At 34.4% G+C, this 144,179-nt stretch overlaps 3 protein-coding genes and 1 pseudogene across 3 annotated transcripts; 2 read left to right on the top strand and 2 right to left on the bottom strand.

Moving 5' to 3' along the window:
* The first annotated feature begins 17,960 nt into the window (after positions 1 to 17,960).
* Positions 17,961 to 20,347, top strand: LOC139892888 (uncharacterized). The gene is made up of 2 exons (XM_071876012.1): positions 17,961 to 18,520; positions 19,928 to 20,347. The coding sequence occupies exons 1-2, from the start codon at positions 18,048 to 18,050 to the stop codon at positions 20,193 to 20,195; spliced, it is 741 nt and encodes a 246-aa protein (XP_071732113.1). The 5' UTR covers positions 17,961 to 18,047; the 3' UTR covers positions 20,196 to 20,347.
* On the top strand, positions 20,206 to 110,476 carry LOC139889572 (acyltransferase GLAUCE-like; annotated as a pseudogene).
* A 396-nt stretch (positions 110,477 to 110,872) lies between these two features.
* On the bottom strand, positions 110,873 to 112,846 carry LOC139889573 (chromatin assembly factor 1 subunit FAS1-like). Its single transcript, XM_071872517.1, has 4 exons — positions 112,832 to 112,846; positions 112,574 to 112,711; positions 112,188 to 112,233; positions 110,873 to 111,166 (listed from the first exon to the last, which is right to left on the bottom strand). Exons 1-4 carry the CDS (start codon positions 112,844 to 112,846, stop codon positions 111,006 to 111,008), a joined length of 360 nt encoding a protein of 119 aa, XP_071728618.1. The 3' UTR covers positions 110,873 to 111,005.
* Positions 112,847 to 130,235: 17,389 nt separating this feature from the next.
* Positions 130,236 to 138,062, bottom strand: LOC139892889 (chromatin assembly factor 1 subunit FAS1-like). Its single transcript, XM_071876013.1, has 12 exons — positions 137,314 to 138,062; positions 136,623 to 136,722; positions 135,792 to 135,939; positions 135,577 to 135,700; positions 134,807 to 135,165; positions 134,158 to 134,460; positions 133,459 to 133,540; positions 133,003 to 133,143; positions 132,481 to 132,885; positions 131,937 to 132,074; positions 131,551 to 131,596; positions 130,236 to 130,529 (listed from the first exon to the last, which is right to left on the bottom strand). The coding sequence occupies exons 1-12, from the start codon at positions 137,731 to 137,733 to the stop codon at positions 130,369 to 130,371; spliced, it is 2,427 nt and encodes an 808-aa protein (XP_071732114.1). The 5' UTR covers positions 137,734 to 138,062; the 3' UTR covers positions 130,236 to 130,368.
* Between the last annotated feature and the right edge of the window lie 6,117 nt (positions 138,063 to 144,179).

The following is a 144,179-nucleotide window of genomic DNA, read 5'->3' on the forward strand; positions in this document are numbered from 1 at the left end:
AGGATGAGGTTAGCCTCAACTTCAAGAAAAACGCCTAAATCAAAACGGGGACGAGTTTGGTGAACAACTCGTAAAAAAAATGGTTCACATTTGTAATTAGGTTTGTATTGTGTGCGCGATAAATTTTAGTTTGGTACAAAATGATTAACGTATGACCCCTAAACGCGAACGACTCAGAAAATCAGGTCAGTGGGTTTTAGCACATTGGGACGCCGTCCCACTATGCAAGACGCCGTCCCAGTTTAAACTTCTAGACGCCGTCCCACTATGCAAGACGCCGTCTCGTTTCATTAGCCTAGACGCCGTCTAGGTTCCCAAGACGACGTCCCAACCCCTGAGTCAGAAAAAAAAATACGTTTTAACACTTATCCCACTCATTTTTCATCCACAAAACACACTCTTCTCTATTTCTCTCTGCCCTAACACGAACCACTCTCCAAATACCCTAATTTCTACCTCAATTTCGCGATTTCTTCTTCAAATTCAAGCTTCAAATCATGAACTTTTTGGTATGGATACTCCATTTTTACACTTTTCTTTATCAATTACTTGAATTGTATGTCTATATCTATAAATTGGTGAAGGATAAGTGTGGGGTGTTTGATTTGCATGATTATTGTTAAGATTAACATACCTTAGTAGTTTAATTGCCCTTAATGTGTTTATTTTGCAAAGATTACATGTTTTTAAGGGTTTGTTCATGATTCTAGGGTTTGTAGAAATTAAATCCGAATTTGGGATGCTTAATTTATGATGTTGAGTTTATGTATGATGTTTATGATTCTTGTGAAGTATATGATTGTGTTGGTGATGTTGATGTCCACTTGGCCAGGTCATTTTTGAATGTTAGTGAATTTCTAAGCATATTGTTGAATTGTAATGAATTTATGAAATGTGTATGCTTGTTTTTCATTTGTAAGGGCCTGTTGAATCAAATTAATGGAATGGAATGCCATAATGTATGCTGTTAAGATGGTCATTTGAGCTAAAAATTGTGAAAATTGTATTATGATTTGTGATGAATATGATTAGAATGCAAAGTTAAATGTTATGACCTATGACACAACATACTTGAATCTTTGAGTCCTAAGTTTGTGCTACATTGTGAAGTTATGATTTTCAATTTTTTTGAAGGTGTATTAACGAATTCATGTTGACTTTGGTTGACTTTGGTTTAAAATTGTGAACATGCACTTTCGTTTAAATGAATCATAATGCTTTTGAACTAGGAATTGAATGATGAAGTTCTCCTGCTACTCGGTTATGTTTTTAGCTAACATTAACACAACGGTTTCTATGTTCTTTTGGTTTGGTGTATAATGTTTTGCAGGGACAATCAAGCAGAGGAGGACCGGCAAAAAGAGGAAGGACAGCAGGTTTGGCTCCTCCACGACAACCACCACCACCACAACAACAACATCATTCATCATCGTCTTCCGGAGAAGAAGCGGAGGAGGATCTAAACGATCCTCGAGTTTGGTTAACACAGGTTCAGAACGACGAAGACTACACCGAAACGTTTGAGAGAATAAACCGTAGGCCGATTAATGCCATTTGGTATTTTTTCTGGGGGCCATTGGAGGAGGCGGGCATGCGCCGACATGTTACTAATTTACTCGCCATTCCTTACGGTAGAGTAGTCACCCACGTTTGGGAACAGGTTTTTAGCATCAATGAACCAATCTATCCGGTGCTGCTTAAAGAATTTTACTCTACCATGCGGTTTAGCAATGTCAGCGATTATTTATCGAATGAGTTTCTACAGTTTCGTCTCGGGGGCCAAGATAGGAGTATAAGCAGTTTACAGCTTTGTAGAGTTCTGGGAATTTTTGAGGAATTCACCGATAATCAGTTAGGTGAATATTTGCGGGCTTCTGATTACGTTGGCCGGCATGTTTTTGATGACACCTCTTATTGGCGCAGAATTTGTAAGCCAAATATTGCGCCTGCACATTTTAGATCAAGCAAGCACAGGTACAACGAAATCGCAGCCCGGGATGATAGGCTGCTTCATCGACTCATCGCATGCACGTTTAATGCGAGGATTGAGGGTAATGAGAAGGTGAAAACATTAGATTTGTGGATTATGGATCAAATCAAGCGGGGTTCCTATACCGACATTCCTGGGCTAATCGGTAATTATTTCCTTGCCATTGCGACTGAGACACGGCTACGGAAGCCACTTCTGGGAGGCCACTACATCACCCGAATTGCCCGACATTTTAACATTGATTTCAGTAGATTACAGGAGTACACGAGCGTAATGAAACCATTAAAAAAGGTTTTTTATATTAATGCTGAAATCATTATGAAAGATAGAAATGGGCATTTGGTGCCTTTTGTGGCAGTTGGTGCAGGTGACGCAAGTGGCAGTGGTGTTCAGCAAGAGCAGCGGCAGGAAGAGGAGGCGGAAATGGAGGCACAGACTAATGTTGGTGAACAGGTTCCGTGGCATCCGTCCCAATCAAGTTGGGACAGTTTGGTTGGTAGTGTTAATAACATGAGGTTGAGCCCGAACGAACAAAGGATGCACAACGATAGAAAGTGGGATAGTCAGCAGCGAATGGAGCAACGACAGATTGCTCAAGTGCACGATCAGGGATGGATGAGTTATGGTATTGATTGAAATAACCATAACTCAGAGTTGTTTTATTCCAACCCCGAGCAGTACTATGGGACGACACGTCTGACACCCCAATATTACACGGATCCTCAAAACCCACCTCCGCCTCACCTGATTTATGATAATACCGCTGCGTTGCAGGATGCTCAGAACAGATTTGAGCAGCAATATCCACAGGGACGCCCGTACAGAGATGGTTCGGGTAATTATTTTTGGCCGTTTGATAACTAGGCCTGCGTGCCTATTGGATCATTTTGTACTTTGTTTTGAGACAATTTAATTTGTATGATGTGTTTTGAGATATTTTCGGTTTGTAATAATGTACTAATGGTATGGTTTGATAAACGGATGTGGTTGTAAAAACACCGTTATTTTTATATGCTTTGTGTGGTTTGTTTATTTGTGCAGCATGATTGAACTTCAAAGACTGGCATTAAGTTCAGCGACATTTGATATTATGATATGTGTATGATGATAATCGCGGAATGGACGATGCTCTTATGCTGGCAGTAAGTTCAGCGGCATCCGTCTACATATTCCACGATTTACAGGTTAAAAACTGAAAATTTCTACAATCACCCTATCACTTTGCCCTCTAAATTTAATCCTTTTTGTGATTTCATGCAATGAGGGCCTTGCATGATCTCAAGTGTGGGGTGGGGAATAGAAATTTATCGGGAACTCGTAATTTATCGGGAACTCGTTTCACAAAAATTAAGGCGTTTATTATAAAATTTTAAAATTTTCATGTAAGCCTTAAAAACGATTAAAAGCCCAAAAACCACGTTATACACATTATGGTCTTAAAATCTAGAAAATAAATGTTGGTTTACATTTTAAATTATTAATAGTCTTTGAAGTTGCTCCATCATTCAATTATTTGAGTGAAAATCCTACTAGTTTAGTAAGCTAACTTGTAGGTCACTTGTACCAAAAACGAGTGTAAACCGTGAGAGAGCGGTGATTGTATAGCGTGGTCGGAAACCGGATCTCGTGCCAGATCAAAAAACCCTAAGGGCGATCCTCATTGTTTCTCCTAACAAGGACAATGTTGCGTCCGACCACTTATATGACCATACAGGATGTATCCATTCCATCCTAAAGGGATTCAAGTCTCCCGAACGACACACTTGCTGATTTATTTCAGAAGTTGTAGTCCAGACCAGTTGTAGGGTGACGAAAAATCCTGAAAAGTCATTGCTAAAATCGACTGGAAATCTACCAGGCCTCAACATCAAACAGGGAAACTGGTAGTCAAAGTTTATCTCAATGAGGGAGATTTGCTAGCCAAATGGGAAGCGCACCATGATACACAAATTGTCAGTGATTGATCAGATTCCCAGTGGATAACCTCCGGAAAGGTAATATATCAGCTTTTAAGCCTGATGAACTTCAATCTTTATGATTGACTTAACGGATTAGATAATTACCTCATGATTGTCAATGATATCCGGACGTAATGTGTATCCTCCTAAGCACATTATTTTCTACTGACATCTCACGATGTTAGGTACCGTGGGAGGGATTGGCTTGACCAATAGCGGGAAACCCGCACTCATTTTTCAAAATTTAAAAATCCGACAAAATCGGAAAACGTGTCTAGTACTAAAAACTAGCATGATATTTTCAAAACCATAAAACGTTTTCATCAAGGTCCTGATTTCCCTAGGATCAAATTTTTCGGATACTTGGCTCAAATCTCCCAAAAATGTGTGTGTGTGTTTCCATTGTGTATATAGCGTGAGTGTGTTACTTAAAGCGTGTGTTTCATATAGTGTGTGTTGTGTTTTATATCAACATGTGTGTTTCGTGTGCTTCGAGTGATTCATGTAATGTATGTAATCTATATTGTGTGATTATGATTGATATTGTTCTACTTTGTAACGAAAGAATTGCTTGAGGACAAGCAAGGTTTAAGTGTGGGGTGTTTTGATATTGCTCAATTACATCATATATATCTATCGCAATATCGCTTAAAACGCTCTATAATCGAAGATAATGAAGGTGATCTACAAGTGATAAGCCAAGATGCCCGAATTTGTATCGGAAGAATGATTTGCAAAGAATTTCGATGATTTATGACATTGGTTGATCCCGATACGAGTTAGGGTCAAAATACCACTCTAAAATAATAAAACAAGGCTTCCGATATGATAGGTTTCGTCCAAATGAAATAATATTGAAAAGAAAACGAAAGAGTCAAAAATAGTACAGCAGGACGCCGTCCCACATAGCTAGACGCCATCCTGCCCTTTGAAGTGGGACGCCGTCATGGTCATTCGAGACGCCGTCTTGATCTTTATACCGGGACGCCGTCCTGCCTTTTAGGACGACGTCCCGAAGTAGGTGTACCCGACTTTTTCTGCTTTTTACCTAATTTCTCCACTTTAAAACATCAGTTTTGGGACTGTTTCATGGGAGTTACGCACCAGAGAGTTTTAGAGGCGATTTTGAAGAGCATTTTGGAGAATTCCAACCTCTTTGAAGAGGCTCAACATCAAGGCATCATCCATCAACATCTTCTTCATCCAAGAACTCTTGTTCTTGTAGGTTATTTACTTGTTCTCAGCAATGATTTCAGTTAATAATTTGATTGTATTGTTGTCTGTTACCATGATTGTTGGCTAGTTTCTATAATGTTTGTCTAGATTAATAACCAAGGTATTGGATGTAATCTTATTGATTGAATGTATTATGCGTGATAGATTGAAGCTTGAATTAAGAACCATGCTTATTGTTGTTAAAATCATTTGTATCTAGTTAATTGATATGTTGTTGATAAAGAGAACTCTTGTTGATGTATCATATTGATTTACAATCAACTTGTCTTAGATTGATTGTTTGCTAAACCGGACCAAGGGGGTAAACTAGATTAAAACGGTTAAACAAAATAGGAATGAATTGTGTAGAGCGAACGCAAAGGCAATTGTTATTCAAGTCTTTAATCTTTTTGATCAACTAGTCACAAACGAAAAGGTCTAAGTAATAGGGAACCCTCGCTTAGTAATTCTAGTTTGAGTACTTGCTAAAGAGAACTCTTGGCGAGTCGATTTAGGTGATTAGCATACTTATAATTATTTGATTACAAATACAAGAACTATAGTGAAAAGGGAACCCTTGATCTTGTTATTGTATTTGCGTGTTTATCCGAGAGAACTCTTAGTGAACCTATTAGATAACTACACACATAATTATTCAATCAGGGCTTAATATCTAATTTACATCCAATACCGAGGGTAAAATATCTAGATAAACATTTCATCTCTTTGATTTAATTCAAAACTATCTTACTTGCTTTATTTGCACTTATTATCATTTCATAAACTTAAAAGACAAAAATATTGTTTTTTTACATTTAACCTTCTTTGATTTGGCTAATTCGTTAAATAGCCACCAAAACATAAAACTTGTACTTTTAACTTTCATTCACTTAGTTAATCATAATATAGTTTCTAATTCTAATTTGACTGATATAACTGTCCTTGGAACGATACACGGAACTAAACCAGTTACTATACTACTACACGATCGGGTACACTGCCCGTTAGTGTGTAGCAATCTCTAAAACCGGTATTTTCCATACGATAATTCATATACCACTTTTCGCACATCAACGCACACCTTCTTTGCAAATCCTGTGATGCATGTCAAAGGGCCGGAAAAATAAGTCAACGTGATGAAATGCCACAAAATGTCATCCAAGTATGTGAAGTATTTGACATTTGGGGTATTGACTTTATGGGTCCATTTCCAAAATCTCATAATAATCTATATATACTCGTAGCCATTGATTATGTATCTAAATGGGCGGAAGTACAAGCTCTCTCAACTAACGATGCACGAGTTGTAGTCAACTTTTTAAAACGTCTTTTTGCAAGGTTTGGAACACCGAAAGCTTTAATAAGTGATCGGGGTACTCATTTCTGTAATAATCAACTTGAGAAAGTTCTTAAAAGATATGGAGTAACTCATAAAATCTCCACCGCATATCATCCACAAACAAGTGGACAAGTTGAAAATACCAACCGAGCTTTAAAACGTATTCTAGAGAAAACCGTAGGATCAAATCCAAAGGAATGGTCCATTAAATTGGAGGATGCACTCTGGGCTTTTAGAACAGCCTATAAAACTCCAATTGGAACCACACCTTTTAGACTTGTTTATGGAAAAGCATGTCATCTTCCAGTAGAAATTGAACATAAAGCATTTTGGGCTTTGAAGACATGTAATCTTGATTTACATGAAGCCGGACGTCTACGATTAAGTCAACTAAACGAATTAGAAGAATTAAGACATGAAGCATACGATAATTCGTTAATCTATAAAGAAAGAACGAAGAAATGGCATGATAAAAGAATCAGAAGTTCAAAAGAATTTAAAGAAGGAGACAGAGTTCTTCTTTTCAATTCACGATTCAAGCTATTTCCTGGAAAATTGAAATCAAGATGGTCTGGACCATTCATAGTCAAAAGAGTTTTCCCATACGGAACAATAGAATTAATAAATTCAAATGGGATTGAATTTAAAGTTAATGGTCACAGAGTTAAACATTACATACATGGTCCGATGGAAGTCGACAACGAAGTTAATCACAATTTCGACACCACAGCTAACTAAGTGTGGGGAGAATCAAGTCTTTAAAGGATAATATGTATTTCTGATAGAGTTAGATTGTCTGTTTTCGTGTAGTTCTCGAAAATGGAACCCGAATGGTCTTTCCCTAGCAGACCCTAAAGAACTAGTCTTCTCCCCCCATTCTGAATTTTTATTTTTTTTAGGTTTTTACAAAATGAAGACTGTCTGTGAACTAAACCATGGTCTAATGCTACACGCTTTGATCACTAAACGTAATAATGACATACTCCCGAGTGAATTAGTATCAGTAATCAGAGAAAGAATGGACGGAGTTAGAAAAGAATCCAGATGCGAAGATAATAAGTTACAATTTGGTAAAGGAAAATCAAAATCCGCAGCGAAAACAAGAGCACGACACCTAGAACGATGTCACAAATGCGAAAAATGGTCACATGGAGGTAAATGTTCAAATAATCAAACCTATTCAAATACCGAATTTGTTACTTTATGCAGAGACGGACCGTTCATATGTTTAGAAGAAAAGACACTGAATGCTCGAGGTTACGCCTATGTAGCCATGGAAAACCAATTAAACCGACTATCTTATGAATGGGATAGATCATATAACTAAGAAATGTATTTCACAGGTATGTCTGTACAGTTTTTATTTTATTTTTATTTTTAACCTTTTGATAATAAACACTAATTTGTTCGCTAAAAAGTATTAAATTGGTATTGAATAAAATTAGGTTTGGCGACCGAAATTATTGATATCATTCAAAAATTTATTACATCACTGCGAAATTTAACGTTTATTCTTAAGGTATAAATATCTTTAATCAATCAACACAAAATATTTCAAAAATTCGTCATGAGTTAAATTAGGTCTTGGAACCGAAATTACTTTACCGAAAAGAGGGGCGCATATTTTTGATAATATTTGATTGATTAAAGTGGGATAAAAAGACAAAAAGCTTTTAATTTTTATTTTTTTTTACCATGTTTTTAAAATTAATATTTAAATCTTAAATTAATATTGTAAACTGTGTAAAACAATATTTTTAAAATTGTAAATATTTGAAAAATTAAAATTAAGTTTGGTGTGAATTTTTAATTTTTAAAAAATATGAATTTTTAATTTTATGCATTTCAAATTTTAAGTTTGGTGTGAAATTTTAATATTAATTTTGACTTTTATATTTAAGTTGTGTGAATTTAAAAACAAAAATTTACTTTATCTCATTAAGTTAAAAATATGATTTTTAAAATTCGTCGTAAGTTGAAGACTAGGTCTTTGAACCGAAATTGCTTTACCCAAGGGAGGGACGAGAACTTTTATTATCATTATTTTTAATCTTATTGATTTAAAGTATGCCAAAAACATTAAAAAACCCAAAAATCTTAGCTTTTAAAACAATCGCTACAAAAAGACAAATTTTAAAATTTTGTCGAAGGACGGACTAGGACATCGATCCGAAACGACCTCGTCCTAAATAACAAAGGAAACAAAATTTTAAAATTAAGTACTTAATTGTTTTATAAGTTATTGATTATAAAAAAAAAAAAATATATCAAACTCCGCGACTCGCGGAGTTTGAAGGGTTATTCACCGCGAGTCGCGAAGGAGTCGGATTACAGAAAAAAAATAAAGAGCTGCAACAGCTCAGTTTCACTCCCCACAACAGAAAATAAACTGCGAAAACCCACAAAAATACCCGAGAAAAAACCCCCAAAATCACAATTTTTAACCGTTAATCACCAAATCTTTTGCTAAAATCATGTTTAGAAGGATGCTATCTAGGAATTACTCAAGAAAAACGGTAAATTTCTACACCTAAACACCATTTAATCCGAAATTTGGTGTTCTTGAGCAATTTTTCCCCAATTTGATTTTGATGCTTTTTAGTGTAATTATGATTAAATTGTTTATGTATTATGCTTGTATAACCTAGATTGATGCTGTTTAACATGATTAGAAGCCTTAAACTTCAAATTTTGAGTAATCTAGGGTTTGTGTTCTTGAGCAAATTTGGGGCTTTTTGATATAAACAGGTTATGGCCGATTTTTGTCATGAATTGTTGCTAAATTAAGTAGTGTAACATGTCTAGGTAGTTAAATGATCCAAACTTTGAGCCTAAACATGATTTTGAGAATTAAAGTGGACTTTTTCAAGTCTAAAATTCATGAACTTGATTTTTGAGAGATAATGCCATTTGAGACTTGTTTAATTGTTAGTAATGATTATTTTGACATGTTATTTGAGTTAAATGCTTATGAACTTGGCGAACATTTTCGTATATGCTTATTTGAAAAAGTGTAGATTTGATGAAAATATGAAAATAAGCTTAAGTTTGATATAAATTGATAATGTCATTGTAATTATTTTGATTGATGATTTTGCTGACACTAATGCATATTTGTATGCACAAAATTTGTGTTTGATGTGTTTTGCAGACTGAAAGGGGTGAATCTTCATCCCAAGCCCGCAATGCTCCTGCTGAGAATGCGGAACAACAAGAGGTGGATAACTACTACAAGCAGGATATACCTCATCCAGTCATGACCTTTTCTGATATACACTTGGAAGAATTGCACCCGAACCTGAGATTTGACAGACTTTGGATAGATTATCCAAAATATCAAAGGGGTTTGCATACTCTTCATTCTAAGGTTGTTGAGGTACCGAGGGTCATAGAATGGGGACCCTTAGAAGATGTAGAATTGGCCGGGCCAATTAGGGAATTACTTGTACAGAGGTATGGTAATTCTACTTTTAATGACTGGGTACGTTTATTCACCATGCGTAGACCTGTATATAAAGTATGGTGTGAAGAATTGTTGTGTAGTATAGAGTTGAATGATCGGGTAGCTAGTTTAACCGATCGTTCTTTTATTAGATTTTTGTTAGGCGGTTCGATGCGCCACATGTCTTTACTGGACATGGCTCAGGCTTTACGTATATATACGCCTGAGGAGTTAGCATCTGCCGATTGTAGAGGGTTGATACTAAACGGTAGAAAGATAGATGAAAATTTTGATACACACGGTGTGTGGAGTCAAATGACAAGCCATCACCGTTTCAAAGGGGGAAATTACTCTTATTTGGATATAGATAGAGCCGAATTAAGAGTGATTCATAGGTTTTTAGCTAATTCGATTACACAAAGGGGTAAAAACAAGGAAAAGGTAAATGAACAAGATTTGTTTTACCATATGTGTATTCGAGACCCACAAAGCGCTGTAAGTATACCATATTGTGTGGGTTATTATTTATCAGCTATGGTTCGGGGGATGCGACCGCATAGCATAATAGGAGGTGGTATTTTTATTACTTTGATTGGTGAATATCTCGGTGTGGATATAAGTCAGGGGGGATTATTAGTAGAAGAACCAGAACCCCGCGATACTATAGGTTTAAATGTATACCATGGTGCGAAAGTTTTGAAGAGGCGAAATAACGCCGCAGTACGATACCATGGTAGACATCCACAGGTGGAGAGAAACCAACAGCAAGGTAATATAGGAGGGGGGAATGAGATGCAAGAAATGCAAAGGTTTATAGCTTCTCAGGAATACGAAAATGCTAGACAGAGAGCATTTGAAGATTAGCAAGTTCATCAGAACCAAATCATAGCTCATTGCCAACATATAGGTAGAAACTATATTCCTACACCTAAACCCATCTTCCCTCCTTGGTCTATAGAGATGCAGCCACCATATCCTACGTATAACCCTGCCGAAGCATTCTATAGCACCTATGGTTATGCCTGGAACCCCTATTGGTACCAGTATCATCCCTAGTATACTTAGTTTTTTTTTTTTTTTTTTGTAATTTGTAATTATTGATACGTTTAATACTTTTGTTAATATTGTAATCATTTTTATAATTATCTAACTTTTATTCTTAGATTTTAATAATTTTTGAATGTGGGGTAATATACCAAACTTCAAAAATATGTATATATGTTTGCAGTTTATCTTATGTACACAACAGGGTAAAACAACGCATTTTCAAAGACTGACATTAAGTTCAGCAAAAGCAACTAATTTTGACGACAAGATGCAAAATATATGTGAAATAACAACAAGACGGAATGAATAAATGATGTGCACCATTTATCATTCAGCAAACAAACGCCAATATATTTGGAAACTTTGGTAAAAATTTAATCATTTTCACACAAATCACCCTCAATAATTTAAATTGTTACTGATTTCTTGCAAATGAGGGCATTGCAAGATCTTAAGTGTGGGAAGGGGTTAAATTCTTTCGGATTTTAAAATTTTTTACTTTATACACTTGGTTACCATTAAAAATACTAGTAAAGCAGTAGTTGTATTAGAATCTAGTGCTCTCTGATAATAAAGAACAGCCCTAGTCTTATATACTGACTACCCAATTCTAGTAAAAATTTTCAAAATTTTCAATTAAATGAACTCAAAATCATGTTTATACATATTTATGAACGATAAAACTAGGTTTTAACACCGAAATTATTGTTACCTCAAAAAGAACATAAATTGAGAAACAAACTAAAATGTTAAAATTCATTTAAAATGGAATAGAGGACGATAAAAAGGAAAATAAAAGCCAAGTGTGGGAAAATTTACCAAGTTATCTTAAACATATGTCACATATATCTGTAACAAATAACTGAAAATACTTTTGCTTTGGACTAAACTAAACTGTTTTACCCAATGAAAGAAAAGAAAAGATGGATCTACACGATGAATCAATTCCATCATTAAAAGGAAGTAAAGTCTTCCGAAAAAGAAACGCGCTTCTTGATTTAGGTCATGAAGTTGTCGTTCAGACCAGCTGTAGGTTGACGAAAAATCTAGAAAAGTCATCTCTAAAATCAGCAGTAAATCCACGGACCTCAGCATTAAACAGGGTCGCCAAGTGGTCAGATTTATCCTAACCATGAGAAGGATTTATCTCGTACAATGGGGGGGCGCCATGCAAATTAGCTGGATAAGACTAATGAATCAGATCCCCAGAAAGGATAATCTCCTTAAAGATTAAAAATCAGCTTTTAAGACTGATATTATTCAATCCTAGAGATTGACCTTAAAGATTGAGAATTACAAACTCATGGAATTCAATGATATCTAAACTCGAGCTTGAACGAGAAAATATTTTGATCAAAATTATAAACCGATTTGTTTTCTGAAAACCCTATTTTCAATGCGTTCATTACCATTGAACGTAAAATCCTAGGAATTCACCTGGAATTCATTAGGTCACCTGAACTAAATCGGGTGTCAACCGTAAAAACGGTGGTTGCATAGCATGGTCAAAGACAGGACCTTGTGCCAGATCGAAAAATTATAAGGGTGTGCTTTACTATTGCTCCTACAAAGGATAGTAATTGCGTCCGACACGTTATAGACCATAATTAAAAGCATGTCAGGGGACATTGCCTTAACAGTTGCTTGTTCAACGCTTTCCTTTACAACCGGACGGTATTTTACCGAAAGGTAATATACGGGACAAGTGAACTGGACGTGTTGCTTTCAAAATACAAGGTTAGCAAGTGGGTGACACAAAACCATAAGTTTTGAGCTAAAATTTTCAAATCTGAAACCCACCAAACCCACAAAAATATTTTGCAAACACCGGTAAAGGGTTATTCCGGAAAACTTATCTAGGGTAAAAACTAGATTTAATTTTCAAAAGATCAAATGTTTTCATAAAGATCCAATTTCCTTAATGGATCTAAATTTTTATAGTCATGTGGGACTGTAAACCATATCGTTACTACCATTGTTTATACCGCCGTATAGAAATCACTGATGTACAAAGTGTGAAGAATAAAGAAGTGATTCTAGTATTTCAAGACGATATTGCTTGAGGACAAGCAACGCTCAAGTGTGGGAATATTTGATAATGCTAAAAACGAACATATATTTCATAGCATTATTCCTCAAGAAAGACAAGCTTTTAGTTGCAATTGTTCTATTTACAAGTGATATTCGTTTAAATAATAAAAGGTGAAGACAAAAGACAGATTCGACGAATTGAAGACGCAAACGACCAAAAAGCTCAAAAGTACAAAAGACAATCAAAAAGGTTCCAATTATTGATAAGAAACGTCTCGAAATTACAAGAGTACAAGATTCAAAACGCAAAGTACAAGATATTAAATTGTACGCAAGGACGTTCGAAAATCCGGAACCGGGACCAGAGTCAACTCTCAACGCTCGACGCAACGGACTAAAAATTACAAGTTAACTATGTATATAAATATAATATAATATATAATTAATTATATTAATTATATATATATTATATTTATAAATAAAAACCGTCGGCAGAGAAAGACTCCAAAGTGTGAGCTGGAATTTCAAACTCCGCGACTCGCGGAGTTTGAAGGCCAAAATGGCCGCGAGTCGCGGAGCCCCCAGTTTTGAAACTCCCTATAAAGCAAACCGAAATCTGATCATTTTCATCATCTTTTTCTTCTTCTTATCATACGTAAATTATATATATATATATATATTTATAATTTATATTTTAATTTTAATTATAATTCTAATAATAAGGGTATGTTAGCGAATATTGTAAGGGTGTAAGTCGAATTTCTGTCCGTGTAACGCTACGCTATTTTTAATCATTGTAAGTTATGTTCAACCTTTTTATATTAATGTCTCGTAGCTAAGTTATTATTATGCTTATTTAAAACAAAGTAGATGTTGGGCTAATTACTAAAATTGAGTAATTGGGCTTTGTACCATAATTGGGGTTTGGACAAAAGAACGACACTTGTGGAAATTAGACTATGGGCTATTAATGGATTTTATATTTGTTTAACTAAATGATAGTTTGTTAATGTTAATATAAAGATTTACAATTGGGCGTCCTTATAAATTAATATACACTCGATCGGACACGATGGGCGGGGTATTTATATGTACGAATAATCGTTCATTTAACCGGACACGGGAATGGATTAATAGCCACTAGAATAATTAAAACAGGGGTGAAATTACATTCAAGGGTAATTGGTGTAATTGCTAACAAAGTAGTAAAACCTTGGTTTACACGCAGTTGATAACCTGGTGTATTCATTAAACAAAGTATTAAAACCTTGTTACAATTCGAATCCCCAATTAGTTGGAATATTTAACTTCGGGTATAAGAATAATTTGATGAGGACACTCGCACTTTATATTTATGACTGATGGACTGTTATGGACAAAAACCAGACGGACATATTAAATAATCCAGGACAAAGGACAATTAACCCATGGGCATAAAACTAAAATCAACACGTCAAACATCATGATTACGGAAGTTTAAATAAGCATAATTCTTTTATTTCATATTTAATTTCCTTTATTTTATATTTAATTGCACTTCTAATTATCGCATTTTTATTGTTATTTTATTTAATTGCACTTTTAATTATCGTACTTTTTAATTATCGCAAGTTTATTTTATCGCACTTTTATTATTCGTAATTTCATTTATCGTTATTTACTTCATGCTTTAATTTAAGTCATGTATTTATTTTTAATATTTTACATTTGGTTTTAACTGCGACTAAAGTTTTAAAATCGACAAACCGGTCATTAAACGGTAAAAACCCCCCTTTATAATAATAATATTACTTATATATATATTTGTATTTTTATAAAAGTAAACTAATATAGCGTTGAGCTTTGTTTAAAAAAAAGATTCCCTGTGGAACGAACCGGACTTACTAAAAACTACACTACTGTACGATTAGGTACACTGCCTATAAGTGTTGTAGCAAGGTTTAAGTATATCCATTCTATAAATAAATAAATATCTTGTGTAAAATTGTATCGTATTTAATAGTTTTTCCTAGTAAAATATAAACTATTTCGTATACCTTAGCTTTGACATCAGTTACCTAAAGGCAAGAGAGCTTTGAGAAACAAATGGGTATTCAAAGTGAAGACAGATGAGCTTACTTCACAACCAAGGTATAAAGCTAGGTTAGTCGTTAAAGGATTCAGCCAGAAAAAGGGTATTGATTTTGGTAAAATTTTCTCACCGGTTGTGAAGATGGGATCTATTCGAGTGGCTCTTGGGTTAGTTGCTAGTCTTGATCTTGAGATTGAATAGATGGATGTCAAGACTGCTTTTCTTCACGGTGATTTGGATAAGGAAATCTACATGGTGCAACCTGAAGGGTTTCGGGTTAAGGGTAAAGAAAATTATGTTTGTAGACTTCAGAAAAGTCTATATGGGTTGAAGCAAGCACCGAGACAGTGGTATAAGAAGTTTGAGTCGGTTATAGGAAAGCAAGGCTACCGAAAGACAACTTCAGATCATTGTGTTTTCTTTCAGAGGTTTGGTGATGATGATTTCATCATATTGTTGTTATACGTTGATGATATATTGATTGTTGGTAAAAATATTAAAAGAATTGCGCAGTTGAAGCGAGAATTGAGCAAGTCTTTTGCTATGAAAGACTTGGGGCCAGCAAAACAGATTCTTGGCATTCGGATTTCTAGAGATAGAGGTGCTAAGACGTTACATATATCACAAGAGCAATACATTGAAAAGGTGCTTAGTAGGTTCAACATGAAGAATGCTAAAGTGGTTAGTTCCCCTCTTACTACAAACTTTAAGCTAACAGATAGAGATTGCCCTACTTCAAAGGAGGATGTTGAGGAGATGGACAAAGTTCCATATGCTTCAGCGGTTGGTAGCTTGATGTATGCTATGGTGTGTACTAGGCCCGATATAGCTCATGCGGTAGGTGTTGTTAGTCGGTTTATGTCAAATCCGGGTAAGAAGCATTGGGAAGCAGTTAAATGGATTATGAGATACTTACGAGGTACTTCAAAGTTGGGTATCACATTTGGAAATGGAGAGCCGATGCTTGTTGGTTATACAGACTCAGATATGGCAGGAAACGAAGATAACATTAAATCCACTTCTGGATATTTGATGACTTTCGCAGGGGGAGCAGTTTCATGGCAATCAAGGTTACAAAAGTGTGTTGCATTGTCTACGACCGAGGCTGAGTATATGACAGCAACAGAAGCGTGCAAAGAAATATTGTGGATGAAAAGGTTTCTACAAGACCTTGGGTTTAAGCAATCACGATATGTAGTTCTTTGTGATAATGAGAGTGCAATTCATTTGGCTAGAAATTCTATGTATCATAAGCGGACAAAACATATAGATGTGCGGTATCATTGGATTAGAGAACGTCTTGAAGATGGTTCATTTGAACTTGATAAAGTTCATACCGATGATAATGGTTCCGACATGTTCACAAAGGCTTTAGAAAGTGAGAAGCTCAAGGTTTGTTGCTCAATCGCCGGGATGGCGATCCCTTTCTCGTAATTGGAAAGGGGGAGATTTGTTGGGTTTTTTATTTGGTTTCCAATTATGTGGTTAGCCCAAGCCCAATAAATTAGGCCCAATTGGTTGTTTGACTTGGTCAACCATCAGAGGGCATCTTTAATTTGAAACAAGTGCAGCTACTTTCTCAATTAAGAGAGAAGTGAGATCAAGAAAAGAGTGAAAACCCCATTTCCGTCTACAGTGACAGCAGGCCAGAAAACCTTCGATCCCCGGAGATCCGACCGTTGAATCTTCACAATTTTTGGGCTGTGTCTTCCTGACATCAGTGCCAATATTTTCAACCGTTGAATTCGTCTAATAAGGTCTGTAGGTCGTGTTATTGCTGCTGGAACAGAGAGCAGATTTTTGGGTGAGATAATTCCTCTTTTGTCTTTTAGGTTGTTCGTATACTTGTTGATTGTTGTAGTTCAAGAGTATGATGATGTTGTATACCTCTAGATGATCTAGAGAAGACCTATTGTATTGTTCTCTTTGTTGATGATAGTGGAATTTAAGTGGCTTACGAGTCCCGTGGTTTTTACTCTCGATTTTGAGAGGTTTTCCACGTAAAAAGTCTCGTGTGTATTGTGTGTGCTTGATTATATTTATTTGCTGATTTGCTACTGATTTGGGTTGGATTTGGTATAGCTTATTTGTTAGCATCCTCACGGTTTCATACGGGTTGGGAAATAGTTGTCAAACGGATGTTTGTTTCCGCTTTGTAGATTGCCCGTGGTGACTATTTTCCCATCATTGACATGTGATCTTCTTTCTTCAACTTCGTCTTTAAGTTCATTGATCATATTATTTGAATGGACAATACGAGAAACAAACAATGCCTTTGGAGTAAAAAAAAAAAAAAAAACCATGCCTTTGATTTATACGTGGTATAGTTATAAAAGAGTAAAAGTTTTTTTCATCTTAACCTCATCGTTAGAAAAATTATACTCGTAGTACGAGTATCTTTTATTTATGAAAAATGATAAACGTATACGTTTAAGCATACTATAAATAATATAATTCTCTTTTTATAACTCAGACCTGCCATGAATAATATTATTATCAAAATTATATAAGGAAACTTCATATTAAAAAAAGAATAATTATACTTTGTAATTAATTAAAGAGAGTTTACAAACCTATTTATAGTAAATTTAAACGTAGCCCTAAATGATACGTTTAATATTGTCCAATGAAAGAAACACAAACTTATCAAAATCAGAATTAAACTTTGTAATTAAACTTTGTAATTACTAATTAAAAAGAGTTTACAAATCTAATTATGTTTAATGAAGCAGACACATATTTATTTATTTATTTTTTTAAAAAAACACTTTTTATTTAAGTGAGTTAGCGCCGTCTTCAAAATCACTTTTCACCCTAAATAATTTGACCCTTCATCAAAATCAAATTGAAAACTTCCTACGAAAATTATCAAATCTGTCCAAAAATATAACACTGTCACACACTCATATAAATACATATACTTTAACCGTATATCTATATCTATACACACATATATGTCGGAACCGACGACGGTGACCGCAGCAACCACCGCTATGAACGGAATAATCTCCGATGAAGCAGACACATACTTATCAAAATCAGAATTACTATCACGTGAAGAAGTAATCAAACAACGAGCTCGTAGATTGAAACAATTAGCTAGGGTTTATAAAGACCATTATTGGTGTATGATGGAAGACTTAAAATTGAAATATAGAAAATATTATTGGGAGTATGGAAAGTGTCCGTATCAAGATGGTGCTACTGGTGATCAATCGGTTAATAATAATGAAAATAATAATATAAATGAAAATGAGTCTGAATTAGGGTTAGAAATTGGGAATGATTATATTAATAGTAGTAGTGGTAGGTGTGCTGTTCATGGATGTAAGTTAAAAGCTATGGCGTTGACTAAGTTTTGTCATGGTCATATATTGAGTGATAGTAAACAGAAGCTTTACATGGGCTGTAATTATGTCATCAAGAGGTATGATCTTTTTTCATGAATTTATATTTATGGTTTTTTAATTGATATATGACATGATGATTTGATGTTTAGTTTAATGCTTGTGTGCTTCAGTTATGGCTTATAATAGCCAATTAGTTCAAATTGGTAAGCTTTTAAACCGTTAGGAATTAGCTTGTCGTTTTTTTTGAATTTCCATAAGGTAGCAAAATTCCTTGTCATCAGGAAAATAAGCTTAGTGAAACGCCCCATATGATTGGATTGTATAACATTTAAGCACATAATCAGGTAAAATAAGCTTTACCCGAGGGGCTGTTTTAGTAAGTTTAGAAAGACAGCTTATCGGCTTGACTTATTTTGTGACATTAGAGCACTTTTTTTTAATCTGTTGTGTGATGATAGCACAATTAGCCGACAAGTTGTATGAATGAGTTAAGCCAAACACTCCACTTGCGCTTCTGTACTCTTAAGACCATAGTTCAGCCTTTATTTAGATCTTGCAGCCCAGTGGTTGGGGCCCTGAATTCCTTGCAAGAGGTCTCGAGTTCGAATCCTGTCTAGGATGAATATTTAGTGATGAATATTTAGTGGTGGTCAGGGATACGTTGGAAATAGTTCCCGTGCACACATTAGAGTATGAGGTCGGATTACTCGCCCTCCCAGGTAGCCCGAACAGGGAAAACCTTCTACCTTTTACCTTTTAAACCGCGAAAAAGGATTGAAGTTACAAAGCTTAAGTAGTCACCTCGCAGGTATTTTACTGATAGGGATAGGTGGTTCATTACTTCACTTGTAACTTACTCACGAGAGATATGTTGTCATGGGTTTGTTGTTTATCATTTGACTTATTTATCATCTTAAAACCTGCTGTTCACTTGTGAGCGGTATAAATGCAAAATGGTAAGCAATTTGTGAACAGGTTCGTTGGAAAACTTTGCTTTTTTACTTAGAACATCTTGGATACTTGCAAATTTAGGTATTCATCATGCAATTTTAGTCCCTAATGTTAGGCTGATAGCTATTATACAAAGTTCAATTCATTTTTTTTTTTAATTCCTTTTTAAAAAAAAAATCTATCCGTTGCAAACTCAAATGGGCACTAAAATGGACACTAAACGACGCCTTCACTTTTTCACAGAAATTCAATTTTATGGTCCTTCCTAGACTTTGAGGGTGACACCCAAATAGATAATCACGACACCTCGTCCTCTAAATAGAATATAAAAGGTATAATGCCAAATATTCTGGTTGTTGTAAACGCTGAAGATACAAGTTTGACATTATGACAAGATGCGCTTACTATATATTTCGTTTTGTAGTAATTATTGTTTGAGAGTTCTACAAGTATATCTATTTTTAATAATATGCCTTCTTGTGTATACTTCCACTTCTAATTATATTTTGTATCTTATTATATTTTTTCATCAGCTCACAAGCGGGACCTATACTTTGTGGGAAACCGATTCTTAAATGCACGGTTCCAAAACTCTGTGCACCACATTTCCAAAAAGCAGAAAAACATGTCGCAAGGGCTTTAAAGAAAGCAGGTCTAAATGGATCTTCTACAAATAAGCTTGCTCCAAAGTTTCATTTGATAATTGCAGAATACGTACGCCAAATACAAATAAACAGGCGAGCAATTGACAAGGAAATCAAAGAGAGTCTCGAAATAAAAGAAGAAGATATTAGTATCTAAGATTATGTTTATGACTAATTCGTTTCACTTTTCACATTCTCTTGTACTTTTTGTTCTTCTCGTTTTTATCGTTCTTCCTGATTTTGATCTTTGGCTTACTGGTTTAAACCTTGTGCATTAGAGGTATTCAATTCTTCTTTTCAGTTATGTCATCGGTTAGCTTTTAGGAAGCGAACAACTTTATCATTCTGTTAGTTGTCATTGATAGAGGTAGGTGGGGTGGGTTAGTAACAAGTCAAAATGGGTTGAATGAGCAGAAATGGGTTTGGTTGACCCCAACCATCTTTTGTCACAAATCTATATCATTACAGTAATAGTCTAAGATTCTAAGTACAGTAATTTAGGAATTGGTATCCATTATAAATGTACTATAAGCGACTTTACACTCGTTTACCGTTCGACCTATATGACTATATGACGTGTTTGGTGGTAAGGTAACTGTTTATTTGACCGTTTTTAAATCAAACTTAACCTCGATAAACACGATCGTAAAAAGCCACTATTGTTCATTGGGCATGCCTTTGCAATTTCTTATTGTATGCATCTGCTAGGTCGTGAGTAAATTAAACTTCAGGTGTGACTGATCTAGTCATAAACCACTTATTGTTGTTCCCTGCAATGATCGCCACCCAAAATCCAGTTTGATCACCCCGAACTCCTCAAAATCGCACACGAATAGACATCCCGAACCCAACTGTCTTTGACTGCCCAGAAAGTCAACTTGACTTCAAGATTTTCAACTTGACCTCATATGACATAGCCCACTTAAAAAAGAAATCCAAAGATGGTCCCAGTTCAACTAATGTCAAATCACTGGGTTCAACGTGGTTGCAGCTCATCTATGACGGTATGACCCTCTCTAGATTGTCAACCGTTCTGTACATGGTTGACATTCGGTCAAGGATGAACTTACCATCATCTTAGTGCATACGCCTCGGCCCAATGCAAAGAGATTAAAGAAAGCCCGTTGTCGAAACTAGTGGAAATGGTGACCGAAGGTACTAATAGACTGACCGGTGAGTATGCAAGATCAGTGATCGATTGGGGAGAGGTGAATAAAGGGTTTCCATATGGGGAGTTTTTGATATCGTCGTGATGGCGATTGGGGTTTGTTGACGTGGGATATTCATGAGGTAAATCGGGGTACAGTTTGTTGGTTTAGTGTGCACGTCAAAACACAACTCTATACTACCGCTTATATACGAGCCTATGAGGTCACACACAATAAGCACTTAGATATCCGGCTATATGTATATAATGTATATACATATTTATAATCACCTATCATTATATAATTATTAATCATAGCCTATAGTTCGAAAATATAATTTAATTAAATATGATTTAATTACATATAAAATGTTTAATGGGTCGTTGGATCACAATATTATTGAATGAGCTTATATTATCTAGGGTTAAATGAATACTCCGTAATATATAAGTTAATCAAATTACTTTTTTGGAGATTGATTGCAAATGGCCAAGAACATAAATATAATATTGTTGTTGTTTACAGCTGGAAAGAAAAAAAGGGATCAACCAACTTTAATACCTACTCCATATTGTTTTCTTTACTCTGGTTTTTAAATATAATAAAAATAAAAAGACTTAGATTCATATCAATTTATGGGATTCGGTGGATACATGATATATATGTTTTTGTCTCATTTCCAATTTAATAACCATAAAAGGACATACATGTGAGGATACAAAAACATACCTTGTGTTACTGATTTTAGAGATATCAACTAAAGGCTGTGTAATTGACTCTTTTGAGTCAAGAACAAGAACAAGAAAAGGAAATAAACAAAAGAGTTTTGTTTATTTTATCTTGATTAATATTTGGTGATTCAAGATCTAGCAGTCTCCGGTGTTTGCTTGACGTGCTGTGTGGATCAACCATAGAGATATTCATACACTTTGAATATATGCTTCAACCTAGACGTGGATAGTTGATTCTATCGCTCTTGCATCGCTCGTTAAAGGTATATCTAAACTCCTATTTGTGAATTTATTAGTTGACAATTATTAGTGGTGTAATTGAATCTTATTGGGAACCGTTAATCGTGTGAAAGTTTATAATTAAATAAATGATGTTTATTTTAATGATAATAAAAATAAAAGATGTTTATTTATATGTTCCGCTGTGTTTATAAAATTTAAAAGTACACACGATTTTCCATCAGTGGTATCAGAGCCGCTTTTACACCATTTTAATTGTCGTGTGACTATTCTTTAGATTTAGCTTTGTGGTGTATTCGTGAAAGTCGAAACCTTTTTGGTTTTTAAAGTCAACACGGTTGATTTAGACTTAACCTAATGACGCACAAATATGATTGAAAGAATATCACTAATTTAAATTGTAGATTTAATTATTATGGCTTGAATATTTATTATAATTGTTGATTTCTGTATTCCATGGTTGTACACATGCATTGTAACCATGGACAAGCCATATGTAGGTTTTAATAATGTAGTTATTAAAATTGTGATTACGCACATAGCCCATAATGCCCCGACCTATGTACGATTGTTGTGATTGTTGATTACGGCAATATTATGTCTTGTTGATTATTTATTTTATTAGAAAGGCCATTTTGAAGCCATAGTTGTATTTTATTTATTTTCAATTTCATAGTATTGTATTTATGTTTATTCTAAATTGTAAAAGTATTAGATTAGTTGTATTTTTTAATTTTAAATAAATGTAATAAGATGAAGATTGAAGATATAGATGCAACGTGAAGTTTGACTTAGAAGATGGCGAACAGATCAAGTTAACAACGATGACGTTTGTCAAGTTTTTCACTTGGTTATTGAATCAAGTGGGCGCTACGATATTACCCTTAGTTTGACCTCTTGATCCCATGTCGGCTCATGGGATCAAGCATAGGATTTTTGGGCTAGGCTATGTGTGTGTGATGCATGATTGTGTTATATTTTTCGCATTTATATATATAATTGTTGATTATAGTATATATGCTAAATGTTTTTGATGAAAACGTTAAATAAAACAAGTAATGAGTTTAAAGATTAAAATTGCTGATTTTAAAAGTTAAACGCTTACGAGTTTAAAATTGATGATTTTAAAACTCACATAATATATATGGGTGGCATCTTTTAAAATTGTTTTAAAACGATACACGTTTGTGTATTTGTTATTTTTATCCTATAAATTAAATAACAAATTATACTCACAAACATATCGACATATACAATTTGTTAAAATGTTTTTTAACTAATAGAGTAGCGAATCTTGTGTGCATGCATTATTCGTTGACACAAACTTTTTATAAAATACCCTTCAAATTTAAGTCATGCCATCCAATGAGCTTGCAAACACTCCTCGTTATTTTTCTGATCTAGTGAGACTAGGCTGAATTATAGCCACGAGGTGGATTTTTCGATCTAGTGAGACTAGCGTGAATTTTCACTGTTTCCAAATTGGATGACTTAATCGTATTCACGGTGAGACCTGAGTTCGAGGCAAGGATGGGACAAACATGCCAATAGATAATAGTGGTTTGTTATACTACACATATTCCAAGGTCCCATAAAGATCTAAGAGTTGCACTTGTAATGCAATTGGTACCCTCTACCTACCAATAGACTCCATAACTGCTAGCTGATCAACAGATGTGGCTATGGAACCTCTATATGGATCTTAGGCTTTCGTAAATTAATTATTTTTAAATACAATAAAAACTTGGGTAGTTAATTTATTAAAGCTTAATATCGAAAATACTAAATTGAATCTTATATCTGTTGTAGATGTCAAATAATCAAAACGTAAACCAAAACACACTTCCTTCTTTGTTGAAGAAGGATAAACTCAATGTTCAAACTTCCTAGACTGGCACTGCAACCTGAGAATTGTTCTCAAGCATGAATGGAAGTTGAACAAAATTAGAACCCTTATCTGATCCTCCTGTTTGCGCAACTCCTGCTGCTAAGCAAAATGCTTATCGGAAGTTGTTCGATGAGTAGGAGAAGTAAGATGAAAGGGTGTGATGTGCGTAGAGGTGTATACAAAATAGTAGTAATTTTTACAAGGAAATACTATTAAATACGATACAATTTTACACAAGTTATTTATTTATTTATAGAATGGATATACCTAAACCTTGCTACAACACTTATAGGCAGTGTACCTAATCGTACAGTAGTGTAGTTTTTAGTAAGTCCGGTTCGTCCACAGGGAACTCGCCAAGTTTAACGCTATATTTTTAAAACTATATTTGTATAAATATAAATATATATATATAAGTAGTATTATTATTATAAAAGGGGAATTTTACCGTTTAATGACCGGTTTGTCGATTTTAAAACTTTAGTCGCAGTTAAAACCTAATGTAAAATATTAAAAAAATAAATATAACTTAAATTAAAGCGTAAAGTAAATAACGAAAATAAAATTGCGATAATTAAAAAGTACGATAAATTAAAAGTGCAATTAAATAAAATGACAGTAAATAAAAGTGCGATAATTAAAAGTGCAATTAAATATGAAATAAAGGAAATTAAATATGAAATAAAGGAATTATGCTTATTTAAACTTCCGTAATCATGATGTTTGACGTGTTGATTTTAGTTTAGTACCATGGGTTAATTGTCCTTTGTCCTGGATTATTCAATATGTCCATACAGATTTGTCCATAATAGTCCATCAGTCATAATCATAAAGTGCGGAGGTCTTCGTCAAATTATTCTTATTCCCGAAGTCAAATATTCCAACTAATTGGGGATTCGAATTGTAACAAGGTCTTATTACTTTGTTTAATGAATACACCAGGTTATCGACTGCGTGTAAACCAAGGTTTTAATACTTTGTTAATAATTACACCAATTACCCTTGAATGTAATCCACCCCTGTTTTAACTAGTCCATTAACTATTAATCCAATCCCGTGTCCGGTAAAATGAACAATTATTGGTATTTACAGATATCCCACCCACCGTACCCGATTAAGCGTATGTGGTTATATATAAATATGTCAAATTATAACCTTTATATTAAATTAATGAGGTATCGTTAAGTTAATATAAAACCTATTAATATCCCATAGTCTAATTTCCACAAGTGTCGTTCTTTTGTTCAAACCCCAATTATGGTACAAAGCCCAATTACCCCGTCGTTAATATTTAGCCCAACATCACGATTACTTCGGCATTAAATAAGCATAATAATAACTTAGCTACGAGACATTAATTTAAAAAGGTTGAACATAACTTACAATGATTAATAATAGCGTAGCGTTACACGGACAGAATTTCGACTTACACCCTTACAACATTCGCTAACATACACTTATTATTAAAATTAAAATTAAAATTATAATTAATATATATATATATATATATATATATATATATATATATATATATATATATATATATATATATATATATATATATATATATATATATATATATATATATATATATATACGTTGATAGATAGGAAGAGAAAAAGATGTGTTAAGTTGATCACCAAACTGCGAAATTTATAGGAGTGTGGCCTGATACTGTATACCATGCGATCGCATGGTTTTATAACTGCCAGGCCATGCGATCGCATGGCCTGCTTTTCCAGCTCACATGACTTTGTTTGCATCTTGCCGACAGTTTATAAATATATATATAATATATAAATAATTTTAAGAATTATTTAAATATTATATTATATTTATGTGCATAGTTGACTTGTAATTTTTAGTCCGTTGCGTCGAGCGTTGAGAGTTGACTCTGGTCCCGGTTCCGGATTTTTGAACGTCCTTGCGTACAATTTAATATCTTGTATTTTGCATTTTGCGTCTTGTACTCTTGTAATTTTGAGACGTTTCTCATCAATAATTTGAACCACTTTGATTGTACTTTGTACTTTTGAGCTTTTTGGTCGTTTGCGTCTTCAATTCGTCGAATCTGTCTTTTGTCTTCACCTTTTATTATTTAAACGAATATCACTTGTAAATAGAACAATTGCAACTAAAAGCTTGTCTTTCTTGAGGGATAATGCTATGAAATATATGTTCGTTTTTAGCATTATCAGGGTGAAATAGAATAAGTCGAATACTTTGTGGAAGAGATATGGTAAATCATTTACCAGGAAAATATTCCACCTTCCAAGAAGTAAATCCCAACAAAAGACACCGAATATTTCCATTGTGGAAAGGTTGGCAATTGGAGAAGGAAGTTGTCCTATCTACCAATCTGAGCTGAGAAAAGGCAATGATGGTAAGACTAGAAATCTCAAGTATATTTCATATACAGTTATATACTTCTTCTAGTGATTCCTAAATCATTGTTAACTGGTTGTGGCCTTCACACCTGTAACAATATAAAGGGAATGAGAAGAAAGAATAGACTGAAGAAAGGCACACTGGATTTGCGAGTGGGCATTGGGAATCAAGCTTCAATTGAAACCATTGGTCACTATGAGCAATATGATTTGAAAGATGCTGCTTTGATATTTCAATTTCTAAGGATAATATTTTTTTTATCTTAATGCCTATCCAAGTGATGGTATTTTTGAAATTGATATGCATGGTGTAATTTCAAATGAGAATTCTATGTATACCTGTACCGTCAAGTAATTCAAGCAACGTGTAACGACCCGGATTTTTCCGATCATTTTATACTTATGAGATTAATATTTACATAAAATAAACCTTACCAACATGATAAGCAATCCAAACTGTTGAGACTTATGTTTTTGAAAAGAGTTTCACACAACGTTTGACCGTCCAATTTGACCGATGATATCACGAACTATATAACACACGATAATTATACGATTATGTATATGTACATATCTATACATATTTAACATGATTTAAGGATGGTTTAACATTTCATTGTGAACTAACAACAATGAGTTATAAGTATACTTTGAGACCACTAACTTAAGTTTTCAAAACGATAAGTATATGTAACGTTCTTTGACATATATACTTACGATTATGTGGAGTGCACACTTGTTTGAACTTATCTTGATTATGACGGGGGTTCGGGGGCAGCGCCCTCGATAAGCGGGGTCCAAGGGGTGGCAACCCCTGGCGGGGTCCAAGGGGCAGAGCCCCTGGCTGGGGTCGAGCTGCTAGGTCAGCTTGGAATTTTTTTTTTTGGGCTAACATTGCTTTATTAAAAATGTCTTAAAATTTTATTTTGGCCCGGTTTGACCCAAAAATAAAAGCCCAGTTTTGAGCCTCTTTTACAGTTATAAACCCGTCCATATTTGAATTCTCGTTCCGATTCCTCAAAATTTCTACAAGTATATCTAGGGTATATGTAACCGTATCATACCCAGCTTCTATACTTATTTACTATTGGTATATACCAACAATAAACTTCAATGATCAGCCACTATGTAGTGACCCGAACTTTTCCATGTTTATATATATTAATTGAGATTGATATTTACATGATTAAATATTTCCAACATGTTAAGCAATCAAACTTGTTAAGACTTGATTAATTGAAATATGTTTCATATAGACAATTGACCACCCAAGTTGACCGGTGATTCACGAATGTTAAAACTTGTAAAAACTATATCATGACATATATATGGATATATATATAGTTAACATGATACTATGATAAGTAAACATATCTTTAAGTATATTAACAATGAACTACATATGTAAAAACAAGACTACTAACTTAATGATTTTTAAACGAGACATATATGTAACGATTATCGTTGTAAAGACATTTAATGTATATATATCATATTAAGAGATATTCATACATGATAATATCATGATAATATAATAATTTAAAATCTCATTTGATATTATAAACATTGGGTTAACAACATTTAACAAGATCGTTAACCTAAAGGTTTCAAAACAACACTTACATGTAACGACTAACGATGACTTAACGACTCAGTTAAAATGTATATACATGTAGTGTTTTAATATGTATTTATACACTTTTGAAAGACTTAAATACACTTATCAAAATACTTCTACTTAACAAAAATGCTTACAATTACATTCTCGTTCAGTTTCATCAACAATTCTACTCGTATGCACCCGTATTCGTACTCGTACAATACACAGCTTTTAGATGTATGTACTATTGGTATATACACTCCAATGATCAGCTCTTAGCAGCCCATGTGAGTCACCTAACACATGTGGGAACCATCATTTGGCAACTAGCATGAAATATCTCATAAAATTACAAAAATATGAGTAATCATTCATGACTTATTTACATGAAAACAAAATTACATATCCTTTATATCTAATCCATACACCAACGACCAAAAACACCTACAAACACTTTCATTCTTCAATTTTATTCATCTAATTGATCTCTCTCAAGTTATATCTTCAAGTTCTAAGTGTTCTTCATAAATTCCAAAAGTTCTAGTTTCATAAAATCAAGAATACTTTCAAGTTTGCTAGCTCACTTCCAATCTTGTAAGGTGATCATCCAACCTCAAGAAATCTTTGTTTCTTACAGTAGGTTATCATTCTAATACAAGGTAATAATCATATTCAAACTTTGGTTCAATTTCTATAACTATAACAATCTTATTTCAAGTGATGATCTTACTTGAACTTGTTTTCGTGTCATGATTCTGCTTCAAGAACTTCGAGCCATCCAAGGATCCGTTGAAGCTAGATCCATTTTTCCCTTTTCCAGTAGGTTTATCCAAGGAACTTAAGGTAGTAATGATGTTCATAACATCATTCGATTCATACATATAAAGCTATCTTATTCGAAGGTTTAAACTTGTAATCACTAGAACATAGTTTAGTTAATTCTAAACTTGTTCGCAAACAAAAGTTAATCCTTCTAACTTGACTTTTAAAATCAACTAAACACATGTTCTATATCTATATGATATGCTAACTTAATGATTTAATACCTGGAAACACGAAAAACACCGTAAAACCGGATTTACGCCGTCGTAGTAACACCGCGGGCTGTTTTAGGTTAGTTAATTAAAAACTATGATAAAATTTGATTTAAAAGTTGTTATTCTGAGAAAATGATTTTTATTATGAACATGAAACTATATCCAAATATTATGGTTAAACTCAAAGTGGAAGTATGTTTTCTAAAATGGTCATCTAGACGTCGTTCTTTCGACTGAAATGACTACCTTTATAAAAACGACTTGTAACTTATTTTTCCGACTATAAACCTATACTTTTTCTGTTTAGATTCATAAAATAGAGTTCAATATGAAACCATAGCAATTTGATTCACTCAAAACGGATTTAAAATGAAGAAGTTATGGGTAAAACAAGATTGGATAATTTTTCTCATTTTAGCTACGTGAAAATTGGTAACAAATCTATTCCAACCATAACTTAATCAACTTGTATTGTATATTATGTAATCTTGAGATACCATAGACACGTATATAATGTTTCGACCTATCATGTCGACACATCTATATATGTTTCGGAACAACCATAGACACTCTATATGTGAATGTTGGAGTTAGCTATACAGGGTTGAGGTTGATTCCAAAATATATATAGTTTGAGTTGTGATCAATACTGAGATACGTATACACTGGGTCGTGGATTGATTCAAGATAATATTTATCGATTTATTTCTGTACATCTAACTGTGGACAACTAGTTGTAGGTTACTAACGAGGACAGCTGACTTAATAAACTTAAAACATCAAAATATATTAAAAGTGTTGTAAATATATTTTGAACATACTTTGATATATATGTATATATTGTTATAGGTTCGTGAATCAACCAGTGGCCAAGTCTTACTTCCTGACGAAGTAAAAATCTGTGAAAGTGAGTTATAGTCCCACTTTTAAAATCTAATATTTTTGGGATGAGAATACATGCAGGTTTTATAAATGATTTACAAAATAGACACAAGTACGTGAAACTACATTCTATGGTTGAATTATTGAAATCGAATATGCCCCTTTTTATTAAGTCTGGTAATCTAAGAATTAGGGAACAGACACCCTAATTGACGCGAATCCTAAAGATAGATCTATTGGGCCTAACAGACCCCATCCAAAGTACCGGATGCTTTAGTACTTCGAAATTTATATCATATCCGAAGGGTGTCCCGGAATGATGGGGATATTCTTATATATGCATCTTGTTAATGTCGGTTACCAGGTGTTCACAATATGAATGATTTTTATCTCTATGTATGGGATGTGTATTGAAATATGAAATCTTGTGGTCTATTATTATGATTTGATATATATAGGTTAAACCTATAACTCACCAACATTTTTGTTGACGTTTTAAGCATGTTTATTCTCAGGTGATTATTAAGAGCTTCCGCTGTCGCATACTTAAATAAGGACGAGATTTGGAGTCCATGCTTGTATGATATTGTGTAAAAACTGCATTCAAGAAACTTATTTTGTTGTAACATATTTGTATTGTAAACCATTATGTAATGGTCGTGTGTAAACAGGATATTTTGGATTATCATTATTTGATAATCTACGTAAGCTTTTTAAACCTTTATTGATGAAATAAAGGTTATGGTTTGTTTTAAAATGAATGCAGTCTTTGAAAAATGTCTCATATAGAGGTCAAAACCTCGCAACGAAATCAATTAATATGGAACGTTTTTAATCAATAAGAACGGGACATTTCAGTTGGTATCCGAGCGTTGGTCTTAGAGAACCAGAATTTTGCATTAGTGTGTCTTATCGAGTTTGTTAGGATGCATTAGTGAGTCTGGACTTCGACCGTGTTTAGTTGAAAAATGATTGCTTAACAAATTTTGTTGGAAACTATATATTTTTAACATGTGAATATTATGTGATATATTAATCTCTTAACGCGTTTGATATTATGTGATAGATGTCTACCTCTAGAACAAGTCCCATTGACTCACCTAATAATAATGAAGAGTCAAATGTAAATTGGAATGATTCGTGGACTGATTCACAAGTTCCCGAAGAGGAATCGGAAGAAGAGTCGGAACCGGAAGAAGAGTCGGAACCGGAAGAAGAATCGGAACCGGATGAAGAAATAGAACCGGTGGGGGAAATAATAAAACGGTTAAGTAAAAGAAAATCCTCAACCAACCGACCAAGGTTAATTATGGTCAATGGTGTTTTCGCCAAGGAAGCAAAATATTGGGAGGATTACCAATTCTCCGATGAATCGGATTCCGACGAGAATTCCGACGATGTTATAGAAATTACCCCAACTGAATTTAAAAAGGCAAAAGAAAATAATAAGGGAAAGGGCATAAAAATAGAGAAATCTAATTCCAACCCCGATGAACTTTATATGTATCGTCAACCCTGGAAGTCCTTAAGTTGTAACAATGACCCGAGAACCTCTAAACCACCAGGTTTTTCTAAACCAATGTGGAAAACGACGGCTCGTATTAGGGGAACATCATATATCCCTAGAAACTTGGCAAAACGTACCAAAACCGAAGAAGAAGAAACAAGCGAGTCGGAATAAGATAGTTGTATTCGTGTGGTGTAATATATGTAATATATTGTGCTTATGCTTTATGATATATGTAAAATTGCTTGTATTAATAAGTATTTTTTTTTATGAATCTAACTCTTGTCTATTTTACAGTATAAAAACACAAAATGGATAGGCAACCCAATATTTTAAGAGACCTACCCGGAGACATGATTGATGAAATCTTGTCTAGAGTCGGTCAGAATTCTTCGGCACAACTATTTAAGGCGAGATCAGTTTGTAAGACATTCGAAGAACGTTCCAAGAATGCCTTGGTTTATAAAAGGCTTTCGTTCGAAAGATGGGGGATATCACATTGGGAAATCCATAAGTTACGATGTGTTTACTTTGACGCATATATTGCGGGGAACCCAAATGCTATTTTACGCAATGGGTTAAGAAATTATTTTGACTCAATACATCCGAATATTGGACTTCGTGATTTAGAAAAAGCGGCTAACATGCAACATAAAGAAGCATGTTATGCTTACGGATTAGTAATGTTCGCTTCTCACCAAAGTGAGAACAAGAACATCGGGCTACAACTATTAAACAAAACGTTCCCACAAGTGACGGAGTCGGTAATTGGGGTAAGAAATGAGGTTTTTAGATTGTTACGGGACTGTTGGACATTACATAACCCTCGTCCCTTTGACGACGTTACAATACGATGTCTTATCAACGGCCATAACGGTTATGTTCCACAAGACCAAGGATGGGAAGTAATCCTAGTAAAACCAGAATGCATGACTTGTTTCTGGACGTATGAATTACGTGTCTTTATTGCCTTTGCTGAACGACTTGTGTAATAGCTAGGATTATCTTCACAACCATCTTGTATCAAATTTATTGTGTGCTATATTTCATGCTATATGTAAAATAAGCGGTATTGTAAGTTTGTAAAATATTGTGTAAAAGTTTGAACACGAAATATTATTATAATCAGTTTTTCATATAGAATTGTAGTAGTTGAATTGTATGTTAGCTACTAAGTATGAACTTAACGGGTAGGTACTACCCGAATTTAAACTTATAAAACGCTGATATGAAGAAAAAGCTTTTATAAATGAGTTCATATTATGCTACGAAATACTATTAACTACTCTTAATATTCTGTATGATTAACTTGTTCCATTTGACTATTTTGAAGGAAATGGCACCGACTACTCGACACACCGTGAATATGAATGAAGAGGAATTCCGTACTTTTCTAGCTTCAAACATAGCCGCAGTACAGGCTGCGCTACATACCAACAATAACCTTGGATCTAGCAGTACAGGAAATCGTGTAGGATGCACCTACAAAGAATTCACTGCCTGCAAACCTTTGGAATTTGATGGAACCGAAGGACCGATCGGATTGAAACGGTGGACCGAGAAGGTCGAATCGGTGTTGGCCATAAGTAAGTGTACTGAAGAGGACAAAGTGAAGTACGCTACGCATACCTTCACAGGTTCTGCGTTAACATGGTGGAATACCTATCTAGAGCAAGTGGGACAAGATGATGCTTACGCACTACCGTGGTCAGCATTCAAGCACTTGATGAACGAGAAGTACCGTCCCAGAACCGAGGTCAATAAGCTCAAGACAGAACTTAGAGGGTTACGAACCCAAGGATTTGATATTACCACGTACGAAAGACGATTCACAGAATTGTGCCTATTGTGTCTGGGAGCATTAGAAGATGAGGAAGAGAATATCGACGCGTTTGTGAAAGGATTACCGGAAAGAATCCAAGAAGATATAAGTTCACACGAGCCCGCCTCCATACAACAGGCATGTAGAATGGCTCACAAACTAGTGAACCAGATTGAAGAAAGAATTAAAGAACAGACTGCTGAAGAGGCCAATGTGAAGCAAGTCAAAAGAAAGTGGGAGGAAAACGGTGATAAGAATCACCAATACAACAACAACAACAATTACAACAATAATCGCAACAATTATCCCAACAATCGCAACATCAATCGCAACTACAACAAACGGCCCAACAACAACAACAACAACAACAACAACAACAACAACAACAGCAACTACAACAATCATCCCAACAACAATAATAACCGCAACAACAACAACAACAATCAGAAGTAGCTATGCCAAAGGTGTGAAAAGTATCACTCGGGGTTCTGCACCAAATTTTGCAACAAGTGTAAAAGAAATGGTCATAGCGCGGCGAAGTGTGAGGTCTACGGACCAGGGGTTAATAGAACGAAAGGAACAAATGGTGTCGGAACGAGTAATGGCGGAGCAAGTAGTGTCGGAGCAAGTTATGCCAATGTAGTTTGTTATAAATGTGGAAAACCGGGCCACATTATTAGAAATTGCCCGAACCAGGAGAACACGAATGGACAAGGCCGCGGAAGAGTTTTCAATATTAATGCGGCAGAGGCACAGGAAGACCCGGAGCTTGTTACGGGTACGTTTCTTATTGACAATAAATCTGCTTACGTTTTATTTGATTCGGGTGTGGATAGAAGCTATATGAGTAGAGATTTTTGTGCTAAATTAAGTTGTCCATTGACGCCTTTGGATAGTAAATTTTTACTCGAATTAGCAAATGGTAAATTAATTTCAGCAGATAATATATGTCGGAATCGAGAAATTAAACTGGTTAGCGAAACATTTAAGATTGATTTGATACCAGTAGAGTTAGGGAGTTTTGATGTGATAATCGGTATGGACTGGTTGAAAGAAGTGAAAGCAGAGATCGTTTGTTATAAAAATGCAATTCGCATTATACGAGAAAAAGGAAAACCCTTAATGGTGTACGGAGAAAAGGGCAACACGAAGCTACATCTTATTAGTAATTTGAAGGCACAAAAACTAATAAGAAAAGGTTGCTATGCTGTTCTAGCACACGTCGAGAAAGTACAAACTGAAGAAAAGAGCATCAATGATGTTCCCATTGCAAAAGAATTTCCCGATGTATTTCCGAAAGAATTACCGGGATTACCCCCACATCGATCCGTTGAATTTCAAATAGATCTTGTACCAGGAGCTGCACCAATAGCTCGTGCTCCTTACAGACTCGCACCCAGTGAGATGAAAGAACTGCAAAGCCAATTACAAGAACTTTTAGAGCGTGGTTTCATTCGACCAAGCACATCACCGTGGGGAGCTCCTGTTTTGTTTGTCAAGAAGAAAGATGGTACATTCAGGTTGTGTATCGACTACCGAGAGTTGAACAAACTTACCATCAAGAACCGCTACCCACTACCGAGAATCGACGACTTATTTGATCAACTACAAGGCTCGTCTGTTTATTCAAAGATTGACTTACGTTCCGGGTATCATCAAATGCGGGTGAAAGAAGATGATATTCCAAAGACTGCTTTCAGAACACGTTACGGTCATTACGAGTTTATGGTCATGCCGTTTGGTTTAACTAATGCACCAGCTGTGTTCATGGACCTTATGAACCGAGTGTGTGGACCATACCTTGACAAGTTTGTCATTGTTTTCATTGATGACATACTTATTTACTCAAAGAATGACCAAGAACACGGTGAACATTTGAGAAAGGTGTTAGAAGTATTGAGGAATGAAGAATTGTACGCTAAGTTTTCAAAGTGTGCATTTTGGTTGGAAGAAGTTCAATTCCTCGGTCACATAGTGAACAAAGAAGGTATTAAGGTGGATCAGGCAAAGATAGAAACTGTTGAAAAGTGGGAAACCCCGAAAACTCCGAAACACATACGCAAGTTTTTAGGACTAGCTGGTTACTACAGAAGGTTCATCCAAGACTTTTCCAGAATAGCAAAACCCTTGACTGCATTAACGCATAAAGGGAAGAAATTTGAATGGAATGATGAACAAGAGAAAGCGTTTCAGTTATTGAAGAAAAAGCTAACTACGGCACCTATATTGTCATTGCCTGAAGGGAATGATGATTTTGTGATTTATTGTGACGCATCAAAGCAAGGTCTCGGTTGTGTATTAATGCAACGAACGAAGGTGATTGCTTATGCGTCTAGACAATTGAAGATTCACGAACAAAATTATACGACGCATGATTTGGAATTAGGCGCGGTTGTTTTTGCATTAAAGACTTGGAGGCACTATTTATATGGGGTCAAAAGTATTATATATACCGACCACAAAAGTCTTCAACACATATTTAATCAGAAACAACTGAATATGAGGCAGCGTAGGTGGATTGAATTATTGAATGATTACGACTTTGAGATTCGTTACCACCCGGGGAAGGCAAATGTGGTAGCCGATGCCTTGAGCAGGAAGGACAGAGAACCCATTCGAGTAAAATCTTTGAATATAATGATTCATAATAACCTTACTACTCAAATAAAGGAGGCGCAACAAGGAGTTTTAAAAGAGGGAAATTTAAAGGATGAAATACCCAAAGGATCGGAGAAGCATCTTAATATTCGGGAAGACGGAACCCGGTATAGGGCTGAAAGGATTTGGGTACCAAAATTTGGAGATATGAGAGAAATGGTACTTAGAGAAACTCATAAAACCAGATACTCAATACATCCTGGAACGGGGAAGATGTACAAGGATCTCAAGAAACATTTTTGGTGGCCGGGTATGAAAGCCGATGTTGCTAAATACGTAGGAGAATGTTTGACGTGTTCTAAGGTCAAAGCTGAGCATCAGAAACCATCAGGTCTACTTCAACAACCCGAAATCCCGGAATGGAAATGGGAAAACATTACCATGGATTTCATCACTAAATTGCCAAGGACTGCAAGTGGTTTTGATACTATTTGGGTAATAGTTGATCGTCTCACCAAATCAGCACACTTCCTGCCAATAAGAGAAGATGACAAGATGGAGAAGTTAGCACGACTGTATTTGAAGGAAGTCGTCTCCAGACATGGAATACCAATCTCTATTATCTCTGATAGGGATGGCAGATTTATTTCAAGATTCTGGCAGACATTACAGCAAGCATTAGGAACTCGTCTAGACATGAGTACTGCCTATCATCCACAAACTGATGGGCAGAGCGAAAGGACGATACAAACGCTTGAAGACATGCTACGAGCATGTGTTATTGATTTTGGAAACATTTGGGATCGACATCTACCGTTAGCAGAATTTTCCTACAACAACAGCTACCATTCAAGCATTGAGATGGCGCCGTTTGAAGCACTTTATGGTAGAAAGTGCAGGTCTCCGATTTGTTGGAGTGAAGTGGGGGATAGACAGATTACGGGTCCGGAAATTATACAAGAAACTACCGAGAAGATCATCCAAATTCAACAACGGTTGAAAACCGCCCAAAGTCGACAAAAGAGCTACGCTGACATTAAAAGAAAAGATATAGAATTTGAAATTGGAGAGATGGTCATGCTTAAAGTTGCACCTTGGAAAGGCGTTGTTCGATTTGGTAAACGAGGGAAATTAAATCCAAGGTATATTGGACCATTCAAGATTATTGATCGTGTCGGACCAGTAGCTTACCGACTTGAGTTACCTCAACAACTCGCGGCTGTACATAACACTTTCCACGTCTCAAATTTGAAGAAATGTTTTGCTAAATAAGATCTCACTATTCCATTAGATGAAATCCAAATCAACGAAAAACTTCAATTCATCGAAGAACCCGTCGAAATAATGGATCGTGAGGTTAAAAGACTTAAGCAAAACAAGATACCAATTGTTAAGGTTCGATGGAATGCTCGTAGAGGACCCGAGTTCACCTGGGAGCGTGAAGATCAGATGAAGAAGAAATACCCACATCTATTTCCAGAAGATTCGTCAACACCTTCAACAGCTTAAAATTTCGGGACGAAATTTATTTAACGGGTAGGTACTGTAGTGACCCGAACTTTTCCATGTTTATATATATTAATTGAGAATGATATTTACATGATTAAATGTTTCCAACATGTTAAGCAATCAAACTTGTTAAGACTTGATTAATTGAAATATGTTTCATATAGACAATTGACCACCCAAGTTGACCGGTGATTCACGAACGTTAAAACTTGTAAAAACTATATGATGACATATATATGGATATATATATAGTTAACATGATACTATGATAAGTAAATATATCATTAAGTATATTAACAATGAACTACATATGTAAAAACAAGACTACTAACTTAATGATTTTTAAACGAGACATATATGTAACGATTATCGTTGTAAAGACATTTAATGTATATATATCATATTAAGAGATATTCATACATGATAATATCATGATAATATAATAATTTAAAATCTCATTTGATATTATAAACATTGGGTTAACAACATTTAACAAGATCGTTAACCTAAAGGTTTCAAAACAACACTTACATGTAACGACTAACGATGACTTAACGACTCAGTTAAAATGTATATACATGTAGTGTTTTAATATGTATTTATACACTTTTGAAAGACTTCAATACACTTATCAAAATACTTCTACTTAACAAAAATGCTTACAATTACATCCTCGTTCAGTTTCATCAACAATTCTACTCGTATGCACCCGTATTCGTACTCGTACAATACACAGCTTTTAGATGTATGTACTATTGGTATATACACTCCAATGATCAGCTCTTAGCAGCCCATGTGAGTCACCTAACACATGTGGGAACCATCATTTGGCAACTAGCATGAAATATCTCATAAAATTACAAAAATATGAGTAATCATTCATGACTTATTTACATGAAAACAAAATTACATATCCTTTATATCTAATCCATACACCAATGACCAAAAACACCTACAAACACTTTCATTCTTCAATTTTCTTCATCTAATTGATCTCTCTCAAGTTATATCTTCAAGTTCTAAGTGTTCTTCATAAATTCCAAAAGTTCTAGTTTCATAAAATCAAGAATACTTTCAAGTTTGCTAGCTCACTTCCAATCTTGTAAGGTGATCATACAACCTCAAGAAATCTTTGTTTCTTACAGTAGGTTATCATTCTAATACAAGGTAATAATCATATTCAAACTTTGGTTCAATTTCTATAACTATAACAATCTTATTTCAAGTGATGATCTTACTTGAACTTGTTTTCGTGTCATGATTCTGCTTCAAGAACTTCGAGCCATCCAAGGATCCGTTGAAGCTAGATCCATTTTTCTCTTTTACAGTAGGTTTATCCAAGGAACTTAAGGTAGTAATGATGTTCATAACATCATTCGATTCATACATATAAAGCTATCTTATTCGAAGGTTTAAACTTGTAATCACTAGAACATAGTTTAGTTAATTCTAAACTTGTTCGCAAACAAAAGTTAATCCTTCTAACTTGACTTTTAAAATCAACTAAACACATGTTCTATATCTATATGATATGCTAACTTAATGATTTAAAACCTGAAAACACGAAAAACACCGTAAAACCGGATTTACGCCGTCGTAGTAACACCGCGGGCTGTTTTGGGTTAGTTAATTAAAAACTATGATAAACTTTGATTTAAAAGTTGTTATTCTGAGAAAATGATTTTTATTATGAACATGAAACTATATCCAAATATTATGGTTAAACTCAAAGTGGAAGTATGTTTTCTAAAATGGTCATCTAGACGTCGTTCTTTCGACTGAAATGACTACCTTTATAAAAATGACTTGTAACTTATTTTTCCGACTATAAACCTATACTTTTTCTGTTTAGATTCATAAAATAGAGTTCAATATGAAACCATAGCAATTTGATTCACTCAAAACGGATTTAAAATGAAGAAGTTATGGGTAAAACAAGATTGGATAATTTTTCTCATTTTAGCTACGTGAAAATTGGTAACAAATCTATTCCAACCATAACTTAATCAACTTGTATTGTATATTATGTAATCTTGAGATACCATAGACACGTATACAATGTTTCGACCTATCATGTCGACACATCTATATATATTTCGGAACAACCATAGACACTCTATATGTGAATGTTGGAGTTAGCTATACAGGGTTGAGGTTGATTCCAAAATATATATAGTTTGAGTTGTGATCAATACTGAGATACGTATACACTGGGTCGTGGATTGATTCAAGATAATATTTATCGATTTATTTCTGTACATCTAACTGTGGACAACTAGTTGTAGGTTACTAACGAGGACAGCTGACTTAATAAACTTAAAACATCAAAATATATTAAAAGTGTTGTAAATATATTTTGAACATACTCTGATATATATGTATATATTGTTATAGGTTCGTGAATCAACCAGTGGCCAAGTCTTACTTCCCGACGAAGTAAAAATCTGTGAAAGTGAGTTATAGTCCCACTTTTAAAATCTAATATTTTTGGGATGAGAATACATGCAGGTTTTATAAATGATTTACAAAATAGACACAAGTACGTGAAACTACATTCTATGGTTGAATTATCGAAATCGAATATGCCCCTTTTTATTAAGTATGGTAATCTAAGAATTAGGGAACAGACACCCTAATTGACGCGAATCCTAAAGATAGATCTATTGGGCCTAACAGACCCCATCCAAAGTACCGGATGCTTTAGTACTTCGAAATTTATATCATATCCGAAGGGTGTCCCGGAATGATGGGGATATTCTTATATATGCATCTTGTTAATGTCGGTTACCAGGTGTTTACCATATGAATGATTTTTATCTCTATGTATGGGATGTGTATTGAAATATGAAATCTTGTGGTCTATTATTATGATTTGATATATATAGGTTAAACCTATAACTCACCAACATTTTTGTTGACGTTTTAAGCATGTTTATTCTCAGGTGATTATTAAGAGCTTCCGCTGTCGCATACTTAAATAAGGACGAGATTTGGAGTCCATGCTTGTATGATATTGTGTAAAAACTGCATTCAAGAAACTTATTTTGTTGTAACATATTTGTATTGTAAACCATTATGTAATGGTCGTGTGTAAACAGGATATTTTAGATTATCATTATTTGATAATCTACGTAAGCTTTTTAAACCTTTATTGATGAAATAAAGGTTATGGTTTGTTTTAAAATGAATGCAGTCTTTGAAAAATGTCTCATATAGAGGTCAAAACCTCGCAACGAAATCAATTAATATGGAACATTTTTAATCAATAAGAACGGGACATTTCACACTAGACATGATGTTACATGTGGGAACCAGCCATTTAACCTCATGTGTGACTTTTGTACAAGAAAACAAGCTAAATCTCCTATATATCCATCCCATAATCATGCTATTTTGCACACACACACATACAATTTCATTTCCAATTTTCTTTCAAGTTAATTCACTCCCTAATCTCTCTTCATTTACCTACTCAAGAACGTTTCAATATAGTCATCCGATTTCAAGGAGATTACTTCCAATCTTTCAATCCCACTCCACCACTCTTTTGATTCCAAGATTTTTCTTACCTTTTTCCAGTAGCTTTGTCCAAGTAACTTGAGGTAGTAACCTTATTCATAACCTTATTCGATTCATATTTATATAGCTATCTTATTTTGTGTTGTAAAATTTTAACAACAAGAACATAGTTTGAGTGATTTCAAACTTGTTCGCAAACTAAATAGATATTTCTAATTTGATTTTTAAAAACACTTCAAGACCTGTAATATATCATATTATGACAAAATCGAATTAATCATATCTTGGCTAATTAACATAATATTTAATATATATTTACTTATGATTTGATTTTATATATTTCAGGACCACCTGTAAACAACACGAGAAGATTAATCATAAGACCTCATGATTGCACGCAACACGTCATTTGACAACACGGTACTTTATGTACGCAACATGTCATTTGACAACATGGTACCATGGGTCAAGATTAATTCTGATAAATACGAATACGATGGGGTCTTTATTTATTTTATTTAAGCAACTAATTGTGGACCACTAACATCGGACTGCTAACTACGGACTAAGAAAATATTAAAAGTATTAAAAGTATATATATATATATATATATATATATATATATATATATATATATATATATAACAATTACTTGAAAAGAAAATATGTTGATATATTATATATATGGTTAGGTTTGTGATATCAATCGGAGACCAAGTCGTGATAAATACCTTCAAGGCAAAAGTGAGTATATAGTCCCACTTTTAAACTCTAAATATTTCGGGATGAGAATACATGCATTTTATGATTTACGTTATGGACACAAGTGATTAAAAATATATATTCTACGTTGAGTTGTACCACTGGCATACTTCCCTGTAACTTGTAACTATTATTTACATGAGGTATTGTAAACGTGAATCCTGTTGATAGATCTATCGGGCCTGACAACCCCAACCGGACTGGACGACCAGTATTCAACGGTTGCACAGTACTTCGTTTCGGTGACTACACTTGGTACGGTGTAGTAAGATTTCATAATAAAGGGAATATGCGACGTTGATTAAATGTTAAGTATGGTTATCAAGTGCTCAACAACTTAGAATATTTTTATTAAAACGTTTATATATGAAATCTTGTGGTCTATATTTATAACGCTGCCGGCATTAAACCTATATCTCACCAACTTTATGTTGATGTTTTAAGCATGTTTATTCTCAGGTGATAACTAAAAGCTTCCGCTGCAACATGTTGAATTTAAGCAAGATCTTGAGTATGCATATTTGTGTCAAAAATAAAATTGCATATCGGAGGATTTGTAATGTAAAATATGTTGGAGGTCGTATTGTTATTATCACATGTAAAGTTTGTAAGTCTAAGATTATCGCTAAACAATAATCATTATTAAGTTGTTTAAACCTTGTATTTGTAATAAAAGCTATGGTTTGTATTGTAAAAACGAATGCAGTTTTTGAAAAATGTCGCATATAGAGGTCAATACCTCGCGATGAAATCATATGTTATTGTATTCGTCCTTATGATTAAGGTCGGGTTATGACACAACGCTTGAATAAGACCTATCTATGACATTGTCATCTTGGTCATATAAACAACGCATTTCAAAACTCCATTCTTATGGACTTTTGGAATCAAATGGCTTTGAGTCATTTGATGTATGTGAGTAATGTTTATGTGAAAGGATGACAAAAGCTCATTTCTCCGACTTAGGTGAAAGAGCTACATATCTTTTAGGACTAATACATATTGATGTATGTGGCCCTTTAGAACAATGTCTAGAAATGGTAAGTCTTATTTCGTTACAAAAACCGATGGTTATAGTAGATATGGTTATGTTTTAATTGCTGAAACATAAACATGAAGTTTTTGAAATGTTCAAAAGTCTTTCAAAATAAAGTAAAGAGTCAGCTTGGAAATATCATTAAATCACTTCACTCTGATGGATGAAGTGAGTATATGAGTCAAGAGTTTTTATACCACTTGTAGAATTGTGGGATTGTCTTACAATTCACTTCACCTCACACACCATTACTCAATGGTGAGTCTGAATGGATGAATCGAACTTTACTTGATATGGTTTGATCTATGATGAGTCTGACTACTCTACCACCGTCTTTTTGGGGTTATGCATTAGAGTCTGCTGCAGGCATACTCAATATGGTTCCAACCAAGAAGGCAGAAAAGACACCATATGAAGTATGACATGGGAAGATTCCCAAGTTGTCTTATTTGAAATTTTGGGGTTGTGAAGTGTATGTGAAGCATCACACTTCAAACAAATTAAAACCCTGAAGTATTAAATTTCACTTTATGGAATACCCAAAGGAAACAATGGGTTACTACTTCTACTACGAAGCTGAAAACAAAGTGTTTTCTGCTCGGTCTACCGAAATCTTAAAAAGGAGATCTTCTATTATAAGAATTTAGTGCGAGTAAAGTAGATCTTGAAGAAATTCAAGAACCACAAAGTAATATACCTTCTTTAAGCACTAGTAATCCACACGTTGAATCTGAGCGCATTGTTGGTGAGTCAGAATGTGTTGCACCTGAACTTCATAGGCCTGCTAGAACTCCTTATCGGCATAAGAAGTTTGATTATCTGATTAATTCATATGAACCTCACCTAGAGGATTATGAACCCTCTAGCTACCGTGAGGCCATATAAGATCACGAATCTTAAAAATGGCGAGATACTATGAATGCAAATATGCAGTCCATGAAAGATAATCAACTATGTGACTTGATTGATCTTCCACCCAATTGTAAGAAAATGGGGTGTAAATGAGTCTTCAAAGAGAAGACTAGCATGGACGGTAATGTAAACATTTTTAAAGCTCGATTTGTAAGAAAAGGTTATGATGAAACTTTTCCGCAGATCGCGAGCTTTACAAATTAGGATACTTATTTTCATATGTGATGCCCCGTACAAAATAAACATGTACGGATCATCAACAACAGGATTATTACAAGGTAAACACTATATGATGTTTTAAAATAAGTTTGCATTCATAAAACGGAGTGACGTCTTAACCAACATTAAAAGTTTTACAACCGATAGTGTGCTTCTACGAATAGAAGGCAATAATAATAGTACGTGACCCAATGTTCGTTACGAATACATTGTTCAAAAGTAATAAAGTTTGTGAATGCAAGATAAACGTTTCATGCGAAGACATCTCTAACACAAGCAGCGGAAGTCTACAAAGCATGGCAACTACATCAGAAGCAATCAAACCTTAAGCACCTGAGAAAAACATGCTTAAAAATGTCAACACAAAGGTTGGTGAGCTATAGTTTAAGTATAACAGTAATGTAAGGTAGGCCACGAGATTTTAGTGTTTCAAAACAGTATGAAAAGTATATGTATAACCGTGGGCACTTGGTAACTAACTTAACGTAAATAACACCCCCTAAAAGTACACTTGGCGAGTAGTAAGTTTGCAAAGTATTAAACACCCGTTAAATGCTAGCGCTACTAGCCCGAGTGGGGATTTCAAACCCTATGGATCCATATCTAATATTCGCATTCACCGGTTCAAAGACCAATGACTAAACGTTATCGAGCTAAGGGGAAAGTTTATGCCGTTGTATAACCCACACATATATAAAGTTTAAGTACTCGTGCCTAGTATGTAAAATGTAAAATGCGCATGTATTCTTAGTTCCCAAAATAGTTAAAGTAAAAAGGGATGCTATAACTGAAATGTCCCGTTCTTATTGATTAAAAACGTTCCATATTAATTGATTTCGTTGCGAGGTTTTGACCTCTATATGAGACGTTTTTCAAAGACTGCATTCATTTTTAAACAAACCATAACCTTTATTTCATCAATAAAGGTTTAAAAAGCTTTACGTAGATCATCAAATAATGATAATCTAAAATATCCTGTTTACACACGACCATTACATAATGGTTTACAATACAAATATGTTACAACAAAATAAGTTTCTTGAATGCAGTTTTTACACAATATCATACAAGCATGGACTCCAAATCTTGTCCTTATTTAAGTATGCGACAGCGGAAGCTCTTAATAATCACCTGAGAATAAACATGCTTAAAACGTCAACAAAAATGTTGGTGAGTTATAGGTTTAACCTATATATATCAAATCGTAACAATAGACCACAAGATTTCATATTTCAATACACATCCCATACATAGAGATAAAAATCATTCATATGGTGAACACCTGGTAACCGACAATAACAAGATGCATATATAAGAATATCCCCATCATTCCGGGACACCCTTCGGATATGATATAAATTTCGAAGTACTAAAGCATCCGGTACTTTGGATGGGGTTTGTTAGGCCCAATAGATCTATCTTTAGGATTCGCGTCAATTAGGGTGTCTGTTCCCTAATTCTTAGATTACCAGACTTAATAAAAAGGGGCATATTCGATTTCGATAATTCAACCATAGAATGTAGTTTCACGTACTTGTGTCTATTTTGTAAATCATTTATAAAACCTGCATGTATTCTCATCCCAAAAATATTAGATTTTAAAAGTGGGACTATAACTCACTTTCACAGATTTTTACTTCGTCGGGAAGTAAGACTTGACCACTGGTTGATTCACGAACCTATAACAATATATACATATATATCAAAGTATGTTCAAAATATATTTACAACACTTTTAATATATTTTGATGTTTTAAGTTTATTAAGTCAGCTGTCCTCGTTAGTAACCTACAACTAGTTGTCCACAGTTAGATGTACAGAAATAAATCGATAAATATTATCTTGAATCAATCCACGACCCAGTGTATACGTATCTCAGTATTGATCACAACTCAAACTATATATATTTTGGAATCAACCTCAACCCTGTATAGCTAACTCCAACATTCACATATAGAGTGTCTATGGTTGTTCCGAAATATATATAGATGTGTCGACATGATAGGTCGAAACATTGTATACGTGTCTATGGTATCTCAAGATTACATAATATATAATACAAGTTGATTAAGTTATGGTTGGAATAGATTTGTTACAAATTTTCACGTAGCTAAAATGAGAAAAATTATCCAATCTTGTTTTACCCATAACTTCTTCATTTTAAATCCGTTTTGAGTGAATCAAATTGCTATGGTTTCATATTGAACTCTATTTTATGAATCTAAACAAAAAAAGTATAGGTTTCTAGTCGGAAAAATAAGTTACAAGTCGTTTTTGTAAAGGTAGTCATTTCAGTCGAAAGAACGACGTCTAGATGACCATTTTAGAAAACATACTTCCACTTTGAGTTTAACCATAATTTTTGGATATAGTTTCATGTTCATAATAAAAATCATTTTCTCAGAATAAAAACTTTTAAATCAAAGTTTATCATAGTTTTTAATTAACTAACCCAAAACAGCCCGCGGTGTTACTACGACGGCGTAAATCCGGTTTTACGGTGTTTTTCGTGTTTCCAGGTTTTAAATCATTAAGTTAGCATATCATATAGATATAGAACATGTGTTTAGTTAATTTTAAAAGTCAAGTTAGAAGGATTAACTTTTGTTTGCGAACAAGTTTAGAATTAACTAAACTATGTTCTAGTGATTACAAGTTTAAACCTTCGAATAAGATAGCTTTATATGTATGAATCGAATGATGTTATGAACATCATTACTACCTTAAGTTCCTTGGATGAACCTACTGGAAAAGAGAGAAATGGATCTAGCTTCAATGGATCCTTGGATGGCTCAAAGTTCTTGAAGCAAAATCATGACACGAAAACAAGTTCAAGTAAGTTCATCACTTGAAATAAGATTGTTATAGTTATAGAAATTGAACCAAAGTTTGAATATGATTATTACCTTGTATTAGAATGATAACCTACTGTAAGAAACAAAGATTTCTTGAGGTTGGATGATCACCTTACAAGATTGGAAGTGAGCTAGCAAACTTGAAAGTATTCTTGATTTTATGAAACTAGAACTTTTGGAATTTATGAAGAACACTTAGAACTTGAAGATAGAACTTGAGAGAGTTCAATTAGATGAAGAAAATTGAAGAATGAAAGTGTTTGTAGGTGTTTTTGGTCGTTGGTGTATGGATTAGATATAAAGGATATGTAATTTTGTTTTCATGTAAATAAGTCATGAATGATTACTCATATTTTTGTAATCTTATGAGATATTTCATGCTAGTTGCCAAATGATGGTTCCCACATGTGTTAGGTGACTCACATGGGCTGCTAAGAGCTGATCATTGGAGTGTATATACCAATAGTACATACATCTAAAAGCTGTGTATTGTACGAGTACGAATACGGGTGCATACGAGTAGAATTGTTGATGAAACTGAACGAGAATGTAATTGTAAGCATTTTTGTTAAGTAGAAGTATTTTGATAAGTGTATTGAAGTCTTTCAAAAGTGTATAAATACATATTAAAACACTACATGTATATACATTTTAACTGAGTCGTTAAGTCATCGTTAGTCGTTACATGTAAGTGTTGTTTTGAAACCTTTAGGTTAACGATCTTGTTAAATGTTGTTAACCCAATGTTTATAATAACAAAAGAGATTTTAAATTATTATATTATCATGATATTATGATGTACGAATATCTCTTAATATGATATATATACATTAAATGTCGTTACAACGATAAACGTTACATATATGTCTCGTTTCAAAATCATTAAGTTAGTAGTCTTGTTTTTACATATGTAGTTCATTGTTAATATAATTAATGATATGTTTACTTATCATAATATCATGTTAACTATATATATAACCATATATATGTCATCATATAGTTTTTTTACAAGTTTTAACGTTCGTGAATCACCGGTCAACTTGGGTGGTCAATTGTCTATATGAAACCTATTTCAATTAATCAAGTCTTAACAAGTTTGATTGCTTAACATGTTAGAAACATTTAATCATGTAAACATCAATCTCAATTAATATATATAAACATGGAAAAGTTCGGGTCACTACAGTACCTACCCGTTAAATAAATTTCGTCCCGAAATTTTAAGCTGTTGAAGGTGTTGACGAATCTTCTGGAAATAGATGCGGGTATTTCTTCTTCATCTGATCTTCACGCTCCCAGGTGAACTCGGGTCCTCTACGAGCATTCCATCGAACCTTAACAATTGGTATCTTGTTTTGCTTAAGTCTTTTAACCTCACGATCCATTATTTCGACGGGTTCTTCGATGAATTGGAGTTTTTCGTTGATTTGGATTTCATCTAACGGAATAGTGAGATCTTCTTTAGCAAAACATTTCTTCAAATTCGAGACGTGGAAAGTGTTATGCACAGCCACGAGTTGTTGAGGTAACTCAAGTCGGTAAGCTACTGGTCCGACACGATCAATAATCTTGAATGGTCCAATATACCTTGGATTTAATTTCCCTCGTTTACCAAATCGAACAACGCCTTTCCAAGGTGAAACTTTAAGCATGACCATCTCTCCAATTTCAAATTCTATATCTTTTCTTTTAATGTCAGCGTAGCTCTTTTGTCGACTTTGGGCGGTTTTCAACCGTTGTTGAATTTGGATGATCTTCTCGGTAGTTTCTTGTATAATCTCCGGACCCGTAATCTGTCTATCCCCCACCTCACTCCAACAAATCGGAGACCTGCACTTTCTACCATAAAGTGCTTCAAACGGCGCCATCTCAATGCTTGAATGGTAGCTGTTGTTGTAGGAAAATTCTGCTAACGGTAGATGTCGATCCCAACTGTTTCCGAAATCAATAACACATGCTCGTAGCATGTCTTCAAGCGTTTGTATCGTCCTTTCGCTCTGCCCATCAGTTTGTGGATGATAGGCAGTACTCATGTCTAGACGAGTTCCTAATGCTTGCTGTAATGTCTGCCAGAATCTTGAAATAAATCTGCCATCCCTATCAGAGATAATAGAGATTGGTATTCCATGTCTGGAGACGACTTCCTTCAAATACAGTCGTGCTAACTTCTCCATCTTGTCATCTTCTCTTATTGGTAGGAAGTGTGCTGATTTGGTGAGACGATCAACTATTACCCAAATAGTATCAAAACCACTTGCAGTCCTTGGCAATTTAGTGATGAAATCCATGGTAATGTTTTCCCATTTCCATTCCGGGATTTCGGGTTGTTGAAGTAGACCTGATGGTTTCTGATGCTCAGCTTTGACCTTAGAACACGTCAAACATTCTCCTACGTATTTAGCAACATCGGCTTTCATACCCGGCCACCAAAAATGTTTCTTGAGATCCTTGTACATCTTCCCCGTTCCAGGATGTATTGAGTATCTGGTTTTATGAGCTTCTCTAAGTACCATTTCTCTCATATCTCCAAATTTTGGTACCCAAATCCTTTCAGCCCTATACCGGGTTCCGTCTTCCCGAATATTAAGATGCTTCTCCGATCCTTTGGGTATTTCATCCTTTAAATTTCCCTCTTTTAAAACTCCTTGTTGCGCCTCCTTTATTTGAGTAGTAATGTTATTATGAATCATTATATTCAAAGATTTTACTCGAATGGGTTCTCTATCCTTCCTGCTCAAGGCATCGGCTACCACATTTGCCTTCCCCGGGTGGTAACGAATCTCAAAATCGTAATCATTCAATAATTCAATCCACCTACGCTGCCTCATATTCAGTTGTTTCTGATTAAATATGTGTTGAAGACTTTTGTGGTCGGTATATATAATACTTTTGACCCCATATAAGTAGTGCCTCCAAGTCTTTAATGCAAAAACAACCGCGCCTAATTCCAAATCATGCGTCGTATAATTTTGTTCGTGAATCTTCAATTGTCTAGACGCATAAGCAATCACCTTCGTTCGTTGCATTAATACACAACCGAGACCTTGCTTTGATGCGTCACAATAAATCACAAAATCATCATTCCCTTCAGGCAATGACAATATAGGTGCCGTAGTTAGCTTTTTCTTCAATAACTGAAACGCTTTCTCTTGTTCATCATTCCATTCAAATTTCTTCCCTTTATGCGTTAATGCAGTCAAGGGTTTTGCTATTCTGGAAAAGTCTTGGATGAACCTTCTGTAGTAACCAGCTAGTCCTAAAAACTGGCGTATGTGTTTCGGAGTTTTCGGGGTTTCCCACTTTTCAACAGTTTCTATCTTTGCCGGATCCACCTTAATACCTTCTTTGTTCACTATGTGACCGAGGAATTGAACTTCTTCCAACCAAAATGCACACTTTGAAAACTTAGCGTACAATTCTTCCTTCCTCAATACTTCTAACACCTTTCTCAAATGTTCACCGTGTTCTTGGTCATTCTTTGAGTAAATAAGTATGTCATCAATGAAAACAATGACAAACTTGTCAAGGTATGGTCCACACACTCGGTTCATAAGGTCCATGAACACAGCTGGTGCATTAGTTAAACCAAACGGCATGACCATAAACTCGTAATGACCGTAACGTGTTCTGAAAGCAGTCTTTGGAATATCATCTTCTTTCACCCGCATTTGATGATACCCGGAACGTAAGTCAATCTTTGAATAAACAGACGAGCCTTGTAGTTGATCAAATAAGTCGTCGATTCTCGGTAGTGGGTAGCGGTTCTTGATGGTAAGTTTGTTCAACTCTCGGTAGTCGATACACAACCTGAATGTACCATCTTTCTTCTTGACAAACAAAACAGGAGCTCCCCACGGTGATGTGCTTGGTCGAATGAAACCACGCTCTAAAAGTTCTTGTAATTGGCTTTGCAGTTCTTTCATCTCGCTGGGTGCGAGTCTGTAAGGAGCACGAGCTATTGGTGCAGCTCCTGGTACAAGATCTATTTGAAATTCAACGGATCGATGTGGGGGTAATCCCGGTAATTCTTTCGGAAATACATCGGGAAATTCTTTTGCAATGGGAACATCATTGATGCTCTTTTCTTCAGTTTGTACTTTCTCGACGTGTGCTAGAACAGCATAGCAACCTTTTCTTATTAGTTTTTGTGCCTTCAAATTACTAATAAGATGTAGCTTCGTGTTGCCCTTTTCTCCGTACACCATTAAGGGTTTTCCTTTTTCTCGTATAATGCGAATTGCATTTTTGTAACAAACGATCTCCGCTTTCACTTCTTTCAACCAGTCCATACCGATTATCACATCAAAACTCCCTAACTCTACTGGTATCAAATCAATCTTAAATGTTTCGCTAACCAGTTTAATTTCTCGATTCCGACATATATTATCTGCTGAAATTAATTTACCATTTGCTAATTCGAGTAAAAATTTACTATCCAAAGGCGTCAATGGACAACTTAATTTAGCACAAAAATCTCTACTCATATAGCTTCTATCCGCACCCGAATCAAATAAAACGTAAGCAGATTTATTGTCAATAAGAAACGTACCCGTAACAAGCTCCGGGTCTTCCTGTGCCTCTACCGCATTAATATTGAAAACTCTTCCACGGCCTTGTCCATTCGTGTTCTCCTGGTTCGGGCAATTTCTAATAATGTGGCCTGGTTTTCCACATTTATAACAAACTACATTGGCATAACTTGCTCCGACACTACTTGCTCCGCCATTACTCGTTCCGACACCATTTGTTCCTTTCGTTCTATTAACCCCTGGTCCGTAGACCTCACACTTCGCCGCGCTATGACCATTTCTTTTACACTTGTTGCAAAATTTGGTGCAGAACCCCGAGTGATTCTTTTCACACCTTTGGCATAGTTGCTTCTGATTGTTGTTGTTGTTGCGGTTATTATTGTTGTTGGGATGATTGTTGTAGTTGCTGTTGTTGTTGTTGTTGTTGTTGGGCCGTTTGTTGTAGTTACGATTGATGTTGCGATTGTTGGGATAATTGTTGCGATTATTGTTGTAATTGCTGTTGTTGTTGTATTGGTGATTCTTATCACCGTTTTCCTCCCACTTTCTTTTGACTTGCTTCACATTGGCCTCTTCAGCAGTCTGTTCTTTAATTCTTTCTTCAATCTGGTTCACTAGTTTGTGAGCCATTCTACATGCCTGTTGTATGGAGGCGGGCTCATGTGAACTTATATCTTCTTGGATTCTTTCCGGTAATCCTTTCACAAACGCGTCGATCTTCTCTTCCTCATCTTCGAATGCTCCCGGACACAATAGGCACAATTCTGTGAATCGTCTTTCGTACGTGGTAATATCAAATCCTTGGGTTCGTAACCCTCTAAGTTCTGTCTTGAGCTTATTGACCTCGGTTCTGGGACGGTACTTCTCGTTCATCAAGTGCTTGAATGCTGACCACGGTAGTGCGTACGCATCATCTTGTCCCACTTGCTCTAGATAGGTATTCCACCATGTTAACGCAGAACCTGTGAAGGTATGCGTAGCGTACTTCACTTTGTCCTCTTCAGTACACTTACTTATGGCAAACACCGATTCAACCTTCTCGGTCCACCGTTTCAATCCGATCGGTCCTTCGGTTCCATCAAATTCCAAAGGTTTGCAGGCAGTGAATTCTTTGTAGGTGCATCCTACACGATTTCCTGTACTGCTAGATCCAAGGTTATTGTTGGTATGTAGCGCAGCCTGTACTGCGGCTATGTTTGAAGCTAGAAAAGTACGGAATTCCTCTTCATTCATATTCACGGTGTGTCGAGTAGTCGGTGCCATTTCCTTCAAAATAGTTAAATGGAACAAGTTAATCATACAGAATATTAAGAGTAGTTAATAGTATTTCGTAGCATAATATGAACTCATTTATAAAAGCTTTTTCTTCATATTAGCATTTTATAAGTTTAAATTCGGGTAGTACCTACCCGTTAAGTTCATACTTAGTAGCTAATATACAATTCAACTACTACAATTCTATATGAAAAACTGATTATAATAATATTTCGCGTTCAAACTTTTATACAATATTTTACAAACTTACAATACCGCTTATTTTACATAAAGCATGAAATATATCACACAATAACTTTGATACAAGATAGTTGTGAAGACAATTCTAGCTAGTACACAAGTCGTTCCACAAAGGCAATAAAGACACGTAACTCATACGTCCAGAAACAAGTCATGCATTCTGGTTTTACTAGGACTACTTCCCATCCTTGGTCTTGTGCAACATAACCGTTATGGCCGTTGATAAGACAGCGTGTTGTAACGTCATCAAAGGGACGAGGGTTACGTAATGTCCAACAGTCCCGTAATAATCTAAAAACCTCATTTCTTACCCCAATTACCGACTCCGTCACTTGTGGAAACGTTTTGTTTAATAGTTGTAGCCCGATGTTCTTGTTCTCACTTTGGTGAGAAGCGAACATTACTAATCCGTAAGCATAACATGCTTCTTTATGTTGCATGTTAGCCGCTTTTTCTAACTCACGAAGTCCAATATTCGGATATATTGAGTCAAAATAATTTCTTAACCCGTTGCGTAAAATAGCATTTGGGTTCCCCGCAATATATGCGTCAAAGTAAACACATCGTAACTTATGGGTTTCCCAATGTGATATCCCCCATCTTTCAAACGAAAGTCTCTTATAAACCAAGACATTCTTGGAACGTTCTTCGAATGTCTTACAAACTGATCTCGCCTTAAATAGTTGTGCCGAAGAATTCTGGCCGACTCTAGACAAGATTTCATCAATCATGTCTCCGGGTAGGTCTCTTAAAATATTGGGTTGTCTATCCATTTTGTGTTTTTAAACTGTAAAATAGACAAGAGTTAGATTCATAAAAAAAATACTTATTAATACAAGCAATTTTTACATATATCATAAAGCATAAGAACACTATATTCCATATATTACACCACACGAATACAACTATCTTATTCCGACTCGCTCGTTTCTTCTTCTTCGGTTTTGGTTCGTTTTGCCAAGTTTCTAGGGATATATGATGTTCCCCTAATACGAGCCGTCGTTGTCCACATTGGTTTAGAAAAACCTGGTGGTTTAGAGGTTCCCGGGTCATTGTTACAACTTAAGGACTTCGGGGGTTGACGATACATATAAAGTTCATCGGGGTTGGAATTAGATTTCTCTATTTTTATGCCCTTTCCCTTATTATTTTCTTTTGCCTTTTTAAATTCAGTTGGGGTAATTTCTATAACATCATCGGAATTCTCGTCGGAATCCGATTCATCGGAGAATTGGTAATCCTCCCAATATTTTGCTTCCTTGGCGGAAACACCATTGACCATAATTAACTTTGGTCGGTTGGTTGAGGATTTTCTTTTACTTAACCGTTTTATTATTTCCCCCACCGGTTCTATTTCTTCATCCGGTTCCGATTCTTCTTCCGGTTCCGATTCTTCTTCCGGTTCCGACTCTTCTTCCGGTTCCTCTTCGGGAACTTGTGAATCAGTCCACAAATCATTCCAATTTACATTTGACTCTTCATTATTATTAGGTGAGTCAATGGGACTTGTTCTAGAGGTAGACATCTATCACATAATATCAAACACGTTAAGAGATTAATATATCACATAATATTCATATGTTAAAAATATATAGTTTCCAACAAAAATGTTAAGCAATCATTTTTAAAGAAAACACGGTCGAAGTCCAGACTCACTAATGCATCCTAACAAACTCGATAAGACACATAATGCAAATTTTCTGGTTCTCTAAGACCAACGCTCGGATACCAACTGAAATGTCCCGTTCTTATTGATTAAAAACGTTCCATATTAATTGATTTCGTTGCGAGGTTTTGACCTCTATATGAGACGTTTTTCAAAGACTGCATTCATTTTTAAACAAACCATAACCTTTATTTCATCAATAAAGGTTTAAAAAGCTTTACGTAGATCATCAAATAATGATAATCTAAAATATCCTGTTTACACACGACCATTACATAATGGTTTACAATACAAATATGTTACAACAAAATAAGTTTCTTGAATGCAGTTTTTACACAATATCATACAAGCATGGACTCCAAATCTTGTCCTTATTTAAGTATGCGACAGCGGAAGCTCTTAATAATCACCTGAGAATAAACATGCTTAAAACGTCAACAAAAATGTTGGTGAGTTATAGGTTTAACCTATATATATCAAATCGTAACAATAGACCACAAGATTTCATATTTCAATACACATCCCATACATAGAGATAAAAATCATTCATATGGTGAACACTTGGTAACCGACAATAACAAGATGCATATATAAGAATATCCCCATCATTCCGGGACACCCTTCGGATATGATATAAATTTCGAAGTACTAAAGCATCCGGTACTTTGGATGGGGTTTGTTAGGCCCAATAGATCTATCTTTAGGATTCGCGTCAATTAGGGTGTCTGTTCCCTAATTCTTAGATTACCAGACTTAATAAAAAGGGGCATATTCGATTTCGATAATTCAACCATAGAATGTAGTTTCACGTACTTGTGTCTATTTTGTAAATCATTTATAAAACCTGCATGTATTCTCATCCCAAAAATATTAGATTTTAAAAGTGGGACTATAACTCACTTTCACAGATTTTTACTTCGTCGGGAAGTAAGACTTGACCACTGGTTGATTCACGAACCTATAACAATATATACATATATATCAAAGTATGTTCAAAATATATTTACAACACTTTTAATATATTTTGATGTTTTAAGTTTATTAAGTCAGCTGTCCTCGTTAGTAACCTACAACTAGTTGTCCACAGTTAGATGTACAGAAATAAATCGATAAATATTATCTTGAATCAATCCACGACCCAGTGTATACGTATCTCAGTATTGATCACAACTCAAACTATATATATTTTGGAATCAACCTCAACCCTGTATAGCTAACTCCAACATTCACATATAGAGTGTCTATGGTTGTTCCGAAATATATATAGATGTGTCGACATGATAGGTCGAAACATTGTATACGTGTCTATGGTATCTCAAGATTACATAATATATAATACAAGTTGATTAAGTTATGGTTGGAATAGATTTGTTACCAATTTTCACGTAGCTAAAATGAGAAAAATTATCCAATCTTGTTTTACCCATAACTTCTTCATTTTAAATCCGTTTTGAGTGAATCAAATTGCTATGGTTTCATATTGAACTCTATTTTATGAATCTAAACAAAAAAAGTATAGGTTTCTAGTCGGAAAAATAAGTTACAAGTCGTTTTTGTAAAGGTAGTCATTTCAGTCGAAAGAACGACGTCTAGATGACCATTTTAGAAAACATACTTCCACTTTGAGTTTAACCATAATTTTTGGATATAGTTTCATGTTCATAATAAAAATCATTTTCTCAGAATAAAAACTTTTAAATCAAAGTTTATCATAGTTTTTAATTAACTAACCCAAAACAGCCCGCGGTGTTACTACGACGGCGTAAATCCGGTTTTACGGTGTTTTTCGTGTTTCCAGGTTTTAAATCATTAAGTTAGCATATCATATAGATATAGAACATGTGTTTAGTTAATTTTAAAAGTCAAGTTAGAAGGATTAACTTTTGTTTGCGAACAAGTTTAGAATTAACTAAACTATGTTCTAGTGATTACAAGTTTAAACCTTCGAATAAGATAGCTTTATATGTATGAATCGAATGATGTTATGAACATCATTACTACCTTAAGTTCCTTGGATGAACCTACTGGAAAAGAGAGAAATGGATCTAGCTTCAATGGATCCTTGGATGGCTCAAAGTTCTTGAAGCAAAATCATGACACGAAAACAAGTTCAAGTAAGTTCATCACTTGAAATAAGATTGTTATAGTTATAGAAATTGAACCAAAGTTTGAATATGATTATTACCATATATTAGAATGATAACCTACTGTAAGAAACAAAGATTTCTTGAGGTTGGATGATCACCTTACAAGATTGGAAGTGAGCTAGCAAACTTGAAAGTATTCTTGATTTTATGAAACTAGAACTTTTGGAATTTATGAAGAACACTTAGAACTTGAAGATAGAACTTGAGAGAGTTCAATTAGATGAAGAAAATTGAAGAATGAAAGTGTTTGTAGGTGTTTTTGGTCGTTGGTGTATGGATTAGATATAAAGGATATGTAATTTTGTTTTCATGTAAATAAGTCATGAATGATTACTCATATTTTTGTAATCTTATGAGATATTTCATGCTAGTTGCCAAATGATGGTTCCCACATGTGTTAGGTGACTCACATGGGCTGCTAAGAGCTGATCATTGGAGTGTATATACCAATAGTACATACATCTAAAAGCTGTGTATTGTACGAGTACGAATACGGGTGCATACGAGTAGAATTGTTGATGAAACTGAACGAGAATGTAATTGTAAGCATTTTTATTAAGTAGAAGTATTTTGATAAGTGTATTGAAGTCTTTCAAAAGTGTATAAATACATATTAAAACACTACATGTATATACATTTTAACTGAGTCGTTAAGTCATCGTTAGTCGTTACATGTAAGTGTTGTTTTGAAACCTTTAGGTTAACGATCTTGTTAAATGTTGTTAACCCAATGTTTATAATAACAAAAGAGATTTTAAATTATTATATTATCATGATATTATGATGTACGAATATCTCTTAATATGATATATATACATTAAATGTCGTTACAACGATAAACGTTACATATATGTCTCGTTTCAAAATCATTAAGTTAGTAGTCTTGTTTTTACATATGTAGTTCATTGTTAATATAATTAATGATATGTTTATTATCATAATATCATGTTAACTATATATATAACCATATATATGTCATCATATAGTTTTTTTACAAGTTTTAACGTTCGTGAATCACCGGTCAACTTGGGTGGTCAATTGTCTATATGAAACCTATTTCAATTAATCAAGTCTTAACAAGTTTGATTGCTTAACATGTTAGAAACATTTAATCATGTAAACATCAATCTCAATTAATATATATAAACATGGAAAAGTTCGGGTCACTACAATAACTCACAGTGGAAAGTAGTAAAAGTCGATACGCGGGAATAGTAAGCAAGTGGTTGGTCCGGAAGGTCCTCAACCTAAGTAAAAAGTTACTAAGTCAGTAAATCATTCCCAAAGGTTTAAAAGTATGTAAATTAGGTCTTAAGTATCATCATCATTCATCATTAATCAAAAAGTGTAAAGTAAGTTTCAATCAAGAATAGAGTTTGAAATAAAGGCTGACTTCGTTCAGTCGCCACGACCTCTATACAAACTGAAATGAGGTGAGACCATTGGACATGGCTCCGTATATGAGTTCCCTAGAGGCTGACCAATTTCCAGAACCAAACTCGTCTTCGTTTGACCGTGGTGACGGTTTAAGTGCGAGTAGGTCAGAAATTTCAGCACAACGTTAAAAGGGTGTAGTGACTTTCGGATGGCCATAAATCCTAAACCGTAACTCGGATTAAGAAGAGGTTGAAATGTCCCGTTCATATTGATTATAAACGTTCCATATTAATTGATTTCGTCGCGAGGTTTTGACCTCTATATGAGACGTTTTTCAAAGACTGCATTCATTTTTAAAACAACCATAACCTTTATTTTATCTATAAAGGTTTAAAAAGCATTACGTAGATTATCAAATAATGATAATCTAAAATATACCGTTTACACACGACCATTACATAATGGTTTACAATAAGAATATATTACATAAAAATAAGTTTCTTGAATGCAGTTTTTACATAATATCATACAAGCATGGACTCCAAATCTTGTCCTTATTTTAGTATGCAACAGCGGAAGCTCTTAATAATCACCTGAGAATAAACATGCTTAAAACGTCAAGTGTACAACTCGTTGATGATTATAGCTTCAAGTGTACAACTCGTTGATGTGTTTGCATCATCTTAACCAAGTTTTGACCATCATAACACTAGTGTAAGTCTAAGATATGTAGCACAACTCAATTAAGGGTTGTAAGTAGTTTGATGAACCAAAGTTACATCAAGATCTTAGATCCGACACATACATGAGTTCTAATAGTAATATTAAGCTATAAACTTGAAAGTAAACTAAATAAACAATATCTTAAGTTGTAGAACTTAGATCTTATCTAGATCTTAAAGATCCTAGACTAGAAAGTCTAGATCTAGTGTTCTTAAGTTAGATCCTAAGTTATAGAACTTGGATCTTCACTTTAATGAAACCATAAGTTATGAAACTTAGATTTTCATCTTGTAAAATGTATGTAAGCTTATAAGCTCTTATTTACAACAAAATTAGAAGACCATATGTTATATAAACTTAGATCCAACATAAGTATATGAAGTTATAACTAGAAAGTTATACTTCCATGTTCTTGAACTTATAAAGTTAACTTAAGTTTCAAGAAATATGAGATTAAGTTTAACTAGTAATACTTGATCAAATTAACAACATCACAACTTTAAAGTACTTACAAAAGAAATAAATAAACTAAAGTTACAAATATTATGTTCATGTTTGTTTCATACTTAATAAGATTCAAGTCAAGCTTGGATCTTAAGAATTTAAGTTTACAAAACATGAACACAAGTATGATTATAAAGTTTATGAACTTTATATCTTATAACATTTAAGTGTAGAACCATAACTTATAGAACTTAGATCCTTGTTCTTGGTTCTTCATCAAACAAAGATGAAAGTAACCAAGATTATATGAAAATTCAAGTTAGAAAACTTGATCTTTAACACAAACAAGTAACAAGTAACAAAACAAGTAAAATGATGATGATAATTTGGCAGATTTAATGGAAGAAAAAGAAAGAAAAATAAAGCTTTGTTACTTACAATATTGAGAGAAAAATATGGGAGAAAGAGAAGTGCATGTATGTGTGTGTATGGAATGAAGGAATACTAGTGAATAAGTAACAAAAAAAAATTGAAAATGAACTCCCACTCCCCCATGGAAGCTCACGGCCAAAAACCCCAAAATGACAAGGTCAAAATTTAACTTTCAAGTGTTGGAGAATGGTGTAAGCTCAAAATGGATTAAAGTTAAATGTATGGGGAAGAGTTTCTAGCATGCTTGTAGTATTTGTCTCATCATTAACTTAATTAATTCAAGTTTAAGCCTAATGAATTACTAGTAACATGTTGGGCTCACAACTAGTCCATTAAGAGAAGTAGGGTGGGCTTCCAAGTCCATATAATAAAAGTCCAAGTCCAAGTAACCATCAAATAATTAAAAAAGCCCGAGTAATTAACTACTTGCATTAGTTAATTAAAAATTATTAATAATAATTAATCATGAACGTAAATAATATCCAAAATATTATTCATGAAAAGTATGTGTGTCACAAAGACAAGCCGGGACATGTAAAGTCAATTACGATAACAAGTAAATGTATAAAAATACATTTACTAACACGCAAGTATTAATAATAAATATTAATAAATATAAGTCGGAATATCCAGGGTCGTTACATTACCCACCTGTTAAAGAAAATTTCGTCCCGAAATTTTAAGCTGAGGTAGATGGAGGAGTTGGGAAAATGTGAGGATACTTCTGCATCATTTGATCCTCTCGTTCCCAGGTAAACTCATGTCCTCGTTTGGCATTCCATCGGACTCGGACGATCGGAATCTTGTTGTGTTTCAAAGTTTGACCTCATGGTCCATAATTTCGACATGTTCTTCCACGAAGTGGAGTTTGTCATCAATTGTAAGTTCCTCCAATGGTATGACATGTTCCGGTTCAGCAAGACACGTCTTCAAATTCAATACATGAAAGGTAGGATGAACTGAGCTCAACTGAGTTGGAAGATCCAAACGGTAAGCAACGGGTCCAACACGCTCCATGATTTCAAAAGGACCAATGTATCGCGGGTTGAGCTTCCCACGTTTTCCAAAACGGATCACACCTTTCCAAGGTGCGACCTTCAACATTACACGGTCACCTACGTTGAATTTGAAGTCTTTACGTTTAAGGTCGGCATAACTCTTTTGGCGATCACGGGCCGTCTTGAGTCTCGCTTGAATTTGGACAATCTTCTCAGTTGTTTCATGGACTATCTCGGGTCCGGTGATTTGCGTTTCGCCTAATTCGGCCCAACAAATAGGAGAACGGCACTTGCGTCCATACAACGTTTCAAAAGGTGCGGCATTAATACTCGAATGATAACTGTTGTTGTAAGAGAACTCGGCTCGCGGCAAATGCCTTTCCCAAGCCTTTCCGAAATCAATGACACATGCACACAACATGTCTTCCAAAGTCTGAATCGTGCGTTCACTTTGTTCATCGGTCTGCGGGAGATACACAGTACTCATGTCGAGACGAGTCCCCAAGGCTTCTTGCAAAGAACGCCAAAATCTGAAAGCAAAACGGGGATCGCGATCTAATATAATCGATAAGGGCACACCATGACGAGATACAACCTCTTTTATGTATAGTATAGCGAGTCTCTCCATCGTATCCGTTTCCTTCATGGCTAAGAGGTGTGCAGATTTGGTAAGACGATCAACGATAACCCAGATGGTATCGTATCCGCCCACCGTCTTTGGTAGCTTCATAATGAAATCCATTGTTATCCTTTCCCACTTCCATTGCGGGATTTCCAGTTGCTGAAGTAACCCAGAGGGCCTCTGATGTTCGGCCTTAACTTTCGAGCAAGTCAAACATTTCCCAACATAAGTTGCAACGTCCTTCTTAAGATTAGGCCACCAATACTGTTCCTTAAGATCGTGGTACATTTTACCGGCTCCTGGGTGAATCGAATATCTCGACTTGTGGGCTTCATCTAATATAAGGCTCCGTAAATCTCCATAACGAGGTACCCAAATTCTTCCAGCATAGCATCGGAGTCCAGTCTCCTTAACTTCGAATCGAGAAACGAGAATATTCAAGTATTCATGAGATATATTCTCCTCCTTGAGAGCCTCATCTTGGGCTGCTCGGATCTGGCTATTGAGGTTCGAATGAATGGTGATGTTCAGTGCCCGAACACGAAGAGGTGTCATCCTCTCCTTTTGGCTCAAAGCGTCAGCTACAACATTGGCCTTGCCAGGGTGATAACGAAGTTCACAATCATAGTCGTTTAGTGTCTCGATCCATCGGCGTTGTCTCATATTCAGTTGCTTCTGATCAAAGATGTGTTGGAGGCTTTTATGATCGGTGAAAATAGTGCTCTTTGTTCCATAAAGGTAGTGTCTCCACAGTTTTAATGCAAAGACAACGGCTCCAAGCTCGAGATCGTGCGTTGTGTAATTTTGCTCATGAATCTTCACTTGACGAGAGGCATAAGCGATAACCTTTGTTCGTTGCATCAGTACACAACCAAAACCACTTTTCGAAGCATCGCAATAAACGACGAAATCGTCACTGCCTTCAGGAAGTGATAAGATAGGTGCGGTGGTTAACTTCTTTTTCAAGGTTGGAAATGCTGATTCCTGTTCGAGTTCCCAAATGAACTTCTTCCCTTTGTGAGTCAGCGCAGTTAAAGGACGCGCAATCAGAGAGAAACCTTCAATAAATCTTCGGTAGTAACCAGCGAGGCCTAAAAATTGGCGAATGTAAGTCGGAGTAGTGGAGGTTTCCCACTTGCTGATAGCTTCGATCTTTGTGGGATCAACTTTGATACCTTGATCACTCACAACGTGACCCAGAAATTGGACTTCCTTCAACCAAAACTCACACTTGGAGAATTTTGCATAAAGTTGCTCTTGTCTCAAGAGTTCCAACACTAGACGAAGATGTTGCTCATGTTCTTCTTCGCTTTTGGAATAGATGAGGATATCATCTATGAAGACGATAATGAACTTATCCAGGTATGGCTTGCATACAAGATTCATGAGATCCATAAATACGGCAGGTGCGTTGGTTAAACCGAATGGCATCACGAGAAACTCATAATGACCATAACGGGTTCTGAACGCAGTTTTCATCACATCACTCTCCTTCACCCTCAACTGGTGATAACCGGATTGCAAATCGATCTTAGAGTAAACACATGATCCTTATAGTTGATCAAAAAGATCGTCAATTCGGGGAAGAGGATACCGATTCTTGATCGTCAATTTGTTGAGTTCAAGATAGTCGATACACATGCAGAATGATCCGTCCTTCTTCTTCAAAAATAAAACAGGTGCGCCCCAAGGCGAGAAACTTGGTTGGATAAATCCACGGTCTAGCAGTGTAGTGACCCGAACTTTTCCATGTTTATATATATTAAATGAGATTGATATTTACATGATTAAATGTTTCCAACATGATAAGCAATCAAACTTGTTAAGACTTGATTATTTGAAATGAGTTTCATATAGACAATTGACCACCCAAGTTGACCGGCGATTCACGAACGTTAAAAACTTGTAAAAACTACATGATGTTATATATATATATATATATATATATATATATATATATATATATATATATATATATATATATATATATATATATATATATATATATATATGGTTAACATGAGATTATGATAAGTAAGTATATCCATAAATATGTTAACAATGAGTTATATACAAATAAATGAGACTATTCAATTAAGAAACTCGAAAACGATATATATAACGATTATCGTTATAACAACGTCTTATTAAATACATATGAATCATATTAAGATATTGATACACTATGTTTAATCATGATAAATGATAAGTAAACATATCATTAAGTGTATTAACAATGAACTACATATGTAAAAACAAGACTACTAACTTAAGGGTTTCGAAACGAAACGTATATGTAACGATTATCGTTGTAACGAATTTAAATGTATATATATCATATTAAGATATATTAATTCATCATATTTTTATGATAATATAATAATTTAACATATCATTAGATATAATAAACAATGGGTTAACAACATTTAACAAGATCGTTAACTTAATGGTTTCAAAACAACATTTACATGTAACGACTAACGATGACTTAACGACTCAGTTAAAATGTATATACATGTAGTGTTTTAATATGTATTCATACACTTTTGAAAGAATTCAAGACACTTATCAAAGTACTTCTACTTAACAAAAATGCTTACAATTACATCCTCATTCATTTTCATCAACAATTCTACTCGTATGCACCCGTATCCGTACTCGTACAATACCCAGCTTCTAAATGTATTTACTATTAGTATATACACTTCAATGATCAGCTCTTAGCAGCCCATGTGAGTCACCTAACCATGTGGGAACCATCATTTAACATCTAGCATGAAATATCTCACAAGATTACAAACTAATGAAGACTATATTGCCACCTCTAATTCACGTGAATGAGAGTACTCACAAACACAACTTCATTTCAATTTTATTGAATCAAATTACTCTCTCTCTCAAGTGTTCTTCCTTTGTTCTAAGTGTTCTTCATTATCTTCAACAAAATCTAGCTCAATCTAGTTCATAAATCCATACATAAACTAAGTTATAAAACAACTTCTCAAGAACACACCAACAGCACTTCCAAGTTTGCTAGCTTACTTCCAATCTTGCAAATTCACTTTGAGTGATCATCCAACCTCAAGAAATATTTCTTATTTACAGTAAGATATCTTTCTAATATAAGGTAATACTCATATTCAAACTTTGATTCAATTTCTATAACTTTAACAATCTTATTTCGAGTGGAAATCTTACTTGAAGCTAGATATATTTTTTTCATTTCCATTAGGTTTATCCACAAAACCTGAGATAGTAATGATATTCATAACATCATTCGATTCATATATATAAAACTACCTTGTTCGAAGGTTTAAACTTGTAATCAATAGAACATAGTTTAGTTAATTCTAAACTTGTTCGCAAACAAAAGTTAATCCTTCTAACTTGACTTTTAAAATTAACTAAACACATGTTCTATATCTATATGATATGCTAACTTAATTATTTAAAACCTGAAAACACGAAAAATACCGTAAAACTGGATATACGCCGTCGTAGTAACACCGCGGGCTGTTTTGGGTTAGTTAATTAAAAACTATGATAAACTTTGATTTAAAAGTTGTTCTTCTGGGAAAATAATTTTTCTTATGAACATGAAACTATATCCAAAAATCATGGTTAAACTCAAAGTGGAAGTATGTTTTCCAAAATGGTCATCTAGACGTCATTCTTTCGACTGAAATGACAGTCATTTACAAAAACAACTTGTAACCTGTATTTATGACTATAAACCTATACTTTTTCTATTTAGATTCATAAACTTAAGTTTAATATAAAACCATAGCAACTTGAATCACTCAAAACGGATTTAAAACGAAGAAGTTATGGGTAAAACAAGATTGGATAATTTTTCTTATTGTAGCTACGTGAAAATTGGTAACAAATCTATATTAATCATATCCTAGCTAACTCATATTGTATTATACATGCATTCTAATATATTATGTAATCTTGGGATACCATAGACACGTATGCAAATGTTTTGACATATCATATCGACCCATGTATATATATTATTTGGAACAATCGTAGACACTCTATATGCAGTAATGTTGGAGTTAGCTATACATGGTTGAGGTTGATTCCAAAAATATATATACTTTGAGCTGTGATCTAGCCTGAGACGTGTATACACTGGGTCGTGGATTGATTCAAGATATATATATATATATATATCAATTTATTTCTGTACATCTAACTGTGGACAACTAGTTGTAGGTTACTAACGAGGATAGTTGACTTAATAAACTAAAAACATTAAAACGTATTAAAAATGTTGAAAATAAATTTTGAACATACTTTGATATATATGTACATATTTGTTATAGGTTCGTGAATCGACCCGTGGCCAAGTCTTATTTTCCGACGAAGTGAAAATCTGTGAAAGTGAGTTATAGTCCCACTTTTAAAATCTAATATTTTTGGGATGAGAATACATGCAGCTTTATAAATGTTTTACAAAATAGACACAAGTACATGAAACTACTTTCTATGGTTGAACGATCGAAGCCGAATATGCCCCTTTTTACTTGGTAACCTAAGAATTAGTAAACCAGTCTACTAATTGACGCGAATCCTAAAGATAGATCTATTAGGCCCAACAAACCCCATCCATTGTAGCGGATGCTTTAGTACTTCGAGTTTTTATATCATGTCCGATGGATGTCCCTGAATGACGGGGATATTCTTATATGCATTTTGTTAATGTCGGTTACCAGGTGTTCACCATATGAATGATTTTTATCTCTATGTATGGGATGTATATTGAAATATGAAATCTTGTGGCTATTATTACGATTTGATAAATATATATGTTAAACCTATAACTCACCAACATTTTTGTTGATGTTTAAAGCATGTTTATTCTCAGGTGATTATTAAGAGCTTCCGCTGTTACATGCTAAAATAAGGACAAGATTTGGTATCAGCATGCTTGTATAATATTGTTTAAAACTGCATTCGATATTTACTTTATTGTAACATATTAATATTGTAAACAAATATGTATTGGTAGTGTGTAAGTGTGATATTTTTTTAGATTATCATTTCTGGATAATCTAGGTGATGTCCTTTTAACTTTTTCGATAAAATAAAGGTTATGGTTTGTTTTTAAAAACGAATGCAGTCTTTGAAAAACGTCTCATATAGAGGTCAAAACCTCGCAATGAAATCAATTAATATGGAACGTTTATAATCAATATGAATTGGACATTTCAGTTGGTATCCGTGCGTTGGTCTTAGAGAACCAGAAATTTGCATTAGTGTGTCTTATCGAGTTTGTTAGTGAGACGACCCGACCCAATCTATAGGGACGAATACAATAACATATGATAACATTGCGAGGTACTTGACCTCTATATGATACATTTTACAAACGTTGCATTTATTCTTAAAAGGCAAACTATCATTACATCAATATTTGACATTTTCGTCTAACATTTCATAATATCCAAATGACCTAATCTGTCATTTACTTATTTATATTCTCTATTGAACTCCAATGACTCGAATGCAACGTCTTTGTATCATGGCTTAAAAGGTCCCAAGTAGTATCCTTAACATGAGCTAATGCACAGCGGAAGACTTAATTCATACCTGAGAATAACATGCTTTAAAACGTCAACATAAAGTTGGTGAGATATATAGGTTTGATGCTAGCAGCGTTATAACAATGGAACACAAGATTTCATATATAAACATTTTAATAAAAATATTCTAAGTGGTTGAGCACTTGGTAACCATACTTAACATTTAATCACGTCGCATATTCCCTTTATTATGAAATCTTACTACACCGTACCAAGGTGTAGTCACGAAACGAAGTACTGTGCAACCGTTGAATACTGGTCGTCCAGTCCGGTTGGGGTTGTCAGGCCCGATAGATCTATCAACAGGATTCGCGTTTACAATACCGCTGTAAATATTAGTTACCAAGCTACAGGGAAGTATGCCAGTGGTACAACTCAACGTAGAATATATTTTTCAGTTACTTGTGTCCATAACGTAAAACATAAAATACATGTATTCTCATCCCGAAATATTTAGAGTTTAAAAGTGGGACTATATACTCACTTTTGTCTTGAAGATATGTAATTTCGACTTGGTCTCCGATTGATATCACGAACCTATCCATATATAATATATCAATACCTTTTCTTTTTAAACAATCGTCACATATATACACTTATAATACTTTTAATAATTCCTTAGTCCGTAGTTAGCAGTCCGATGTTAGTAATTCAATTTTAATGGTTCATATTTAGTTGTTTAATAAACCCCCAATGAAATAAATAAAACCCCCATCGTATATGTATTGGTCGAGATTAATCTTGACCCATGGTACCGGTGTTGTCAAATGACGTGTTGCGTACATAAAGTACCGGTGTTGTCAAATGACGTGTTGCGTACAATCATGGGATCTTATGATTAATCTTCTCGTATTGTTTACGGGTGATCCTGAACCATATAAAATTAAATTATGAGTACATATGTATAAAATATCATGTTACTTTAGGAAGATGTGATTTATTTAATTTTCTCCAATTATTTTCGTGGCTAAACTAGTCTTGGATATCCGATTTTGTTTTGGTCATAATTTCTTCGTTACAACTCCGTTTTCGTTGATTCAACTTTCCACTTCCTTGGATCGAGTCCCTATTTAAGAATATGAACTGTAAATACCTTAGTTTGTATTCAAAATTATAGGTCATAGGTCAAATTTTGGTGAAACTTATGAAGTTAATCATTTTTGTAACAAAAACATCATTTAATGACCATTTTTCTAAAAATACTTATACTATGAATTAAATCATGAAATTTTTATGTGTTAACATATTCATAAGAAATATCATTTTTCCAGAATATAAACCTCCAATTCAAAGTTCAAGATGGTTTTTAATTATCCAACCCAAAACAGCCCCCGGTTGCACTCCGACGTCATAAAAACAGTTTTTTTAAGGTATTCTTTGAAAAACCAAGTTATACCTTGTTAAATTAGCATATATTTAAGTTATATTACAGGTCTTGAAGTATTTTAAAAGTTAAGTTAGAAGGATCTATTTAGTTTGCAAACAAGTTTGAAATCATTCAAACTATGTTTTTGTTGTTAAAATTGTATACCATACAATAAGATAGCTATATATATATGAATCGAATAAGGTTATGAACAAAGTTACTACCTCAAGTTACTTGGACAAGATTGCTGTAAAATAGGAGTAAAAACCTAGAACCAAAAGAGTGATGAAATTGGATGAAAGATTGGAAGCAACTTAAGACATAAACTTGAATTGAAAGTTGTATTTTTGTAGTGTTTTTGTTGATCTTTTTATGGTGGTGTTTAAGGTGATTCTTGAGAGGATTTTTGCTGGAGTTCTTAGAGAGACATGAGGCTAGTAAGTGTGTGTGTTTAGCTAGAGAAATGATGTTCCAAAAATTGAAAATGGATGCATGTATTTATGGTGGTGTAAAAGGTGTATAAATTTGTAATTTTGTGAAAAGATCTTTTAATCATGTGAAATTGTCATACTAAATAACAAAAGTAGTTACCTTATACATAAGGCATGAACAAGGGCTGGTTGGTGGTGATTTGATGTGTATATACCAATAGTAAATACGTATAGAAGCTAGGTATGATACGAGTACATATACTCTAGATATACGTATAGAAATCTTGTGAAAAATGGAATGAGGATTCAAATATAGCTATCTTTTGTGAATATACTTATATTGTTTTATGTATTTAAGTCTTTAAAAGTGATTAAATACATTATATATACGATATATGTATAAACATTATAGGTCGTAAGTATTTATGTCAAATAACGTTACGTATAGTTATCGTTTTGAAAGCTTAAGTTAGTAGTTTCAAAATATACTTATAACTTATTGTTATTAATACAAAATGAGATATTTAAACATCCTTAAATCATGTTAAATATGTATATATACATATATATACACAAACGTATAATTAACATATATTGTATAGTTCGTGATATCATCGGTCAAACTAGACGGTTAAACGTTATGTAAAACTCTTTTCAAAATCATAAATCTCAACAATTTAGATTGCTTATCATGTTGGTAAGTTTTAATTTATGTAAATATTAATCTTATAAGTGTAAAACGATCGGAAAAATCCGGGTCGTTACAGTACCCACCCGTTAAAGAAATTTCGTCCCGAAATTTGGTAGAGGTTGTCATAAATAACAATAGGAATGTTTTCATGACGAATATGAGGTATTAATAGAGTTTTATCATTATTGGAAGATATGGATAAAACGATTCGGTCATGTGAAGCGCACGAGTGGAGCTATCACAAAAGAATGAAATGAGTGAATATAGAATTGTTTTAACCGATGTCGAGATTAGGATTGATTTCCAGAATTTAAGGGATTTAAAGAAAATCTTATGTAATAAGATTTGGTTCTTCGATGATTTAGAAAACAGGATCTCCTTTGATTTAATGCGATAATCTGTTTCGATTTCTTTGTCGGAGATTTCACTATAAATCCACCTCCTTCCCTTTCTTACTTCCATACCTCACATCTCTTACTCTTCCTCCTCTAATTCATACCTTAAGGTATCCTTTAAAATGCTTCATCCCGTTCTGATTTTTGTTATACTTCTAACTTTCATATCTTTCATTCTTCTCTTTCATCTACCGCTAGAAGAATCTATTCACTTTTATGATTTTCTTGGAATTATAATGTTTCTAATTCTCCCGTGTCTTTACGTCGCCATACGTATTGATACACATGGTTTGTAGTTTCTGGGTGGTTATTGGGTTTGATATCTTTCCTTATATTTTGATGCTCCTGCTTCTGTTTTCCATAATCATTGTCATCCATAGTTAATACTCTCTCCTATTTGCTGTAATCTATACCCCAATTTCTATTTTGGGACTTTGTCCCTTCGTTTCTTCTTCCCGTCCTTGAGTCAAGCGATCAATAGTTCGAAATTCGTAGGTATAAAATTCGGAATGAACATAGCTAATGCTCTAAGAAAGGAATGGTAATGGCACGATTTTGATTTGTCAAATTACCAGAATATCCAGGAAAATAGAACTATCAAGATGATTTGTTCTTAATATGTTTCGGAATTGGATAGAATGTAAAAGTCGTGTAACATGGCACATGATGACGGTACTGTGAATCATCATATTCCATTAGAAACTTAACATGACTTACTGTAATATAATGAAGTTGATCAAGTTTCATTATATTATACTAGTTCATGCATCAGTTCCCAACACTGCTTCAGAACATTCCTATTTTAAACTTGAAGGATTTAGAAACTAACACAGTTTCCTTTATATTGTAACGCAGATATTACAGAGAGATAAATGATTTCAGATAAGGATAGTGGTGAAAATATCTTCAGAAATATTGAGGATATTTATAATGAAAGATATGATAATATCTTGGAATTTCTAATGTCGAAGGATGATGATGAAGATTGACCCGTAAGGGTTTAGATTCAGAAGCAAGGTGTTTGCTACAGAATCGTCATAATTCTTTATGTACAAGTTTAGTCCTTGTAACTTGTTCAGAGTCTCCTTCATGGTTTGTTCAATCCGGTTTTCAGTACCAATTTTCTATCGAGCGTTCCTAACACTTCCTTCTTTTATCATCAACATTTGGTCATTAAGACCTTCTACAACATGCTGCTTCGTCAGTATTTTCAAAGTTATCGGATCTGGGTCATTGGTTATCAAACCAAGATAGTTTAAGGAGAATTGTATTTTTAGATGATTAAACGCTGATGGTAATATGATGGAATATAAAAGGTTCTCCGGTAACGATGGCGAAAGAACAACGTATATATATATATATATCGAGATTGTAATAAGAGTAGTCTTACTGAGATATCGAAGTGGAGCTGTGACAAAATTAGTTAATTGAAAAGGAATCGCGTGATTGTTTTTGCTAATGGATGATAAGGAATTCGATGCGGATACGTTTTAACTATAACTTCGAGTTCAAAAATTTTTAGGTGCATAACTGTATGCATAAATCTTTATTCCGTAGACGAGGTGCGGCTGGTTGAACTTCTCGATCGAGATGTTTTCAAGAATCATGAAAAGTTGTGAATGCGAATTGTAATCGTCAAGATACAAATGAGGTTTAAAATAGAATCAAGTGGCAAACTTGAAGGATTGTTTAGTTTCATATGTAATAATCATCATTTTAACTCATTTTTAATTGTCCAAAGTTAGCAGTCCAATAGTCCGATTGTCCAATGGTTCAATAAATTCATATATGAACTAAATATATAATATTCGAATTACTTAATACGTATCGTGACCCGTGTACTGGTCTCGGTGTCGATCACAACTCAAAGTATATATATATTTTGGAATCAACTCCGACCCTGTATAGCCAACTCCCACCTTCACATATAGAGTGTCTATGGTTGTTCCGAAATATATATATAGATGGATCAATATGATAAGTCGAAACCTTGTATACGTGTCCCGTTATTTAAAATGCGTAAAATAAATAAATATATATCATGACCCATTATACAACGTGTTGTCTCAGAATTAATCCGACGTGTTGTTGTACATGTGTCCCGACGGTATGTAAAGTACAGAAATTAAAATTGCAAGAATGTAAATTGCGATAAATTAAATATTAATCAGTTAGCTGGGAACAGTTAGCCGGAACAGTTAGCGTGTAATCCTATCACAATTTCAATTAATTAATTCATCTGTTTCTAACAATTTTTATTTTGCCAATGTTTCTTCATTATGCCACTTGTTGGATTCGGATAGGTAAAAATCCAAATATGAAATTTAAATGGAAATGGTTAATCTGGGGTGAACGGATACGTATATCGGTAATTGTAAGTAGGATAATAAATGATCGTTGAATCAGATTCGAAGAATGTACAGTGTAACTTGTTAATGTGAATTCTAAATATTCCTTGGGTACTACCCACCCGTTAAAATATTTTCATCATTAACAGTTTGTACGAATGAAATTTTTAATTACAATCTTTATGAAAATATATTTGCATATATATTTTCTTCGGAGGTAACTATGAATTTAATGAGTCAATAAAATATTCAACTCATTTGATTTATCGTTATTACTAGATTACATAATCTCCAAAACATTAGAGATTACATAATCGTCATGTCGAACGAAGAACGATACGTAAAGAAGAGGTAATCGGTGTAGAATGATATGTAGAACAAAGATCATATTCGAAGTTCAGATGATGATGTTGAGGTACGTGGTGCGGATGTGATTGTTGGTGGTGGTAATGATACGGTTGGTGTTGATGCTGATGATGTCGTTGACGTCGATGATGCTACTGGTACTGAAGATTGCGAGGTTGATGTTGTTAACGGTACTGGTTATGCTGCTGGTGCTACTGCTGGTGTTTGTAACCTTCGCACCGTGTTCTCCAAAGCCGTCACACGAGCGCGAAGTTCGTTAATTTCTGCTAGTACACCAGGATGATTGGCGGTTGGAGTGAGCGAATGAACAAGATCCGAAATATGGGATAGGATATAATCGTGACGAGATACTCGAGAAATGAGAGAGAAAATGGTTTCTCGAACAGGTTCGCCGGTAAGTGCTTCAGGTTCGTCGCCAATGGGGCAATTCGGTGGGTGAAAGGGATCACCTTCTTCTTGTCTCCAATAATTTAGTATACTACGAACCCATCCCCAATTCATCCAGAATAGATGATGAGAAATTGGTTGATCCATTCCAGTGACGCTGCCTTCGGAGCCCGAATGGAAATCCATATCAGCGTAGCTGTCGGAGTCGGAGGAATTCGAACTGGACGCGGAGTTCATCTTGTACAGTCGGGGAAATGAATTTTTGGTTTGGAATAGATTATAGGAGTTGGGTTTGGTATTCTTCAATACATAATTTACATATGTATTTATAATACTCAAAATCCCGTGAATTACGGAGAATCTTTGAAATTCGTCAGGCAATGTCTATAGCAACAGATACGCTAGGATACGAATTTTGTCTATACACTATCGATGCACCAAATGCAGTAAGACGTGTCTAGACTTAAGAATACTAAGCAGGCAATTCTTAAGAATGATAAGCAGATGATTTTCGACTAGATATGATAAGCAAAACTTTTGACATGTAGACACGGTCAAAGTCCAGACTCACTAATGCATCCTAACAACTACCAGTTAGACACACTAATGCAAGGCCTGGTTCGCTAAGACCAACGCTCTGATACCACATGAGACGACCCGACCCAATCTATAGGGACGAATACAATAACATATGATAACATTGCGAGGTACTTGACCTCTATATAATACATTTTACAAACGTTGCATTTATTCTTAAAAGGCAAACTATCATTACATCAATATTTGACATTTTCGTCTAACATTTCATAATATCCAAATGACCTAATCTGTCATTTACTTATTTATATTCTCTATTGAACTCCAATGACTCGAATGCAACGTCTTTGTATCATGGCTTAAAAGGTCCCAAGTAGTATCCTTAACATGAGCTAATGCACAGCGGAAGACTTAATTCATACCTGAGAATAACATGCTTTAAAACGTCAACATAAAGTTGGTGAGATATATAGGTTTGATGCTAGCAGCGTTATAACAATGGAACACAAGATTTCATATATAAACATTTTAATAAAAATATTCTAAGTGGTTGAGCACTTGGTAACCATACTTAACATTTAATCACGTCGCATATTCCCTTTATTATGAAATCTTACTACACCGTACCAAGGTGTAGTCACGAAACGAAGTACTGTGCAACCGTTGAATACTGGTCGTCCAGTCCGGTTGGGGTTGTCAGGCCCGATAGATCTATCAACAGGATTCGCGTTTACAATACCGCTGTAAATATTAGTTACCAAGCTACAGGGAAGTATGCCAGTGGTACAACTCAACGTAGAATATATTTTTCAGTTACTTGTGTCCATAACGTAAAACATAAAATACATGTATTCTCATCCCGAAATATTTAGAGTTTAAAAGTGGGACTATATACTCACTTTTGTCTTGAAGATATGTAATTTCGACTTGGTCTCCGATTGATATCACGAACCTATCCATATATAATATATCAATACCTTTTCTTTTTAAACAATCGTCACATATATACACTTATAATACTTTTAATAATTCCTTAGTCCGTAGTTAGCAGTCCGATGTTAGTAATTCAATTTTAATGGTTCATATTTAGTTGTTTAATAAACCCCCAATGAAATAAATAAAACCCCCATCGTATATGTATTGGTCGAGATTAATCTTGACCCATGGTACCGGTGTTGTCAAATGACGTGTTGCGTACATAAAGTACCGGTGTTGTCAAATGACGTGTTGCGTACAATCATGGGATCTTATGATTAATCTTCTCGTATTGTTTACGGGTGATCCTGAACCATATAAAATTAAATTATGAGTACATATGTATAAAATATCATGTTACTTTAGGAAGATGTGATTTATTTAATTTTCTCCAATTATTTTCGTGGCTAAACTAGTCTTGGATATCCGATTTTGTTTTGGTCATAATTTCTTCGTTACAACTCCGTTTTCGTTGATTCAACTTTCCACTTCCTTGGATCGAGTCCCTATTTAAGAATATGAACTGTAAATACCTTAGTTTGTATTCGAAATTATAGGTCATAGGTCAAATTTTGGTGAAACTTATGAAGTTAATCATTTTTGTAACAAAAACATCATTTAATGACCATTTTTCTAAAAATACTTATACTATGAATTAAATCATGAAATTTTTATGTGTTAACATATTCATAAGAAATATCATTTTTCCAGAATATAAACCTCCAATTCAAAGTTCAAGATGGTTTTTAATTATCCAACCCAAAACAGCCCCCGGTTGCACTCCGACGTCATAAAAACAGTTTTTTTAAGGTATTCTTTGAAAAACCAAGTTATACCTTGTTAAATTAGCATATATTTAAGTTATATTACAGGTCTTGAAGTATTTTAAAAGTTAAGTTAGAAGGATCTATTTAGTTTGCAAACAAGTTTGAAATCATTCAAACTATGTTTTTGTTGTTAAAATTGTATACCATACAATAAGATAGCTATATATATATGAATCGAATAAGGTTATGAACAAAGTTACTACCTCAAGTTACTTGGACAAGATTGCTGTAAAATAGGAGTAAAAACCTAGAACCAAAAGAGTGATGAAATTGGATGAAAGATTGGAAGCAACTTAAGACATAAACTTGAATTGAAAGTTGTATTTTTGTAGTGTTTTTGTTGATCTTTTTATGGTGGTGTTTAAGGTGATTCTTGAGAGGATTTTTGCTGGAGTTCTTAGAGAGACATGAGGCTAGTAAGTGTGTGTGTTTAGCTAGAGAAATGATGTTCCAAAAATTGAAAATGGATGCATGTATTTATGGTGGTGTAAAAGGTGTATAAATTTGTAATTTTGTGAAAAGATCTTTTAATCATGTGAAATTGTCATACTAAATAACAAAAGTAGTTACCTTATACATAAGGCATGAACAAGGGCTGGTTGGTGGTGATTTGATGTGTATATACCAATAGTAAATACGTATAGAAGCTAGGTATGATACGAGTACATATACTCTAGATATACGTATAGAAATCTTGTGAAAAATGGAATGAGGATTCAAATATAGCTATCTTTTGTGAATATACTTATATTGTTTTATGTATTTAAGTCTTTAAAAGTGATTAAATACATTATATATACGATATATGTATAAACATTATAGGTCGTAAGTATTTATGTCAAATAACGTTACGTATAGTTATCGTTTTGAAAGCTTAAGTTAGTAGTTTCAAAATATACTTATAACTTATTGTTATTAATACAAAATGAGATATTTAAACATCCTTAAATCATGTTAAATATGTATATATACATATATATACACAAACGTATAATTAACATATATTGTATAGTTCGTGATATCATCGGTCAAACTAGACGGTTAAACGTTATGTAAAACTCTTTTCAAAATCATAAATCTCAACAATTTAGATTGCTTATCATGTTGGTAAGTTTTAATTTATGTAAATATTAATCTTATAAGTGTAAAACGATCGGAAAAATCCGGGTCGTTACAGTTAGGATACATTAGTGAGTCTGGACTTCGACCGTATTTTCTTTAAAAACGATTGCTTAACACTTTTGTTGGAATTTATATTATTAACATGTAAATATTATATGATATATTAACCTCTTAATGTGTTTGATATTGTGTGATAGATGTCTACCACTAGTACAAATCCCATCGACTCACCTAATAATAATGAAGAGTCAAATATACCTTGGGAAGATTCACAAATTCCCGAAGAGGAACCGGAATAGGAGGAACCGGAAGAGGAGGAACCAGAAGAGGAAGAACCGGAAGAAGAAGAAGAGGTTCCAGAGGAAGAAATATTGATACCTATAATAAATCGGTTAAATAAAAGAAAATCCTCAACCAACGGACCAAAGTCAATAATGGTCAATGGTGTTTTCGCCGAGGAAGCAAAATATTGGGAAGATTACCAATTTTCCGATAAATCGGATCCCGATGAGGATTCCGATGATGTTATAGAAATTACCTCTACCCAATTTAATAAAGCAAAAGAAAATAATAAGGGAAAAGGTATAAAAATAGAGAAACCTGATTTCAACCCCGATGAACTTTATATGTATCGGCAACATCCGTATTTTCTAAATTGTAACAATAACTCGGGAACCTCTAAACCACCAGGTTTTTCTAAACCACTGTGGAAAATGACGGCTCATATTAGAGGAACACCATATATTCCTAGAAAATTAGGAAAACGAACCAAGTCCGAAGAAGAAGAAACCCGTGATTCAGATTAGAGGGTTGTAATCATGTTGTGTATTATATGTATTGTAGTGTGCTTGTACTTTTATGTCCTATGTAAAAATTGCTTGTATTGTTTGTTAATTATCTTTTACGAATCTAATCCTTGTCTATTTTACAGTATAAAAACAAAATGGACGTTAAGGGTAGACAACCGAATATTTTAGAAGACCTACCAGAGGATATGATTGAGGAAATCTTGTCTAGAGTCGGTCAGAATACATCAGCACATTTAGTTATGGCGAAATTAACTTGTCAAACATTTGAAAGACTTTACAGAAATGCCTTAGTTTATAAAAGGCTTTCCTTTGATAGGTGGGGTATATCACATTGGGGAGACCGTAAGTTACGCTGTGTTTTCTTTAAAGCGTTAAATGTGGGGAACCCAAATGCAATTTTACGCTACGGGTTAAGAACCTATTTTGACCCAACATATCCCAACATAGGATTTCGTGAGTTAGAAAGAGCTTCTAACATGCAACATAAAGAAGCATGTTATACTTACGGGTTAGTGATGTTCGCTTCTTACCAAAGTGAGAAAAAGAACATCGGATTACAACTTTTAAATAAAACCTTCCCACAAGTGACGGATTCAGTAGCTGGGGTGAGAAACAAGGTTTTTAGATTATTACGGGGCTGTTGGACATTACGAAATCCTCGTCCTTTTGACGACATTACAACATGCTACCTAGCCAATGGTCATAACGGTTACTTTCCACAAGACCAAGGATGGGAAGCATCTTAGTAAAACCAGAATGCATGACTTATTTCTGGACTTATGAATTACGTGTCTTTATTTCTTTTACTGAACAACTTGCATATTAACTAGAAATGCATTTATAGCTACCGAGTAGCAATGTTATTATGTGCTATATTTCATCCTATATGTATAATAGCGGTATTGTAAGTTTGTAAAATATTGTATAAGTTTGAACGCGAAATATTATTGTAATAAGTTTTTCATATAGAATCGTAGTAGTTGAATTGTATAATAGCTGCTAAGTATGAACTTAACGGGTAGGTACTACCCGATAAAAACTATAAAATGCTAATATGAAGAAAAAGCTTTTATAAATAAGTTCATATTATGCTACGAAATACTATTGACTACTCTTAAATTCTATATGATTAACTCAATTCTTTTGGCTATTTTTGAAGGAAATGGCACCGGCGACTCGTCAGAACTTGAACATGAGTGAGGAAGACTTCCGTGTTTTCCTTGCTGCGAACATAGCTGCAGTGCAGACCGCAATGCAAAATAACAACAATAACTCTGGTTCCAGCAGTGGAACAAATTCCACAAGAAATCGTGTAGGATGTTCTTACAAAGAATTCACTGCCTGCAAACCTTTGGAATTTGATGGAACCGAGGGTCCAATCGGATTGAAACGGTGGACCGAGAAGGTTGAATCGGTGTTTGCCATAAGTAAATGTACTTAAGAATACAAACTAAAGTACGCTACGCATACCTTCACAGGTACGGCGTTAACATGGTGGAATACCTATCTCGAGCAGGTAGGACAAGATGCTGCTTACGCACTACCGTGGTCAGCATTCAAGCAATTGATGAACGAGCAGTATCGTCCCAGAAACGAGGTCAATAAGCTCAAGGTAGAGCTTAGAGGATTATGAATGCAAGGTTTCGATATCACCACGTACGAACGACGATTCACAGAATTGTGCCTATTGTGTCCCAGAACGTTCGAAGCCAAAGAAGAGAAGATCGACGCATTTGTAAAAGGGTTACCGGAAAGGATTCAAGAAGATGTGAGTTCACACGAGCCCGCCTCCATACAAAAGGCAAGTCGAATGGCTCATAAATTAGTGAACCATATCGAAGGAAGGATTAAAGAGCAGGCGACCGAAGATGCTAATATGAAACAAGTCAAGAGAAAGTGGGAAAAAACCAATGACAAGAGTCACCAATACAACAACAACAATCACAACCACAATCTCAATAACTATCCCAATAACCGCAACATCAATCGCAACAACAACTTCAACAAATGTCCCAACAATAACAATAACCGTCCCAACAACAATAGCAACAACAACAACAACAACAACAGCAACAATAACAATCCCAACAACAATCTCAATAACAACAATGGCAACAAAAACCAAAAAAAGCCATGCCAAAGATGTGAAGAGCATCACCTAGGGTTCTGCACGACATTTTGCAACAAGTGTAAAATAAATGGTCATAGCGCGAAGAAGTGCGAAATCTACGAACCAATGCATAACAGAACTAAAAGAACAAATAATGTCGGAACAAATAGCACCGCCATAGTTTGTTTTGGATGTGGAATACCGGGCCACTTTAGTAGAAATTGGCCGAATCAGGGGAATACTAATGGGCAGGGCCGTGGAAGAGTTTTCAATATTAATACGGCAGAAGCGCAGGAAGACCTAGAGCTTGTTACGGGTACATTTCTCATTGACAATAAATCTGCTTATGTTTTATTTGATTTGGGTGCGGATAGAAGCTATATGAGTAGAGATTTTTGTGCTAAACTAAGTTGCTTACCGACGCCCTTGGATAATAAATTTTTACTCGAATTAGCAAACGGTAAATTAATTACAGTAGATAATATATGTCGAAATCGAGAAATTAAACTGGTTAGCGAAACATTTAAGATTGACTTGATACCAGTAGAGTTAGGAAGTTTTGATGTGATAATCGGTATGGACTGGTTGAAAAAAGTGAAAGCAGAGATCGTTTGTTACAAAAATGCAATTCGCATTATATGAGAAAAGGAAAACCCTTAATGGTGTACGGAGAAAAGTGCAACGCAAAGTTAAATCTTATTAGTAACCTGAAGGCACAAAAACTAATAATAAAATGTTGCTATGCTGTGCTAGCACACGTCGAGAAAGTCAATTCCGAAGAAAAGAACATCAATGATGTTCCCGTTGCAAAAGAATTTCCTGATGTATTTCTGAAAGATTTACCGGGACTACCTCCACACCAATCCGTTGAATTTCAAATAGACCTTGTACCGGGAGTTGCACCAATAGCTCGTGCTCCATACAGACTCGCACCCAGTGAAATGAAGGAACTTCAGAGCCAATTACAAGAACTTTTAAAGCGTGGTTTCATTCGACCAAGCACATCACCGTGGGGAGCTCCTATTTTGTTTGTCAAGAAGAAGGATGGTACATTTAGGTTGTGTATCGACTACCGAGAGTTGAACAAACTTACCATCAAGAACTGCTACCCACTACCGAGAATCAATAATGACTTATTTTATCAACTACAAGGCTTGTCGGTTTATTCGAAGATTAATTTACGTTCTGGGTATCATCAAATGCGGGTGAAGGGGGATGATATTCCAAAGACTACTTTTAGGAAGCGTTACGGTCATTACGAGTTTATGGTTATGCCTTTTGGATTGACTAACGCACCAGCTGTGTTCATGGACCTCATGAATGGAGTATGTGGGCCATATCTTGACAAGTTTGTCATTGTTTTCATCGATGACATACTTATTTACTCGAAGAATGATCAAGAGCACGAAGAACATTTAAGAAAAGTGTTAGGGTTGCTGAGAAAAGAAAAATTGTACGCCAAGTTTTCAAAGTGTGCATTTTGGTTGGAAGAAGTTCAATTCCTCGGTCACATAGTGAACAAAGAAGGTATTCAGGTGGATCCAGCAAAGATTGAAACCGTTGAAAAATGAAAAACCCCGAAAAATCCGAAGCATATACGCCAATTTTTAGGACTAGCTAGTTACTACAAAAGGTTCATCTAAGATTTTTCCAGAATAGCAAAACCCTTGACTGTATTAACGCATAAAGGGAGGAAATTTGAATGGAAGGATGAACAAGAGAAAGCGTTTCAATTGTTAAAGAAAAAGTTAACTACGGCACCTATATTGTCATTACCTGAAGGGAATGATGATTTTGTGATATATTGTGACGCTTCAAAGCAAGGTATTGATTGTGTATTAATGCAACGAACGAAGGTAATTGCTTATGCGTCTAGACAATTGAAGATTCACTAGCAGAATTATACGATGCATGATTTGGAATTAGGCACGGTTGTTTTGCATTAAAGACTTGGAGGCACTACTTATATGGGGTCAAAAGTATTATATATACCGACCACAAAAGTCTTCAACACATATTTAATCAGAGACAACTGAACATGAGGTAGCGTGAAATGTCCCGTTCTTATTGATTAAAAACGTTCCATATTAATTGATTTCGTTGCGAGGTTTTGACCTCTATATGAGACGTTTTTCAAAGACTGCATTCATTTTTAAAACAAACCATAACCTTTATTTCATAAATAAATGTTTAAAATGATAATCTAAAATATCCTGTTTACACACGACCATTACATAATGGTTTACAATACAAATATGTTACATCGAAATCAGTTTCTTAAATGCAGTTTTTACACAATATCATACAAGCATGGACTCCAAATCTTGTCCTTATTTTAGTATGCAACAGCGGAAGCTCTTAGTATTCAACTGAGAATAAACATGCTTTAAACGTCAACAAAAATGTTGGTGAGTTATAGGTTTAACCTATATATATCAAATCGTAACAATAGACCACAAGATTTCATATTTCAATACACATCCCATACATAGAGATAAAAATCATTCATATGGTGAACACCTGGTAACCGACATTAACAAGATGCATATATAAGAATATCCCCATCATTCCGGGACACCCTTAGGATATGATATAAATTTCGAAGTACTAAAGCATCCGGTACTTTGGATGGGGTTTGTTAGGCCCAATAGATCTATCTTTAGGATTTGCGTCAATTAGGGTGTCTGTTCCCTAATTCTTAGATTACCAGACTTAATAAAAAGGGGCATATTCGATTTCGATAATTCAACCATAGAATGTAGTTTCACGTACTTGTGTCTATTTTGTAAATCATTTATAAAACCTGCATGTATTCTCATCCCAAAAATATTAGATTTTAAAAGTGGGACTATAACTCACTTTCACAGATTTTTACTTCGTCGGAAAGTAAGACTTGGCCACTGGTTGATTCACGAACCTATAACAATATATACATATATATCAAAGTATGTTCAAAATATATTTACAACACTTTTAATATATTTTGATGTTTTAAGTTTATTAAGTCAGCTGTCCTCGTTAGTAACCTACAACTAGTTGTCCACAGTTAGATGTACAGAAATAAATCGATAAATATTATCTTGAATCAATCCACGACCCAGTGTATACGTATCTCAGTATTGATCACAACTCAAACTATATATATTTTGGAATCAACCTCAACCCTGTATAGCTAACTCCAACATTCACATATAGAGTGTCTATGGTTGTTCCGAAATATATATAGATGTGTCGACATGATAGGTCGAAACATTGTATACGTGTCTATGGTATCTCAAGATTACATAATATATAATACAAGTTGATTAAGTTATGGTTGGAATAGATTTGTTACCAATTTTCACGTAGCTAAAATGAGAAAAATTATCCAATCTTGTTTTACCCATAACTTCTTCATTTTAAATCCGTTTTGAGTGAATCAAATTGCTATGGTTTCATATTGAACTCTATTTTATGAATCTAAACAAAAAAAGTATAGGTTTCTAGTCGGAAAAATAAGTTACAAGTCGTTTTTGTAAAGGTAGTCATTTCAGTCGAAAGAACGACGTCTAGATGACCATTTTAGAAAACATACTTCCACTTTGAGTTTAACCATAATTTTTGGATATAGTTTCATGTTCATAATAAAAATCATTTTCGAAGAATAAAAACTTTTAAATCAAAGCTTATCATAGTTTTTAATTAACTAACCCAAAACAGCCCGCGGTGTTACTACGACGGCGTAAATCCGGTTTTACGGTGTTTTTCGTGTTTCCAGGTTTTAAATCATTAAGTTAGCATATCATATAGATATAGAACATGTGTTTAGTTGATTTTAAAAGTCAAGTTAGAAGGATTAACTTTTATTTGTGAACAAGTTTAGAATTAACTAAACTATGTTCTAGTGATTACAAGTTTAAACCTTCGAATAAGATAGCTTTATATGTATGAATAGAATGATGTTATGAACATAATTACTACCTCAAGTTCCTTGGATAAACCTACTGGAAATGATAAAAATAGATCTAGCTTCAAAGGATCCTTGGATGGCTTGAAAGTTCTTGAAGCAGAATCATGACACGAAAACAATTTCAAGTAAGATTTCCACTCGAAATAAGATTGTTATAGTTATAGAAATTGAATTAAAGTTTGAATATGATTATTACCTTGTATTAGAAAGATAACCTACTGTAAGTAACAAAGGTTTCTTGATCTTGGATGATTACTTGGAATGGATTTAGAAAACTTGGAAGTAAACTTGCAATCTTGGAAGTATTCTTGATTTTATGAAACTAGAACTTTTGGAATTTATGAAGAACACTTAGAACTTGAAGATAGAACTTGAGAGAGATCAATTATATGAAGAAAATTGAAGAATGAAAGTGTTTGTAGGTGTTTTTGGTCATTGGTGTATGGATTAGATATAAAGGATATGTAATTTTGTTTTCATGTAAATAAGTCATGAATGATTACTCATATTTTTGTAATTTTATGAGATATTTTATGCTAGTTGCCAAATGATGGTTCCCACATGTGTTAGGTGACTCACATGGGCTGCTAAGAGCTGATCATTAGAGTGTATATACCAATAGTACATACATCTAAAAGCTGTGTATTGTACGAGTACGAATACGGGTGCATACGAGTAGAATTGTTGATGAAACTGAACGAGGATGTAATTGTAAGCATTTTTGTTAAGTAGAAGTATTTTGATAAGTGTCTTGAAGTCTTTCAAAATTGTATGAATACATATTAAAATACTACATGTATATACATTTTAACTAAGTCGTTAAGTCATCGTTAGTCGTTACATGTAAATGTTGTTTTGAAACCTTTAGGTTAACGATCTTGTTGAATGTTGTTAACCCATTATTTATTATAACAAATGAGATGTTAAATTGTTATATTATCATGATATTATGATATATATACAGTTAAATGTCGTTACAACGATAATCGTTACATATATGTCTCGTTTCGAAATCATTAAGTTAGTAGTCTTATTTTTACATATGTATTTCATTGTTAATACACTTAATAATATATTTAATTATCATTTAACATAATTAACCAAGTGTATCAATATCTTAATATGATTCATATGTACCTAGTAAGACGTTGTTATAATGATAATCGTTATATATATCGTTTTCGAGTTTCTTAAATTAATAGTCTCATTTTTATGTATATAACTCATTGTTAAAATACCTAATGAGATACATACTTATAATAAAATCATGTTAACTATATATATAACCATATATATGTCATCGTATAGTTTTTACAAATTTTAACGTTCGTGAATCACCGGTCAACTTGGGTGGTCAATTGTCTATATGAAACCTATTTCAATTAATCAAGTCTTAACAAGTTTGATTGCTTAACATGTTGGAAACACTTAATCATGTAAATAACAATTTCATTTAATATATATATATATAAACATGGAAAAGTTCGGGTCACTACAGTACCTACCCGTTAAATAAATTTCGTCCCGAAATTTTAAGCAGTTGGAGGTGTTGACGTATCTTCTGGAAATAAATGCGGGTATTTCTTCTTCATCTGATCTTCATGCTCCCAGGTGAACTCGGGTCCTCTACGAGCATTCCATCGAACCTTAACAATCGGTATCTTGTTTTGTTTAAGTCTCTTAACCTCACGATCCATTATTTCGACGGGTTCTTCAATGAATTGAAGTTTTTCATTGATTTGGATTTTGTCCAACAGAATAGTGAGATCTTCTTTAGCAAAATATTTCTTCAAATTTGAGACGTGGAAAGTGTTATGTACAGCCGCGAGTTGTTGAGGTAGCTCCAGTTGGTAAGCTACTGGTCCGACACGATCTATAATCTTGAATGGTCCAATGTACCTTGGATTTAGTTTCCCCCGTTTACCAAATCGAACAACGCCTTTCCAAGGTGAAACCTTAAGCATGACCATTTCTCCAATTTCAAACTCTATATCTTTTCTTTTACTGTCCGCGTAGCTCTTTTGTCGACTCTGGGTGGTTTTCAATCTTTGTTGAATTTGGATGATTTTCTCGGTAGTTTCTTGTATTATCTCTGGACCCGTAATCTGTCTATCCCCCACTTCACTCCAACAAATCGGAGACCTGCACTTTCTACCATAAAGTGCTTCAAACGGCGCCATCTCAATGCTTGAATGGTAGCTGTTGTTGTAGAAAAATTCTGCTAACGGTAGATGTCGATCCCAACTGTTTCCGAAATCAATAACACAAGCTCGTAGCATGTCTTCAAGCGTTTGTATCGTCCTTTCACTCTGCCCATCAGTTTGTGGATGATAGGCAGTACTCGTGTCTAGACGAGTTCCCAATGCTTGCTGTAATGTCTGCCAGAATCTTGAAATAAATCTGCCATCCCTATTCGAGATAATAGAGATTGGTATTCTATGTCTGGAGATGACTTCCTTCAAATACAGTCGTGCTAACTTCTCCATCTTCTCTTATTGGCAGGAAGTGTGCTGACTTGGTGAGACGATCAACTATTACCCAAATAGTATCATAACCACTTGCAATCCTTGACAATTTAGTAATGATATCCATGGTAATGTTTTCCCATTTCCATTTCGGGATTTCAGGTTGTTGTAGTAGACCTGATGGTTTCTGATGTTCAGCTTTGACCTTAGAACACGTCAAACATTCTCCTACATATTTAGCAATATCGGCTTTCATACCTGGTCACCAAAAATATTTCTTAAGATCCTTGTACATCTTCCCCGTTCCAGGATGTATTGAGTATCTGGTTTTATGAGCTTCTCTAAGTACCATTTCTCTCATATCTCAAAATTTTGGTACCCAAATTCTTTCAGCCCTATACCGGGTTCCGTCTTTCCGAATATTAAGATGCTTCTCCGATCCTTTGGGTATTTCATCCTTTAAATTTTCCTCTTTTAAAACTCCTTGTTGAGCCTCCTTTATTTGAGTAGTAAGGTTAGTGTGAATCATTATATTCATAGATTTTACTTGAATGGGTTCTCTGTCCTTTCTGCTCAAGGCGTCGGCTACCACATTTGCCTTCCCCGGGTGGTAACGAATCTCAAAGTCGTAATCATTCAATAATTCAATCCACCTACGCTGCCTCATATTCAGTTGTTTCTGATTAAATATGTGTTGAAGACTTTTGTGGTCGGTATATATAATACTTTTGACCCCATATAAGTAGTGCCTCCAAGTCTTTAATGCAAAAACAACCGCGCCTAATTCCAAATCATGCGTCGTATAATTTTGCTCGTGAATCTTCAATTGTCTAGACGCATAAGCAATTACCTTCGTCCGTTGCATTAATACACAACCGAGACTTTGCTTTTATGCGTCACAATAAATCACAAAATCATCATTCCCTTCAGGCAAGGACAATATAGGTGCCGTAGTTAGCTTTATCATCAATAATTGAAACACCTTCTCTTGTTCATCCTTCCATTCAAATTTCTTCCCTTTATGCGTTAATGCAGTCAAGGGTTTTGCTATTTTGGAGAAATCTTGGATGAATCTTCTGTAGTAACCAGCCAATCCTAAAAATTGACGTATATGCTTCGGAGTTTTTGGGGTTTACCACTTTTCAATGGTTTCGATCTTTGTCGGGTCCACCTGGATACCTTCTTTGTTTACTATGTGACCGAGGAATTGAACTTCTTCCAACCAAAATGCACACTTTGAAAACTTAGCTTACAGTTTTTCTTTCCTCAATACTTCTAGCACTTTTCTCAAATGTTCTTCGTGCTCTTGATCATTCTTTGAGTAAATAAGTATATCATCGATGAAAACAATGACAAACTTGTCAAGATATGGCCCACACACTCGGTTCATAAGGTCCATGAACACAGCTGGTGCGTTAGTCAATCCAAACGGCATAACCATAAACTCGTAATGACCATAACGCGTCCTAAAAGTAGTTTTTGGAATATCATCCTCCTTTACTCGCATTTGATGATATCCAGAACGTAAATTGATCTTCGAATAAACCGACGAGCCTTGTAGTTGATCAAATAAGTCATCAATTCTCGGCAGTGGATAACGGTTTTTGATGGTAAGTTTGTTCAACTCTCTGTAGTCAATACACAACCTAAATGTACCATCCTTCTTCTTGACAAACAAAACAGGAGCTCTCCATGGTGATGTGCTTGGTCGAATGAAACCACGTTCTAATAGTTCTTGCAGTTGGCTTTGCAGTTCTTTCATCTCACTGGGTGCGAGTCTATAAGGAGCACGAGCTATTGGTGCAGCTCCTGGTACAAGATCTATTTGAAATTCAACAGATCGATGTGGAGGTAGTCCCGGTAATTCTTTCGGAAATACATCGAGAAATTCTTTTGCGACGGGAATATCATTGATGCTCTTTTCTTCAGTTTGTACTTTCTCGACGTGTGCTAGAACAGCATAGCAACCTTTTCTTATTAGTTTTTGTGCCTTCAAATTACTAATAAGATGTAGCTTCATGTTGCCCTTTTCTCCGTACACCTTTAAGGGTTCTCCTTCTTCTCGTACAATGCGAATTGCATTTTTATAACATACATCTCTGCTTTCACCTTCTTCAGCCAGTCCATGCCAACTATTACATCAAAACTCCCTAACTCTACTGGTATCAAATCAATCTTAAATATTTCGCTACCCAGTTTAATTTCTCGATTCCGGCATATATTATCTGCTGAAATTAATTTACCGTTTGCTAATTCGAGTAAAAATTTACTATCCAATGACGTCAATGGACAACTTAATTTAGCACAAAAATCTCTACTCATATAGCTTCTATCCGCACCCGAATTAAATAAAACGTAAGCAGATTTATTGTCAATAAGAAACGTACCCGTAATAAGCTCTGGGTCTTCCTGTGCCTCTGCCGCATTAATATTGAAAACTCTTCCGCGGCCTTGTCCATTCGTGTTCTCCTGGTTCGGGCAATTTCTAATAATGTGGCCCGGTTTTCCACATTTATAACAAACTACATTGGCATAACTTGCTCCGACACTACTTGCTCCGCCATTACTCGTTCCGACACCATTTGTTCCTTTCGTTCTGTTAACCCCTAGTCCGTAGACCTCACACTTCGCCGCGCTATGACCATTTCTTTTACACTTGTTGCAAAATTTGGTGCAGAACCCCGAGTGATACTTTTCACACCTTTGGCATAGCTGCTTCTGATTGTTGTTGTTATTGCGGTTGTTATTGTTGATGGGATGATTGTTGTAGTTGCTGTTGTTGTTGTTGTTGTTGTTGTTGTTGTTGTTGTTGTTGTTGTTGTTGTTGTTGTTGTTGTTGTTGGGCTGTTTGTTGTAGTTGCGATTGATGTTGCGATTGTTGGGATAATTGTTGCGATTATTATTGTAATTGCTGTTGTTGTTGTATTGGTGATTCTTATCACCGTTTTCCTCCCACTTTCTTTTGACTTGCTTCACATTGGCCTCTTCAGCCGTCTGTTCTTTAATTATTTCCTCAATCTGGTTCACTAGTTTGTGAGCCATTCTACATGCCTGTTGTATGGAGGTGGGCTCGTGTGAACTTATATCTTCTTGGATTCTTTCCGGTAATCCTTTCACAAACGCGTCGATCTTCCCTTCCTCATCTTCGAACGCTCCCGGACACAATAGGCACAATTCTGTGAATCGTCTTTCGTACGTGGTAATATCAAATCCTTGGGTTCGTAACCCTCAAAGTTCTGTCTTGAGCTTATTGACCTCGGTTCTGGGACGGTACTTCTCGTTCATCAAGTGCTTGAATGCTGACCACGGTAGTGCGTAAGCATCATCTTGTCCCACTTTCTCTAGATAGGTATTCCACCATGTTAACGCAGAACCTGTGAAGGTATGCGTAGCGTACTTCACTTTGTCCTCTTCAGTACACTTACTTATGGCAAACACCGATTCAACCTTCTCGGTCCACCGTTTCAATCCGATCGGTCCTTCGGTTCCATCAAATTCCAAAGGTTTGCAGGCAGTGAATTCTTTGTAGGTGCATCCTACACGATTTCCTGTACTGCTAGATCCAAGGTTATTGTTGGTATGTAGCGTAGCCTGTACTGCGGCTATGTTTGAAGCTAGAAAAGTACGGAATTCCTCTTCATTCATATTCACGGTGTGTCGAGTAGTCGGTGCCATTTCCTTCAAAATAGTCAAATGGAACAAGTTAATCATACAGAATATTAAGAGTAGTTAATAGTATTTCGTAGCATAATATGAACTCATTTATAAAAGCTTTTTCTTCATATTAGCATTTTATAAGTTTAAATTCGGGTAGTACCTACCCGTTAAGTTCATACTTAGTAGCTAATATACAATTCAACTACTACAATTCTATATGAAAAACTGATTATAATAATATTCCGTGTTCAAACTTTTATACAATATTTTACAAACTTACAATACCGCTTATTTTACATAAAGCATGAAATATAGCACATAATAACTTTGATACAAGATAGTTGTGAAGATAATTCTAGCTAGTACACAAGTCGTTCAGCAAAGGCAATAAAGACACGTAATTCATACGTCCAGAAACAAGTCATGCATTTTGGTTTTACTAGGACTACTTCCCATCCTTGGTCTTGTGGAACATAACCGTTATGGCCGTTGATAAGACAGCGTGTTGTAACGTCGTCAAAGGGACGAGGGTTACGTAATGACCAACAGTCTCGTAATAACCTAAAAACCTCATTTCTTACCCCAATTACCGACTCCGTCACTTGTGGGAACGTTTTGTTTAATAGTTGTAGCCCGATGTTCTTTTTCTCACTTTGGTGAGAAGCGAACATTACTAACCCGTAAGCATAGCATGCTTCTTTATGTTGCATGTTAGCCACTTTTTCTAAATCATGAAGTCCTATATTCGGATACATTGAGTCAAAATAATTTCTTAACCCGTTGCGTAAAATAGCATTTGGGTTCCCCGCAATATATGCGTCAAAGTAAACACATCGTAACTTATGGGTTTCCCAATGTGATATCCCCCATCTTTCAAACGAAAGTCTCTTATAAACCAAGACATTCTTGGAACGTTCTTCGAATGTCTTACAAACTGATTTCGCCGTAAATAGTTGTGCCGAAGAATTCTGACCGATTCTAGACAAGATTTCATCAATCATGTCTCCGGGTAGGTCTCTTAAAATATTGAGTTGTCTATCCATTTTGTGTTTTTATACTGTAAAATAGACAAGAGTTAGATTCATAAAAAAATACTTATTAATACAAGCAATTTTTACATATATCATAAAGCATAAGCACACTATATTACATATATTACACCACACGAATACAACTATCTTATTCCGACTCGCTCGTTTCTTATTCTTCGGTTTTGGTTCGTTTTGCCAAGTTTCTAGGGATATATGATGTTCCCCTAATACGAGCTGTCGTTTTCCACAACGGTTTAGAAAAACCTGGTGGTTTAGAGGTTCCCGGGTCATTGTTACAACTTAAGGGCTTCGGGGGTTGACGTTACATATAAAGTTCATCGGGGTTGGAATTAGATTTCTCTATTTTTATGCCCTTTCCCTTATTATTTTCTTTTGCCTTTTTAAATTCAGTTGGGTAATTTCTATAACATCATCGGAATTCTCGTCGGAATCCGATTCATCGGAGAATTGGTAATCCTCCCAATATTTTGCTTCCTTGGCGGAAACACCATTGACCATAATTAACCTTGGTCGGTTGGTTGACGATTTTCTTTTACTTAACCGTTTTATTATTTCCCCCACCGGTTCTATTTCCTCCTCCGGTTCCTCCTCTTCCGGTTCTGATTCTTCTTCCGGTTCTTCTTCGGGAACTTGTGAATCAGTCCAATATATATTCGACTCTTCGTTATTATTAGGTGAGTCAATGGGATTTGTGCTAGAGGTAGACATCTATCACACAATATCAAACATGTTAAGAGATTAATATATCACATAATATATACATGTTAATAATATATAGTTTCCAACAAAAATGTTAAGCAATCATTTTTAAAGAAAACACGGTCGAAGTCCAGACTCACTAACGCATCCTAACAAACTCGATAAGACACACTAATGCAAATTTTCTGGTTCTCTAAGACCAACGCTCGGATACCAACTGAAATGTCCCGTTCTTATGGATTAAAAACGTTCCATATTAATTGATTTCGTTGCGAGGTTTTGACCTCTATATGAGATGTTTTTCAAAGACTGCATTCATTTTTAAAACAAACCATAACCTTTATTTCATAAATAAAGGTTTAAAAAGCTTTACGTAGATTATCAAATAATGATAATCTAAAATATCCTGTTTACACACGACCATTACATAATGGTTTACAATACAAATATGTTACATCGAAATCAGTTTCTTAAATGCAGTTTTTACACAATATCATACAAACATGGACTCCAAATCTTGTCCTTATTTTAGTATGCAACAGCGGAAGCTCTTAGTATTCACCTGAGAATAAACATGCTTTAAACGTCAACAAAAATGTTGGTGAGTTATAGGTTTAACCTATATATATCAAATCGTAACAATAGACCACAAGATTTCATATTTCAATATACATCCCATACATAGAGATAAAAATCATTCATATGGTGAACACCTGGTAACCGACATTAACAAGATGCATATATAAGAATATCCCCATCATTCCGGGACACCCTTCGGATATGATATAAATTTCGAAGTACTAAAGCATCCGGTACTTTGGATGGGGTTTGTTAGGCCCAATAGATCTATCTTTAGGATTCGCGTCAATTAGGGTGTCTGTTCCCTAATTCTTATATTACCAGACTTAATAAAAAGGGGCATATTCGATTTCAATAATTCAACCATAGAATGTAGTTTCACGTACTTGTGTCTATTTTGTAAATCATTTATAAAACCTGTATGTATTCTCATCCCAAAAATATTAGATTTTAAAAGTGGGACTATAACTCACTTTCACAGATTTTTACTTCGTCGGAAAGTAAGACTTGGCAACTGGTTGATTCACGAACCTATAACAATATATACATATATATCAAAGTATGTTCAAAATATATTTACAACACTTTTAATATATTTTGATGTTTTAAGTTTATTAAGTCAGCTGTCCTCGTTAGTAACCTACAACTAGTTGTCCACAGTTAGATGTACAGAAATAAATCGATAAATATTATCTTGAATCAATCCACGACCCAGTGTATACGTATCTCAGTATTGATCACAACTCAAACTATATATATTTTGGAATCAACCTCAACCCTGTATAGCTAACTCCAACATTCACATATAGAGTGTCTATGGTTGTTCCGAAATATATATAGATGTGTCGACATGATAGGTCGAAACATTGTATACGTGTCTATGGTATCTCAAGATTACATAATATACAATACAAGTTGATTAAGTTATGGTTGGAATAGATTTGTTACCCATTTTCACGTAGCTAAAATGAGAAAAATTATCCAATCTTGTTTTACCCATAACTTCTTCATTTTAAATCCGTTTTGAGTGAATCAAATTGCTATGGTTTCATATTGAACTCTATTTTATGAATCTAAACAGAAAAATTATAGGTTTATAGTCGGAAAAATAAGTTGCAAGTCGTTTTTGTAAAGGTAGTCATTTCAGTCGAAAGAACGACGTCTAGATGACCATTTTAGAAAACATACTTCCACTTTGAGTTTAACCATAATTTTTGGATATAGTTTCATGTTCATAATAAAAATCATTTTCCCAGAATAACAAATTTTAAATCAAAGTTTATCATAGTTTTTAATTAACTAACCCAAAACAGCCCGCGGTGTTACTACGACGGCGTAAATTCGGTTTTACGGTGTTTTTCGTGTTTTCAGGTTTTAAATCATTAAGTTAGCATATCATATAGATATAGAACATGTGTTTAGTTGATTTTAAAAGTCAAGTTAGAAGGATTGACTTTTATTTGCGAACAAGTTTAGAATTAACTAAACTATGTTCTAGTGATTACAAGTTTAAACCTTCGAATAAGATAGCTTTATATGTATGAATAGAATGATGTTATGAACATCATTACTACCTCAAGTTCCTTGGATAAACCTACTGGAAATGAGAAAAATAGATCTAGCTTCAAAGGATCCTTGGATGGCTTGAAAGTTCTTGAAGCAGAATCATGACACGAAAACAATTTCAATTAAGATTTCTACTCGAAATAAGATTGTTATAGTTATAGAAATTGAATTAAAGTTTGAATATGATTATTACCTTGTATTAGAAATATAACCTACTCTAAGTAACAAAGGTTTTTTGATCTTGGATGATTACTTGGAATGGATTTAAAAAACTTGGAAGTAAACTTGCAATCTTGGAAGTATTCTTGATTTTTTGAAACTAGAACTTTTGGAATTTATGAAGAACACTTAGAACTTGAAGATAGAACTTGAGAGAGATCAATTAGATGAAGAAAATTGAAGAATGAAAGTGTTTGTAGGTGTTTTTGGTCGTTGGTTTATGGATTAGATATAAAGGATATGTAATTTTGTTTTCATGTAAATAAGTCATGAATGATTACTCATATTTTTGTAATTTTATGAGATATTTTATGCTAGTTGCCAAATGATGGTTCCCACATGTGTTAGGTGACTCACATGGGCTGCTAAGAGCTGATCATTGGAGTGTATATACCAATAGTACATACATCTAAAAGCTGTGTATTGTACGAGTACGAATACGGGTGCATACGAGTAGAATTGTTGATGAAACTGAACGAGGATGTAATTGTATGCATTTTTATTAAGTAGAAGTATTTTGATAAGTGTCTTGAAGTCTTTCAAAAGTGTATGAATACATATTAAAATACTACATGTATATACATTTTAACTGAGTCGTTAAGTCATCGTTAGTCGTTACATGTAAATGTTGTTTTGAAACCTTTAGGTTAACGATCTTGTTGAATGTTGTTAACCCATTATTTATTATAACAAATGAGATGTTAAATTGTTATATTATCATGATATTATGATATATAATATATCTTAGTATGATATATATACAGTTAAATGTCGTTACAACGATAATCGTTACATATATGTCTCGTTTCGAAATCATTAAGTTAGTAGTCCTATTTTTACATATGTATTTCATTGTTAATACACTTAATAATATATTTACTTATCATTTAACATAATTAACCAAGTGTATCAATATCTTAATATGATTCATATGTACCTAGTAAGACGTTGTTATAACGATAATCGTTATATATATCGTTTTCGAGTTTCTTAAATTAATAGTCTCATTTTTATGTATATAACTCATTGTTAAAATACCTAATGAGATACATAATTATAATAAAATCATGTTAACTATATATATATAACCATATATATGTCATCGTATAGTTTTTACAAATTTTAACGTTCGTGAATCACCGGTTAACTTGGGTGGTCAATTGTCTATATGAAACCTATTTCAATTAATCAAGTCTTAACAAGTTTGATTACTTAACATGTTGGAAACACTTAATCATGTAAATAACAATTTCATTTAATATATATATAAACATGGAAAAGTTCGGGTCACTACACAGCGCCGGTGGATTGAATTGTTGAATGATTACGACTTTGAGATTCGTTACCACCCGGGGAAGGCGAATGTGGTAGCGGACGCTTTGAGCAGAAAGGACAGAGAACTCATTCGAGTAAAAGCTATGAATATAATGATTCATAATAACCTTACTACTCAAATAAAGGAGGCGCAACAAGGAGTTTTAAAAGAGGGAAATTTAAAGGATGAAATACCCAAAGGATCGGAGAAACATCTTAATATTCGGGAAGACGGAACCCGGTATAGGGCTGAAAGAATTTGGGTACCAAAACTTGGAGATATGAGAGAAATGGTACTTAGAGAAGCTCATAAAACCAGATACTCAATACATCCTGGAACGGGGAAGATGTACAAGGATCTCAAGAAATATTTTTGGTGGTCGGGTATGAAAGCCGATGTTGCTAAATACGTAGGAGAATGTTTGACGTGTTCTAAGGTCAAAGCAGAGCATCAGAAACCATCAGGTCTACTTTAACAACCCGAAATCTTGGAATGGAAATGGGAAAACATTACCATGGATTTCATCACTAAATTGCCAATGACTGCAAGTGGTTTTGATACTATTTGGGTAATAGTTGATCGTCTCACCAAATCAGCACACTTCCTGCCAATAAGAGAAGATGACAAGATGGAGAAGTTAGCACGATTGTATTTGAAGGAAGTCGTCTCCAGACATGGAATACCAATCTCTATTATCTCTGATAGGGATGGCAGATTTATTTCAAGATTCTGGCAGACATTACAGCAAGCATTAGGAACTCGTCTAGACATGAGTACTGCTTATCATTCACAAACTGATATGCAGAGCGAAAGGACAATACAAACGCTTGAAGAAATGCTACGAGCATGTGTTATTGATTTCGGAAACAGTTGGGATCGACACCTTCCGTTAGCAGAATTTTCCTTCCACAATAGCTACCATTCAAGCATTGAGATGGCGTCGTTTGAAGCACTCTATGGTAGAAAGTGCAGGTTTCCAATTTGTTGGAGTGAAGTGGGGGATAGATAGATTACGGGTCCGGAGATAATACAAGAAACTACCGAGAAGATCATCCAAATTCAACAATGGTTGAAAACTGCCTAAAGTCGACAAAAGAGCTACGCTGACATTAAAAGAAAAGATATAGAATTCTAAATTGGAGAGATGGTCATGCTTAAAGTTGCACCTTGGAAAGGTGTTGTTCGATTTGGTAAACGAGGGAAATTAAATCCAAGGTATATTGGACCATTCAAGATTATTGATCGTGTAGGACCAGTAGCTTACCGACTTGAGTTACCTCAACAACTCGCGACTGTACATAACACTTTCCACGTCTCGAATTTGAAGAAATGTTTTGCTAAAGAAGATCTCACTATTCCGTTAGACGAAATCCAAATCAACGAAAAACTTCAATTCATCGAATAACCCGTCGAAATAATGGATCCTGAGGTTAAAAGACTTAACCAAAACAAGATACCAATTGTTAAGGTTCGATGGAATGCTCGTAGAGGACCTGAGTTCACTTGGGAACGAGAAGATCATATGAAGAAGAAATACCCGCACCTATTTCCAGAAGATACGTCAACACCTCCAACTGCTTAAAATTTCGGGACGAAATTTATTTAACGGGTAGGTACTGTAGTGACCCGAACTTTTCCATGTTTATATATATTAAATGAGATTGATATTTACATGATTAAATATTTTCAACTTGATAAGCAATCAAACTTGTTAAGACTTGATTATTTGAAATGAGTTTCATATAGACAATTGACCACCCAAGTTGACCGGCGATTCACGAACGTTAAAAACTTGTAAAAACTACATGATGTTATATAAATGGATATATATATATATATATGGTTAACATGAGATTATTATAAGTAAGTATCTCCATAAATATGTTAACAATGAGTTATATACAAACAAATGAGACTATTGAATTAAGAAACTCGAAAACGATATATATAACGATTATCGTTATAACAACGTCTTACTAAATACATATGAATCATATTAAGATATTGATACACTATGTTTAATCATGATAAATGATAAGTAAACATATCATGAAGTGTATTAACAATGAACTACATATGTAAAAACAAGACTACTAACTTAAGGGTTTCGAAACGAAACATATATGTAACGATTATCGTTGTAACGACATTTAAATGTATATATATCATATTAAGATATATTAATTCATCATATTTTTATGATAATATAATAATTTAACATATCATTAGATATAATAAACAATGGGTTAACAACATTTAACAAGATCGTTAACTTAATGGTTTCAAAACAACATTTACATGTAACGACTAACGATGACTTAACGACTCAGTTAAAATGTATATACATGTAGTGTTTTAATATGTATTCATACACTTTTGAAAGACTTCAAGATACTTATCAAAGTACTTCTACTTAACAAAATTGCTTACAATTACATCCTCATTCATTTTCATCAACAATTCTACTCGTATGCACCTGTATCCGTACTCGTACAATACCCAGCTTCTAAATGTATTTACTATTGGTATATACACTTCAATGATCAACTCTTAGCAGCCTATGTGAGTCACCTAACCATGTGGGAACCATCATTTAACATCTAGCATGAAATATCTCACAAGATTACAAACTAATGAAGACTATATTGCCACCCCTAATTTACGTGAATGAGAGTACTCACAAACACATCTTCATTTCAATTTTCTTGAATCAAATTACTCTCTCTCAAGTGTTCTTCCTTTGTTCTAAGTGTTCTTCATCATCTTCAACAAAATCTAGCTCAATCTAGTTTATAAATCCATACATAAACCAAGTTATAAAACAACATCTCAAGAACACACCAACAACACTTCCAAGTTTGCTAGCTTACTTCGAATCTTGAAAATCCACTTTGAGTGATCATCCAACCTCAAGAAATATTTCTTATTTACAGTAAGATATCTTTCTAATATAAGGTAATACTCATATTCAAACTTTGATTCAATTTCTATAACTTTAACAATCTTATTTCGAGTGGAAATCTTACTTGAACTTGTTTTCGTGTCATGATTCTACTTCAAGAAATTTCAAGCCATCCAAGGATCCTTTGAAGCTAGATCTATTTTTATCATTTCCAGTAGGTTTATCCACAAAACTTGAGGTAGTAATGATGTTCATAACATCATTCAATTCATATATAATTCATATATATAAAACTACCTTATTCGAAGGTTTAAACTTGTAATCAATAGAACATAGTTTAGTTAATTCTAAACTTGTTCGCAAACAAAAGTTAATCCTTCTAACTTGACTTTTAAAATCAACTAAACACATGTTCTATATCTATATGATATGCTAACTTAATGATTTAAAACCTGAAAACACGAAAAATACCGTAAAACCGGATATACGCCGTCGTAGTAACACCGCGGGCTGTTTTGGGTTAGTTAATTAAAAACTATGATAAACTTTGATTTAAAAGTTGTTCTTCTGGGAAAATTATTTTTCTTATGAACATGAAAATATATCCAAAAATCATGGTTAAACTCAAAGTGGAAGTATGTTTTCCAAAATGGTCATCTAGACGTCGTTCTTTCGACTGAAATGACTACCTTTACAAAAATGACTTGTTACCTGTATTTCTGACTATAAACTTATACTTTTTCTGTTTAGATTCATAAACTTAAGTTCAATATGAAACCATAGCAACTTGAATCACTCAAAACGGATTTAAAACGAAGAAGTTATGGGTAAAACAAGATTGGATAATTTTTCTTGTTGTAGCTACGTGAAAATTGGTAACAAATCTATATTAATCATATCCTAGCTAACTCATATTGTATTATACATGTATTCTAATATATTATGTAATCTTGGGATACCATAGACACGTATGCAAATGTTTTGACATATCATATCGACCCATGTATATATATTATTTGGAACAACCATAGACACTCTATATGCAGTAATGTTGGAGTTAGCTATACAGGGTTGAGGTTGATTCCAAAAATATATATACTTTGAGTTGTGATCTAGCCTGAGACGTGTATACACTGGGTCGTGGATTGATTTAAGATATATATATCAATTTATTTCTGTACATCTAACTGTGGACAACTAGTTGTAGGTTACTAACGAGGACAGCTGACTTAATAAACTTAAACATTAAAACGTATTAAAAATGTTGTAAATATATTTTGAACATACTTTGATATATATGTATATATTTGTTATAGGTCCGTGAATCGACCCGTGGCCAAGTCTTATTTTCCGACAAAGTGAAAATCTGTGAAAGTGAGTTATAGTCCCACTTTTAAAATCTAATATTTTTGGGATGAGAATACATGCAGCTTTATAAATGTTTTACAAAATAGACACAAGTACATGAAACTACTTTCTATGGTTGAACGATCAAAGCCGAGTATGCCCCTTTTTACTTGGTAACCTAAGATTTAGTAAACCAGTCTACTAATTGACGCGAATCCTAAAGATAGATCTATTGGGCCCAACAAACCCCATCCGTTATAGCGGATGCTTTAGTACTTCGAGTTTTTATATCATGTCGGATGGATGTCCCGGAATGATGGGGATATTCTTATATGCATCTTGTTAATGTCGGTTACCAGGTGTTCACCATATGAATGATTTTTATCTCTATGTATGGGATGTATATTGAAATATGAAATTTTGTGGTCTATTATTACGATTTGATAAATATATAGGTTAAACCTATAACTCACCAACATTTTTGTTGACGTTTAAAGCATGTTTATTCTCAGGTGATTATTAAGAGCTTCCGTTGTTGCGTGCTAAAATAAGGACAAGATTTGGTGTCAGCATGCTTGTATAATATTGTTTAAAACTGCATTCGAGATTTACTTTGTTGTAACATATTAATATTGTAAACTAATATGTATTGGTAGTGTGTAAGTGTGATATTTTTTTAGATTATCATTTCTGGATAATCTAGGTGATGTCCTTTTAACCTTAAATAAAGGTTATGGTTTGTTTTTAAAAACAAATGCAGTCTTTGAAAAACGTCTCATATAGAGGTCAAAACCTCGCAACGAAATCAATTAATATGGAACGTTTATAATCAATATGAACGGGACATTTCAAGCAGTTCTTGTAATTGGCTCTGCAACTCTTGCATTTCGGAAGGTGCGAGTCGATAAGGTGCGCGAGCTACAGGTGCAGCCCCTGGCACTAAATCGATCTGAAACTCCATTGCCCTCGGTGGCGGTAATCCAGGCAATTCCTCTGGAAAGACGTCGGGAAATTCGTTCACAATTCGTACATCATCCACACTCTTTACCTCGATTTCTAACGTTTTCACATGTGCTAAAACAGCAAGACGTCCTTTCTTCATGATCTTTTGGGCTTTCATGCAACTAATGAGATTCAGTTTCAAGCTACATCTCTCTCCGTAAATAATCAGTGGCTCACAGTCTTCGTGTGGTATACGAAGAGCTTTATCTCCACAGATAATGTCGGCCCTTATCTTGGTCAACCAGTCTATACCGACAATAACATCAAAGCTTCCCAACTTAATGGGTATCAAGTCAATCTCGAAATCCACACCAGCTATGTTGATAATAGCTCCTCGGCTAATTCGGTCAACTTTCTCAAGTTTTCCATTGGCTACCTCTACAAGCATACTCTCCTTTAAAGGAACTAACGACCAATTTATCTTAGAGCAAAAGTGTCTACATGCATAACTTCTATCGGCACCAGTATCAAATAGGACAGAAGCTAATAGATTGTTGATAGTGAATATACCTGTAACCAAGTCGGGGTTCTCACAGGCATCCCTTGCGTTTACATTGAAGGCTCTTCCACGCGGTGGCCCGCCGTCCTTTCTCTTGTTGGGACACTCATTTTTGAAGTGGCCCGGTTGTCCACACTCATAGCACTTTCTCGGTCCAGTAGGGTTTGTCTTCACATTCAGGGTGGTGATCTTGCAGTCTTTGTCAATATGCCCAGTCCTTTTACATTTTTCGCAGACCACGTTGCAGTACCCGGTGTGATGCTTGTAGCATCTCTTGCACTGCGACAGACTACCCTTGTAGTTAGAGTTCGAGCTAGGGTTCGGGTTGGGGTTCCTTCCGTCATTGTGCCTCTTAGCAGGGTTTTGTTCAAATACCCTCCCCTTGCTGTTGTCCCACTTACGCTTCTCACTACTACCCGATTCGAATTTAGCCTTTTCTGGTTCTTTGCTGGTAATTTGGTTCATCAGGGTATGCGCCATGCGCATAGCTTCCGGGACATCAGCTGGTTTTGAAGAGGTGACATTTCCTTAGATGGACTTGGGAAGTCCCCACAAATAGCGTTCCATTCGCTTAAATTCCGGGGTAACCATCGTGGGACACATCAAAGCTAGTTCCAAGTACCTTCGGTTATAACTGTCAAGATCGGTTCCCACAACCTTCAAATCCCAGAACTCAGCCTCCATTTTCTGTATCTCTGTCCTGGGGCAATACTCTTCAATCATGGCCCCCTTAAATTCCTCCCACGGGGTAGCATACGCCTCATCAATACCCTTAGCTTGAGCAAGTGTGTTCCACCAGGCTAGGGCGCCGTCCGACAGTGTCCAGGAGGCATACTAAGTTTTGTTCATTTCTGAACAGTTGCTTACACGGAACACAACTTCTAATTTCTCAAACCACCTTGTAAGTCCAACTGGCCCCTCAGTACCACTAAAATTGTGGGGCTTGCAGCTTTGGAATTCCTTGTATGTGCACCCGTTATGATTGTGCTGGATAGCCGATGGAGCTTGGGGGTTCATTTTCGCTATAGCTGCGGCTACCCGTTCGGCTATCATTTCTTCGATCTGTGATGCTGTGGGCGTTGATCTTCCGTTGGCCATTGATCTTCTAAACAAAAATTTTGACTCGAGTCAAAATCCAGCATTCAAATAATAATAATAATAATACATTATATGGTAACCAATATGGAATCAACACAACCCATGTTAATTAAGTAACACAAATAGATTCAGATACCACAAAATCATCATACAGTAACGTAAATAGAACACTGTACAAAGATTAAACAACACTAAGTTCCATTCATTAATAAAAAGTTGCATACATTCGCATAAGATTCGTACAATACATGAGTGAAACATGAAACAACAAACGGGATTACATAAGGAAACCTAATACAAAAGCTCTAGGGTGACGGTGGGTAAAGGATGTCCATTATGTGGGACATCTGATCCTCGAGCTCAGTTACCCGAGCACGGAGGGTATCCACCTCCCTCGTCAGTTCCTCGATAGAGGGAGAGGCTGGTGGAGCAGGCGGTGCTGATGGTGCAGGTGGTGCCGGTGGTGCAGATGATGCTGGTGGGGCTGGTGGTGCAGACGGCCCAGCACCAGAAGTAGATGCTGCGTAACGGGGAGCCTTACGTATGAATGGATCAGCAGGATACGACACAAGCCGCTTACGGGCGGTAACTCTAACCTTCAGTCCATGTGCGTTAACGAACGACCTACCTCCGTTAACCCCTGGAATAACAGTGCCGTCGAAACGATACCGCTTCTTCGGCAGGGTGGAGGGTGGCTGCACGGGTGCCTCCTCAGGGTCCTCATCGAAATCCTCATCGCTGGAATCGTCGGATGATGAGTCGTCAGATGATGAGACGTCGGAATCATCGGAAGGTGGATGTACTCGGCCAGTAGTCATCAGTCGGTATCTGCCGGGTGGAATCGGCACGACACGTCCATCAGGAAGGCATCTAGCCCAATGACCATGCTCATTCCGGAAAGGAACGTCCCCATATTCCCCAGGAATCACAGCACCACCGGAATGGTGTTGTGGCTCCGAGGGTCCTGGGATAAGTGGAGCTGGAATCTCCGGTGGATCCTCATGTCCGTCTGAGATGATCACTGGGTCGGGTGCATGGCTACTGTCTCCAGAGGACGAAGCGCCAGAGTCGCTGGAGGGTAAAGAGGACGGGATCTGTGAATCGGCAACAATGGCAGGCGATGTGGCAGATGAGTCTGAGTCGCTCTCCAAAATGATAACGGGCGGGATATCCGACATCTGAACAAGGAAAAATAACTTTTTCCATGTCAGTAAGTCATATAGCAAGCACGTATTAGGCAAAGTAACTATGACAGTCTAGATCATCTATAGCAGTAAGTAGCATGGCAATAACGAAAAGTATCATGCAATCGAAAACAGATAATAGAATGAAGTAGTGAAAGCAAGTAATAGTATACGACATATAGCAGTAAAAGTAAGCAGCAGCATGCAGCAAGTTCCGCAGAAACAAGTAAACTAGCAAGTTGTAGATTAGTCCTATTAGCGAATCCTACTCGGTCCGGTCTAGACTCACTAATGCAACCTAATTCCCTACAACCAATGCTCTGATACCAAATGTGACGCCCCGTACAAAATTAACATGTACGGATCATTACAAGGTCACACACTATATGCTGTTTTAAAATAAGTTTGCATTCATAAAACGGAGTGACGTCTTAACCAACATTAAAAGTTTTACAACCGATAGTGTGCTTCTACGAATAGAAGGCAATAATAATAGTACGTGACCCAATGGTCGTTACGAATACATTGTTCAAAAATAATAAAGTTTGTGAATGCAAGATAAACATTTCATGCGAAGACATCTCTAACACAAGCAGCGGAAGTCTACAAAGCATGGCAACTACAGCGGAAGCAATCAAACCTTAAGCACCTGAGAAAAACATGCTTAAAACGTCAACACAAAGGTTGGTGAGCTATAGTTTAAGTATAACAGTAATGTAAGGTAGGCCACGAGATTTCAGTGTTTCAAAACAGTATGAAAAGTATATGTATAACCGTGGGCACTTGGTAACTAACTTAACGTAAATAACACCCCCTAAAAGTACACTTGGCGAGTGCGTAACTTTACGAAGTATTAAACACCCATTAAATGCTAGCGCTACTAGCCCGAGTGGGGATGTCAAACCCTATGGATCCATATCTAAGATTCGCGTTCACTGGTTCAAAGACCAATGACTAAACGTTACCGAGCTAAGGGGAAAGTTTATGCCGTTGTATAACCCACACATATATAAAGTTTAAGTACTCGTGCCTAGTATGTAAAACATAAAATGCGCATGTATTCACAGTTTCCAAAATAGTTAAAATAAAAAAGGGATGCTATAACTCACAGTGGAAAGTAGTAAAAGTCGATACGCGGGAATAGTAAGCAAGTGGTTGGTCCGGAAGGTCCTCAACCTAAGTCAAAAGTTACTAAGTCAGTAAATCGTTCCCAAAGGTTTAAAAGTATGTAAATTAGGTCTTAAGTATCATCACCATTCATCATTCATCAAAAAGTGTAAAGTAAGTTTCAATCAAGAATAGAGTTTGAAATAAAGGCTGACTTCGTTCAGTCGCCACGACCTCTATACAAACTGAAATGAGGTAAGACCAGTGGCCATGGCTCCATAAATGAGTCCCCTAGAGGCTGACCAATTTCCAGAACCAAACTCGTCTTCGTTTGACCGTGGTGACGGTTTAAGTGCGAGTAGGTCAGAAATTTTAGCACAACGTTAAAAGGGTGTAGTGACTTTCAGATGGCCATAAATCCTAAACCGTAACTCGGATTAAGACGAGGTCTAAACGAAAAATCATCTACTCGAACCGAACTAGCTGGAAATCAACTTTTCCAGTAGCCCAGGTTACTGATCAGTTCCAGAAAACAGTAAGTAAGGTGTTTCGGTGGGTTCTTGGTGCTTGATGCTTATCACGGTTCTCATCCTTGATGCTTATAGCTCCAAGTGTACAACTCGTTGATGTGTTTGCATCATCTTAACCAAGTTTTGACCATCATAACACTAGTGTAAGTCTAAGATATGTAGCACAACTCAATTAAGGGTTGTAAGTAGTTTGATGAACCAAAGTTACATCAAGATCTTAGATCCGACACATACATGATTTCTAATAGTAATATTAAGCTACAAACTTGAAAATAAACTAAATAAACAATATCTTAAGTTGTAGAACTTAGATCTTAGCTAGATCTTAAAGATCCTAGACTAGAAAGTCTAGATCTAGTGTTCTTAAGTTAGATCCTAAGTTATAGAACTTGGATCTTTACTTTAATGAAACCATAAATTATGAAAATTAGATTTTCATCTTGTAAAATGTATGTAAGCTTATAAGCTCTTATTTACAACAAAATTAGAAGACCATAAGTTATATAAACTTAGATCCAACATAAGTATATGAAGTTATAACTAGAAAGTTATACTTCCATGTTCTTGAACTTATAAAGTTAACTTTAGTTTCAAGAAATATGAGATCAAGTTTAACTAGTAATACTTGACCAAATTAACAACATCACAACTTTAAAGTACTTACAAAAGAAAGAAATAAACTAAAGTTAGAAGTATTATGTTCATGTTTGTTTCATACTTAAGAAGATTCAAGTCAAGCTTGGATCTTAAGAATTTAAGTCTACAAAACATGAACACAAGTATGATTATAAAGTTTATGAACTTTAAATCTTATAACATTTAAGTGTAGAACCATAAGTTATAGAACTTAGATCCTTGTTCTTGGTTCTTCATCAAACAAAGATGAAAGTAACCAAGATTATATGAAGATTCAAGTTAGAAAACTTGATCTTTAACACAAACAAGTAACAAGTAACAAAACAAGTAAAATGATGATGATAAGTTGGCGGTTTTAATGAAAGAAAAAGAAAGAAAAATAAAGCTTTGTTACTTACAATATTGAGAGAGAAAAGATGATAGAAAGAGAAGTACAAGTATGTGTGTGTATGGAATGAAGGAATACTAGTGAATAAGTAACAAAAAAATTTGAAAATGAACTCCCACTCCCCCATGGAAGCTCACGGCCAAAAACCCCAAAATGGCAAGGTCAAAAGTTAACTTTCAAGTGTTGGAGAATGGTGTAAGCTCAAAATGGATTAAAGTTAAATGTATGGGGAAGAGTTTCTAGCATGCTTGTAGTATTTGTCTCATCATTAACTTAATTAATTCAAGTTTAAGCCTAATGAATTACTAGTAACATGTTGGGCTCACAACTAGTCCATTAAGAGAAGTAGGGTGGGCTTCCAAGTCCATATAATAAAAGCCCAAGTCCAAGTAACCAACAAATAATTAAAAATCCCAAGTAGTTAACTACTTGCATTAGTTAATTAAAAATGATTAATAATAATTAATCATGAACGTAAATAATATCCAAAATATTATTCGTGAAAAGTACGTGTGTCACAAAGACAAGCCGGGACATGTAAAGTCAATTACGATAACAAGTAAATGTATAAAAATACATTTACTAACACGCAAGTATTAATAATAAATATTAATAAATATAAGTCGGAAAATCCAGGGTCGTTACATTACCCACCTGTTAAAGAAAATTTCGTCCCGAAAATTCAGGGTCGTTACATTACCCACCTGTTCAAAAGTCTTTCAAAATAAAGTAAAGAGTCAGCTTGGCAATATCATTAAATCACTTCACTCTGATGGATGAAGTGAGTATATGAGTCAAGAGTTTTTGGACCACCTGTAGAATTGTGGGATTGTCTTACAATTCACTTCACCTCACACACTATTACTCAATGGTGAGTCTGAATGGATGAATCGAACTTTACTTGATATGGTTTGATCTATGATGAGTCTGACTACTCTACCACCATCTTTTTGGGGTTATGCATTAGAGTCTGCTACAGGCATACTCAATATGGTTCCAACCAAGAAGGTAGAAAAGACACCATATGAAGTATGACATGGGAAGATTCCCAAGTTGTCTTATTTGAAATTTTGGGGTTGTGAAGTGTATGTGAAGCATCACACTTCAAACAAATTAAAACCATGAAGTATTAAATTTCACTTTATGGAATACCCAAAGGAAACAATGGGTTACTACTTCTACTACGAAGCTGAAAACAAAGTGTTTTCTGCTCGGTCTACTGAATTCTTAAAAAGGAGATCTTCTATTATAAGAATTTAGTGCGAGTAAAGTAGATCTTGAAGAAATTCAAGAACCACAAAGTAACATACCTTCTTTAAGCACTAGTAATCCACACGTTGAATCTGAGCGCATTGTTGGTGAGTTAGAACGTGTTGAACTTGAACTTCATAGGCCTGGTAGAACTCCTTATCGGCATAAGAAGTTTGATTATCTGATTAATTCATATGAACCTCACCTATAGGATTATGAACCCTCTAGCTACCGTGAGGTCATATAAGATCACGAATCTTAAAAATGGCGAGATACTATGAATGCAAATATGCAGTCCATGAAAGATAATCAACTATGTGACTTGATTGATCTTCCACCTAATTGTAAGAAAATGGGGTGTAAATGAATCTTCAAAGAGAAGACTAGCATGGACGGTAATGTAAACATTTTTAAAGCTCGATTTGTAAGAAAATGTTATGATGAAACTTTTTCGCAGATCGCGAGCTTTACAAATTAGGATACTTATTGTCATAGCTACTTTTCATGATTATGAAGTATGGTAAATGGATATCATAACCGCTTTTTCTAAATGGCGACCTAAGCGAGGACGTATATATGGTTCAGCCAAAAGGATCTATATATCCTAAGCATCCTAATAAAGTATGAAAGCTTCTAAAATTCATTTATGGATTAAAGCAAGCATTCAGGAGCTAGAATCTTAAGTTTAATGAGAATATCAAAGAGTTTGGTTTTTCCTCAAAAACAAGATGAGCTATGTGTTTACATTAAATCTAGTGGGAGCAAAGTAGTCTTCTTGATCTTGTATATTGATGACATACTACTTATTGGAAATAACATTTCAACTTGCAAGATGTCAAGTCTTGGCTTGAAAACGTTTTTTCATAAATGATCTTGGAGAAGCTACTTATATACTTGGAATCATGATCTATAGAAATAGATTCAAATGGCTTATTGGTTTGAATTAATGTACATATTTTATCTTGCAGAGATTTAGCATGCATTACTCCAACCTTGGAGCATTGCCTGTGCAAAAGAGCATAACGTTGAGCAAGTCTCAAAGTCTTATCACATGATGAGATAAGATGAACGAAATGTATCCCATATGTTTCGGCTATAGGATCCATTATGTATGCCATGTTATGTGCTAAAATGATGTCTCATTATTTTTGAATTTGACGAGTTGTTCTCAATAAAATCCAAGTGAAGAACCTTGGATTGCTGTTAAGAACATTCTTAAGTATTTGCAAAGTACTAAAGATATGTGTTTGGTTTGCGATAGTTTGGAAAAAGAGTTAAGTATTAAGTTTTATACTGATGCTAGTTTCCAAACTCATCGAGATGATTCTCGATCCCAGTCAGGTTATGTCTTTGTCATGATGGACGAGACAGTTAATTGGAAGAGCTCAAAGTAGAGCATTGTTGCACATTTTACAACAAAAGCAGAATACATTATTACCTGAGATGATGCTCAGAAAGTTGTCTGGATAAGGAAGTTTGTTGTTGAACTCAGAGTAGTACAAAATAATAAATCTTCTATAAAGATGTATTGTGATAGTTTGGTTGTTATAACACTTTCGAAAGAATCACATGTACATAAAAGTATCTGACACATTTTTCGAAAGTTTGACTACATTCATGAAGTCATTGTGGGGAATGAAATTAGTATTCTTAAGGTTCATACAGATGATATCGTGGCTGACCCGTTCATGAAGCCCTTGATGCACAACAAGCATGATGATCATGCTAGTAATAATGGACTTCAATAAGCTGATCTTTTTCATTTGTAATTTAGTATTTGAATATTTTTGGAACATTAAGCGGTTTTATCTTAATGAATTGAGATACTCGGTATGGTCGTTTTCATTTATATCACTGTGTTCTATATTAGCATGTTTAATCCATGAATAATTTTTTATTATTCTAAATCTCCATAATCCGTCATGTTATGGGAGTAACATGAATTAAAATTATTATGAAATTTGGTTTTATTCACTAATGGTGAATAGTTAACTAGCTGAGGCCAAAATTCATATGTATTCATTGATGATGAATATTGGAATGACCCAATCACGAGATGCCACTACATGGATCATCGTCAATAGTGAATCTCATAATGGTTATGTCTTTGTGTTCTTAGACCTGAGATGTATATGTTGGTTTTCGATTGTATAACATATTATACTTTGATATGGTTAAACGCTATCCTGAACAAGGTAGTTATAAAGGCCATCATTGGGTATGATGTGAAGCACATGACGAACGCATGTAATCAAAATGGAATTTATTCCTCTATGCGAGAGTATGATACCACTGGGCCCCTCGATGAAAATGAATGGATATTTACACGGCCGTGTCCAAGATATATTGATTGATGATCAATTTCTAACTTGGTGATCACATTCAAATTTTTCTAGATCGAGAAACAGAATTAGTTGATAAATGAGAATGACTAGATCCATGTCTCATGTCAACTCGGTATTGGTAATAAAGGGACAATAGACACTTAATCATTAAATCATTTTTAATAATAATGATAGTTCGTTTAGCTGAAACAAACACTTGTATATTTCGGGGGCATTGACGTGTTGCTAGACGCCAATATATGTCTGTATATTTTTCTAGATGTTATGTCATGCACAAGTGGGAGTTTGTTGGTTTAGTGTGCACGTCATAACACAACTCTATAATACCGCTTATATACGAGCCTATGGGGTCACACACAATAAGCACTTAGATATCCGGCTATATGTATATAATGTATATACATATTTATAATCACCTATCATTATATATTGTTGATATATAATTATTAATCATAGCCTATAGTTCGAAAATATAATTTAATTAAATATGATTTAATTACATATAAAATGTTTAACGGGTCGGTGGATCACAATATTATTGAATGAGCTTATATTATCTAGGGTTAAATGAATACTCCGTAATATATAAGTTAATCAAATTACTTTTTTGGAGATTGATTGCAAATGGCCAAGAACATAAATATAATATTGTTGTTGTTTACGGCTGGAAAGAAAAAAAGGGATCAACCAACTTTAATACCTACTCCATATTGTTTTCTTTACTCTTATTTTTAGATATAATAAAAACAAAAAGACTTAGATTGATATCAATTTATGGGATTCGGTGGATACATGATATATATGTTTTTGTCTCATTTCCAATTTATTAACCATAAAGGGACATACATGTGAGGATACAAAAACACACCTTGTGTTACTGATTTTAGAGATATCAACTAAAGGCTGTGTAATTGACTTTTTTGAGTCAAGAACAAGAACGAGAAAAGGAAATAAACAAAAGAGTTTTGTTTATTTTATCTTGATTAATATTTGGTGATTCAAGATCTAGCAGTCTCCGGTGTTTGCTTGACGTGCTGTGTGGATTAACCATAGAGATATTCATAAACTTTGAATATATGCTTCAACCTAGACGTGGATAGTTGATTCTATCGCTCTTGCATCGCTCGTTAAAGGTATATCTAAACTCCTATTTGTGAATTTATTAGTTGACAATTATTAGTGGTGTAATTGGATCTTATTGGGAACCGTTAATCGTGTGAAAGTTTATAATTAAATAAATGATGTTTATTTTAATGATAATAAAAATAAAAGATGTTTATTTATATGTTCCGCTGTGTTTATAAAATTTAAAAGTACACACAGTTTTCCATCACAGTTGTCAGGTGGTTTATCATAGGAAAGATATAATATCACTGTTTCCGGATATTGTAGGTGCAGATAACAAAAATGAAGTGAATGTGTTGGTGGCTTTGCCTAGCAAAGAAATGGAGAAATTTGAGGCTTTATTTCATAAGTTTTTGGCATGAAGACTTGAAGGTTGCATCGTGTTTTTTTATCATATGGTGTGCTGTATAAAAATGTCTTTCAAGTTTGGTTTTCAAACATATTTGTAAGTGATGAAAGAGTAATCTATTTTATGATTTATAAATACATGTATACATTTGTGTAATAACTAAGAAAACAATCTAAAGATTTTAAGATATATGTAAATATATCTAATCTAATTGGTTTTCAAGACACGATGCAAAATAATACTCCGTATATACTTTGTTTTGGTTCGACCACATTGAGCTATGCCAAGTGGTTATGTTTTACTTGCTTTTGTAGTAGTCAAATGATGCTAATTACTAAATTAAATTTATATTCAACTATTCAAGTAATGTTACTATATGTGAAATAAGCAATCAAGCCAAAACCTAACGCGATTAATTTAATCATAAGTGGAGCTAGATTTTTGCACACAAAAATTGCATATATCGAGACACAAAATAAAGACTAATCTAACATGATATAGTCCATGAAACTTGCTTTTTATACATATGACAAAATATATTATGGTTATACGAAGATACACTGACATAGTTCATATATTCAACTAGCAAAAACAAAACATCAAATTGTTGAGCACCAAAAAGAAAAACAAGCAGCAGCAAAGACTACTGACTATTGTATATATTGTTCTGCATTTCGACAGCTGGTGAGGTCTTTTCCGATGGCAGTGGAGAGACTTGGTTAGGGTTTGTTGTTTTACCGGTAGGAGGCAGGCATCTCTTTGAGAAGAACGCAGCTATTGATTTAGTCCGCTTTGACTTTTTCTCTGTTTTTATTTTTATAATATAAACAGAGTCGGCATATAATGAAGATGTAGTAGGATCAAGAGGGAAGTAACCAATCGGGGGGAAGCAAGGGGAAGCAAAATCTTTTTTTTTTCTTTTCGTTTTTTGAAAAAACTTTGTTAACAAACATTATAGATTGGATGAAAATATGAACATTTAATAAAGACACTTTGTGATAAATATTTTTATTTTGGCGGGAAAACACTCGAAGAACTAATATAAAACAATTATCGTGTTTTTCGAGCGTATGTTGAGGTTTTAGATATTAGGGTTTATAGGGTTAGGGTTTAGATATTAGGGTAATTTAGGGTTCAGGGTTTAGATTTAGGGTTTAGATTTAGGATTTAGATTGAGTTTTTAACACGAACGGTTTAGAGTTTAGGGTTTAGGTCCATAAACCCAAAACACCAAACCCTAAACTCTAAATCGGGCTGAATTTTACTTCACAAAACATGAAGAAGAAAAAAACGTAAACATTCTTCGCGAACAATATTATCTTGAATGTTATTTTTGTCGATCGTTTTCCCGCCTAAATAATAACATTCATCACGAAGTGTCTTTTCTAAATGTTCATATTTTCGTGTGATCTTGATGCCTGAAGAAAAAAAATTCCAAAAAAAACGAAAAAAAAATAAATTTTGCTTCCCCCCGATTGGTTATTTCCCCATTGATACTGACACTAATGAAGATTATCAAATACTTATATGGTCAGGGTTATGTTTTATTTCTAAAAATGGGTCAAATATAAAAAGCTTAAAAATAGGTCAGAAGTCACCCAAGGAGTATTTTCACACATAACATAGTATATATAGTATAGAATATCCTAAATGATTGGATTCAAGAGGTTATATATGTTATTGAAATGTTGTGATGATAAAAAAATGATTCTATAATCAAGATTCAAGAATTTGAGACTAAAGGTGCCCCAGGTCAAACTCAGCTCAACATGTTTCAACCAATAACCAAGAAATACATGACAACTAAGGTTGTTTAATTGAGTACCTGGAGAACGTGATAAGCCAAATTTGTCTAGAATATCTTTCTTGACCTGCAAAATGAAACGGTAATCAAGGATCACTAATCTGCTCATTGCAACAGAGCTGCTTACTTGTTAGACTATGTTGTTATTGGTTTAGAAACTGAATCATATTAAGTAAGGTTAAAAGAGCCCAGGGTCAAACGGTGTAAATTCACTATTAGAACTTTCAGAGTAGTTCTATTTTTGATAATATATCATTTTTCAACTCATGTTTTATAATTAAATTTTTAGAGAAAATGTTGAAAAATTGGACAAAGTCTTCAGCTAATAATGAAATAAGTACTATCAATTACTCCATGTGATAAGATAGAGAGAAGCAAAAGCATGACAAAATAAGATAATTACAAACCTGCCAACGATTATCTGCAAAAAATGAAATTTCACGCACTTTATTTGCCAAATGAGATTTTGGGATATTTGGAAACTTCAAATGCAAGGTTTTCACCACTTTGTTAATCCCATGTGGGCAAGACTGGATAACAGAAATCTGAAATGTTTACAAAATTACACAAACATTATCAGTCTTAAGCACACATATTTCAGTAAAGAAAATGTCAACTATAACCCAACTAAAACAAGCAAATTTCAGTTACGTTAATAATTCCACCAATAATAACAACATAAACTGGGACCAACAGGATGCCTTGATTTTTTTTAAAGGATATGTAATTTTGTTTTCATGTAAATAAGTCATGAATGATTACTCATATTTTTGTAATTTTATGAGATATTTTATGCTAGTTGCCAAATGATGGTTCCCACATGTGTTAGGTGACTCACATGGGCTGCTAAGAGCTGATCATTGGAGTGTATATACCAATAGTACATACATCTAAAAGCTGTGTATTGTACGAGTACGAATACGGGTGCATACGAGTAGAATTGTTGATGAAACTGAACGAGGATGTAATTGTATGCATTTTTATTAAGTAGAAGTATTTTGATAAGTGTCTTGAAGTCTTTCAAAAGTGTATGAATACATATTAAAATACTACATGTATATACATTTTAACTGAGTCGTTAAGTCATCGTTAGTCGTTACATGTAAATGTTGTTTTGAAACCTTTAGGTTAACGATCTTGTTGAATGTTGTTAACCCATTATTTATTATAACAAATGAGATGTTAAATTGTTATATTATCATGATATTATGATATATAATATATCTTAGTATGATATATATACAGTTAAATGTCGTTACAACGATAATCGTTACATATATGTCTCGTTTCGAAATCATTAAGTTAGTAGTCCTATTTTTACATATGTATTTCATTGTTAATACACTTAATAATATATTTACTTATCATTTAACATAATTAACCAAGTGTATCAATATCTTAATATGATTCATATGTACCTAGTAAGACGTTGTTATAACGATAATCGTTATATATATCGTTTTCGAGTTTCTTAAATTAATAGTCTCATTTTTATGTATATAACTCATTGTTAAAATACCTAATGAGATACATAATTATAATAAAATCATGTTAACTATATATATATAACCATATATATGTCATCGTATAGTTTTTACAAATTTTAACGTTCGTGAATCACCGGTTAACTTGGGTGGTCAATTGTCTATATGAAACCTATTTCAATTAATCAAGTCTTAACAAGTTTGATTACTTAACATGTTGGAAACACTTAATCATGTAAATAACAATTTCATTTAATATATATATAAACATGGAAAAGTTCGGGTCACTACACAGCGCCGGTGGATTGAATTGTTGAATGATTACGACTTTGAGATTCGTTACCACCCGGGGAAGGCGAATGTGGTAGCGGACGCTTTGAGCAGAAAGGACAGAGAACTCATTCGAGTAAAAGCTATGAATATAATGATTCATAATAACCTTACTACTCAAATAAAGGAGGCGCAACAAGGAGTTTTAAAAGAGGGAAATTTAAAGGATGAAATACCCAAAGGATCGGAGAAACATCTTAATATTCGGGAAGACGGAACCCGGTATAGGGCTGAAAGAATTTGGGTACCAAAACTTGGAGATATGAGAGAAATGGTACTTAGAGAAGCTCATAAAACCAGATACTCAATACATCCTGGAACGGGGAAGATGTACAAGGATCTCAAGAAATATTTTTGGTGGTCGGGTATGAAAGCCGATGTTGCTAAATACGTAGGAGAATGTTTGACGTGTTCTAAGGTCAAAGCAGAGCATCAGAAACCATCAGGTCTACTTTAACAACCCGAAATCTTGGAATGGAAATGGGAAAACATTACCATGGATTTCATCACTAAATTGCCAATGACTGCAAGTGGTTTTGATACTATTTGGGTAATAGTTGATCGTCTCACCAAATCAGCACACTTCCTGCCAATAAGAGAAGATGACAAGATGGAGAAGTTAGCACGATTGTATTTGAAGGAAGTCGTCTCCAGACATGGAATACCAATCTCTATTATCTCTGATAGGGATGGCAGATTTATTTCAAGATTCTGGCAGACATTACAGCAAGCATTAGGAACTCGTCTAGACATGAGTACTGCTTATCATTCACAAACTGATATGCAGAGCGAAAGGACAATACAAACGCTTGAAGAAATGCTACGAGCATGTGTTATTGATTTCGGAAACAGTTGGGATCGACACCTTCCGTTAGCAGAATTTTCCTTCCACAATAGCTACCATTCAAGCATTGAGATGGCGTCGTTTGAAGCACTCTATGGTAGAAAGTGCAGGTTTCCAATTTGTTGGAGTGAAGTGGGGGATAGATAGATTACGGGTCCGGAGATAATACAAGAAACTACCGAGAAGATCATCCAAATTCAACAATGGTTGAAAACTGCCTAAAGTCGACAAAAGAGCTACGCTGACATTAAAAGAAAAGATATAGAATTCTAAATTGGAGAGATGGTCATGCTTAAAGTTGCACCTTGGAAAGGTGTTGTTCGATTTGGTAAACGAGGGAAATTAAATCCAAGGTATATTGGACCATTCAAGATTATTGATCGTGTAGGACCAGTAGCTTACCGACTTGAGTTACCTCAACAACTCGCGACTGTACATAACACTTTCCACGTCTCGAATTTGAAGAAATGTTTTGCTAAAGAAGATCTCACTATTCCGTTAGACGAAATCCAAATCAACGAAAAACTTCAATTCATCGAATAACCCGTCGAAATAATGGATCCTGAGGTTAAAAGACTTAACCAAAACAAGATACCAATTGTTAAGGTTCGATGGAATGCTCGTAGAGGACCTGAGTTCACTTGGGAACGAGAAGATCATATGAAGAAGAAATACCCGCACCTATTTCCAGAAGATACGTCAACACCTCCAACTGCTTAAAATTTCGGGACGAAATTTATTTAACGGGTAGGTACTGTAGTGACCCGAACTTTTCCATGTTTATATATATTAAATGAGATTGATATTTACATGATTAAATATTTTCAACTTGATAAGCAATCAAACTTGTTAAGACTTGATTATTTGAAATGAGTTTCATATAGACAATTGACCACCCAAGTTGACCGGCGATTCACGAACGTTAAAAACTTGTAAAAACTACATGATGTTATATAAATGGATATATATATATATATATGGTTAACATGAGATTATTATAAGTAAGTATCTCCATAAATATGTTAACAATGAGTTATATACAAACAAATGAGACTATTGAATTAAGAAACTCGAAAACGATATATATAACGATTATCGTTATAACAACGTCTTACTAAATACATATGAATCATATTAAGATATTGATACACTATGTTTAATCATGATAAATGATAAGTAAACATATCATGAAGTGTATTAACAATGAACTACATATGTAAAAACAAGACTACTAACTTAAGGGTTTCGAAACGAAACATATATGTAACGATTATCGTTGTAACGACATTTAAATGTATATATATCATATTAAGATATATTAATTCATCATATTTTTATGATAATATAATAATTTAACATATCATTAGATATAATAAACAATGGGTTAACAACATTTAACAAGATCGTTAACTTAATGGTTTCAAAACAACATTTACATGTAACGACTAACGATGACTTAACGACTCAGTTAAAATGTATATACATGTAGTGTTTTAATATGTATTCATACACTTTTGAAAGACTTCAAGATACTTATCAAAGTACTTCTACTTAACAAAATTGCTTACAATTACATCCTCATTCATTTTCATCAACAATTCTACTCGTATGCACCTGTATCCGTACTCGTACAATACCCAGCTTCTAAATGTATTTACTATTGGTATATACACTTCAATGATCAACTCTTAGCAGCCTATGTGAGTCACCTAACCATGTGGGAACCATCATTTAACATCTAGCATGAAATATCTCACAAGATTACAAACTAATGAAGACTATATTGCCACCCCTAATTTACGTGAATGAGAGTACTCACAAACACATCTTCATTTCAATTTTCTTGAATCAAATTACTCTCTCTCAAGTGTTCTTCCTTTGTTCTAAGTGTTCTTCATCATCTTCAACAAAATCTAGCTCAATCTAGTTTATAAATCCATACATAAACCAAGTTATAAAACAACATCTCAAGAACACACCAACAACACTTCCAAGTTTGCTAGCTTACTTCGAATCTTGAAAATCCACTTTGAGTGATCATCCAACCTCAAGAAATATTTCTTATTTACAGTAAGATATCTTTCTAATATAAGGTAATACTCATATTCAAACTTTGATTCAATTTCTATAACTTTAACAATCTTATTTCGAGTGGAAATCTTACTTGAACTTGTTTTCGTGTCATGATTCTACTTCAAGAAATTTCAAGCCATCCAAGGATCCTTTGAAGCTAGATCTATTTTTATCATTTCCAGTAGGTTTATCCACAAAACTTGAGGTAGTAATGATGTTCATAACATCATTCAATTCATATATAATTCATATATATAAAACTACCTTATTCGAAGGTTTAAACTTGTAATCAATAGAACATAGTTTAGTTAATTCTAAACTTGTTCGCAAACAAAAGTTAATCCTTCTAACTTGACTTTTAAAATCAACTAAACACATGTTCTATATCTATATGATATGCTAACTTAATGATTTAAAACCTGAAAACACGAAAAATACCGTAAAACCGGATATACGCCGTCGTAGTAACACCGCGGGCTGTTTTGGGTTAGTTAATTAAAAACTATGATAAACTTTGATTTAAAAGTTGTTCTTCTGGGAAAATTATTTTTCTTATGAACATGAAAATATATCCAAAAATCATGGTTAAACTCAAAGTGGAAGTATGTTTTCCAAAATGGTCATCTAGACGTCGTTCTTTCGACTGAAATGACTACCTTTACAAAAATGACTTGTTACCTGTATTTCTGACTATAAACTTATACTTTTTCTGTTTAGATTCATAAACTTAAGTTCAATATGAAACCATAGCAACTTGAATCACTCAAAACGGATTTAAAACGAAGAAGTTATGGGTAAAACAAGATTGGATAATTTTTCTTGTTGTAGCTACGTGAAAATTGGTAACAAATCTATATTAATCATATCCTAGCTAACTCATATTGTATTATACATGTATTCTAATATATTATGTAATCTTGGGATACCATAGACACGTATGCAAATGTTTTGACATATCATATCGACCCATGTATATATATTATTTGGAACAACCATAGACACTCTATATGCAGTAATGTTGGAGTTAGCTATACAGGGTTGAGGTTGATTCCAAAAATATATATACTTTGAGTTGTGATCTAGCCTGAGACGTGTATACACTGGGTCGTGGATTGATTTAAGATATATATATCAATTTATTTCTGTACATCTAACTGTGGACAACTAGTTGTAGGTTACTAACGAGGACAGCTGACTTAATAAACTTAAACATTAAAACGTATTAAAAATGTTGTAAATATATTTTGAACATACTTTGATATATATGTATATATTTGTTATAGGTCCGTGAATCGACCCGTGGCCAAGTCTTATTTTCCGACAAAGTGAAAATCTGTGAAAGTGAGTTATAGTCCCACTTTTAAAATCTAATATTTTTGGGATGAGAATACATGCAGCTTTATAAATGTTTTACAAAATAGACACAAGTACATGAAACTACTTTCTATGGTTGAACGATCAAAGCCGAGTATGCCCCTTTTTACTTGGTAACCTAAGATTTAGTAAACCAGTCTACTAATTGACGCGAATCCTAAAGATAGATCTATTGGGCCCAACAAACCCCATCCGTTATAGCGGATGCTTTAGTACTTCGAGTTTTTATATCATGTCGGATGGATGTCCCGGAATGATGGGGATATTCTTATATGCATCTTGTTAATGTCGGTTACCAGGTGTTCACCATATGAATGATTTTTATCTCTATGTATGGGATGTATATTGAAATATGAAATTTTGTGGTCTATTATTACGATTTGATAAATATATAGGTTAAACCTATAACTCACCAACATTTTTGTTGACGTTTAAAGCATGTTTATTCTCAGGTGATTATTAAGAGCTTCCGTTGTTGCGTGCTAAAATAAGGACAAGATTTGGTGTCAGCATGCTTGTATAATATTGTTTAAAACTGCATTCGAGATTTACTTTGTTGTAACATATTAATATTGTAAACTAATATGTATTGGTAGTGTGTAAGTGTGATATTTTTTTAGATTATCATTTCTGGATAATCTAGGTGATGTCCTTTTAACCTTAAATAAAGGTTATGGTTTGTTTTTAAAAACAAATGCAGTCTTTGAAAAACGTCTCATATAGAGGTCAAAACCTCGCAACGAAATCAATTAATATGGAACGTTTATAATCAATATGAACGGGACATTTCAAGCAGTTCTTGTAATTGGCTCTGCAACTCTTGCATTTCGGAAGGTGCGAGTCGATAAGGTGCGCGAGCTACAGGTGCAGCCCCTGGCACTAAATCGATCTGAAACTCCATTGCCCTCGGTGGCGGTAATCCAGGCAATTCCTCTGGAAAGACGTCGGGAAATTCGTTCACAATTCGTACATCATCCACACTCTTTACCTCGATTTCTAACGTTTTCACATGTGCTAAAACAGCAAGACGTCCTTTCTTCATGATCTTTTGGGCTTTCATGCAACTAATGAGATTCAGTTTCAAGCTACATCTCTCTCCGTAAATAATCAGTGGCTCACAGTCTTCGTGTGGTATACGAAGAGCTTTATCTCCACAGATAATGTCGGCCCTTATCTTGGTCAACCAGTCTATACCGACAATAACATCAAAGCTTCCCAACTTAATGGGTATCAAGTCAATCTCGAAATCCACACCAGCTATGTTGATAATAGCTCCTCGGCTAATTCGGTCAACTTTCTCAAGTTTTCCATTGGCTACCTCTACAAGCATACTCTCCTTTAAAGGAACTAACGACCAATTTATCTTAGAGCAAAAGTGTCTACATGCATAACTTCTATCGGCACCAGTATCAAATAGGACAGAAGCTAATAGATTGTTGATAGTGAATATACCTGTAACCAAGTCGGGGTTCTCACAGGCATCCCTTGCGTTTACATTGAAGGCTCTTCCACGCGGTGGCCCGCCGTCCTTTCTCTTGTTGGGACACTCATTTTTGAAGTGGCCCGGTTGTCCACACTCATAGCACTTTCTCGGTCCAGTAGGGTTTGTCTTCACATTCAGGGTGGTGATCTTGCAGTCTTTGTCAATATGCCCAGTCCTTTTACATTTTTCGCAGACCACGTTGCAGTACCCGGTGTGATGCTTGTAGCATCTCTTGCACTGCGACAGACTACCCTTGTAGTTAGAGTTCGAGCTAGGGTTCGGGTTGGGGTTCCTTCCGTCATTGTGCCTCTTAGCAGGGTTTTGTTCAAATACCCTCCCCTTGCTGTTGTCCCACTTACGCTTCTCACTACTACCCGATTCGAATTTAGCCTTTTCTGGTTCTTTGCTGGTAATTTGGTTCATCAGGGTATGCGCCATGCGCATAGCTTCCGGGACATCAGCTGGTTTTGAAGAGGTGACATTTCCTTAGATGGACTTGGGAAGTCCCCACAAATAGCGTTCCATTCGCTTAAATTCCGGGGTAACCATCGTGGGACACATCAAAGCTAGTTCCAAGTACCTTCGGTTATAACTGTCAAGATCGGTTCCCACAACCTTCAAATCCCAGAACTCAGCCTCCATTTTCTGTATCTCTGTCCTGGGGCAATACTCTTCAATCATGGCCCCCTTAAATTCCTCCCACGGGGTAGCATACGCCTCATCAATACCCTTAGCTTGAGCAAGTGTGTTCCACCAGGCTAGGGCGCCGTCCGACAGTGTCCAGGAGGCATACTAAGTTTTGTTCATTTCTGAACAGTTGCTTACACGGAACACAACTTCTAATTTCTCAAACCACCTTGTAAGTCCAACTGGCCCCTCAGTACCACTAAAATTGTGGGGCTTGCAGCTTTGGAATTCCTTGTATGTGCACCCGTTATGATTGTGCTGGATAGCCGATGGAGCTTGGGGGTTCATTTTCGCTATAGCTGCGGCTACCCGTTCGGCTATCATTTCTTCGATCTGTGATGCTGTGGGCGTTGATCTTCCGTTGGCCATTGATCTTCTAAACAAAAATTTTGACTCGAGTCAAAATCCAGCATTCAAATAATAATAATAATAATACATTATATGGTAACCAATATGGAATCAACACAACCCATGTTAATTAAGTAACACAAATAGATTCAGATACCACAAAATCATCATACAGTAACGTAAATAGAACACTGTACAAAGATTAAACAACACTAAGTTCCATTCATTAATAAAAAGTTGCATACATTCGCATAAGATTCGTACAATACATGAGTGAAACATGAAACAACAAACGGGATTACATAAGGAAACCTAATACAAAAGCTCTAGGGTGACGGTGGGTAAAGGATGTCCATTATGTGGGACATCTGATCCTCGAGCTCAGTTACCCGAGCACGGAGGGTATCCACCTCCCTCGTCAGTTCCTCGATAGAGGGAGAGGCTGGTGGAGCAGGCGGTGCTGATGGTGCAGGTGGTGCCGGTGGTGCAGATGATGCTGGTGGGGCTGGTGGTGCAGACGGCCCAGCACCAGAAGTAGATGCTGCGTAACGGGGAGCCTTACGTATGAATGGATCAGCAGGATACGACACAAGCCGCTTACGGGCGGTAACTCTAACCTTCAGTCCATGTGCGTTAACGAACGACCTACCTCCGTTAACCCCTGGAATAACAGTGCCGTCGAAACGATACCGCTTCTTCGGCAGGGTGGAGGGTGGCTGCACGGGTGCCTCCTCAGGGTCCTCATCGAAATCCTCATCGCTGGAATCGTCGGATGATGAGTCGTCAGATGATGAGACGTCGGAATCATCGGAAGGTGGATGTACTCGGCCAGTAGTCATCAGTCGGTATCTGCCGGGTGGAATCGGCACGACACGTCCATCAGGAAGGCATCTAGCCCAATGACCATGCTCATTCCGGAAAGGAACGTCCCCATATTCCCCAGGAATCACAGCACCACCGGAATGGTGTTGTGGCTCCGAGGGTCCTGGGATAAGTGGAGCTGGAATCTCCGGTGGATCCTCATGTCCGTCTGAGATGATCACTGGGTCGGGTGCATGGCTACTGTCTCCAGAGGACGAAGCGCCAGAGTCGCTGGAGGGTAAAGAGGACGGGATCTGTGAATCGGCAACAATGGCAGGCGATGTGGCAGATGAGTCTGAGTCGCTCTCCAAAATGATAACGGGCGGGATATCCGACATCTGAACAAGGAAAAATAACTTTTTCCATGTCAGTAAGTCATATAGCAAGCACGTATTAGGCAAAGTAACTATGACAGTCTAGATCATCTATAGCAGTAAGTAGCATGGCAATAACGAAAAGTATCATGCAATCGAAAACAGATAATAGAATGAAGTAGTGAAAGCAAGTAATAGTATACGACATATAGCAGTAAAAGTAAGCAGCAGCATGCAGCAAGTTCCGCAGAAACAAGTAAACTAGCAAGTTGTAGATTAGTCCTATTAGCGAATCCTACTCGGTCCGGTCTAGACTCACTAATGCAACCTAATTCCCTACAACCAATGCTCTGATACCAAATGTGACGCCCCGTACAAAATTAACATGTACGGATCATTACAAGGTCACACACTATATGCTGTTTTAAAATAAGTTTGCATTCATAAAACGGAGTGACGTCTTAACCAACATTAAAAGTTTTACAACCGATAGTGTGCTTCTACGAATAGAAGGCAATAATAATAGTACGTGACCCAATGGTCGTTACGAATACATTGTTCAAAAATAATAAAGTTTGTGAATGCAAGATAAACATTTCATGCGAAGACATCTCTAACACAAGCAGCGGAAGTCTACAAAGCATGGCAACTACAGCGGAAGCAATCAAACCTTAAGCACCTGAGAAAAACATGCTTAAAACGTCAACACAAAGGTTGGTGAGCTATAGTTTAAGTATAACAGTAATGTAAGGTAGGCCACGAGATTTCAGTGTTTCAAAACAGTATGAAAAGTATATGTATAACCGTGGGCACTTGGTAACTAACTTAACGTAAATAACACCCCCTAAAAGTACACTTGGCGAGTGCGTAACTTTACGAAGTATTAAACACCCATTAAATGCTAGCGCTACTAGCCCGAGTGGGGATGTCAAACCCTATGGATCCATATCTAAGATTCGCGTTCACTGGTTCAAAGACCAATGACTAAACGTTACCGAGCTAAGGGGAAAGTTTATGCCGTTGTATAACCCACACATATATAAAGTTTAAGTACTCGTGCCTAGTATGTAAAACATAAAATGCGCATGTATTCACAGTTTCCAAAATAGTTAAAATAAAAAAGGGATGCTATAACTCACAGTGGAAAGTAGTAAAAGTCGATACGCGGGAATAGTAAGCAAGTGGTTGGTCCGGAAGGTCCTCAACCTAAGTCAAAAGTTACTAAGTCAGTAAATCGTTCCCAAAGGTTTAAAAGTATGTAAATTAGGTCTTAAGTATCATCACCATTCATCATTCATCAAAAAGTGTAAAGTAAGTTTCAATCAAGAATAGAGTTTGAAATAAAGGCTGACTTCGTTCAGTCGCCACGACCTCTATACAAACTGAAATGAGGTAAGACCAGTGGCCATGGCTCCATAAATGAGTCCCCTAGAGGCTGACCAATTTCCAGAACCAAACTCGTCTTCGTTTGACCGTGGTGACGGTTTAAGTGCGAGTAGGTCAGAAATTTTAGCACAACGTTAAAAGGGTGTAGTGACTTTCAGATGGCCATAAATCCTAAACCGTAACTCGGATTAAGACGAGGTCTAAACGAAAAATCATCTACTCGAACCGAACTAGCTGGAAATCAACTTTTCCAGTAGCCCAGGTTACTGATCAGTTCCAGAAAACAGTAAGTAAGGTGTTTCGGTGGGTTCTTGGTGCTTGATGCTTATCACGGTTCTCATCCTTGATGCTTATAGCTCCAAGTGTACAACTCGTTGATGTGTTTGCATCATCTTAACCAAGTTTTGACCATCATAACACTAGTGTAAGTCTAAGATATGTAGCACAACTCAATTAAGGGTTGTAAGTAGTTTGATGAACCAAAGTTACATCAAGATCTTAGATCCGACACATACATGATTTCTAATAGTAATATTAAGCTACAAACTTGAAAATAAACTAAATAAACAATATCTTAAGTTGTAGAACTTAGATCTTAGCTAGATCTTAAAGATCCTAGACTAGAAAGTCTAGATCTAGTGTTCTTAAGTTAGATCCTAAGTTATAGAACTTGGATCTTTACTTTAATGAAACCATAAATTATGAAAATTAGATTTTCATCTTGTAAAATGTATGTAAGCTTATAAGCTCTTATTTACAACAAAATTAGAAGACCATAAGTTATATAAACTTAGATCCAACATAAGTATATGAAGTTATAACTAGAAAGTTATACTTCCATGTTCTTGAACTTATAAAGTTAACTTTAGTTTCAAGAAATATGAGATCAAGTTTAACTAGTAATACTTGACCAAATTAACAACATCACAACTTTAAAGTACTTACAAAAGAAAGAAATAAACTAAAGTTAGAAGTATTATGTTCATGTTTGTTTCATACTTAAGAAGATTCAAGTCAAGCTTGGATCTTAAGAATTTAAGTCTACAAAACATGAACACAAGTATGATTATAAAGTTTATGAACTTTAAATCTTATAACATTTAAGTGTAGAACCATAAGTTATAGAACTTAGATCCTTGTTCTTGGTTCTTCATCAAACAAAGATGAAAGTAACCAAGATTATATGAAGATTCAAGTTAGAAAACTTGATCTTTAACACAAACAAGTAACAAGTAACAAAACAAGTAAAATGATGATGATAAGTTGGCGGTTTTAATGAAAGAAAAAGAAAGAAAAATAAAGCTTTGTTACTTACAATATTGAGAGAGAAAAGATGATAGAAAGAGAAGTACAAGTATGTGTGTGTATGGAATGAAGGAATACTAGTGAATAAGTAACAAAAAAATTTGAAAATGAACTCCCACTCCCCCATGGAAGCTCACGGCCAAAAACCCCAAAATGGCAAGGTCAAAAGTTAACTTTCAAGTGTTGGAGAATGGTGTAAGCTCAAAATGGATTAAAGTTAAATGTATGGGGAAGAGTTTCTAGCATGCTTGTAGTATTTGTCTCATCATTAACTTAATTAATTCAAGTTTAAGCCTAATGAATTACTAGTAACATGTTGGGCTCACAACTAGTCCATTAAGAGAAGTAGGGTGGGCTTCCAAGTCCATATAATAAAAGCCCAAGTCCAAGTAACCAACAAATAATTAAAAATCCCAAGTAGTTAACTACTTGCATTAGTTAATTAAAAATGATTAATAATAATTAATCATGAACGTAAATAATATCCAAAATATTATTCGTGAAAAGTACGTGTGTCACAAAGACAAGCCGGGACATGTAAAGTCAATTACGATAACAAGTAAATGTATAAAAATACATTTACTAACACGCAAGTATTAATAATAAATATTAATAAATATAAGTCGGAAAATCCAGGGTCGTTACATTACCCACCTGTTAAAGAAAATTTCGTCCCGAAAATTCAGGGTCGTTACATTACCCACCTGTTCAAAAGTCTTTCAAAATAAAGTAAAGAGTCAGCTTGGCAATATCATTAAATCACTTCACTCTGATGGATGAAGTGAGTATATGAGTCAAGAGTTTTTGGACCACCTGTAGAATTGTGGGATTGTCTTACAATTCACTTCACCTCACACACTATTACTCAATGGTGAGTCTGAATGGATGAATCGAACTTTACTTGATATGGTTTGATCTATGATGAGTCTGACTACTCTACCACCATCTTTTTGGGGTTATGCATTAGAGTCTGCTACAGGCATACTCAATATGGTTCCAACCAAGAAGGTAGAAAAGACACCATATGAAGTATGACATGGGAAGATTCCCAAGTTGTCTTATTTGAAATTTTGGGGTTGTGAAGTGTATGTGAAGCATCACACTTCAAACAAATTAAAACCATGAAGTATTAAATTTCACTTTATGGAATACCCAAAGGAAACAATGGGTTACTACTTCTACTACGAAGCTGAAAACAAAGTGTTTTCTGCTCGGTCTACTGAATTCTTAAAAAGGAGATCTTCTATTATAAGAATTTAGTGCGAGTAAAGTAGATCTTGAAGAAATTCAAGAACCACAAAGTAACATACCTTCTTTAAGCACTAGTAATCCACACGTTGAATCTGAGCGCATTGTTGGTGAGTTAGAACGTGTTGAACTTGAACTTCATAGGCCTGGTAGAACTCCTTATCGGCATAAGAAGTTTGATTATCTGATTAATTCATATGAACCTCACCTATAGGATTATGAACCCTCTAGCTACCGTGAGGTCATATAAGATCACGAATCTTAAAAATGGCGAGATACTATGAATGCAAATATGCAGTCCATGAAAGATAATCAACTATGTGACTTGATTGATCTTCCACCTAATTGTAAGAAAATGGGGTGTAAATGAATCTTCAAAGAGAAGACTAGCATGGACGGTAATGTAAACATTTTTAAAGCTCGATTTGTAAGAAAATGTTATGATGAAACTTTTTCGCAGATCGCGAGCTTTACAAATTAGGATACTTATTGTCATAGCTACTTTTCATGATTATGAAGTATGGTAAATGGATATCATAACCGCTTTTTCTAAATGGCGACCTAAGCGAGGACGTATATATGGTTCAGCCAAAAGGATCTATATATCCTAAGCATCCTAATAAAGTATGAAAGCTTCTAAAATTCATTTATGGATTAAAGCAAGCATTCAGGAGCTAGAATCTTAAGTTTAATGAGAATATCAAAGAGTTTGGTTTTTCCTCAAAAACAAGATGAGCTATGTGTTTACATTAAATCTAGTGGGAGCAAAGTAGTCTTCTTGATCTTGTATATTGATGACATACTACTTATTGGAAATAACATTTCAACTTGCAAGATGTCAAGTCTTGGCTTGAAAACGTTTTTTCATAAATGATCTTGGAGAAGCTACTTATATACTTGGAATCATGATCTATAGAAATAGATTCAAATGGCTTATTGGTTTGAATTAATGTACATATTTTATCTTGCAGAGATTTAGCATGCATTACTCCAACCTTGGAGCATTGCCTGTGCAAAAGAGCATAACGTTGAGCAAGTCTCAAAGTCTTATCACATGATGAGATAAGATGAACGAAATGTATCCCATATGTTTCGGCTATAGGATCCATTATGTATGCCATGTTATGTGCTAAAATGATGTCTCATTATTTTTGAATTTGACGAGTTGTTCTCAATAAAATCCAAGTGAAGAACCTTGGATTGCTGTTAAGAACATTCTTAAGTATTTGCAAAGTACTAAAGATATGTGTTTGGTTTGCGATAGTTTGGAAAAAGAGTTAAGTATTAAGTTTTATACTGATGCTAGTTTCCAAACTCATCGAGATGATTCTCGATCCCAGTCAGGTTATGTCTTTGTCATGATGGACGAGACAGTTAATTGGAAGAGCTCAAAGTAGAGCATTGTTGCACATTTTACAACAAAAGCAGAATACATTATTACCTGAGATGATGCTCAGAAAGTTGTCTGGATAAGGAAGTTTGTTGTTGAACTCAGAGTAGTACAAAATAATAAATCTTCTATAAAGATGTATTGTGATAGTTTGGTTGTTATAACACTTTCGAAAGAATCACATGTACATAAAAGTATCTGACACATTTTTCGAAAGTTTGACTACATTCATGAAGTCATTGTGGGGAATGAAATTAGTATTCTTAAGGTTCATACAGATGATATCGTGGCTGACCCGTTCATGAAGCCCTTGATGCACAACAAGCATGATGATCATGCTAGTAATAATGGACTTCAATAAGCTGATCTTTTTCATTTGTAATTTAGTATTTGAATATTTTTGGAACATTAAGCGGTTTTATCTTAATGAATTGAGATACTCGGTATGGTCGTTTTCATTTATATCACTGTGTTCTATATTAGCATGTTTAATCCATGAATAATTTTTTATTATTCTAAATCTCCATAATCCGTCATGTTATGGGAGTAACATGAATTAAAATTATTATGAAATTTGGTTTTATTCACTAATGGTGAATAGTTAACTAGCTGAGGCCAAAATTCATATGTATTCATTGATGATGAATATTGGAATGACCCAATCACGAGATGCCACTACATGGATCATCGTCAATAGTGAATCTCATAATGGTTATGTCTTTGTGTTCTTAGACCTGAGATGTATATGTTGGTTTTCGATTGTATAACATATTATACTTTGATATGGTTAAACGCTATCCTGAACAAGGTAGTTATAAAGGCCATCATTGGGTATGATGTGAAGCACATGACGAACGCATGTAATCAAAATGGAATTTATTCCTCTATGCGAGAGTATGATACCACTGGGCCCCTCGATGAAAATGAATGGATATTTACACGGCCGTGTCCAAGATATATTGATTGATGATCAATTTCTAACTTGGTGATCACATTCAAATTTTTCTAGATCGAGAAACAGAATTAGTTGATAAATGAGAATGACTAGATCCATGTCTCATGTCAACTCGGTATTGGTAATAAAGGGACAATAGACACTTAATCATTAAATCATTTTTAATAATAATGATAGTTCGTTTAGCTGAAACAAACACTTGTATATTTCGGGGGCATTGACGTGTTGCTAGACGCCAATATATGTCTGTATATTTTTCTAGATGTTATGTCATGCACAAGTGGGAGTTTGTTGGTTTAGTGTGCACGTCATAACACAACTCTATAATACCGCTTATATACGAGCCTATGGGGTCACACACAATAAGCACTTAGATATCCGGCTATATGTATATAATGTATATACATATTTATAATCACCTATCATTATATATTGTTGATATATAATTATTAATCATAGCCTATAGTTCGAAAATATAATTTAATTAAATATGATTTAATTACATATAAAATGTTTAACGGGTCGGTGGATCACAATATTATTGAATGAGCTTATATTATCTAGGGTTAAATGAATACTCCGTAATATATAAGTTAATCAAATTACTTTTTTGGAGATTGATTGCAAATGGCCAAGAACATAAATATAATATTGTTGTTGTTTACGGCTGGAAAGAAAAAAAGGGATCAACCAACTTTAATACCTACTCCATATTGTTTTCTTTACTCTTATTTTTAGATATAATAAAAACAAAAAGACTTAGATTGATATCAATTTATGGGATTCGGTGGATACATGATATATATGTTTTTGTCTCATTTCCAATTTATTAACCATAAAGGGACATACATGTGAGGATACAAAAACACACCTTGTGTTACTGATTTTAGAGATATCAACTAAAGGCTGTGTAATTGACTTTTTTGAGTCAAGAACAAGAACGAGAAAAGGAAATAAACAAAAGAGTTTTGTTTATTTTATCTTGATTAATATTTGGTGATTCAAGATCTAGCAGTCTCCGGTGTTTGCTTGACGTGCTGTGTGGATTAACCATAGAGATATTCATAAACTTTGAATATATGCTTCAACCTAGACGTGGATAGTTGATTCTATCGCTCTTGCATCGCTCGTTAAAGGTATATCTAAACTCCTATTTGTGAATTTATTAGTTGACAATTATTAGTGGTGTAATTGGATCTTATTGGGAACCGTTAATCGTGTGAAAGTTTATAATTAAATAAATGATGTTTATTTTAATGATAATAAAAATAAAAGATGTTTATTTATATGTTCCGCTGTGTTTATAAAATTTAAAAGTACACACAGTTTTCCATCACAGTTGTCAGGTGGTTTATCATAGGAAAGATATAATATCACTGTTTCCGGATATTGTAGGTGCAGATAACAAAAATGAAGTGAATGTGTTGGTGGCTTTGCCTAGCAAAGAAATGGAGAAATTTGAGGCTTTATTTCATAAGTTTTTGGCATGAAGACTTGAAGGTTGCATCGTGTTTTTTTATCATATGGTGTGCTGTATAAAAATGTCTTTCAAGTTTGGTTTTCAAACATATTTGTAAGTGATGAAAGAGTAATCTATTTTATGATTTATAAATACATGTATACATTTGTGTAATAACTAAGAAAACAATCTAAAGATTTTAAGATATATGTAAATATATCTAATCTAATTGGTTTTCAAGACACGATGCAAAATAATACTCCGTATATACTTTGTTTTGGTTCGACCACATTGAGCTATGCCAAGTGGTTATGTTTTACTTGCTTTTGTAGTAGTCAAATGATGCTAATTACTAAATTAAATTTATATTCAACTATTCAAGTAATGTTACTATATGTGAAATAAGCAATCAAGCCAAAACCTAACGCGATTAATTTAATCATAAGTGGAGCTAGATTTTTGCACACAAAAATTGCATATATCGAGACACAAAATAAAGACTAATCTAACATGATATAGTCCATGAAACTTGCTTTTTATACATATGACAAAATATATTATGGTTATACGAAGATACACTGACATAGTTCATATATTCAACTAGCAAAAACAAAACATCAAATTGTTGAGCACCAAAAAGAAAAACAAGCAGCAGCAAAGACTACTGACTATTGTATATATTGTTCTGCATTTCGACAGCTGGTGAGGTCTTTTCCGATGGCAGTGGAGAGACTTGGTTAGGGTTTGTTGTTTTACCGGTAGGAGGCAGGCATCTCTTTGAGAAGAACGCAGCTATTGATTTAGTCCGCTTTGACTTTTTCTCTGTTTTTATTTTTATAATATAAACAGAGTCGGCATATAATGAAGATGTAGTAGGATCAAGAGGGAAGTAACCAATCGGGGGGAAGCAAGGGGAAGCAAAATCTTTTTTTTTTCTTTTCGTTTTTTGAAAAAACTTTGTTAACAAACATTATAGATTGGATGAAAATATGAACATTTAATAAAGACACTTTGTGATAAATATTTTTATTTTGGCGGGAAAACACTCGAAGAACTAATATAAAACAATTATCGTGTTTTTCGAGCGTATGTTGAGGTTTTAGATATTAGGGTTTATAGGGTTAGGGTTTAGATATTAGGGTAATTTAGGGTTCAGGGTTTAGATTTAGGGTTTAGATTTAGGATTTAGATTGAGTTTTTAACACGAACGGTTTAGAGTTTAGGGTTTAGGTCCATAAACCCAAAACACCAAACCCTAAACTCTAAATCGGGCTGAATTTTACTTCACAAAACATGAAGAAGAAAAAAACGTAAACATTCTTCGCGAACAATATTATCTTGAATGTTATTTTTGTCGATCGTTTTCCCGCCTAAATAATAACATTCATCACGAAGTGTCTTTTCTAAATGTTCATATTTTCGTGTGATCTTGATGCCTGAAGAAAAAAAATTCCAAAAAAAACGAAAAAAAAATAAATTTTGCTTCCCCCCGATTGGTTATTTCCCCATTGATACTGACACTAATGAAGATTATCAAATACTTATATGGTCAGGGTTATGTTTTATTTCTAAAAATGGGTCAAATATAAAAAGCTTAAAAATAGGTCAGAAGTCACCCAAGGAGTATTTTCACACATAACATAGTATATATAGTATAGAATATCCTAAATGATTGGATTCAAGAGGTTATATATGTTATTGAAATGTTGTGATGATAAAAAAATGATTCTATAATCAAGATTCAAGAATTTGAGACTAAAGGTGCCCCAGGTCAAACTCAGCTCAACATGTTTCAACCAATAACCAAGAAATACATGACAACTAAGGTTGTTTAATTGAGTACCTGGAGAACGTGATAAGCCAAATTTGTCTAGAATATCTTTCTTGACCTGCAAAATGAAACGGTAATCAAGGATCACTAATCTGCTCATTGCAACAGAGCTGCTTACTTGTTAGACTATGTTGTTATTGGTTTAGAAACTGAATCATATTAAGTAAGGTTAAAAGAGCCCAGGGTCAAACGGTGTAAATTCACTATTAGAACTTTCAGAGTAGTTCTATTTTTGATAATATATCATTTTTCAACTCATGTTTTATAATTAAATTTTTAGAGAAAATGTTGAAAAATTGGACAAAGTCTTCAGCTAATAATGAAATAAGTACTATCAATTACTCCATGTGATAAGATAGAGAGAAGCAAAAGCATGACAAAATAAGATAATTACAAACCTGCCAACGATTATCTGCAAAAAATGAAATTTCACGCACTTTATTTGCCAAATGAGATTTTGGGATATTTGGAAACTTCAAATGCAAGGTTTTCACCACTTTGTTAATCCCATGTGGGCAAGACTGGATAACAGAAATCTGAAATGTTTACAAAATTACACAAACATTATCAGTCTTAAGCACACATATTTCAGTAAAGAAAATGTCAACTATAACCCAACTAAAACAAGCAAATTTCAGTTACGTTAATAATTCCACCAATAATAACAACATAAACTGGGACCAACAGGATGCCTTGATTTTTTTTAATGAAAACAACTCACTTAATCACTTTATTATTCAAGTAACAGATTATTATTTTTTTGCAATATAGGTTTCTATAATCATATATAACACAGATCAATATAAATAAGAACAAAGCATGTTAGGATCAACCCAAATTGAACCACTCGTGTCGATTAACAAATTTTGAAGGGTTATCCAACATGTTTAACCTACCTGTTATGCATCTTTTGATTCAAATTATAAAATTTCAAGCACTTACAATTCCAGACAAATCTGAATCAGAGATAACATGACCACTTGATGATGTCATCGTACTGCTTTTGCTACTCGAAGGGTAGTCTTCTTGCACTTCTTGCATATCATCACCAGTTGATATCTCGATAGATGGCCCCACAGGAAAAGCATGAATACTTAGAGCTTGCAGGCACATTTGTTCACTTTCGGAGCAATCTTGAGTTATTAACGAGTTTGCCATTGACTTTTCATGCCTTAGATTCAAAATTACCAAAGGCCTGTTTTTCCGAAGAGCATGCTCGGTCAAAGCGTTAAGATGCTTGAACTGTTTGAACAATATAGAAATTTTCTCGGTTTCTATATGTGAACTAGGCGGGCTCCCAGCATCCTCGATTAAATCATTGTGATCCAACCTATCAACTTCAACACCCTATAAAAAAGATTTCAATTGAATAAGAAAACCATGCAAGTAATAAATTTGATAGAAATTTAAACTATTTGGTTGAAAATGTAACAGAAAAATGATGAGTTACAGATGCCAAAGTACCTCATTTTCTGAAAGATACCCATCGGGTACAAAAAACCCATCCTCGCTTTCATCTTCATCATTGGCTTTTGTTAAATTTTCCTCCATACTTTCGTCTTCTTCTTCCTTATCACAATCTGATAAGCTTTCCCCAGGTTCATCCTATTTCATTTACCATTATTTGTAACATATTTAGAAACATTGAAGGTTTGCAAAAATGAAAATTTACAATTAAAAATAATTATATGTATACTACCCATAGAAAATGGAATTTTGTGAAAGTATTACCAAAAGCAATTAGTTTTCTTGTAACAGTTTCAACCAGTTTATAAATGATTCTGAATCGACGGGGTTCTTTATGAATCTAGGATTTATAATTGTATGAAATTAAATTGTCAAACTGTCGCATAAACTCAGTGCGTGTAACTTAAAGTCAATTTGTTTACTAAAAATACACATGAAGAATTAGATGCATACCTCTTCCCATTCCTCATCACTATCAATCTCATAATCCAGCTCTGGATCCTTGACAAGAGGGCAACGAGCTCTAACAACTTCACTGAAAAAAAAGCAAAAACAAATCTTAACAAATCAGCATTTTAAATTTGATGTGATCTTAATAATATTTCACAAATTAATACTATTACTCTTAAGAATGTGATTTTTTTTACTTTAGGGATGGTATACTAATATAAAATTTATAAAATAATGCTAATGATAATGCTAATACTAATACTAATACTAATAAGAGTAACAATAATAACCATGTCAAAAGGACAAAGAGTTGTTTATTCAAGCAATTAACCAAATGTAGTACTGACAAATGTTTACAAAAACAAGCACACGACATAATTCAAAAGGTTAGAACGTGCTGTTGACAAGCAAAAGCATTAAAAATAAACTAAACATTTTCAACTTTGAGCCATTTAGATGTTCATAACCCAACTAACAGAAGCTCAGATATGTGTAAGATGTACTGATAACAGAGTAATAAATGTTACAAAAGTGAACAGATTGTCTTGCTTTACTCATGTTTACCCGTATTTAAAATACACCACCGAGTAAGAGATATGATTAATAGCACAAGCAGCCAATATATAAGCTCTTAAACATCTTGGATAACTCTATTGATGTTTAAGAGACAATATAAAGATGGCCAAGAACGTGATGAAGTACCTTTTCCTGGGCCAATAACCATAAAAAGCAGGCCTGTGACTCTTATCAAACTGTAGCAACTGTTTACGCCTCCTCAGCCTCCGGCCATCTAATACAGGACTATCAGTATTGGCATTAGATAATCGGATTTCGTTTTTTGATTCGGTTAACCCATCGTCAAATTTCTCTACTCTTGGATCCCCTTCATCCTTACTACTTAGCTTAAGCTCCTTGACCACAACTGTCTTTGGGGTTCGCCGAATGCCCCACTGTCGTTTTCTGCTACTACATTGACCCAATTGATGCCAAGAGTCCAAGTGTACTCTACATATGAGAATATACAAAATTCACATAAAAAAAATTGTTAACAGATAAGGGTACCAATATTGATAAGGGTGCCAATAGGTCCATTACAGGTTATGCTATATTTACAGGTTGCATCTAAAAAGGTACAGAATCACATACCCATATTTGTAAATTGAACCATAATCTATAGGTTTATGGGCCACCTACACACAGCTAGGTCAAATGCATGTTGGTAACATATAAGGATATAACTTTAAAGCAAACATTTTCAACCCGCATATGAGATTACCCATTTTGACATGCTACCCAACCTATTAAGTGTGCCCAATATATCACGAGTGCAAAAAGAAGGAATATGACCTACCTCCATAATTCCTTTACATCAAACTCGCCTTCTGATGAAAGAGTTTTGTCCATCGACTGAATAACCAATTTTGGCTCATATACCATTTGCTCAGGTAAACAGTCAGCAGCAGTTGATTTTATTGTTGAATGGTCAACCTGCACAGGTGAGCTATTTTTGCCTTTTTTAAGAAATCGTTCCAAGATTGATGCTTGTTTTTGCAAAGCAAGTTGCTTTTTTTGTTCAGCTTCTTCCTTCTCACGGCGTCTCGATTCTTTTTCTGCTTCCTCTTGTTGCTTTTTGAACTGTTTTTTTATTTCATTCTCACGTCGTTTTTCCTCTTTTTCTGCCTCATCTTGCAATCGCTTCTGCTCTTTTTCCTACAACCAAATTCTTTGGTCAAACATAGTATATACTAAAAAATTGCAGACAAGGATAAACCATTGACCAAATATATGATCATGATATCTTTAAAAAATATATATATAACAATAAGTATCTATTTGGACATTAATGGTATTTCTGTGCATTTTAACTAGCTATATCAATTTAAAATTTGCAAAAATAAGCTGAGTGATTAAAAAACTGGAAAGATTTAATTTTGATTCCTCATATCACATTGATCACTTAGAACTCATCCAAACACAATATAAACTTGTGTCCACATATTGAAAGTTCAAAAATAATCTCTTGTAAAAAATTAAGGTATAAATTTTGTACAATCCTTAGCCAAGTCTACACATAGATACATCGTGTATATACTTGCTATTAAAATAATAAAAGATACTTACACTTTGCAACTTTTCCTTCAAAAGCTCCCGCTCCATTCTCAATTTTTCTTTCTCCGCTTCACGTTTGTTTTTCTCCAATTGTTTCACCGCTAGTTTTTCTTCTCGCTTCACCTCTTTCTCAGCACTTCAACCATAAATAAACGAGTAATCAAAAAAACACTGGGACGGCACTAAGTAATAACTTCACCAACTGTATAATAACTACTACTACTTACACATCAGAGCCACTTTTCTGTTCCATTTTTTCAATTAGTGAACGTATTTCTGCTTCATTCAACACTTTATTGAGCCTTTCAGCTGCTTTCATTACTTTCTTTTGACCATTTGAAGTGCTCTCTGGCTTCATTAGTTCATTGATAATGGCTGAAATTAATCAATCAATCAATTAATACTATTAAACATACTACTAATTTAGCTTCATTCCAATAAGGTATTTCTTGAAATTTTTACATCTAGCCTTCTATATACAAAAGTTAACTAACTTTTTAGCACCTGTTATATCGGGCAGGGCAGAGCAGGGCAGGTTGATACAAACATTTATTCGTATATTTTTTAACTAATGTGCTATAAATAACTGTCAAACCTTTAACCTTCCAAATTGCAATAAGAATCAGCATTTTATATACTGTGTGATTAACATTTCATCTCATTTCATTCCTATCCAAAAAAATACTTTAATTGGCCTATTAGATAAAAACATAACCCAAATGAACCCATTCATAAGTGATTTGTCCAAATTGCCACTTCTAATGTTAATCATTACATCCCCAAATATTAAAAAGGCAACAAAAACATATCCCGAATGGGCTCATTCATAGGTGATTGGTTGCCACCTCTAAAGTTAGCCATTACATCCCTATACATTGAAAAGGCAACAAATAACTTTGCATTGAGAAATCTATCAAGAAAAGTTTTTCCTTTTCTTTATTCGCCATGGAGTTTGAGTTTTTGCACATGTTTCATTCGTTATTTCTATATTGTTAAGCACATGGGGTTAAAGGTAGACCTGTGATTGACCATTTGATATAAAATGATCAGGTACTAACCAGAAACAGCAGTTATCCTCTCATGGATTTTTTTGCGACAAGTCCGACGAATTTTAACTGCCCCACGAAAAGCCTTTGGAAGTAATTTCACATCTCTTGTCTACAAAATCAATAGTGGCCACCAATGTCAGACAACAAAATGTAGACAGCATTAACAGATTTAAAAAATAAGTCATAAAAAATAAACTAACGCCTCTACTTCTGTAGTAATAATGTAGTACTCCGTATATATGTAAGAATATATGTAAGAATCGACGGTCATAAGGGTTGCCATTAAGGTGCATAGATATAACGTACAATAACCGCAACCAAAAAATCAATCAATATGAACTGCTATGTACAATACATTTACGCATGTTAACACATATTATATGTTAATGACAACCCTAAAAAATCCTATATTTAAACAAATAGACCCACAGGCGACATAAATACATAATTTGAAATATTTCACCCACTATATATGACCCAGTAAAGAACTAACCCACCGAAACTCAATCCTTTAAATGACACAGATTCACAATTCCACTTCACACCCAAAAAAAGAATAAATAAAAAAAGAAAAAACTGGAGATACTAGCATCTAAGAATCTATAACATATACTCAAAGTTACTAGATTCAACAGGAATTAAGATTTGGAGATAATATTAATTAAATAGATAAGTATATTATAAAAGATTTATTATATACCTCCCAGCACCAAAGGCAAGAAGGAGATTCGTCTTCCAACACATCAGCATTTAGATTCTGAACACCATAACAAGATCTTTGACCAATAAGAATTATACAAGTCTTAACAGCAGCAACTGTCATTAATCCATCTTTCTCTTTCACTTTATCATAAATTGATTCAACCAATTTTGATAACGGCAAACTGCTTTCTTCCAACAAACAAGCAACAATTGAACTACTTGACCCATTTCCATTAACCAGATCCACATTACACATCTCATTTCCACTAATTCCTTCATTATAATACCTAACTAAACCATCGATTTCTTCACTTAAAACCCTAACTTTTTCATCTCGTTCTTTTAAACTCATCTCCACGTCACATCGCTTTCGCTTCATTGACTTCTTAGTAACATCAATTACCATCGCATCACTCATTTTCAAAAACCCTAACTTCTAAAAACCCTAGGTTTCTTTCTGTTAAATGTTGAACCAAATCAACAGCTTCACATGCATATACACGCTCCCAATTGCAGAAATTGTCTCTTGAACCAAATGAAATGATGTTAATTACAGCGAAAATCAGAGGTTTAGGGTTTGGGTTTGTGTGTGTGTGTGTGTGAATATGGGGTAAATTGATACGTGTATTTGTGTAAATGTTGCCAGATGTAAGAGGCTTTTCAATTGTTAACAAGTGTATTGTACTACTACAGTATTTTTTTAATCAATTTTGGATCGATTGTTGTGTTTGCGTGGTGTTGACTGGAAAACATAAATTAGGGTTGAATTAATTAATTAATTCCCGCGTGATGAAAATGGAAATACGAAAATTGAGGGAAGTTTGTTTGGCGCGTGATATTTTCGATTTTTAGAACGGGTTCGCGCGTAGTAGTGCATAAAAATAATTTTAGCGTAGGTTTTTTTGGTTGAAATCAAGAAACCCGTGAACGAATTTAGTTAAATGGCAGGTGTATTTTGATGTATACAACTTCATCAATTACTCTACCAAAAATTAGTTGTTTTTTTTTTTTTTTTTGTAATACAGTATAATTGTTGATACTTATTTTCGGCTAGCGGAGAATAAGTATCAGTACAGGTCTAGAACAAGTTGGTGTGATGAGATGGATTGTCAATTGATGTTTACCCTCGAGATGGATCTCTGCAGACCCGGATCACGGTCTAAAATTGTGGGGTGACTTTATCAATCTTTGCGGAGCCTAATTGTGGATTAGTCTGTCTAGTACTTTGTTGTTAAGTCTTTAGGTTTCATAGTGGAAAAAAATACTGTTTGAGAGAAACTGTGTTCTCTGGTACAAGTTTAAGTTGTCTCCAAAGTGATGGTCAGGTGGCCTATTTATAGTAGGGGTGTTCCGAAAATTCGGATAGTGAATTTAGTCATCCGAAATTCAAATCTGAAATTTTGGATATCCGAAATTTCGGATTTCGGATTATCCAAATATTCGAAGTTTAGTTTGAAAGTGATGCAAAACTGATTATATCTGATGTATAGTTCGATATACAGTAATGCGATTGATTAATAAATTGATAAAAATTGCAATTGATTAATAAATTGATAAAAATGCAAGTACTGGTGTAAAAACACGTACTGGTCTACTTACTTTTCAAAATTTAACAAATAAAATAATATGCGTCCTAATCGTAATTTAAAAATGAGTCAAATAATGCAAGATTGTATGAGTATATGACGATTGCACAGAAACATGATCCATTCTAACATACTACTCTATATGAAGCTACACGACATATAATAACAAGTAAATGTAATTATTAACTACTAAATATTTGGATCTTGATCTACAAAATAGAGATGAAAAGATGAAGATGAACATTAAATGCATAAATAAAGAATAAATATGAGATGATGAGATTGAGGAGCAAGTAAACTTTCAGATCTGGGTTCTTTTTAGCTTTTAAGCTATATGAGATATGAGATTCTTAGACGAAAATATATAAAAAATAAGATATAAATTAAAAATAAAGTTATTAAATTTCGGATATTCGGGTATCCGAATATCCGAAAATTTTTGAAACTGTCATCCGATATCCGAATCCGAAAATCCGGATATCCGATTTTTCGGATATTTTCGGATCGGATTTTCGGATAATTCGGATCGCGGATTCGGATTCGGATATAATGAACACCCCTAATTTATAAGCATAAATGCTTCGTAATGTTCGGAGATACGTGTCACGCTGTCATCAATTGTTTTATGCGAGAAATGCGTAACTGACATTGTTCTTCACGCTAACGTGGCATGTGTGTTGCTTACGTGTTCTCTCTAGGGCTTAAGCATAAATAGCGGTCTGTAGGCTTACGCAAAACGTTGGGCGACATTTTTAATATTTAAAATGATTTTTTTTTAACGAAATACGTTGAACGGCCATACATTACAAATTGTTCTTAATGTTATTATATGCCTTTTAAACGACTTTCTCCGACTTATAATGAACGTTTAATGCGTATAAATCATAGTGCATACCATTAAATCCATCAGGTTGATGTCTTTGTTTTGTAAAAACAAAAACATTATTAAACTATAAAAAGAAACAAAGTGTGTTTACTTTGGAAGATATCTCTATTATCATTTTCTTTTATTGAAACTATTTGACTCTCAAATATGACTTTTTGACGGTTGATTAGACAATTAAAATTGTTTCAGCTTTGAATTTAATAATTTTAAATTTCCAATTTTAATAAAATAACCACTATATTTCAAAAATTAATTTAAAATATTTGTTATCTTTACATATGCACCATATAAGTGTACGGTTGATTTAATGATTTACAAATTTAACCGCCTCTTTAATTTTTTTTTTTACCATTTGTATAGTTTTCATAACCTAATTTCAACTTTTTGACCTCTCGATTCATCTGATATTGCTATCTTCTTCATAATTCGTTTATGTGTTTACTCCATGATCCCCTTAAATGTTTCTGATGTTTATAGTTCAATTACCAACACCTTTTTAGACACTATTTGTAAACAATACCTTTGTTTATATGTCACTGACGTTGTTGCTCCTTTACCAAATGAACGTGCATCTCGTCCCTCACCGGAAAAAGTTGCAATATATGTGTGTGCACTGTTCTTTGCAAATTTATGCCTTCCTTTTCTTATTTCTTTTTAAGTATTTGGAACTTTTATGGTGCTATTGTTGGCCAATTTGATCCTCTATCGATTCGTAAAATCATAATATTTGAGATGTACTATCATGTTCGTGTGATAACTCCTTCTATTCGCATTTTTTCCATCTCGTACACCTTAATTCTTGTGGAAAGGGATGGTTTTGTTTTGAAAAATACCATGGTCTCTACCGTCGAATCAACATATTATAACAACCCTCACCTTTCCGTTATGAAATGACCAAAATGCCCTTGGGGTTTTTCATCTGTTCCTCTGTGTAATCGATTTAGGGTTGTTATCCGTTACGACCAATGAACTAAAAATTTATGCTTTCAATAAATGATCGTATTTATTATTAAAATTCCAATATTATTTAAAACCCTAAACCTAACCCTACCTATTAAATACTAAACTCTAATACCATTTAATATTAAATATTAAACCCAAACCCTAGTAACAACTATTATTATTAATGTTATTATGATTAAATAAAATGTATTTTTAAATAAGATGTAGCTTTAAAAAATATATATATATAAAATATATAAATAAATGTAAATTGCCGAAAAAATATATATAAAATACATAAATAAATAATTGATGCCGTATAAAAAAAAATATAGAAATATGTATGATTATATCTACATCAGCCTGTTTTAAAAAAATGGGATATTAACTTGATCTCTAAGCTTTCTTAAATCCTAGTCCAATACTAATTATTGATCTTGATCACCAAGTATTTGAGTGCAATTGGGAAACCCAAACTCACCTATAAATACCCTCATGTTATTCCATAATTCTCACCACAAATAAACCTCTAAATTTGCTGCACATTAGTCGATAGTTACAGCCCATTCCCTCCTCAATCTGTCGACTAATAAACCCTCTAAACCACCCCTTTTAGTCGACTAAACAAACCCCAAGAAAACAGCTGCCGCAGTCGACTAGAACCACCACCATCCAACCTGCTGTTTGTCGATCAAAAACCCTCCACTTCAGCCCCTCCTTTCGACTAGATTGTTGCTAGTATTCAGTTTCTGTTTCGCCACAAAACAGCCCACAATCAACCCCTTTGTTGCTGCGTTTTTGCTTGGTATCATGCTGTTGTATTCGTGACCAAACAGACCCAACAAATCAGTCCATTGTTGCTGTTTTCTTTCTGTTTCTGTCGACCAAAACAGCCCATGAAACCCCTTATTTAATCGTGAATTGTTGCTGCTGTGTTGCTGATCCTGACGTGATCAAATAGGCCAAGAAAACCCTTCTTTTGGGTCGTGTTTGCTGCTGTAAAACAGCTTCTGTTTTGGGTCTCCATCACCACCTTGTTCTTGATCTCTACCCTATTGAGGTATACCTAAAACCTTAGTTCAATCCTACTTTAATCTCTTAAATTGTTATTAAGTTTTATGTTGATTAATGAATAAAAGATTATGAATTCATATTGAATTTAAAAGTATAGGATTATAATTAGATAGTTGTGATCATGATCATTAGTAATAAAGATAATGATGATGATAAAAAGGGTATGAACTAGTTAAATATTAAATTTATATAAGAGGAATATGGTTAAACATAATTAAGTAACTTGAAGATTATAATGTTAAAAAGTTAGGATTAATAAAAATAGGTATGATAAAAATTGTGCATGAAAGTTATGATTAAAAGTTAACGATTTTGATTATGAATGAGCCATGAAATTAGTTATTGCTTATAAGGTTAAAGATTGATCTTGATATGTAAGTAGATAATTAAATGGTTAAAAGATAAAAGGATATGATTAAGTAATTGGTGATGATTAATAAGATTAGTTATTATGTTAATAAGATTAAGTGTCATGATTAATAGACTTGAATAAGGTTATGATTTTATGTGATAATGATTTATGTTATTAGGTTTAGTAAAAGTTATGATTTTATGTGAGGTTGATTAATAATTAATGATATACATGCATGCATGCATGCATGCATGCATGCATGCATGCATACGTATGTATGTACATATATATAGGTGGGTGTATGCTTGTGTATATATTTAGATATATACATACGTGTATATGTATGTGTATATATGTATGTATATGTACGTGTGTGTGTATGTATGAATGTGTATTACGTAAGTTATATAAGGTTAGTAAACATAATAATAAAAGTAATAAATGTATATATATATATATATATATATATATATATATATATATATATGTATGTATATATATATATATATCATCTTACACTTATGTATATGTAACACTTACACATAATATATACATATATCACATAGTTATAAATATATATATATGTATGAAAATAAATAAAGAACATATATGTATGTATCAAATAGGTATATTCATACATGTAACATAATAGTTGATTATTAAAGTGATGAATAATACTATTATTAGTATAACTTATACACTTATCTATATAGTAACACCATAAAGTACACTAAGTATATTATCACTTATATATATAACTAATAAGTATCTTAATAAATTGGTTATGTGTATACACTATTAACGTGAAGGTTATAATTAAAGATAGCGTACAGAGACTACAAACATCACCGCTACTTGTGGACTAGGGTGATCCTTGTTACCATTATAGGATGCTTGTGGATCTCGAATGCCAAGACTTAGATTCTGGTCAAGAGATTCTGGGCCGCTCGGTAACAATAGATCATTCGAGTGACTTGCATGTTAGCAATGAAGTTTGGGCGAGATTGTAACACATATTTGTTAAGGATTATAACCCGAACTTCTTAAACTAGAAGCTTACTATAAGTGGAAGCTTTCCATAAATAGTAAGTTTTCAAATATAGAAACTTTTGAGAAATAGTAACTTTTCTCGAAAACCGTCACTGTTAATATAGTATGCTATATTAATAAACAAACTTTATGCCTATTAGACATTAACTAATTAAACATTATATCTCTAGGTTGAGGTCTCCGGTTACATACTTCGTTCTTACTACTTACGTGGAATATCTATTTGCTACTAAGGTGAACTTCATAGCCCCACTTTTTAACTTTTTCTATTACTTATTTTAAACTTTGGGGTGAGACACATGCTGTAACGACCCTACTTTTTCCGTTATCTTTTGCCGTTAATTATTTAACGACCGTTAACTGTTATTCGTGTCACGTCATTTCTATGACCTATATTATTAATTTTGTAATAATATATTAATTATTATGTGTTAAATGAATATTTATATTCATATTTTAAGTTATACGTTTCTACGTGTTGCGAATTTCTATCCGGCGAATCTTTTCGGTTTTCAAACCAACGGTCGAGATTTTGAGATTTTTAAATCCTAATTATTTTAAATATGATATTTTAATGTCATATATTTATATATAGTGTTTATATATGTAACAACCCGACAAAATCGTCATTGACGGTGTCGTTAACTTAGGTCCCGTTACGTGGTCGTAGTCCCTAAATGAGACGTGTTTGACCAAAATTACGTCGCATTCATTTGAAACGTGTATGACTTGCAAAGTTTTAAGTAAACCAAACGGTTCGACAACAAGTAAGTTTACAAAAGTTGTAAAGTATAAATGAAATAACTTACGACATAATATAAGTTGAAAAACCACGATTTCTATAAATAGCGTAAGTATGTATGCTTTAAGTTTGAATCCAAATGTGCTATCACTAGCGTATGCATGTATGCTTGACCCCAAGCAAGTAATCAAAGTGTGCAGAAGCATGTATCAAGTATCCAAGTATGAACCTA

This window comes from Rutidosis leptorrhynchoides, chromosome 2 (assembly GCF_046630445.1).
Source record: "Rutidosis leptorrhynchoides isolate AG116_Rl617_1_P2 chromosome 2, CSIRO_AGI_Rlap_v1, whole genome shotgun sequence".
Taxonomy (NCBI): domain Eukaryota; kingdom Viridiplantae; phylum Streptophyta; class Magnoliopsida; order Asterales; family Asteraceae; genus Rutidosis; species Rutidosis leptorrhynchoides.

Coding starts and splice junctions, on each gene's coding strand:
- LOC139892888 (XM_071876012.1), top strand. CDS start 18,048: ATGTCGGAACCGACGACGGTGACCGCAGCAACCACCGCTATGAACGGA. Junction 18,521..19,927: donor TGTAATTATGTCATCAAGAG/GTATGATCTTTT, acceptor TTTTTTCATCAG/CTCACAAGCGGGACCTATAC.
- LOC139889573 (XM_071872517.1), bottom strand. Junction 112,234..112,573: donor TTGCAGATAATCGTTGGCAG/GTTTGTAATTAT, acceptor TTCATTTTGCAG/GTCAAGAAAGATATTCTAGA. Junction 111,167..112,187: donor TGGCTTATCACGTTCTCCAG/GTACTCAATTAA, acceptor AAATAAAAACAG/AGAAAAAGTCAAAGCGGACT.
- LOC139892889 (XM_071876013.1), bottom strand. CDS start 137,733: ATGAGTGATGCGATGGTAATTGATGTTACTAAGAAGTCAATGAAGCGA. Junction 135,166..135,576: donor TGAAGGAAAAGTTGCAAAGT/GTAAGTATCTTT, acceptor ATTTGGTTGTAG/GAAAAAGAGCAGAAGCGATT. Junction 132,886..133,002: donor GGTATCTTTCAGAAAATGAG/GTACTTTGGCAT, acceptor TCTTTTTTATAG/GGTGTTGAAGTTGATAGGTT.